A 121,896-nucleotide genomic window follows, 5' to 3' on the forward strand; every position below is an offset into this window, starting at 1 on the left:
AGAAAAATCTCTCTCGATGCTGTCAAGACACTCTACAGCTTTGAAACAAATGCCAGGAGGACGTCATTCTTCTTTTCACTCCCCCCACCAGCCACACGTAATTTTTTTATTGTATTTTAATTCACCCTTTGTTACCTAAAAGCAGAAGAAAAAATAATTCAAATAAAAGTACCACCATGGCTTGGGATAAGGTGAGAATTTCTCTCTCTCTCTCTCTCTCTCTCTCTCTCACACACACACACACACACGCACCCTTCACATAACCTTTTTCACAAGTTTATTTATCTGCTCTTTCTAACTCAGAGACATCAACAATGCAGTCTGGGAACTGTACAGGCAAATGCTGAGATCCTGTCTGGGTAGTAAGAACGTAAGGACAAGGTTCTACCATCTCCCAGATTCATCCATTCTAAGGCCCTTTTTGTTATTTATTGAAATGACTCGGCAATCATACAGTCATAATAGCTGTAAACAAATAGGCTGATCAATTACTCGTGTTTCATCATTATCATCCAGGCTCCTTCTTTTTCTGTTTTCCACATTCACCACTTCTCAATTCATTAAGAAACATAATGATTCATGAACACTTGTCTCTAAAAATGCTCATCTTACATTTTTTTTCCTCTTGCTACCTATAAATTTAACCATTTATCTTCTCAGGTGCTAACTCCTTTTGGGGATGATAATTATTATAACAATCTATTATTTGTTGAGACCTCAGGATGTCCTACAGTGGGGGCTACCTGATCTTTCTATTTCTAAACTTACTCCCTTAAACCAGCCAAAAATGCTCTTTTACAAAAGTAAATAGAGGGTTGCCTTTTTTTCTGTTAGGAACCCTGGAATGGATTCCAACTGCAGTTAGAACTAAATTCGAATTCTGTAGCCTGTTCTTCCAGGTCCTGCATGATCTGTTCATTGCATCCCTCTCAACCTCTTCCCCCTCATTTATGACACTCCAGCCACACTGGCCCCTTTTCCTGTTCTACAAGCCCAGCTTATTCCTGCCTTGAGATTTTTGCACGTTTTGCTACCTTTCCCTAACAAGCTACTCCCTAAGATGCCTGTATAATTGGCTCCTGCAAATAATGCGTGTCCCTTATCTTCTCTTTAGAGGCCTTTCCTGCCCATCTACACTCCCCACCATTCCTAGGCGTTACCCTCTGCATAGTGCTCTTTGTAGAACTGATCACAGGCAAGAATTCTCCTATTTATTGATTTGCTTACTTGTTTATGATCTGACTTTTCAGTGAGAATCTAAGTTCCACAAGACCTTACCTGCCTTGCATCTTGCTGCATTCCTGGGACCTAGGACAGTTCCTGACATAGACTAAAAGCTCAGTAAAAATTTCTAGAACAAAAGAATAAATACAATCTCTCAATCTTCACAATAGCCCATTTCAGGCAATACAATGGAGGCTTACTGAAGTTAAATTATTTCTCCAGACTGGTGTCAGAGGCAACAATCAAACTCAGGTCTCCAAAACCACAGTTGTTGGACTCTATTTTTCTTTTTTCCTTTTCTCTGATGGTTAAAGAGATGACCCCATGTTGACCCATCTCATCCAGATCCAAAACCACAGAATTAAAGAATCTCAGGTTTGGATGGATCGAAAGAACACAAATCTTAGTTCCCACTCAGGACCTGGACTCTTTCTCCAGCAGTGTGCTGTCCGCAAACACACATGTTCTCAAAGCAGCCAGACCCACGCTATGGTCCCAGCTGAGTGGTCTTTGTTAGTGTCCCTCTCTAGACCTCAATTCCTTTATTTTTATTCTCAAAATGGGAACATGCCTCCTAGGGTTGCTTTTGAGATTAGGTGAGATGATATATAGAAAGTGCTTAGTACTAGGCCTGGAACATAGCAAATGTTTAATTTAAATGACCTATTTTTTAAAAAGACAAATGAAATTACATATAAAACAGAAACAGACTCACAGATATAGAAAATAAACTTATGGTTACCAGAGGGGAAGGGAGAAGGAAGGGATAAACCAGGAGTTCAAGATTTATAGATAATGGCTGGTATATACAAAATAGATAAAGAAGTTTATACTATATAGCACAGGGAACTATATTCAATATCTTATACTAGCTTATGGTGAAAAAGAATATGAAAATGAATATATGTATATTTATGTATGACTGAAGTGTTGTGCTGTACACCAGAAATTGACACAATATTATAAACTGACTATACCTCAATTTTAAAAATGGAAAAAAAAGATCTATTTTTAATGATGTTGTGGTGGCTGAAAATACAGTATGGGGGCTTGCAGAGCTGGTTCTGGTGTCCTGCAGCTCTAGGTTCAAATCCTACAACTCAGTGGCTGTGGGCTAGTTTTGTAAATGAGAAAGCTCTGATTTCTTTATTTATAATAGAGGAGAATAAGAGCCCTTGATTTATTGGGTTTCATGAGGAATAAAAGAGAGCATATTTAAAGTCTTTAGCCCGAATATCTGCCCACATAATAAGTGAGCACAAGCTAAGAGCTGTTGTTAATATTATCATTGTCATCCCATCAAGTGAAGTTAAATTGTTTTGGGGGGGCAGGGTGCAAAATAAGGAGGGAATCTCTCTGCTTCTTCCAAGCCTTGACTCCAGGACTCTAGAATTTCTCCAGTCCAGACAGTCCTCTGCATCCACTCAGGGTTGAGACACCGGACACTTGCACTCTCCAGCCCTGCCCTCATGAGCCCTCTCCTTCAGAGGCCAGAGCCAGCCACCTGCTCCTAGAACCCCAATGCCTTCCTTGGAAGCTGCTGGCAGAACACAGACACGGGTGAACACACTCACATGCTCGCACCTGCACTCGGAATCCTGCTTAGCTTTCAGGGGAAAGAAAGAAGTTGTAGATGTTGATACCGAAGTGGCTCTGGACCCAGCTGTGGCCGTCTGTGTCACAGCTCCTGCATGTCACTTCCGGGGCTCTGCCTGCAGAAAACCCACTCCATTTCATTTGTTCTTCCTCGCTACCAGTTGGACAGGCTTTGAGGACCCTTTTAAGAGATTTTGGGGTATTGTTTCCCAGCATATGTGGGCAGTGTTACTACTTCCACCCCCTCAGGACTACTTAACAACATCAGCAAAGCAATTAAGCCCAGTTTTCAGGAAAATGCCAGTGGCTCTGCAGTGTCTGGATGGGAGTCTCAGCCCAATTATTTCCAGCTAGTTGTGAACGGCAGAGAAGTGGACTTTACTTCATTAGAACTTCAGCTCCCACTGATTAAAAGTCGACTGTGTCGGAGACAGTAAGGAAAAATGAAACAATTAAACTTGTCATCAATAAAATTGCTGTGTATTCCTCAACACAGGGTTTTACTTCTCTCCAGAGGAGTGATTAAAATGAACTGATTGAACTATAATTTGATTGACTGGAGAGCCTTCATCCATTGTGCTGAAACTGAACTTCAACTTATTGCCTTTCTTAGCTTGGGACATAAAACCCTCCTGCAGGCCTGCCGGAGCCCAGTGACAGATGCTGTGAACCCATCAAGTGGTGCTGGCCATACCCAGAGATCGGCCAAGAGACAGTGGTGGGCAGAATAATGTACCCCTAGAGATGCCCAGGCCCTAACCCTGGAACCTGTGAATATGTTACCTTTTGGGACTTTGCAGATGGGATTAAGGTTAAGGGCCATAAAAGGAGGAGATTATCCAGGTGGGCTCAATCTGGTCACACGAATCCTTAAAAGTGGGGAACCTATCCTGGCCGGGTTGGAGAGTGATGTGACTACAAATGAGTCAGAAACACGCAACTTCACTGGCTTTGGAGATGGAGGAAGGGGCCATGAGATGTAGATGGACAAGCCTGGGCATGGGGAATAGGCCCTGGAATACTCACACTCCAGAGGCTGTGGGCTGGAGCCAAATGAGTACCATGATGAGATCCAGTGTGTGTGTGGTGCCGGGACTTGGGAGGAGAGCAGATGGGGAGGAAAGGCCTCATGCCCTGAACACGCTGTGCAGATCTCCACTGACCCAGAGAGTTTGCAAGTTTGCATTTCACTTCTTTAGCAAAGATCCTGCACAGAGTATGTGCTCAAAGAGTGCTGAGTGATTTAAGGTTGAATGAAAATGCTCTACAAGAATGAATGAATGAATGAAAAAATAAATATGAATCAAATGTATATTGACTCTGAGTAAAAAGGTCATTAAACTCTTGGTATCTGGACACTTTGACATTGGGTCAGGAAACTATTTCTCTTTCCGCCCAGAATCCTATGGAAACCAAGAAGAAAGACTAGAAGGAAGCAAAGTATAGGCCCACTTCCTAATTTGCTTTATGCCCTTGGATGCTTTGAGCCTATTTCTAGGGCTTATCTCAGATTTGCACCTAAATTTGGCTCTAGAATATGGGCTCCAGTTGGGACTTACCATATGTCTTAGTCCACTCATGCTACCATAACAAAACACCATAGATTGGGTGGCTTCAATCACAGAGATTCGCTTCTCATAGTTCTGGAGGCTGGAAAGTCCAAGACCAAGGTACTGGCTGATTCAGCCCCTGATAAGGCTTCTCTTCCTGGCTTGCAGATAGCCTGCTTCTTGTTCTGTCCTCCATGTCCTTTCCTCCATGTGTGAGCTCAGACACAGAGAGAGAGAGAGCTCTCTTCCTTTTCTTACACAGCCACTAATCCCATCATGATTCCCCACTCTCAAGACCTAATCTAACTCCAATGACCACCCAAAGGCTTTAACTCCAAACACTACCACATTTGGGATTAGGGCTTCAACATATTGAATTGGGATGGTGGGCAGGGAGTATGGGTTGGAGACAAACATTTAGTCCCTAACACAGCAGCTATGTGACTTTGGCTGACTCAGTTAAACTTAGTGACCTCTGTCAACTCATCTGAAAGTCAAGGCTTGGGATGCAAGTAACAGACAGCACTTTCTGAGTACCTATCATGTCCCAGGCTCTGTGCTATTTAAATGTGCTTTGGGCATTAAACCCCTTATATCCCCCAATAGTTCTGTACATTCTGATAGTATATTATCATTTCCATTTATACGTAAGGAAATGTGTAAGATCTAGAAAGTTGAAGCATCTTGTTTAAGATCATAGTGGCAGAGCCAAAATTTGGACTCAAGTCTGAGACCAGAACTAAGATTTTTAACTTAACATAAAGGAATATTATGCTTGAAGCTGATATAATGATTGCTTAAAAACTCTTTGGCAGAAGAAACACTTTAGGGAGCTAGGCAAAGGCAGTTAAAGCCATGTGAATCCTCTCTCTTAATAAGAATTGAAAGAAAGCTCTAAAATATCTACAAATGGATAACCAGGGTATGTGTGTGTGTGGTTTTGCCCATGTACATTTGCAGACATTTTGCAGACACTGTCATTGTGCAATAGAAATGTTCCACATGGAACAAAGCACTGTACAAGGCCTGCCAGCCATTCACATGGTGTTCCCTAACAATTGATACCTGCTGCCATTTTCCACTGGAAGAGAAATGTGATTTCTATATGTCAGGCGACAGTCTTTAAAAGGCCTCCAATGATTCATATTTCAATGTGTATTTAATCCGCCTTGGCAAACAGCCTATGTGGGGCCTCTCCACTGCCTTCCTCCTAGCAACCAAGGCTTTTTGTCACCACAGCTTCAAATGGGCTCGCAGTCACTGTGCATGTGGGACTCGGGCTCCTGACACCAAGGCCCGCCTCTCCTCTCCAGCTCACAGCATTAAAAGAAAGATGAATCAGTGTGGCCTCCACCTTGGAAATGAGTTCAGTGTCAAAGGCCCATGTCCAACTTGTTCATGATAGTCATCCAGCACAATGCAGTGCGTCATGTTGCTGAGAAATAAGGAGCCTATGTAAGACTGGCCTGTAATTAGGGCTGAGCCGAGATTATGCTGTTCCTCTATCTAAGGCTAGGTCCCTCACTCCAGCCTTTGTGCAAGCCACCAGAGAGCACCACCACCACCACCAGTCCCCATACGGAAGGAAAGGTGGCATGGAGGAGGGGAGAGGGAACTTCCCCTTTCTGAGCAATATCTGACTCTGCAGAAAGGTCTTCTTGCCCTTACTTTACAGTTCACATCTTTTTGCAGGCTTTCAAAAAAGCATCTCTATGCCAGTGAGTCCCAAGTTTAGTCTCCAGCCAAAACATTGTCACCAAATTCTCTAGACTCAATGAGCCAAAACTGAACTGCCACCTCCACCTGCGTGCCTTATAAACATCTCACACTCAACATGTCTGACTGGTCTCCCACATGCATATACACACATGTTCTTAACTCAGTCCTCCCACCTCAGTAAATGACACCACAGTTTCTCCAGGGAATCATCTTTGAAACTTCTCTTCCCACTTGATATCCAGCCTATCAACAAGTCTGGTTGACTCTACTTCCCAAATAGATCTCAAATCTATTCATCTCCCTCCATCCCAAATATTACTGTCATCTCTGGAACATCACAATATTCTCTTCATTGTTCCTCCCATGGCTATTCTTCTCCTTCTTCCAAATGGGTCACCTTGCTTTATTGAGAGTGGTCTTTTGTAAAACAAAAAAATTGTACCTTGTACCACATCTATCACTTCTCTGCTTAAAATATTTCTATGGCTATATAAAATCTAAAGTTCTTTCCTTGGACTATAATGCCACCAGGTCTAACTCCCATGCTCTCCTCTGCAACTTTATCTCCTGCCTCTCTTCCCCTCACTTAATATGGTCTAGTCAACCTGACCTCCTCTTGGTTCCACAAATATGCAAGCTCTTCAGTATCTCCTGGCCTTAACACATGTTATTCCATTTGCCTGGAAACCTCTTACCTCTGCTTTTTCCATGGTTGTCTCCTTTTATTCCAGTAAGAAATCCAGCCTTACTATCCTGTCTATTATTCACTTTCCCCATTCCAATCATACTCTACCATTTCATATGATTCATCTTTATAGACTTGTAACAATTTGTTTTTATCCTTTTTTCTTTATCCTTTATTGCCTATCTTCTCCTCTAGCCTAGAAATCCAAGGTGAACTTGTTCCATGCCTGGAAAAGAATCAATGCTCAGTAACTGCTTAGTTGATTAATAGCTATATAGACAAATGAGTGATGAGTGACTTGCCCAAAATCCCACAGCTGACAAGTACCAGGATTCAAACCCAGGACTGCCCCTCTCCATAGTTTATAATCTTAAAATTAACTCATGGTTTTTTGATTCAGACTGGTCATTGGCAAAGCCATGTGTCTTCCTTCCAACCCCGTGATGCCAGGAGTCCAACACTCCTGTGCTGCCATTCCCACTAAAGGTTTTGGGGTAGAAGGTAATCCACTCACAGAGGAGTCAGAGAGGAACCATGCCAGAATTCCTGGCATCCAACAGGAAGAGAGATGTGGGGGGTACTCAGTGTACCCTCCATGGCAGATTTCTGGTTTAACCCATATTCTAAATTATCCCCACCTAGGACATACACTCTGCTTCTATGGTTGGCATTGGGAAGGACAACCAACTGCTTTCCCAAGATGTTTTCACTCATCTATGAGTCCTCAGAGACTGAGTCTTGAGTAGGTTGAGCCACGAAAACTTTTAGACACTTTGCAGTGGCCCATGGAGCCTGTTACCAATAGTTTATGTGTCCCAGGCCATAATGCCATAGGCTCACCTGATTTCTATGCAGTAGGGGTGCCTCTGAGCACACAGCCAGTATCCTATCTCAACTGTGTTTCATCATCTCCCCATTTCTTTTTGCCCCCCAATATTATCTAAAGCCATGAGGGCCCTTCAGATACTGCAAGTATAGCCCCAAAGTACAAGCTAGATTATACCCACAAAGGGCACCCTCACCCTACAGGACATGGGGTCAGTGGATAAATACTATAGGTTCCTGTTCTTCAGAGTGACAATTCTGTGATGCATTCTGTGTGGTTCCTCGGACGGTCCCCAGTGAAACTGAATCCTAGTTACTCAATGTGGTAAATCACTCCATGATACATCTTTTACTGGCCTTTCCTTCTCTTTCTCTCTTTTTCTCCTTTGTTCTCACTCTGCTTATTTGTACCACTCCATAATTAAACTACTTACACCCAACCTACGTCTCAGGCTTTTCTTTCAGGGAAACCCAGACTAAGAAAAGCTCAATCCTAATATAATTGGTCACCACCCAAAAGAACACACAGTGTTTGCTGGGAACTCAAGATGGAAAAAAAAGTTTTGGCTCAGAGCAATGCTCAGAAACGAGTATGTTTAGAAGTACAGATCACTGCAATTGGAAGAAACCTTTCCAATTGAGTCAGTCCTTTGCCCTTGACCGTCAGTGAGCTTGAACATCTGAGGTCACCACACTCTGCTCTGAAACTTTCCATAACTTCCTGCCCCCTTAGCCTGGCACATAAGCCTCTTATGATGTGGCTCCAACTTACCCCTGTGGCCTCACTGTTCTCCCTACAATGGTCCTTCCAAATCTCTTTACTCCCCTTGCTCTAACAGAACCCCAGAACTTAAGGCCTTTGCCTCTTATGCCTGCATCCTCCTTGCTTAGGATCCACCCAGACAGGGCTAGCTTCATGGTCAATCAACCTATGCAGTCACACTGGGTCCCACACATAGAAAGGCCCACATGCTTGGTTCAATGTTCTCCTGTTACTACCCTTAAATTCTTAATTATTTTTGAACAAGGGGCCTTGCATTTCATTTTGCACTGGGCCATGAAAACTATGTAGCCACTCCTGCCTCCAGAATATACAGTTATGAGATTTAAGTTTCAATTTACCCTACAGGATTGTTAAGAAATTATCACATTACCTCCCGTCAGGCAGAATCTGTTTCTCACACTTTGCCTCTTAGATCAAAATATTTCTTTAAGTCAAAGGTGGATTATTTGAGAGAAGGAAAAAATTATCTTAAGGCTGCTTCTGCTTATTTCCTTAATGAATTTGGAACCAAGGGTAAAGTTAATCCTAACATCCCCAAGAGTGCCACATATTCCCAGGTACCCTATACATATTGTCTAAAAGTGGAGGTTATACCTGTGAGTTGCAAGGAGAATTCCAAAGGTGCTATCTCGTACCTCCTTTGTTGAGTCTCAACATCTTATTTTAGTATTTTGCAGGACTTTAAATACCCATGGTTTATTTATGAACTGAGGGTTATTAACTGTTTGAAACTTCATTAAGTCCTTCCCTGGGGATAGTCTCGGCTGAGGTCCTTTTAGATGATCCCTCCCCAAATATCTGTCTAATTTAGATTTAATAGAACAGTTTATTGTATGTTGATAAAACAATAATGAATTAATAAAGCCTTCACTGAGACTTAGGTAACAGATACATAATCTATCGTTGTTAAAGCGCCATGCAAATGTTTTTAATAATCAGCATTTAATATGCAGCAACCAAGACGTAAATCCAGCCTAAACACACATTTGGAAACTCATTTTAAGCTGCTCATGAGTTTCTTGGAGATGGGAAAACGCGGAGGCCAAATGCACTGCAGGACATCTGGTATCCTTGAGTCCCTTAAAGCCTGGCAGGGATCCCGGGGCCTAAGCTCAGTAGAAGCAGAGAACCCCCTGTTGGAAGGTGCCCCCAGATTCCTCTCCCCAACACTGGGGTTTTTAGATTCTTGCTACATCTGCCATGTATTTTTCAATGCTCCACCAAGAAAATGAATCAAGGACACTGCAACCAGGTAATCTGAATGTCCATGTTCGTCTGAAATATTGCAAAGACAGCTACTGAGGAGCTTCACAGAATGACCTCTGTCTTGACTTTTCCATACAAGGGGACTGTACCAAATATTCAGCCCAGATATCGCAATAAAAAATTATCCTTTACCCCCCATTTCTGTATCTTATTCTTAGGATGTTGATGCTTGGGTGACTGACACTTGTGGTCATCTTGGATTTGTGCAAGAGATCACATTTCAGGTTGGGATTTTCATAATCTTAGACAAATGTCCAGGAGAAGGGTAGGCAAGCTGTCATGTTGAATCCACTCAGGAAGGCTCCCAAGAGCTCCCAACACTTCAAGAAATCGAGCTCTCCTCACAGGCAGAGACTCATAGTATGGCCACACTGTCTCCACCATTGACCAGTCTCAATGCCTGTAGTTCTCACCATCATCACATTTCTTGGGGATTAATTATAAAATCAGAAGGTGGTGAAGTAAGACAAGTATTAGGTTTAAAACTGCAGCACTTGGATTCAAGGCCAACACCGTCTTACTAGCTGTTGGTCCCTTAGGTAGGTCCCTTCCCTTCTGTGAGTCTAAGGGCAGACACTGAATTTTACGAACTTGAAGTGCACTTTCAGCTCCTGCGTGCTGTGCCAGGGAAATGAGACACTTGATTTCATTAGTAGCCATAATCATCTTAGCACTGATTGAGTGTCTTTGCTCAATATGGAAGCACCTTGGAAAGCAGAAAGCAGGGCAGTGAGAGAGTGTCCACTTGCAAGACAGGCAGTTTTGGTGAAAGTGAAAGACTTAGGGGTACTGGGAGGACAAATTCTAGTGTGATATCCCAGTGGGAAGCTCACTGAAGGATGAAACATGGACATCTTCAGACTGAAGAGAAGAATGAGGAAGAAAGGGAAGAATGACAAAGAACAACAACAAAAAAAACCCTTATTGTGTTGGCATTTGGCCAAGAGTGGCGTTTAGTCACTGGGAAGACACCGCAGGTCTGTGTGGATCAGCCCAGAAGAACTTAGCACATAAGAGCCAGACTGCATTTGGAAGAACACTGCCTGACATCTAATCCTGACAAGTTGCTTAAACTCACTGTCTTCACCTGGAAATTGGGACTAATAATCCTCAGAAAGCTGTCATGAGAATCAGATGAGTTCACATACGTAAACCTTAGCTCAGTGAGGATTGGATATCACTGCTATTTCCCCTCTCCCTCAGTGTTCCTATTTCATGGGGAGTGGGGAGCAGGAGGTGCAACCAAATCTTGCTGCAGATTCTGTCATCTCGTAGACTACTAGGTCAGGGCTAATCCCTCGGATGGTAGCCTTGAGCAACATAAAAGGGATTTACAGACCAGCTGGCAACTCAAGCTGCTGCCTCCTATGAAGGGATTTTATCCTTAGAGGCTCTGAAATTCCAGGGAAGAAATTACCATGTCAGCTGTTAGCCTTGCCCCCAAGCACTTACCTAACACTCCTTAGCATTTTCAGATGTGTATACACACAGATGCATCTGTACACACAGGTTTGTATGGATGCACATATACACACAGGAACACATATTCACAGACATAAGCACCGGTACACACTTACACAACTCCAGAGAGAGAGAAATACACAAACATGCTTATGTATATACACTTACACAGAGCAAGATATACATATATGTATACATAAAGACATATACTGATGTACAAACACAAAAAGAGACAAATATGCACAAGTATGTGTACGCGAATAAAGTGTCACTTGCATATGTTGCACTGTCACAACTGCATATCCATGAACTGGACCGCATGTCCAGCACCTTCAAGAAACTGAGAACTGAGGAAACCATGCCTCCAGCCTTAATTCAAGCTTGAAGTCAACACTACACAGACCCACTTTGTGGCTGTGCTGATGGCCCAGAGTGGAAAACAGAGGGAAGTCAGAGGAGATAGTGCCCTACAGGGTCTGAGAAGATCCAACTGTCAGAGACTTGCTGGCCCTGAGACCATGGAAATGAATGCTACAAGCCTGTGGCTTCACTGGCCAGAGGGCAAGGCAGGATCACTCTGTTTCTTAGGGCTCACAGCATCAAATCCAGCTTTCCCACCATCTTTCGGAAAGGAACTTCTGAGAAGCTCCTGGCTGATCAAAGGGCAGAAGCAGCGAAGAGTGTGGAAAACTTCATCTTGATTGGATTCACTGGGGGAAGAAGAAACACAGATGAGCTCTAGCCGGAGTTCACGAGGAGTCAGGGATGAGGGGTGGGGTGGAAGATGACTCGAGAGGACCATGACCCAGTGGTATCTCCAGCATAGCTTTCACTGCTCCTGTGAGGAGTTCTGCCTGGGGCATTTCTACTATATTTCTCCCTGACACTTTGTTGCTTCTGAAACACCCATGGCTCTTGTTCCCAGATGCCTTATTTCTGTCCCTCACTAAAGAGCCTGGACGAGGGTCCTCACACAACATCTCTTGCCTATTTCAAGATGACAACTTCTGCCTGATTAGCAAAGATTTCAGAGACACCAACAAAAGAACTAGAAGGTTCCAAGCAGTGGAGAAGATGACCAGTATCACTGCCCCACCTCCTGAATAATCTACATTACATAGTATCTAAAAGTACAAAGGTTTATGTGTCCCACCTTGATTCCCTAGGGTGATTCAAAATGAGTTGCAAGCCCTTGGGAATTTCCTGAGTTGTCAGGCACCATAAAAAATATAATTTATTGGAGGCTTCCACTCAAATGTACTTTGAATGAGTAGTATATTTACTATTAGGAGCCATTACCACAAGGAGAGCTTGTGGAACAGATAAATTTTAATGGAGAACATTCTAAAAGATTGGACCTTTCATTCGACTGGGTTCCCAAGGATGAGCCAGCTCAAATTTCACCCCCGCCCAACTGCAGATGGAGAGTCCTAACCAACCCCAGTTAAGAGGAGCTTGTAGCAGGATTCCTGCATTGAAAGTGCTGGTCTGAATGGCCATGATGTCCTAACCAACCCTGGGGAATTATGAAACTATGAAATGATGGAAGAGGCACAGGACTTTGGAATAGGGTTTGGCTCAGAAATTTATAATAGGGAGTTGGTATTTGAGCAGCAAAGCCTTGTGCCTGATCTAGAGTGAGGATTTTGTTTGGAGAATCGTTTGATCAATTGAACCCTCCAGGTCTCCCCGTGTCCTCCAACTCCTCATGACTAGTGCCTGCTTCTCCTCCTGCGTCCCATTCATATGTGCCCCACCTCCAGTGTGGAATGACTTAAGGGTCTGAGAACACACCCAGTGCTCCCCATTTCCATGCCTCTGCACTTGCTATTCCCTGAGCAAATGCTCTAATCCTCTGCTCTTCACCTGCTGGGCTCCTACACATCCTTTAAGTCTCAGTTTAAGGGACACCTCCTCCTAGGAGCCTTCTTTTACCCACTTTTCCTGGGGGCTAAGTGTGCTTGTTTGAGCTCCTTGAGCACAATATGAGAGTTTTTGCTTTCATCTCAATTTCTCCAACATGAACTTTTTAAGAAGAGTGAGTCTTTATCTTGCCGTTTTTATACTCTTAACAGTAGCATGGGGCCTGGTATGTAGGAAATGCTTAAGAAGTGTTAGCTGCATGCCTGCATGAGTTGAGTAAATAAGGAGAAGCTAATATAGTAGTTAAGATCTTGGGCCTTGAGCCGGACTGCTGGATTCACATCCTGGTTCTGCCATCTAATAACAGACTTTGAAAAATTCCACTATCTTCTCTATACCTCAGCTTCCTCATCTATAATGTGGATATAAGAATAGAGCTGCTGTTGTAAGGACTAAGAGAGTAAATATATATAAAATTTCCAGATAGTGGCTAGTACATAGTAAGCATTCAATGCTAGCTATTATTATTACATCAAACAAGTCCAAATCCATTCCCCTTTGAGCATTATCAGTGATTCTGAAGACTTCTCTACTAAGTCAATGCCACAAGAGAAGAAGCAAGAAGTGACTCTACTTGCCCTTTGGGTCCCTTAACAATCCCTCCTCTGAGGTCCAAGCATCCCTATTTAGGCTGAGTGGACTTATTTACAAGGGCCTGGTTAATCAAGTCCATCTGTAATGTAAATGTGCTTCTCATTATGCTAATGCAAGCACTAGACATGCAAATCCATAAGCATTTGCATGCCTAATGCAACAGTTCTTGTCCATCCTGTTCTGCTGCTATTTACTATCTAGTTTTTATGACTTATGGATTTCTAACCCTTTAAATTTATATCAGCATCGTGACATATCTGCAAGCAGCGACAGTTTTATGAGCACTAAAAAAGCTGCAACACACCACCACTAAATACTAATGACATAAATGGTCGCTGTAATGGCCCCTATTTTTATTACAATACCAAACCTCAATATATTGCAATTACCTCTACACTCAAACCAGACCAAGCCACACTGTATAGGAACCAGCCTAGTGGGGGAGATGTGACTGGCAGTAGAGTTTCCAGGTCAAGCCAGTCTATAACGCTGAGGAGCTGAGGTCAGCAAATGTGGCAGGAATTTCCTCTGAGAGTTCCCTGGGCCTGCGAGTCAGAGATCTCCACCAGGGACAGATGTGTCCAGCTGCTGAGGAAGGTCTCACAAACCATCACTTAGAGATGGTTCATAGGTGTTAGCCCTCGCACTCTCTGCCATCCCCATGAAAAGATTGGAATGGAGGAAAAGGTGTCAGGACTAACAAGTCCCAGTCCCAACTGAGTCACTAACCTACTGTGTAGCGCTGAGCAAGTCCCTTCCCTCTCTGGGCCTCAGTCCCCCTTCGGGAAGAGTGGGATTAAATATCTCTAAGGATGCTTCCAACTCCAACATTCTGGGATTGGCTCTGGGGAAAATTCAAGCCCAAGATGCAGCCATTAATTTTCTCCAGAATGAAAATATACCCGCCAGGACATTTTTACGCCTGGATTTATAAGTTCTGATTTTGCACCTTAAAATAATAACACCTTGAATTTATTTTATGGCATTTTCCATCTAAAACACTTTTCGTCTGTTACAGCATTCATTCTCAGTGTCCCTGGATAGCTGATCCAGAGCGCAGGTAGAGAAACTGAGGTGTAGAAAGAGGGAAGGGTTTGCTCAAGGTTATATAACACATCAGGGCCAACGCTGAGATTGAAACCCAGGTCCTTTATTGGTGGCCTTCTACTAAGCTATGTCTCCACCTCTCCAGTGGCTACCCCTTTCAGAATCTGCAAGAATCACATTTCTTAGTACGAGAAGGAAGACAGAAAGGATCCTTGAATGATCTCCAATGACTCAACTCCACCAATGTTTTTTTGTTTGTTTGTTTGTTTTCATTTAGCTCCTGTACTGTGATCCTGGGAGAGGTAGTTCCTTAACCAGTAATCCATCACTAGCTTCTCAGTGTGGACTAGTTTACAGGATCACTTTTCCCAGAGATAGATAATTCAAGGCAATCTTGGAGGGACAGTTGTAGGTACATCAGTTAAGTACATGGGGGCATTTTCCTGGGAGCAGGAGGCCTGAATGACAGGGTAGTGGATGGCCAGAGAACAGCAGGAGTGGAATAGGCTTCGGAAAGGAGGTCAGTTAGGACAAACCACCCAGTCAAAAGCTGGTCCTCCTTTCATTTACCCTGTAAGCCATGGTCTCTACTCAGAGGGAGATGGGGTCCTATTGGCTCAGCATAGTAGCTGGTACAGAGAAGGTACTCAACCCAATGTTTGCCAAGTAGAAGAATTTCTCCTGATATTACTCAACTAAGGCAGTTAAAATCTTTCCAGAATTAAAAGCAATTGCTAAGACTGGCTGAAACGTGGTGTTAATGGACTGAATTGTGTCCTCCCCCAAATTCATATGTTGAAGCCCTGACCCCTCAACATGATTTTTTTGGCAATGGGTCCTTTAAAGAGGTAATTAAGGTAAAATGAGGTCATAAAGGCAGGGCTCTCATCCAATTTGAGCGGTGTCCTTCTAAGAAGATAAAGATGCTGGACAGGCACACACAAGGGAAGACCATGCAAGGTCACAGCAAGAAGGTGGTCACCTGCAAGCCAAGGAGAGAGACCTCAGGAAAAACCAAACCTGCTCACACCTTGATCTTGGATGTCCAGCCACCAGAATGGTGAGAAAATAAATTTCTGTTGTTAAAGCCACACAGCCTGTGGTATTTTGTTATGGCTGGGGTTGGCCCCCTCAGAGTGAAAGCTAAATGGAGAGCTGAGCCTTCAGAGGCTGAGGGTATAAAATGACAGAGAAAGGCAGACTTGTCTTCAATAAAGTATCTTGGACATCTCAAAATCTTGTGCAGGAATGAGTAGATTACTGGAACGACTTCCCAGTAAACTGTAGGTAAAGAGCAGATAATAAAGAATTAAAGAGCCCCAGAATATGATACCTCAGCAAACAAGTGCTCACCCAGTACCACACACTGGGGAGTAGTCACCCTGGGTGTGGACATGCATTTGATAGGACTTAAGTTGTATTTCCCCTACATGGTCTGAAATGAAAGTTCCAAACTCCTTAGGTAAAGCATTATACTCTGGCATAAATATAATTGATCGACCATAGATCAATTATTTCTATATCACTAAGGACATTTTTTTCGGTAGGCAGAGGAAGTAAACCCAGCCCACATGGTTTAAATAAAATGAGAATCCTGTAACAAAAGATCCTGCTCACAAGTCTAAGTGTTTTCAGGCACAGCTGAGCTCCATATTACTAAGAAGTTGATGCTTCCCAACCTGATCTCAATCAAAATTTCAAAATCTCAATCAAAATTTCTGCAAGCTATTTTGTAAATATTCATAAATCATTTCTAAAGTTTATATGAACAGGCAGAGACCCAGAACAGCCAACATAATATTGAAAAGAACAAAGTTAGAGAAGTGACACAACCCAACGTCAAGACTTACTATAAATATAGCATAATGAAGGCAATGTGGTGTTGATGAAAGAATAGACATATAGATTAATGGAACAGAATAAACAGCCCAGAAGCAGACCTACACAAATATAGTCAACCCATCTTTGTAAAAGGAGTAAAGCCAAATCAGTGAAGAATACTCTTTTCAACAAATGATCCTGGAACCATTGGGCATCCGGATGCAGAAAGATAATCTAGACACAGCCCTCACACCTTTTCCAAAAATTAACCCAAAATGGATTCTAGACCTAATATAAAGTGCAAAAACTATAAAACTTCTAAAAACAAAAACCCACACAGAGATGAAAATCTAGGTGACTGTAGGTTTGGTGACGAGTTTTCAGTAACAGCTCCCAAAACACAAGTCATAAAAGAAAAAAATGGTAAGTTGGACTTCATTAAAGTTTAAAACATGCTCTGCAAAAGATACTGTTAACAGAATGAAAATACAAGCCATAGACTGGGAGAAAATATTTTCAAAACATGTGTCTGATACAGAAGTTGTAACCAAAATATACAATGAAGTTTGCTAATTTTCTATACTAATGTAAATAAGATATTAATAACAGGGGAAATGGCTTAAGAGGGTGTAGGGAGATTCTCTGTACTATCTTTCTCAATCTTCTCAAATCTAAAACTGTTATCAAAAATTAAGTCTATTAAAAAAAATTACCTCCTCCCTGAAGCCCCCTGCTTCTTCCAAGATTTGGTGTGACTTGGCACCACCCCCTACCATGACCCTGACAGCTTTTCCCCATGCCCATCCCCTACCAGTTCCCATGCCTCCCCACAGCACCAATCCTGCCGTCCTTAACTTTGTAACCTTGCCATCATTTGAAAAGGGGAATTGCATCTTCTGAGAACTGTTTATGGAGACAACCAGCTATGCTTACATGCAGATGTTCTGATCTGTTCCAGAAACAGCTTGTCCTAGGGCCTCTTTCCTTTCCTTTGGAGACACTGCTGTCTGCAAATAAGGGCCCTGTGTGTTCTGTGGGCTGGAGCTCTCTCTTCAGAGGCCAAGGACGTTCTGATCACTCCAGGACAAAGCTCCAGGCCCATGGTCCAGCTACACTCCCTCCCACCTGTTCAGCTGCCCTCTGACTCCTCTCTGGGACTCAGGGGTGCTCTTTGCCTCAGTGGGGATCAGTTGCTGAGAATCAAGAAATTCGGCTTTAGTTTGGGTTGTTTTCCCTGCCTGAAGCAGTGAAGCAGTTCTATTTTCAAAGCCTTTGGTTTCTCTCTGTCTTGCTCAGAAGGTGGCTGGTGCTCCAGGACCCTGCTTAGGATAAACGCTCTGTCTTTTGCTCTTCCCCCCGTCCTCCACTTTTATGCCATCGCCAATACTGTCCTCCCCCTGGTGCTGTCGGGGGAAGCTGGGATCGTAATTCTTCCAGGGAAGGTTTTAGAAAGAAAGAAATTAAGTTCAATCAAAGTGTCAGGCCTGAGTTGTGTGTGTTGGGGTGTAGGTGAGAGGAGCTTAATACGACTCCCTTCTGTGCCTCAGTCTCTCCCCCACCCCACACCCACATCCACCATGATGCAGCCCCTTCTGGGTCCTAACTTTCACTAGGTGACAACAGGAGCTTGTCAAACAAATAAGTCCCAATATGAGGTGAGGCCCACCCTACCAGAATCCAGTCATAGCAGCAGCCTTAAGAGGGGAGTTTTGGCTGCAGAACACACACACACACATGCACATGCACACGCACACACACACGCACACACGCACACGCACGCACATATGCACACACGCACGTGCATATAGAGCTAAGAAATGATTTAAGTCTTTGTAACATAGCGGCACTCCTAAGAGCTTTCCGCTGACTGTGTTTCCCCTCCACCTGTTCATCTCAGGGCTCTTAACCTGCCTCTGAGGCCCAAGTTTATGTCTCCAGCTCAGACCTGCCTTCTGGCCCCCAGACCCTCTTATGGAGCTGTCTATTTGGCATTGACATATAATATCTCAAAGGAACCTCAAATGCAACACATCCCCCACTGACCTCACAACCCTCCCGGCCCTAGATCTCGCTCTCCTCTCCAGGAGGGGCAATGCTACCCACCCTACGGCATAACCAGAAATCCTGGAGAAATCAGAGCCCACCCTTGACACCCTCTTCCTCTCACCTCTGTGTCCTACTCCATCACTAAAACCTAAACCTTTAACTCCTAAACATCTCTTAAATCCATCTACTGAGCTCCAACTTTGCCATCACTGTCATAGTCCCAGCTGCCTTTATCCCAAGCCTGATGGCAGTCACAGCCTCATCACAGGACTGCCTGCCTCCAGACCTGCCCCCTTCCAGGACTTCTCCTCCCAGCAGCCAGCCCGACATTCTGTGAATGTAAAGACATTGTGGTTAAATCTTTTAACAGGGACCCACTGCTCTCAGAATGAAGACTTGAATCCTCACCCTGACAATCAGACCTGATCTGGCCCCTGCAACTCTCCAGCCTCCCCTTGATCCCCTTTCCCTCCCCGACTGGGGGTAACTCAGTGCTCCGAGTGCTTACACAGAGCCATTATGTTTCCCACCTTGGGGTTTCGCACATGCTGTTCCTTCTGCCTAAAATACTTACCCCCACTCCCAGTCCTGGCTTGTCTCATTCTGAGTCAGATCTCAAGTCTGAGCTCAAAATCACACGCCTCATGGCTCACAGTTCCCTGTGCCATTATCACTCTGTACTTAGGCAACTTTGAATAATGACTGGGCTAGGGTATGCCCATTCACACGGGGGCAGTGAAGTGTCTATTTAGTTCCTGCTGTAATCCCAGTACCTAGAACAATATTCGACTCCAGTCGGGGCTCAATTATTGTTTTTTCCTTGAATGAGTGGACCCACCCAACGACCCTAAGAAGCAGGCTTTCATTATCTTGCTTCCTGCATGGCTTAGAGATGCTCTACAACTTACCCAAGTCACACAGCTGTTTGTAGCAGAATCAGAATTTGAACTAGGTCAAGTTCTTGATCAGTATTTTGTCCTGACCAGTCCCTCTGTGTTTGTGGGACCTATGGGCCAGGAAGTCCCTGAGTCATCTTTCCTCCTGACCAGGCATTACTGAAGAAGATGGTAACAAGCCCCATAGAAACCAGAGTCAAGGGTTGGGGAAAGGGATATGCAAAAATCCCATGGAGAGAGCACCTGAATCACTGCCTTCCCAGCATGCACACATCCACACTCTTCCTTTTGGTCTCACTACTGATAACTAAAATTGATTGAGTACCTACTGTATGCCTGTGCTTTGATAGATTCATTTAATTAAGACTCTCCAGAATCTCATGAAGTAGGCATTATTACTATCCCCGTTTTTCAGATGAGAAAACTGAGATTCAGACAAAAACAAATAACCTGCAGAAAGCTACATCACAGATCACAGCAGAGCTGGGATACGAACCCAGGCAGCCTGGCTCCAGAGCCCACTCCTCTCACTCCACGTCGTCCTGACGGACTTTCTTGGCTGCGTTGTCTACAGCCCTGGCATAATGAACAATCTTGCTACCCTGTGCTCCCCTAGATGAGGGTTGAGCTCCTGAGATAATCCTCTCTCCAGGGGTGTTAAATGTTGAGTGACACAAGAATGTAAATTACAGTCACCAGTGCATCCTGGAGGCAGGCTTCCAAGGGAAAGTCCCCAGTTCCTGCTGCCAAGACCCTCACCTGTGACACAAGAATGTAAGTTATAGTCACCAGTGCATCCTGGAGGCAGGCTTCCAAGGGAAAGTCCCCAGTTCCTGCTGCCAAGACCCTCACCTCTGGGCTGTCCTGCTTCCTGGCTCTGCCAGAGCCTAGTTCTTCCAGCCTTCACTTCCATCCTGTGAGCAGCCATAACTCATATGAAGAAATTCCTCGTCTGCCGATTTCTGTTCCTTACCACCAAAGTGTCCTAATAGACAGTTTCCGGAGCTCCAGGCTCAAAGCCGTCACACAGACAGCTGAAGGAGCTGGCAGAGTGTGGAAAGGGGCCTCCAGGACCAGGTCAGAGAGTAGGGGTGAAGAAGGGAAGAAGCTGGGTGCTTGTCCCTCAGGAGGCAGGCAGCCCCCAAATTGGCAATGGGCAGGAAGAGATAGCAGGCAAGATGGCTTTGCAAGAGGCCAAGTTAAAATAAAACCAGGCAGGCAGGCTCTCCAGCGGGTACAGTTTGTACAAGGGCTCTTGTGAAGCTGCCTTCATTATTAGCACAGAAGCTGGGCAGAAGCACCATGTGCTGCCATGGGCTGTCACCATTAAGTGAAAGTGAAAGATGCAGTCACCAAACAGCCTCCCGGGCATCCCACTGAGAGGCAGGCACATTAGCCAATACGGGCCCTTCTCCTGCAAAGTGCGCAGACACTAATTATACTCTTCAGATGATCGCCTCAGTATCATAGAAGTAGCAACCTTTGTATAATCAGACTTCACCCTGGGAAAAAATAACTAACCCCACTCCCCTCCCACATTCCATCCAACCCTGAACACCACACACAATCACAGAGGGAAAGATGAGGTGCTGATTCAGGAGATGTTTATGCGCTACCTCCATGCCAGAGCCCTGGCCAAGTGTTGGGAGCAATTGTTTGGGCAAACGTGGGCAGCAGGTCAAAATCACACATGGGACTTGTAGCAATACAGAACCCCTGATGCAGACCAGAGCTACTGTGTCAGAATGTTCGGGGGCAAGGAGCGGCAGGTACCTTTTATACAAGCTCCTAGATGAAGGGCAGATGAGGTCAGAGAAGTAGTCAGGCAGGGTGGGTCGGGGGCTGGGAGACAGACAAATCATTTAGATTTTATTCCAAATGAGAAGGAAACCCATTTGGAAGTTTTAGCAGAGAAGTGCCATGATCTGACTCACCCCTTGGCGGGACCACAGCAGGCTGCTTTGATTACGTGTGTGTGGGTAGATGTAGGGCAGCATGAGTGCCAGCTGGGAGATAAATTGGCCAACTGCAATTGTCCAGGGAGAGATGCTGGTGGCCTGGATCAGCTGACCATTGGATTATTTTGAAGGTAAAGTTGATAGGATTTGCTGTTGGGTATAAGAAAAAAAGTAGTCAAGGATGGTGCCAGGGTTTCTGGTCTGAACTACCAGAAGAATAGGATTGCCATAACTGAGAAAAGGAATGGAAAAGGCTGTGGCAGGAGCAGATCTGGGGAGAGATCAGAGGATCCATTTAGAGCATGTACATCTAAGTTGCCTGTTAACTATGTGAGTGGAGAGTTGGGTATAAGAATCTGGGGGTGGGATTATAGCTGGGTGGCCTTGATTTTATGTGCTAGTTTTCAATTTTAGTTTGGAGATCCTCCTAAGCACACATACACACATTGCCTTTATCCTTGATGCTTCGATGAAGTGGATTTCACTCTCTGACTTCATAATGAATGTAAGACTTAAGCTGACCTATCAGAGCTTGCATTATCTTTCCTTTGAAGCTGATCTAGAGACTGGTATGGGACTACTTCAGAGTCAATGAGAATTTTGCAAAGACTTCTGGATTTGAAGCAGAGAAAATGAAAGGGTTGGAGCTTCTGCAGCTACACTGTGACTATGAGGAGTGAAAGGGGCTGAGCACAAGAGACAGGGAGACAGAGACCAGGTGCTGATAATCAAATTATGCCTGAAGCAATCTCTATATCTCATGCTTACCTTGTGTTATATGAGCCACCAGTAAATTCTCTTCCAAAACAACAACAAAAATCCCATTTGATTGATATAACACATCTGTGGACTGGTATTTGGGAATTAGCTGTAGGCTATACATGGTCCTATACTACTGTTACTCCAGTGTTGTCTGTAGTGAGTTCATCATGTAGAATTTTGCAGAGATTATTACAATTGCAAAATTCTTTTAAAAAGTCAATTCTAAAAAAGCTTACTAGAATTGGAAAAATCTCAAGCCCCAACCTAGACTTAAAGAATCACAGCCTGTATTTTAACAAGATCTCCAGATGATCTGAAAGCACAAATAAGCATTATTAGACCACAAGGAGCTTGTGCTCTTCTTGGGAGGGGAAGGGGAGAGATCTTTGTGATATAATGAAATGACAATGACAGGGTGCCTTGGAGCAATAATAATAATTGCTATTTACTGTGTAGTTCTTATGTCCTTCACTCTGATAAGTCTTTCATAGGTATTAACTCATTCATCCTAACAGAATTAGATATCATTTCTCATCTCACCTTAGACAAGAAAACTGAAGATCAGAGACATTAGCCCCTGCTTGAAGTCACACTGCCCTTACAGGAAGTGGCTGTGCTGTTGGACATCTATTGCTTTTGTCCACCTCACACGCAGTCCCCCTTCTTTGGCACCAGCTGCCCCCAGACAGGACTTCCTCTCCCCATCCCCACCTCCAGCCTGGCTCCATGCCTGGCCAATGAGCTTATTTTCTTTCTCTGATCAAGGAAACCAGCTCTGGGAATGCACCCGACTTAAATCAGTCCAATATTCATCAGTTCTGGAATTTTTTTCTGGGACTGTAGAGAAAAAAGTACTCTCCCCCTCATGTGGAAACTCAACAAAATGTGGGTCGGCTGTCACAATGGGGGGCCTGGAAATGAATCCAGATATAAAAAGAGGCAGATTTCTAATGACATTGCTCAAGTGCCTGGATCAGCCACCCCTGAATTCAGTCCTCCTTGGATTGGTAATGGGATCCAATAAATTTTTTGGGAAGGGTATTCTAAGGCCAGTTTTTAGTTGGGTTTCGATGATTTGAAGCCATAAGTGTCCTGATGAATACAGCAGTGAAGGTAGCCCTCAAAACTAGCTCTGTTAACTCAAAGCCCTTTCTCTTAACCAGTGCCCCCTACATGGCCATATACAGGAGGACAAAAACCAAAGGTCATGAAAATTGACTTGGATCATGAGGAGTTCACAATGGTGTGGGAGGGAGAGGATTAAATCAAGTGGAACAGACAGCTAACCCCCTCACCCTAACTTCCTATCCTTCTCTGTACTACACTCTCTTCAGCTGGACTGCAGGCAAGGCTGGCCCCCTGCCTAGATTTTTCTTCTAGACCTATAGAGCAGAGCTGGTGCTGGGCAGGCATGCAGCAATGGTGAGGTAAATATTGTTGGAAAAATGTTTGATTGACCACTCTAGGCTAGCTGGGTATTTCTGGGGTGGGTATTTTGTAGTCTGAGGATACATGTGTTTTTTTCTACAGCCTTAGTTTAACACTGTGGGCATTTCTGCCCCCAGTGCTACCTTCTCCCATCTTGGAGAGAGTCAAGAAGTTTCCTTCTCTCTTGTGCATATGATTTTCCAGCCCTCACTCTCCTTCCTCAGTCTCCACTTCACTGCCCACATTTGCTCCAAGCAGAGTTAACTATTCCAGGAACAGTACCCTGGCTGCTTCCCACTTCTGCTCCAGACTAAGGTCTCTTTTCTCCTTGTTCTCTTGTTTGTACTTGTCTGTTGCAGGATAACTTCAGTGGGAAAAATTCAGTAATTCACAACTCACTTCAGTTTTCTCTAGCCCACTGCATGGTTAGCTGCATTAAGCAATTTTAACAATAGACATTAATAAGCAAAAAAAAAATTCAATAGGCCTGTGGATGATAAGAGGTCAATATTCCAGCCCCCATCCTTGACCCCATGGCTTCCAGCCTGCTTCCCCTCTGGATGGATCTGGCTTCTGGTGGGGAACATGGGTAATGGCTCCCCTGAGCTCCTGAATTGAGGGACCAATGAGAAGACCGATCTACTCTGATGGAGCAGAAGCCCTGAGCTCTGGGGAACATGACTGGAAGGCTCATTTGCTATTCAATCATTTGTATATTAATCCAGCCCCTACCATTCTAGGTTCTGTTCCAAACTCTGGGGACAGAGGGACACCCAAGGACAGATCAGGTCCATTTCCTCAGGGAAGAAGAGGGACCGCAAACAAGCAAGCAGATAAATGAGCATTTCGGGGCAGTGAAACAGAGCTCAACTGCTAATAGAGGAAGTGGCTCAGCATCAGAGGGAGTAAACAGGGGCAGCCTGCTGAGACCTGGGAGAGAAGGAAATAGCCCCAAATGACCAGCAGGTGCAGAGGCTCTGAGACACGAAAGAGCTGGGCATAGTCTAGATGCCAACAGAGAGCCGGGATAAGCCCGTCTGCAGGGGAGGAAGGCAATAGAAGGTGAGCTTGTAGAAGTCAGCAGGAGCCAGGTGAGGGAGGACCAGCAGCTACAGTGTGAAGTCGCACTGCCTTGTGCGGGCACTGGGTGTTTTCACACGGTGTGTTTTGGTTTATGTGTTGAGACGCTCGCTCTGGGTACTAAGGGAAGGATGAATTAAGAGAAGCCAAAAGAAGATTCATGGCACAGCTCTGAAAGCTAGTCACCAAGTGGCTTTCTCTGCAAGCTGAGGCTAGAAGGCAGGATTCTGGTGACAGATGTAAGCTAGACACTCAGACGTGAAGACTCCAACTGCTGCCTGGAGCATCTTGCGTTCCATAGACTTCTGGTTGGAATGGGGTTCTATAGAGGTCGCATCTAGATGTCCTTCAGTCTCTCCCCTGAGGGAACAGGCTTGTTTCTGCCTTCAGCCTGAACCCCAACTTCTTATAACAGAGACATAGACATATTTCAGCAATCAAGGAAAACAGCTGCAAATTTCACAGACTCAAAGAGCACCACTGTCACTCATATTGATTCGGGAGATGATTTAGGTCCACACACTGGCAGACCTGGCAGCCACGTTCTCACTTGGGAGCACAGAGAACACAGAGAGGGAGGAAGGAAAAGCACCAGACACTCAGATGCCACGTGAAGGCTGAGCTGTGGAGCCCGCACCCACAGCTCAATTGGTATTGCCAACATGCCCTCTCTCTTGGCATCTTCAGAATAAGTAAATAATCTGTCTACCTGAAATGAACTCCTTCAAAGGCAAAGACAGCGAGCGAGCATTTGGAACATTGCTGAGACTTAAATTGACCAACTTTGATCAAGATGAGTTAGTAAAATAGCAGGCTTCTCATCAGCTGCATTTTAATTCCATATTTGGAGCCACTCAGTCATTATAAAACCATCTGAACTTCTCAGCGGAAGTACACATTGGGGAGTTTATTTTTGAGCCTCTCAGAATACAAAGGAGAGTCTGTCCAATACAGGATCTGGGCAGAGCACACAGCTCCCTTTTAAAGGAGGAGGACACGGTGCCCAGTGGCCTCTCTTTTTAATTCCCTCTTCCCTCTGTGAAAGTTTCCCTGAAAGCATGCAGTAATTTCTGATGATGGAAGAAAGGGCTCTTGGAGCATCACCTGAGTAAGCAGGTTGCTGCCTGCTAGCAGAGCATTCCAGAGAACTCTCTGTTGAACTAAAGTCTCAGCTGGACACTGGGTCTGAGGAAGGAGGGGGATTTGGGGGACTCCTTGGTTTTCTTTAGAGGAAACCAACTGAGCCCACTCCACCTCCGTGGTCTGCAACAGAATCCAAAACTGTGAGGGGATTTCAGAGGTCGTTCTGCATTTAGCTAGAGCAAAACCCCAGAGAGCCCATGCCTAGCCACAAGCCAGGGTCTGCCGGGGAAATTCCAGCTCCATCATTGACCAAGACACTGTGTGGCTTCTGCTTACACCCAGCCTTTCTGCTGGCACCATGAAAAATTGTTCTGGGCTTCACCAGCTGACTGATACCATCACCAGGGTCTTGAACTCCACCCACTGCACAGACTTAATGGCTTGATCCTGGAATAGACAACCAATCAGCCAATACTGACTCATGTTATTAGGTGTTGGGGGAAGGGAAGGATATTCCTGCCCTTTGGAAAATAAAATATGGCCCCTGCTCTCTAAGGAACTGACAGTATGTTGGGGGTGGGGTGGGGCAAGCAGCAAGGAATACTTGTGCTATAAGGTCAACTTCAGACAACAGGTACAATTCAATTTTGTTCTAAAAATAAGTGTGGCTGTTCATGGGGATATTGGGGATTTCAGGAGGGGCACAATACCAAGCCTGCACTCCAGAATCCCACAGTCCAGGGAATCCTATTGTCAAAAGTACTGTAATTCTTCATTCATTTAGGAAATATTTTTCATGCTGATTCTATTCCAGGCACTGTGCTAGACACTGAAAATGTAAGTAAGGCCAAAAACAAGGTAGATACTTTCATGGAGTTCACAGTCTGGAGGACCAGACAAATGCACACATGATGCAACCAGTAACCCCCCACACACACACTTCTGCCCACTCATTCATGTGTTCCCTCACTCATTCATTCAGGGAGCATTTATAGAGCACCTCCAAGCCCTTCACTGTGCCAGGCTCTGGATGCACTGGGGGAAAACACAGATAAGGGCTGATTCCCATGGCGTTTAGTGTCCAACAGAGTTGTGGTCAAGGTGTGATCTGAATAGGACAGTTCAGGTGCTCAGTAGAGAGCCAGGCTCTTACGGGTGGGGTTCAGAGAGGACTTTGTTGATGAGGTGGAGCTCAAGGTCAGAATGGAGCCTGCTTCTTTTCCTGACTCCCTTCTTCTGCACCTCCTCCCTGACCCTTTCAGAGTTCAGCAGGGTGAACAAAGACCTCCTTGGGCTCTGGGCTGTGGCCAGGTTTTGCTTTCAACCTAAATACAATTAGGTTTCTGTCTTCTACAGTATCTGATTATGAAATAAACAATTGAAGAGTGTAAAAAAAAATCCCTTCATAATCATAAAGTTCTCCTTTCTGACTTCAGCTTCAGTGTCTCCTCACTGCTGCCAGAAGTATTTTTCCAGTGTGAAGACCTAACAACAAATCCAAACACTAACCCATGAGTCTAATCTTGGCCTCTTCTTCACTGCCCCTGTTCACTGCCATTCCAGGATCAAAGCTGGGACTTCCCAGGGACAGGCTGAGCACAGAGTGAAACGGGAATAGGTGAGAGCAAATGCCGGTGCCTGGGAAGGTTTCCCTGCCAGCACAGGGTCTAGGAGCACTATCATGTTAGCGTTCCTATCGGTGATGCAGGTGGGTCCACAACTGAGAGTTCCTCTGAAGGACCGTGTCACTGGCTGCAATCATGCCAGGCATAGTTTGCTTTCACTCCTGACCCCACCACAGGTCACCTGTGCACTACAGGAGGCAATGAGCCAAGCAAGATGAGCAGAATGCAGTTCCTGCCTTCGAGGGGCTCACCTTCTAAAGGGACACAGATATGCAAACAGGACCCATACCCTAATGGGGGAGTGTGTGGACATGCAGACAGAATATTGATTCACAGTGACTGATGCAAATATATGTAGAATGGGGGTGGAGATGAAAGACAAGGTAAAAATCCCGTTATCATGATTGACTGGAGGTGGGTGGGGAGATGAAGGTGTAGGGAAGAGAACAGACAGGGGGTCCTAGTTCACTTGCTCTGTGTCCCTTCCCCCCTCTGGTTTCAGTTTTCCTATTTGTTTGATGTCCCCCCTTAGTCTTGCTTCTGTAATAGTGTGATGTCCCAGGTGTCCAGCACCCCTTATTGTTGTTAGCATTTATTCAGCACCTACTACATGTCAGGCAGTGCTGAACACTTTTTATACCTTTTAGCAACCACTTTGCTGTGAAGGCATTACTCTTTCCATTTCAAATATGAGCAAACTGAGGCTCAGAGAGAGTGCATGTATCTTCAGTTAGAAGCCCTGTGCAAAAAGGCCAAGAACCTTTGTAATCCTCGCTCCCGGGAAAGATTTTCTTTCCCACTGAACTGGCTCTCACTGCACTTCTCTCCCAGTTTGACCTTCCAGTTCAAACGCACAGCTTGCCGCCCCCAGACTCTGGAAAAAAAAAATCACTCTTTTGCTTGAAAGCTGGTAGGGGTGACAAAGACTGGGCCAAATGTAAACTGTGAATAGGGGGTAGGAGAAGACAGACTCACAGACTCATTGATCAGGAAAGTTAGATCCCCTCAGGAAACCTGAGACGTCTTCCAGCCCATCCCTTGCATTCGGGAGTTGAGGAAATCGAGGTTCACGCTGGGGGAGAGCATAATCTCAGGTCGCACAATCGCGCTAGAGGTCAAGTGCAGGGGGCGCCCGCACCTCCAGGTCTTCCCGCCTCTGCTGGGTCGGCGGGGTTGCAGAACCCCACCCAGCCCGCGTGGAAACGTCAGATCCCCTCGCTCCACCTGGCACTCTCCCTCCACTCCTCCATTAAGGCAACAATTATGGAGTGGGGTGAGGCTCCCTCTCCATCTGGATAATTATATTCTCATTAGGAGCGGATCCGCCAGGGCCGGGAGCATCAGCTCCAGCGCCGCTTGGAGGATGCGCTCCCAGCTCTGCTAAGGATGGAAGCAGTGGCGAGCTAGCGAGCGAGCGAACTCCGGGCCCGCGCGGGACCTCACACAACCTGGCGCTGCGCAGCAGACAACACAAATGACAGTAACTCTGGCTCCTCGCCAGGGGTCCAACGCTGGCCCGAGGGCGCCCAGAATCACACGACCCTACCTTGGAAAATCGGGGCCTGGAAGTCAGGTCTGGGCTCATTGTGTCCTAGAAACCCACGAGTTGCCCTGCACCAGACCCTAACTCAGGTCTGCCCTCAGGGAACTGGGTGGGAAAGGAGGCAGTTTTGTAAGAAAGACCATATACCAAAGAGGGAGATCAGAAACATATAACCTCTCTGTTTATCTGGGGTGAGGAAGGCTTCCCGGAGGAGGTGACTATTGAGGCAGGAGAGGAGGAAATAACTAAGGTAACCTAGGCAGGGGAGGAGTCATTCAGAGGGTGAGGCTGAATGAGGGGATGATCCTGGAACCCTGTAGGCTCAATTCTGATCAGGTTTATTTGAGATGAAAGCAGAAAGCGGGGTCCAGATCTGGAAGGGTCTAGAGGATTCTAAGCATTAAAGGAAGCTACTGTGAGGTGTAGTTTAGAATCACACCCCTCACCCCAGCCTCTGTTTGGGGACAGGGAGGCAGTCGCCACTGAGCTAATGGCGCCTTTTTTCTCTATCCCTCTCAATCCCCAACCATCCTGGCAGCTGGGACACAATTTTCAAATGAAGGTCGATTCATCTGCCTCTGGCAGAGGTAACGATCACCCCCACTTTTGTTGCGGAATTGAGGGAGTTAGCCTAACCACCAATGTCAAGCCCCAGCTAGGCCTCTAAACTCCAGATCCCTGGGGAGAGCTGTCCATAGCCCCACCCAGGCTAATGGGAGGCTCAGGTCTGAGCTGAGAGGTGGAGAACCCCCACATTTCACCCAGACACCCCTGGGGCAGCACTGCCAGCTTAGCATTTTCCAGCACTTGCTGATGTGAGTCACCACTGCCACTAGAACCCACTGCAGAGCAACAGACAGGCCCAGGTCCCAATGTCCCCTCCCTGCCAGTGCCAAACAAGACTTGGTGGGAGAGTGAGGAGACGGTGGTGAGCCTTGGGAAGGCAGGGCCTGTGCTGTACAGACAGGACCCCTTCCCGAAGGATGAAGCCCTTTAGTTGAACTGCTTAGATCCCCAGAAAGATAAAATTTTGAAAAGTAGGGGAAGAGAAAAAGGGTGCTTCAACATGAAGCAAAGAAACAGCAGGTGCAGGGGCTTGAAGACATTAGTGGGAGAGGGTTCATCCAACGGCTGAGAGAAGGGATCAGCAGGTGGAAGAACTGAGAAGGGTCTCCAAAGTCAAGGTCTGGGGAGGAAGAGGGCCAACTGGAGCCAGAGCTGAATCAACGGATATCTTTGCCCTCTCTATCCTACCTGGTGCCCCTTTGGTCTCCTCTGTGTTCACATGTCAGGCCCCAGAGCAGGGGCTCAAAGTGAGCCTGAGTTCCTGGATGTACAGGCTTCCCCTTGGCCTCCAGCCCAGCTTCAGGCCTGGCATTCAAGAGGCTGCCCTCAGGAGCCCTATCAGCCAGGCTGCAGCCAGGACTCACTAAACCCAGGTAATAACTGGGTGGAACAGAGGACGGCTGGAATTTTAGGCAAGAAGGCCCTTGGAGACGTTTGGGTTCCTCACTGTCTTTATATAAATGGGCAAACTGAGGCCAAGCTAGAGGACTTGCCAGAGTTTCCCAGGAGCACAGCACACTGGTCCCACCCTGGTGGTCCCCTCCTCAGGAAGAAGGGTGCCCACCCACTCACAGCGAGTGAGCTCCAAGCACACGTTTTGGGATGCAGCTCTCTTGGGCGGTGACTATCTCAGCCCTCTCGGCCATGAGTCCTGGCCTGCGTGTGTCCATGAGCCTGGTGGGCTGGATCTGCTGGCTCAGAGCGAATAGGTCGGTAGCTCTAGTTCCACTGCCCAAGGTTCAGGCTCTCCCCGACTTCTCCCTCCCAACCGGAAGAATGTTCAGAAAAGGGTATAGGTTAGAATCACACCCTGGCATTTTTAAAATGAGAAAAAAAATTTCTTAAAGTGTCCCGCTTTTAAAAGAGCAGTTTTTCTCTTTAAGTTCCTGTAGGACTCCTTATTTCACCCCATCCCCACTTCCCTGGGTTTTGACTAGGGGGTGGGAAGAATGGTGGGGCAGGAACAGAAAAGCACTCGGGTCTGTTCTCACTCCCGAAGTCCCTACCCATCCCCGAGGGACTCGGGTCACTGGGGCTCGGGGGGGTTGGGGGGAGCCGGCTAGAGACCCCGCCCCCTGGATTGTGCAGGGAGAAATTGGGTTTGAGTTTCAGCGCAAGCCGGGTGCTTGCTGAATCTCTAAATCAGAGGAGTCGCAGGAATACATTGAGAAACATTGCTTATTGTGATATTATTAACGCTTCGTCCCACTTCTCTCCACCCTCCAGAAGCTAATTAAATTCACTTCGGAATCTCTAGACCAGCGAAAATCCTCTAAAACGACCAGAGCCAGAGGGGCCTATCCAGGCCAGGATTCTGCCCCTTGACTGCCCACCTGCTTACCCACGCCCGACCTCCCCGCTGCTGAAGCGACTGGGTCAGACTTCCAGATTCAAAACGAAGTCATTTATTTCAGTTTTGCTTTTCACATTGTGTTCCGATACAATCAAAACTCCTGGACGAACCTCCTGAATAAAAGTCCTGCGATGAGCGCAATCACAGACCCCAGGCGCCGGGTAACACGGCGGGTCCCGGGGCGCGCTCGGAGTTGAGGTGGCGGTATAAAACAGACGCTGCTTCGGGGTCTGTGGAGCGGCAGGGCCGGAGGCAGAGGCGTGGGAAGCGTGACGCTCCGGGCAGAAATGTTCCGGTTCCTCGAACTGAGATTATTCCTGATGCGTTTGGACTACAAGCCCAAACTTCGCGCTCCCAGGCCGGCAGCCGGGCGTGGCCTAGCAAGATTTCGGCCAAATTTCTTCCGTTTGCGCCAAAGCAGGGAGCACAGTTGAATGCTGCACTGGCCCTAGGCCTGGCGTGGAAAGGAGCGCAGGCCGACTTCGCGAGGAAGCCCTCTAGCCCTGGCCTTTCTCAGGTTGCATTCCACCAAGTACCCTACACCTCTGAATCTCGCCCTTCCGCACCCTTGGCCCCAGATCTCGCAACTGCGGAAGATGCGGAGTTTAGAAAGCTGTTTCAGAGAAGTAAAAGTCTCACTTCAACTTAATTGGATTAAAGCAAAATTAAATCTTGGCTATTCACACGTATGTTACAGAGGACGAGGAAGCGTCCGGAAGAACCTCCTGGCGTTTAGTGGAGCCACAGAATACGAGGGCATTGACAAGCTTCAAAACATCAGGCAGCCTTAGATTTCACGATCACTCCGAATAGGACATAGAAATACGGAAATACAGCAGTTTCCACTGGGAAGAGTTCTTCGTGTACAAATGATATATATTTTTATATGTATTTTTAAACCAGTCACCACTAAGGTGAGTCCTTTCTCTGCTAACAAGTAGCCAAGGATACAAAGTATCTTCAGTTAATTAACTCGAGCAGTGTTTTAAGAAGAGCAATACTTGCCAAATTGAAACTACCTCCCTCATTCAAAAAAAAAAAAAATACATCCCACTCTCCAAAATAAAAAAGTGGGGAGGGACATACTAGATTTCAGCAGGTGAAAAGATTTAGAAGGGGATTCAGAGGAGGAAGATATTTCACATTATACAGTGAAATGCAAAGTTTCTTTTATATAAATTGTAGGGAACATGAACATTAGGGTAAGAAACAATGACAAGGCAGTCTCTCTTTGTTGGTTACTGCAACTGGAATGGGGGAGGCGAGTTTATTTTTGGAAATGGAAGTGCGCAGAGCTAAGCGGAATTTACTTTTCCTAATGAGGAAACGGACAAAGTTGTCCGACCGCCGGGTGCGCACCGTTTACTCGGATACAGCTGGGGAACATGTAGGAAGTTTCAAGTCGTGCCGCTTTCTCGTCCTCTAAATTTCAGCCTCTTTTATCGTTTTCCCCGCCTGCCTTCGCCCTCTCCCTGCCTCCATTCCAGCAATGAGCCAGTCAGAGGGGAAATACGAGAAATCCGGAGAAGGTCGAGTACTTCCAGCCCCCCATCAAGTTTCCCCGCTCCAGCTTGAGGTATGCTCGGTCGCCTTTCTCCATCTGGATTAGAACTCCGTTGCTGGCGGCCTCCCGGGTCACGTCCTGATCACCAGCGAAGGCTGAAATCACCGGCCACCCGTTTAACATGAGGCTTACCTGAGAAAGAGAAAGGCCCGCTTCAGAGGTGCAACCTAGGCGGGTACGGAAGCGGCAATGAAGACTCGAAAGTTCGCCGCCTGGTAACAGCCTTAAGGCCTGGAAGCAGAGGGGCAGGAGGGAGCGGAAAGGAAAGGGGCTTTGCAGCTTACTGCTGAGGGTCCAGTGAAGCGAAAGACGACCCATCTGGGTGAAAGGAAGGGGCTGCCCCCAAAACGGGAGTAACTTTCATTTCTTAAGCGAGCAAATCGAATCCCGACTGCGTTCTTTTATCCAGTTTAATGAATCCGTAGGTGGCTCAAGCACCCAGAGACCTTCGGCCTCGCCCTCCCCCCAGCCCCAAAGAGAAAATCAGGCAACTGGCGCTTCCGGGAAAACAAACACAAGCAAGCAAACAAACAAAAATCCTGGCTCCTCCTGGTCTCGGCTGTCGGGACACAGCGGAGACGCGGTGGAGAAGCCAGGCAAGGCTTCCGGCTGATGAGAAATCTCGCACAGAGTGGCACTCTGTGCTTCATTCCCAAACCTCGGGCTCAGTTCCCTTCCCAGATCCAGCCCCGCCCGCCACCGCCTGGTTTTGCCCTTGCGGTGGCATCAGCAGCCAAAGGCCCAGTATCTTCTCCCCAGCTGCGCGTTCCACCCTCTGTGTCCGCCCCAAAAAAACCTGGACACCTTTGGGAACCTGGAGAGCAGGTGAGTGCTGGCTGGGGCAAGGCTGGAGCCAGGAGGGAATGGCACTACGCCCCTCCCTTTTCTCTCCACCCTTCAACTGCTAAGGCTCGGCGCTGCTTCTTTAAAAAACCGGAGTCGGTCCGCAAAGGGACGCCAGGAGACCCCCTGAGCATGGTGCTGAACGCCAGCGCACAAGGGTCTCGGGAGGCTTCGGAGCTGGGACAGGGTTCGTGGTACTGTCCGTGGTGCTGAAAGCGAGGATCTCGGAAAGCTTCCGGAAGCGGGAACTGTCTGTAATGCTAACAGCAATCTCTAAGGGAAATCCCTGGAGTCCCGTAGCGGAACCTCTTTGGAGGGTCCGGGAAGGCAGAGGTAGGAAATTATGCCTGGGGATGGAACTAGGTTCCAAGAACCAATGACAGGGGAAGCAAGAGAAGTCTAAGCCACAGAACCGTGAGGCCTTGCTTCCCGTCCCTCCAAGCAGCCCCGGACACATGCAGCTGCCCCTTCTATCTCCCACCGCATAGGGCCAGCTCAACCCCGTGGCTAATAGCCCCCTACTGGGGCCAGGGCCTGTTCCTGAGACGGTAGCTGACCTGGATGGTCTGTCTGTTGTAGACTTTTACCACGTGGAAGTTAAAACTGTAGATCCCTTTGCGCGGGGCGATGAAAGTGCTGCGTTCTGAATCAAAGTTGTTCCCGATGTTCACTAGTACCTATAACGAGACGGGAACGAAGGGATGTAGGCAAGAATCTGTCCCAAACTCTTGTCCCCGCGTCTCCGGAGAGACCTTGGAGAGGATCGAACATCTACCTACCAACTCTCCCCCGACCCTCACCAATCCAGCCTTCATGGAGCACTCACCTGGTCGAAGTAGATGATCATGGTGCGATTACTCATCTCGGACGGCTCGTGGTTGGTGCTTCTAATGGCAGAGAAAGCCACCTTGGCGCTGCCAGAGCGCACAGAGATGCCCAGAGCTGTGCCCGTGGGATCCGACGTGGGGTTGGAGTCGCAAACCACCAGGCACTTGCCCTCCAGCACGATGGGCTCCGTCTCATTCTGCCCGCGGGCCGGGCCCGCCAGCCACGCTGCCCCCAGCAACAGCAGCTCCACGACACCCAGCATCGCGGCCCCGGCGCCCACCCCGCCCCCTGCCCCGGGGGCTGCTTGCGCCAGCCGCCCCCCCGCCCCAGCCCTGCTCCGAAGCCCCCTCCTCAGCTCCGTGCGCAGCTCCACCGACGCCGCTCTGGACACTACTGATCTTCCTTGGACTCCTGGGCAAGGCTGCCCCCCGCGCGAAGCTCCCGGAGCCCCGCCCGGGCCTCAGGGGTGCCGTGGCTGCCCAGCCGCACTTGGATGCATAGCCACTGTCGCTCGATCCCCGCTGCTTCCGCCGCCTTCTGCCCGCACCCGCCGCTGCCGCCGCCGCCGCCGCTCTGAATTATTGATGCAGCCGGCGCTGCAGCCGGAGCGGGCCTGGAGAGCGCGCGCCGGGCACAAAGGCGCGGACTGCGGCCTGGCCCCGCCCCTGCTGCCTCCCAGCCCGCCTCCCTCCACAGCCCCGCCCCTGCTCAGGCCGAGGCCCCGCCCCCAAGCCAATCACGGCGTGCCGCGCTCCCCGCTGAGCCAATGACGGGGCTGTCCGCGCGCGGCCACCTGACCCCGGGCGCCGTTGTTATTAGGCGCGGCAAGACGGGTGGCGCGCGGCAGCAGGGTTGGGCTCTGGCCGCGAGTCGACTGAGGGAGCGAGGGCCGGGAGCGCGCACGCGCGCCCGAGCCCGGACCGTATGCCGCGGCCGCTCGCTCTATCACCTCCCGCCTCCCTCCTCGGTCTTGTTCAGCCCCATCAGCCCTTCCGCCCGCCTCCCTCGCCGGCCTTCAGGTATGAGGCGGCGCGCGCGCCCAGGGTTCGGAATAGGTTCGCAAGGGGCCTAGAGAAGCCCGCGTGTGGGCGCGAGGGGCGGGGGATGAGCGCCCCCTAGCGGGCGAAGGCGCGAGGGGCAGCCGGAGCGCGGGTAAGCCTCGGCGTGCGGGCTGGCCGGGCGGCCGGGCTGCAGGGCGCGTGCGTGTGCGGCTGGGCGGGGCGGGGCGTGCGCCGCGGCCACCCAGAGAGGCGCACGTGCCGCGCCCGGGAGCAGGCGCCAGGGGCCTAGAGGCCAGTGTCCGCCTTCGCGGCCCCGCAGCCCAGAGCTTGGAGCTGGGGCGGGCCTCTCTCGCCCGCTTCTCGAAGCGCCTGCTCTGCGGGCGCGAAGTTGGATCGAGCCTGCATTCATTCATTCGTTCGTTCATTTATTCGAGATAGATCATTGAACACGTACGAAGTGCCAGGCACAGGACAAGCGCTGAGGACGCAGTGAGGGCAAAAACAGATAAGGCCTGCCTTCGTGCCTCTTACAGTCTAGTGCAGGAGGCAGTGACAAGTACAGTGGCGTCGCAGGCAGGTTCATTTTCCTGATGCCATTTTAATCTTTTGCACTTAAAATTTATATTTTGCATCCGCACTTTTTATTTCCTATGCACCTTTCTGGTATGTTTTATTCACGTGTACTTGCTTTGCGTATAGACAACAAATCTTGTGATTTATGGGCGATTTTTCAAGGGTAATTTTGAAATTTCAAGGCGAATGAATTTTCGCCTAACGCATTGACTTAGAACTTTACACACACGTAGTCACAAACGAGAAAGTAAAAATACAGATTTGCTAAGGTGGCAGGGGGAGAGGAGCTGCGTAGAGGGTAAGAGGAAGGGCGCGTTCCAGCCCGGTTGCGGGAAGGCGGGGACCTGGAGATAAACTCAGGCTGTTAATCCGGCGGAGGCAGGAGGGTGAGCGGACCTCTCCGTCAAATCCAAAGCAAGAAGGTGACTCCGGACCGCAAGCTGAGGCGGGTCGGGATGCTGCCCACCAGGGTACATGGTCCTTTTGTCCCCGCCAGGCGATCTTGAACCTGCGTGCTCAGCGAGCCAGAGCAGATGTGCAGCCGGCGGGGACCCGGCGCGAGCCCGAGAATCTGGAGAGTCGTGCGTCGCAGACTGACAGCACCTCCTTTCGGCCTCCGGGCTCGCCGCCCGCGGGGTCTGCCGCCGCCTAGGATATGCTCTTATGCTCTCCCCTACTCTGGGAAGCCTGCCTTGGACTCGCCTACAGTCACTCCTTTGAGCTTCTCAGCCTCCTTTGTTTTTGTTTTTGTTTTTGTTTTTGTTTTAAAAATCACCTGGGGGGACCCCATCTCCGACCCTCACCCTCGCCTGCATTGGGACTCCTGCCCGCCGGGGTCACTGGGTTTGCCAGGAGAAAGGGGAGGGGCAGGGGAAGAAGCAACTGTTTTACTTTAAGTTAAATTGACACCAAACTATTTTTTCAACTCAGATCTTTTTGAGACATCCCCAGAAAGCATTGCCAGCTGTGATTACACCTAATGTGAGAGCATGAACTAATTTAAGAGGTGAGAGCTGACTAAAGAGACTGTACCTAGCAGAGCCGCAGTGGCTGGCGGCTCCAGCGATGGAGGGTACCTAGAGAAACACCCACGTAGAACCTACGGCGTGCTCTCAGGGCTCTGGCTCTGCACAGTCGGTCATTCTACAGATATTGACTGAGTGTGGACCCCGTCTCGGGGAAAGCTTGTTTTCATGGAGCTCACAAACAGGACTGGATTATCCAGAGGGAGATGATGGGTCTCCAGCCTCCTCCTCTTCTCTTCGTGGTGAGGCTCTGGCAGGCAGTGCCCATGCCTGAACTGCCATCTGTATGCCAGTGATTCTCCATCTTGTATGGCCAGTCTTAGCCTCTGCATCCCAGACCTGTCATTCTAAGAGCCAGCTGGATCTCTCTGATTATACATCCTGCAGGCATATTTAACTGACCCATACTTTGTCTCCTTCCCTCTGTCACCCAAACTCTTGTCCTCTCCTTCCTTCCCTATCCCCGTGACAACAGTTACACCCACCTAGGAACCCCCACGTCTAACTTGACTCTAAATTTATGTCCTATTGTTTGAGCTGTGCTCATCCAGCTGCCTGTTTAGGGTTCATTATCTCTGGCTTGGGATACTGCAAGAGTATCCCTAATTTATCTTTCAGAGGTTAGTGCACAAATCACCTCCTGACCTGCTACATACTGTTTATTTTTTCATTTGATGGATATCCATTGAGTGCCCTGAGATGTGTAACCTCCACTTTTCTCCCGTGTAAGGGAGACTTCCCTGGCCACCATAATTCAGATTGATCACTCCCTTGGCATTCCCTATCCATCTTCCACATAGTATGTGTTTAAAAAATAATGATTTAATGTTGATAGATAAGTGTTTTCCTGAATTGTGAGCATTAAATGAGACAATGTATGTGAGAAGGAAAATTCATTAGAAACCTAAAAAGCAGTCATGTTTATTTTTAGTGTTGTCACATTGTTACACTCAGGATTCTTACAGCTGCAAGGGACAAAACCAATTCCAACTGGCTTAAATACTAAGGATTTCATTTGATTGGTAAAAAAGCCGATAGCTAGGTCTTGCCAGTTAAGGTATAGCTGGCTGGATCCATCAGTCAGGGTTATCAAGATCTGTTTCCTGGTTTTGGCTTTATTTTCAGGCAAACTGTTTCCATATGATAGTCCCTTAGAAGCTACTGCCAGCTTGGCAAGAAAAGGAGAGCACTTTTCCTTTGATATTTGCTGCAGAAGTCCCAGGGCTGTTCTTACAGGAACGGCAGAGTCACTTGCCCCTCTCTGAACATGGACTATTCTGCTGACTAAGCTTGGATTCAGATGTCTTCTTCTGGAAAGGGGCTTGGTGTTAGCTCCACATTATCTAGACCAGGGGAGTTCTCCAAAGGAAAATTAGAGAAAGGATGCTGGGCAGGCAGTACCAACACATGTCTACTTTTGTTCCTTTCAAAGCGTCAGCTGCAATATATTTCACCTGACAAGAATGATGATGAAGAGTGATACAGCAGCCAAAACAGTAGATGTGGGTTTGTCTTGGTCCTTTGGGATCATGAAGATCTCAGCTAAACATGCAATCAGATACAATCAACACAGCTTTGACATCTGAATGTACCTCGAGGGTAGAGCCAGATAAGTATAAACAATTAAGTAATTGTAACATGCTATTCCATATTACTTCTATGACAACATTTTGTTGGAGTTGATTTTTTTTTCTTTTCATTTCTTAGCCTCCCAGAAAAGGGAAAATCTTCCTTCCTTGTGGACAGATACCTGAAATTCCTCATTATTCACTGCTTAATAAAAACCAATGAAAATTTGAGAAAGTCTGAAAAATAAAAGGATTGAGTTAGGTCATGTCTGCAATTTAAGACTATGAGTTTAACTTGCTAAGGCTTCTCAGGTGTTGGAATGTTAGTAAAGTATTATAAAACTGTCTGAGGCTTTTAAAATAACGTGTTATAGAGATTCAGGAAACTGCAAGATTGCAGATAATGAATTTGTACTGTTGCTGTTATATCCTTTATGTGCTGCTTTAATTGCATCCTTATATTTTGGTGAAGTCAAAGGTTTATTTCCCTGCACTGCACTCTAAATTTCCCACCACAATGCAATTTGAGAAATGAATATAACAGCTATCTTGATCCCTCTACCACCACCCTGGGAAAAAAATGACCCCCTATTTTTGGAATGACAGTGTCTTTAAGAAAAGGGGAATATTTTGTCACAGAATATGAAACTAACCCATCCTTTTATTAACTCAAAATGGATTCTCTAATGTTTATACACATCAAACAGTATTTCATCTCTTTTAGCCTTGGTTCAAAGGCCCAGACAGTACCATTCCCTAGCATTTAGTTCATTTGCCCATAAAGCAGAAGAGAAAGGCTATTTTGTTCTGAAGAGTGTTAAATTTAGGTTTCAATGGTCAAGGTCATTTCAAATTAATGCTTGGCTCTAGACTATTTGGGAATAATTCTAAGTTGTGCAAAGTGTGAAAGAATATTTTAACTTTCACCCAAACCTTGGTCTTCCTGTGAATGTCTTATTTTGCCTGACAGATTCATTTTGATTGCAACATTTTTGCTATTTAAGTTTAAAAGGTATGTTACAAAATTAACTTTGTAATTGGGCACTTTCATTAAATACAAGGAAATGCAGGATTATTTTTTAATGAAGGCCAGGTTTGTGTTCCTGTTGATTTGGTATTTCTTCTTCGTTCCTTTCTTTTCCTTTTTGTTTTTCTTTTTGTGGCTTGATAATTTTCTTTTGTATTAGCTTGGTTTCTTGTTGGGTTTTGTGACTCTGTTATATGCTTTTGATTTGTGATCACCCTGTTTTTCAAGTATGTTAACCCATTACTATATATTTGCTTTAGACTGATAACCATATAGGCTCAAATACATCCTTAAAAGAATGAAGGGGAAAAAAGAGAAAAAAATCTATATTTTCTTTTTCTCCTCTTCCACCTTTTATGATTTTGATGTCCTTTTTTTTTAACATATTTGTGTTTATTCTCTTGCAATTCACTGTAGTTATTGCATATCCAGTTATGGTTTTCTCATTTTCTATAACTTCTAGCCTTTTTTTCTATTTAGAGTAGACCCTTCAGTATTTCTTTTAGGATAGAAGGCCAGGTAACATTTTAATTCTTTTTTTAAAAAAAAAACTTTGATCTTAAAAGAAATCAAATAATGTATTCAAAATATCTTTAGCTTTTAACTTATACCAAATTATGCAATTTCCTAGCCACTGTTTAGAAGGAGAGACTATACCTTCATCTACTAAATGGGAAAGATGCTGGTACCATTTTTAAAACAATGCCTTGAATCTACTGTGGTTGTGCTGGTAGGAATTTTATATGAAACTGTTATTCAAGTATATGACATTAAGGTCAAGGGGGAGAAAATCATAGAATAATGTAATCCTAGAGAGCCGCTCTTGAGAGAAAAACCACATAGGTGATATCAAAAGCTTTTTGGAATTTTTCCAAGAAGTAATTATCTGTGTGCTTTTGGGGTGGTGATTATGGGGACAAACTAAAGTTTGGCCAGTTCAGCAAACAAGTGCATGAAATGTACAGGACACCATTTTCAGGCCTTGACTACTGCAAAAGTGAATGATCCCCCCAACCCAGACTTCCTGTTTAGCAGCGGTCAGAGATGCATCTCTGGAGAACCTCCATTTAAGACTCTGGTTCTACTCAGAAGACTTCTTAGTAGTGGTGCTACCTACATTCTTACCTGGTAGCGTTGATTATTCTCTGTATTTGTTTAAATTGCCCTATAATCAAAAGTTACACAAAAATTACACACATATAAAATTAATAGGTCAGAGAACATTCAAACAAGTATTTCTGGTATGACTTCAAATGCATTTTGGCATTTATTAAATAAATGGTGGATATTATCACTTGTGGATGGCTGGATTGACATTTGGGAAGTTATCACCAACTTTAGTAGGGATCTTAAGGAAATTTCCTGGATGTTGCATTCATTGACAATTGTACAAAGACTTCCCATGGTTTAGAAAGCTCACAGGAAGCTGTCTTAGAAAAAAAAGTCTGCTAACTGGAGGGCTTGCTGAACCCCAGATTTCTGTGTTATTGGGTGGTAAACAAAAGGAAGGATTTAAATAGAACTTGAAGGGGAGAAATGCAGAAGAAAAAGAGGGTTTTGTATTTTTTTTTAATTATTTTCCCAAAATGATGTTTCCTGGTAGACATCTGAGAAATGAGGTCAGAGGCGCACGCCTGGTCCTGCCGCCCTGCATCAGGCCTCAGGGACAATGACGTGACTGAGCTCCCTGATGCATCTGCCCTGCAGCCATTCCCTGCTTTCCTCGTCACTGTTCTTGCCTCTGACAGCTGACTTTTTCCAACTAGCTTTTGGTTTGGGCCAAGAGAAGGAAGACACAAGCTGGGGATCAGAGAGACACAGAAGAGAGAAGTTGGGGGATTTCTTCCTGCTCTCTCCCTGCTTCAGTGCAGGGAGTGTGAAGCGATGACCCTGAAAAGACTCTGTCAGTGCTTCCCCTTTTCAAGATTGTGGCTCCTGCCCAGCACCCCTCCTCCTCTCCTGGGTGCCAACTCTCACTCCAGCAATACTCTTTACTCCTTCTGTACCTTCAGCCTGAGGACGGGAGGTTTGCCAGTCTCCGGGTTCTTATCATCTTGTGTTGATTCCCCAGACCCTGCCAACACCTCTGTAGGTTGTCCCTTCATTAAAGTCTCTCTGTTTGAACTCTTCGGCTTTAATTCCATTTCCTCCTGGGATCTCAGTAATACACTGTATCAGTACAAAATCTTGCTTCACCTTCAAAACCAACAGATTTGATATATTTTATCCTCTTGTGGAACCATTAGTTGTTTAATCACTGGTTGTATCATAGAAAAAGAAAATCACTGTGAATTAAACCCTAATACATTACAAATTCAGATTAGGAGCATGATGTTACCAAAGCTATATATTTCAAACAAAAATGTTCATCATGAGTTTTAAAAATTACCTGCTGACAAATGTAATTATGCTGTTTTCAGAATGTTAAAGTGAAACAAATCAAAAGAAGCATATTTTAAAGTAGCAAATGCTAAATCTCTGAGTAAAATACATTCTATGCTTACAGTACAAGGATATGTTAATGTCTCGAGAAAGATACAATATTTTGTGGGCTCACAAAGCTGTTTTAAAGTTTTTGAAATATAAAAACCTTTTAAGATGTGAAAATAAAAATATTTTTATTCTTGAAAAGTATGGCAATTACTGCTGTTTTTAAACTTGTAAACTTTTATCTGTGCATGTTCTCAACAAATAAAGAATTTACTGTTATTTAAAACAGGTAATGTTTTAGATTTTAAAACAACAGTTTGAAAGCAAGCCACAATAAAGTATATTTCAATAGATATGTTCTTGTGAGGGAATCCTTTTAGTCATCCATTCAGCTTAACTATCCATTTTATATCTACTGCCCAGTATTGTTTGAGGTCCTTTAATACCAAAACAGTATTAAAAGCTAGTTAGGAAATATAAAGCAATTAGAAAGTAATCTATGACAAGTAGGCTATCCACAAATAGCAACAAAATTTAGAATAAACTCAATTAAAATATCTATTTAATTCTAGTGTTTACTAGTCTAGGAAAACAAACCGGTTAAATTCCTGTTTCTTCTGGTCGTTATGGTAACATGCTGCATACTGTAATTGTTTTAAGTAACTAGAGATGTATTGAAATGTATCTCTGGTTTAGTCAGTATATTTTAAATTTCATCAATGCTTTCTTCTGTCCTCATTATGAAATTGGTCCCAACACTTCATGCATCAGCAATATCAAGATGATGGGGTATTAGTGCAGTGAGATTTCCATGGCCTTTTTAGACAAAGATTGGAATTTTGGATCTTTAACCTGGAGAATCTTGAACCTTATATGTTGAACTTTAATTCTTCTCAAGTCAACTGCTTACATTTTGCAGACTGAGGCCCAGGGAGAGTAAGTTCCTCTGAGATAGTGGTTCTTGCATGGGCTCTAAAATCAGCATGCAAGGGCCAAAATCCCATGCTGGTGCCTCTTCCGCAAGAACCTTTTGATAAGATATATAATCTCTCTGCATTAAGTTCCCTCATCAGCAAAGTAGGAATACCAGTGAGCATTTATCTACCTTAAAGGCTGGTTTTCAGAATGGAGAGAGCTAATGCATGTGATTAGCCTGTACCTGGCACGAGCTGTCCATCCGTAAGCACTGCTGCCCCCTCCTCCTCGGGTGCCCAGGGAGTGGGAGCACTAGAAATAGAACCACAAGTATATTCCCCACTGCCCCCTGCTTGCCCCAGACTCATCTTGAGGTTGGCCAGGCACTCCCCTGGTGCTTTGCTGGTGATTTTTCTTCTCTCGCTGTGCAAAAGTCCAGGCGATAATGTTTAATTTTTGGTAGATATATTTCATTCAATTCCATTGAAAGTCTTCATTCCCAAATTGAAAACAAAGACGATTTAATGTACCTCGGTAACCTTACACACACAGTTGGCAGTTTCACAAACATATCATGCAGTTCCTTTTCTGTATTTACGTATTCATTCAACTAATATGTATTGACTACCTACAGTGTGGCAGGTATTTGTTGTGGAGACCGGGGATACACCAGTGAACAAAACCAGCAAAACTTCCTGCCCTCTATGGAAGTTATCTGAGGGAGAGGTTTGACTTTGTGGCCAGCCGCGTTCTTCTCATTATGACCTTTACCACCATAATATTGAAGCTAAATCATCCTCCGTATCATTGGTCCACACAATTATGAGAACACAACTTTTTCTGCTGAAACATCCTTAAAAAGATACCTCACAACACAGGAGTTGGCATGTTTTTTGTTTTTTGTTTTTGGTATGACATTAAAAGACTTTTTTTCTATCTTGGGATTTAATCAGAAAACCAACATCATACATTTTATGTTGTCATTTCCACGTTTAAATGTAAGCAAATTCAAGGACTGTGAGTCTGCTGCCTGTAAATGAAAGGTGAAGGTAATTATCATGTTGCCTGGGCACATTTTGTCAGTGGAGAATGGTTTGCTGGGTTTTCTTCTATGAAATGTTTGTAAAATAAATTTTAATGTGCCCTTTAAATATGTCTTGTTTTAAAGAAATTCCATTTTAAAACATGCTAAGAGAAGAATTTGATGTCTGTGCTTGAGGTCAAAAACACAAAGAGCCTTGTGTTTCTGCTTTAGGCTCCTTCTCTCCCTCCCTCCTGTATGTCAGTGCCCGTCTGACCACAAAGCAGACTCTTGGGCTCAAGACATGTATGTGCAAATCTGGTTTGAAAAAGCTTCAATTTTCTAACTCCTGTGATTACCTGAATACCTTCTGTATGCCTTTCCTTACCAATGAGCACCCTTCTCCCCACCCTCTTGGGGACCAGGAAAGGGAGGCTCTGACATTGTGCTTGTATAAACATAACTGAAAGCTTCCCATGTCTCTTGCAACTTCATAAGTGATTTTTTTGGTATTATGCTGAGGCAGTAGTTCTTTAAATAAAATATTCTCCCATGGAAATCGCCCACAATGCTGAGCGTACACCTTGCAAAAGGTGAGGCTAGAATATAGGGTGCACCCTCAGCATTGCCTAAAAGCTGAAGTTAGGGCTCTCTGGAATAAAAAAGACAGATTTATAGCAGCTCATTAGTGTAAGGAAATCAGGAAAGCCGTGTGCCGCCATCACCCGTGGAAGAAACAAGGAACTGCCACACCAGCGCGGACGTGAAGCACTGAAGATGAAGCTGTTTACAACGGCTCTCGTTCATTCCAGAGAAACCCACTTGCCTATTTTGAACCACTTTTCTCTGTAGCATATGTCTCGCTGTGCGACCCAAACGGTGTTTCTATCCCAGTCACTTGGTAAAAAATCTGTCATTGCTTCAGAGAGATCCATTTTAAGCCTGAAGCATGGAGCTGATAATTAGATGGGCTTTGGTAGTCTGAGGAAATGACCCTATGGAAAATGTACACAGTTGTTTTTTCTTTTGTTTCTCATAATATTGTTGCTAGATGGGGCTACATTTTTAAAGTAGACGATAGAGGCCAAAATCAGTTTGCTTATCCCCACTCATTCTAAATAAGAACCTTTGTTTCTATGCAACAAGATGAGAAAAACGGGGCGGGGGGGGGGCTTCCTGATCCACTGTCCACTAAATTATTTCAATTGAAATGTATTTCCCTATGTATCTGAGACAATTTCCAGATTATTGCCCTTTAAAATCTATTGATATTAGCTGGGAAGAAAGCAAGATGCAAAGTTCTATCAATAGCACATATGTACAGGAATAATAAAATTTCTATAAATAGTATTTATAGACGATGGCTGGTAGAGTAAATTAATCAGCAGATAAATTGATGATTGTCTTTGGTTAGGATGATGACTTTTTTAGCCTTCAATGAACTTCAATAAATGTAATTAATAATAAATTAATACAGTTTTTCTTAAGCCTAAAAGAGAATTTCCTTTTAACAGTATTAAAGTCCACATAATGTCCATTGGTACCATCAAGGCATTGCTCCCCTCTCCTTAACCTGCAAACCACACAGGAGGATACTCATAGAAGGGTCTCTCAGACAGGCTGTGGTTTGCGTTCATCAATAAATCATCTGTAATTAGAAGTAGAAATATTTTCTTCCCAGCGCAAATACATCTCTTTCAAAAGTAGTTCTCTTTTTAAAAATGATGTTTGACATCTTAGAAATGAGGATAACCTTTATTATGTGCATTGCTGTAATCAAAGCCTTATTTTGTGGAGTGGACTCAAGGTTACATGTTTAAGAAAAGCATCAGGTTAATCCCGGTAGGAAAATTGTCTTATACTTAAACGCTTAACAATTGAAAAGACTATTAGAAGCCTATAGGTATGTAAGTTGGATAGAAGTAAATAGTATGTTTGACAGTTGGCATTACAGAACAATAGCCTGCATTTGCATGATTATATCTATTTAAAGACTAATAAACCTTTGACAGAAAAATACGTATTCACCTCAACATGAGGCTTTCAGATATTATGTCAAATTTTTGAATGTCAAAATGTAGTCTGGCACAGAGAAACAAATTTGCCCAAGGTCATTTAGCTAGCAGAGGTGGGGTTATTTTCTGTCCCCCAATTCTAAAAACCTGTCCACTTTTCTCCTGCAGCATTGCCTCCTCTAAAAAGGCACTCATGCTGAATCCAATGATGACGATGTAGTGTTTCTAGCTAGGAGTTAGCTCTGATTCATTTAAATATGAAACTTTTTGCTAGTAAACAATGAGGTTCAGTTTTTTTTAATTTCTAAGATGATATACCTCTCTCCCTTTTTTCTCTTTCTCCTCTTTTGCCCCTAAATAGCGTTCCATATATATTACTGACAGAAACAGATTATTGGAATTCATGTTATGCTTTTCCATATCTTTTAATCATTTTTACAACTGTTCACATGACAATTATATTTCTACTTTTAAAAATTGTTACAAAGATGCACAGAGAAAAGAGGAAAGCAAAGGAATAAAGTACAAGCAATTATGTAGTGATACTTTTGTGATCTGACATTTTGGGAAATGAGGGATAATGTGCTACTTGCATTACCTTTTAATATCCAGGTTTTAACCTTTTACTGGGTGAAGGTGAAATTCACATAACAATCTGGTCACAACATAACAATAGGCTTTTACTTTTTAAATTTTCACACCATCCCTATTTTTTAACCTGTAAGAAGAATGCTTACTTTGTATCAGGTTATGTGATGGCGCCTAGAAGTAGATGTGTACAATTTACCAACAGGTCCTTTTGCAAAAGATATATTAATAACATACTAAGAAGTGAGTTGATGCTGTGCAAAGTGAGCCAGTGGGTTGAAATGTATAGCTTGTACTCATTACTCTTCCCAATCAAGCAGTTGACAGGATTTGACCTGTTGGGTTTATTTGTGAATCATTTGTATTTCTCATTTTGAAGATTTCAGTTTCAAATTTTTTTAAAGCTCATTATTGTGAGATAGGCTATTAATGTTCCTTTCTCATCACTTAACAAGAAGTCCTTTATTCTGTTGCTCCCTTCCCGCCCCACCATTGTACCTACCAGTGTCCTTTTTACAGTTGCAAGTTGATTGGCCTGACATTATGACACCATTGAGAGACCTTCCTCTTATAAATACAAGATCATTTTCCTATGTTTTGAGCATGCGGTATAGATGTTACATATTTACACAGATGTTATATATTTACATAGAAAGTTACATAGATGTTACATAGTTATATAGATGGCACATGACCTTTCTTCATGTGGTGTGTTCAGATGAGTAACTTTGGAAAGTGTCTGTATTACATGGACCCAGAAGTCCCTCAGAGATCATATTTGGGAGTAGAAGCACCCAAACATCCAAACTAACCTAATTAACTTACTAAAATTTAGAATTTAACTAACAATGAATTTGAGATATGTAAGATTTTGCTTGAAGTGTGTTTTTGTTGTGCTCCTGTTTTGTTTTCCAAAATGCGTTTGCCTTGTTTTCATATTATTTCATATTTTCATATTTTCTCACTCTGTGAAGAGAGCAAGGGTGAGCATCTGTTAACAAAAGTTTGTGTATTTAGTTTATAATTATATAAAATTTTAGCTTTATAATTTTTAATACTGACTTGGCTTTTGGATTATATTTTCTTTTGTTAGCAAACTCCAAATCAGAAATGGACTTAGTCATTAACAGGCTGAAAGTAAGGAGAAAAGAACATAGCAACATCTTACATGTTCAAACCAGAATGATTTGATAATGAAAAATACCTAAAATAATGTCCTCTCTCTTCCACTCAATGTTTCTTCACCAAGAAGAGTTCAGTTCACTCTTTGAATTCTCTGCCACCAGCCACAGTGTTTTAGTGAACCATGGTTTTAATATCTTTGAAAAATGGCACCTCTGTTCTGTAGTCGGTATACCATTGTTAGCCTCCGTACAAAATACAAAGGAGACCTTACCAACCAGAAAAATCTAGAACCTAGCAATTCAAATACCACTCAGAGCAAATATTTAATCTAATAACTGAAACTAAATGTTAGGCCTCATGGCAGCTCAATATTCACTAAACAAGTTTTAATAATAAGCCCACTGTATCCAGAGAAAAGAGAAGCAGCATGCCACGTTAACATAGCCAAATCATTAACCTTTTATGTTCTGACTGTTGCCCTCTGAAAGGGCTCAGGATGACTGCAGCAAGCAAGGAGTTTGTTTTCAATGCCTTAAACACCCATTTAATACTCTATATTTTACATATTGCTTTTAATAACTAATATAATAAGTATAAAATACCAGGCTAGATTCTCTATGTGCATTGCTGTAATTAATCATTGGAATAATCTTATGATTTATTAAATTTTCATTTTACAGATAAGGAAACCAGGGGTGAATAGATTGCCCAAGTTGAGCTGCAGTGTGTTGAGCGGGGACTTCAACCTATTCAGCCAGACAATTAAATTACACATCTTTACCAGGGATGCATCACATGAGCCTCATAACCAACTCTAAGATATGCAGGATGGATAGGATTACTCCTGTTTCACAGATGGCAAAGTCGAGGTCCAGAGATGTGAGGTGATCTACCCAAAATACAGGGTGATGAGCAGGGGCACTGGACTGTGAATTCTAATCATGCGGTTTCCTGCACCACTACCACTACTCAGATTTCTTCTGACCCTCGTGAGGGTGTGTTTTCTACATTTGTGTTTCTGGTTTGGAATTTAACGCTCCATGGTTCTCTGTGTTCACTGCAACAGACATGCCACAGGACACCTTCATACTCAGCATCTCTGTTGGTGCCCCAACAGAGCTGTTGGCCAAATGCAGGAAAGGGGCTTGGTCTTGGTCACCACTGCCTTCCCCCCTCTCTGCTTTTTATTTGATGGAGACATTCCTTCTCCATTTAGTTCATTAGTGCCTTTATGTTCTTAAGCACCTCCCCATCATAAAAATGGAAAAGAAGCTATGAGTCACTGACACCTTAGCATGAATGTGCTTCTGTGGCTTCATCAAGGCTATGTGTGCCTCACTCTCTCTCTCTCACTGCAGAATGAAGGTCTCCAGACTGTCCTGAGAAGGATAAGCTGGGATGAGATTGCAAGAGACCTATTCCCCAGAGATACTTAGACTGCATAATTGTTGCAGATCAGGCATCTGGAGAGGTCTTTCCTCAGTAATAGGACTCTCAGCATATGCTCTCTCCCTTCTCTGCTCAAGCCAGGTGGACTCGTGCCCTCCACTGTCTTCCAGTTTTTCAGGAATCCAGAAAACATTCTCCATTTTCCCAATGACCACGTATTCTTCCATCTTCCTGAGCCCCTGATGTGGCGACTGAGCTGATTTCGGAGTCACATAGGCTTAGAGCACAGCTCTTCCACTTCCTGCAACTGGCTGGCACCCCCAGGAAGCCACAATATGACTGTGTGTGTGTGTGTGTGTGTGTGTGTGATACGAGGCTCCCTTACAGATAGAAGGGAATGCATCAGACTTTCAGCCCCATCCCTGGAGCAGCATCTCATTTTGAGTTCCCCTAGAAGCAGATCTGAAGACAAGGGTTCAAGTGCAAGTGGCTTCTTTGGTGGTAACCCCATGAAGCACTGGTTGGAGGGTGGAGAAGTGAGGCAGGGAAAGGAAGGCTGTCAAAGGGCGTATTCAGAAGCCATTTACCACAGTGGAAACCCAGTGGGACCTCTGGGAGTCAGTGCAGATCCACCCTCAGCATCACTGCTCCTTGTCCTGGGGAGTAAGGGATGAGGGCTTCATTCACCAATGCCCTTTAGTCCATTGGTGAGAACTTCTGGGTGGTGATGGTTAATTTTCCCTCAATTCCAGTGTGCTCCTTTGGGGTCATAGAGGCTTTCCTTAATTTTAGAAAAATCCTCTGGGCCGAACAACACTGACTCCATTTTGTCAGCTCCATCCCCGGCCTGCAGTCCTAACCCCTCCCCTTTCTGTGTGACTGAACTTAAGCCTACTCATAAGGAATGCATCCAGCCAGATGAGTTCCCTATCAGCTTTTACCCTTGCTTCGTCAGATATGAAAACTGGAAGAATGCCTTTTGCAGATGCAGGTGATTGATGGTCATGAGACCAGCAGGGGAGGAAAGGCCCCTGATTCCCGTTGGCACTGATGTGCTTCTCACTTGCTGGTCAGACTTTGCTTTAGCTTTGGCTCCTTTAAGCCCCCCGTACCACTTTAAGCTCCACAGAGTGCAGCTGCGAATGTCTCCGCCCTTATCCTGCCTGTATATTAGTTACCCACAGTAAAACTTATAATTGCACTTCGTGGAGTTGCCCACTTCCTTTTTTGGTCTCGAAGTTCCTTCTCAGTTGGGAGGATATTATTCGATATCTACATCTCCCAACAGTAGACTTCCAGCTATCAGAGTCGGACTATGTTGATGGTGGTCCAAGGGCTGCAGGCTGAGTGCCTGTAGGGTTCTGTTTCAGGTGTCTTGGGTGGTAGAGGATGTGCAGAGAGCCTTACCTGCTTGAGACTGTCTTAGTAAGGGTTTCTGTATCCATACATTGAGAATTAAATTATTCACAGCATCAGAGAAGCCCATCACCACTGATGGTTATAGTAGGTGTGAAGAATTAATAACTAAGAAGGAGAGAATGGAATGCTAAGCAGTTGGTTCCACTGAACACAAGTAAAGACTCCTACCATCATTGGTATGAACTGCTTATTAATGTCTGATTACAATGCTGCATAATAATAATTATGCATGTCATTAAATATGTGTCAAATTAACTTTGTCATAAAATTTATGACAATATTAAGTTTTACTCACATGCTCGGCCTTCATAATTTATTGCTTATGTGGCATGGTTCTGACTTTTAAAAAACCTCTAAGACACTGTGGCTTTGATGACTACATTGCTTATCCATGAGTCTAGTTTCTCCACTCCTTTGGAAGTTTCATATTACATGATGATATTCATTGACTCTGCCTCCAGTGCTGCTATGGCAAAGCAGTTTCACTTGCCCAGTCATCATGGCTGAGGATCGCTCCTTCTGGCTGTGAGTGCTCCTGCCACGTACTATTAATTCAACAAACTTTTTACTTGACCCCAGCCATATAACAATCATGGTGCTAGATGGTGTGAATTTAGATATGGATTAGAACCTTATTCTGTCCTCAGAGAGCTTATGGTCTAGTAGAGAATCACTTAGAGATGACTGTTCAAAAAGGGGGCAAAAATGAAGGACTACACACCTTCTGTTTCCCTAGGTGTGGAATAACAAAGATGTTCCTGTGCTTGGTTTCCAGAAAACAGCTCTAAAGCTACCAGTCATCATGTTGTGCCTTCAGAAATGAGTAGTGTTGTAGGATGGTACTCATTGCATGACCTTAGCTTTTTGTGCTGGCTGAGAATTTGATAAATGAAAACCATTCACTGGTAAAAATATAAGTGTTTCCTTTAGCCAAGTGCACAGTGGTAGCGCCTTTTTAGAATCCAAGTCTAAAGATGTCATCAAACCCTAGATCCACACAGTTCTTAACAGAAGAACCAGAAGAACTTTACTATTCACAACAAAGGCAAAATGCTATCAAGAATGAGGCTTAGTATCACAGGGGGAAAAGCCAAATATGTTCTTGAGGTTTGTAAGTTTACGTAAAAAGGATGTATTATGAAGCCAAGCTTACCATTGTCAGCTCTCAGAATTGCACCTGGCAAGAGAAATCAGGGTCAAGAATGGAATGGAAATGGTCAGCAGCAGACAGACCAGGGAGAAGATTAGTGTTGGTCATGGGGTCCAATGACCTCCGGAAGGTTCTAGAATGGATCTGGCTGTGGGTTAAGTAAGTGGATCTAGGTCACACATATAGAGGAAAAAAAGGTTAGTGTGGAGAGAAATAGCTTACTTTTAGCCCTTTTAAAGAATTATATTTTCCTAAATGCCAGCCTAGGGTCATTCCAGATGATCATGCAATTTAAGGCTGTGGTATACCCATAGCAAATAGAATAGCCCCAGGGATATCAGGGAAATCCAATCATAGCAACTAGGTTTGAAACAATTCCATCCTTCCTTTGTCTACAGCAGTGATTAGAGGCAAAATCCCAGTGTATAAAAATGCATGTATTAGCACATTCTTAAGAAAGGGTCTGGACCACTCTCTCCCTCCACACCAAAGCTGTACAGTAGTTGAGTCCCCTGTGTTAGTAGGAAGCGTTGCCACCCACTCACTCCTTCAAGGTAGAACTTCAAGACCACCATGGAATCCTCCTTGGTTCTCCACTCCCAACAGGGCAGAAAGTCTCACATCTTTTTAAATATTTCTCAGTTCTCTACTTTTCTTCTCAATACCACAGCCTTTTCTGTGTTCACAGCCCTTAGTGAAAACAAATGAGTTTCTCACTTCTATTCTTTCCCCTCTTCAAGCCATCTCTCAGAGCCCATGGCAGTGGCTTCTCCCACTTGCCTAGAGAATTAAGTTCAAACAATTTGTAACTGGTCCTTGGCTGACTTTGCTCTTCTCCACTCTAGCCCCTCTGAGCTCACCTACAATCTCTGGATATGCCAAACACTTCACTATTTTCCTTACCTATACTCACCCTCTACCCAGCTCACTACCTTTCTGAAACTTTCCAAAACCCACCCAGGCAGAATTAATCACTTCTGCATCTGTATTCCAAAAGCAAAGTTTCCATTACAGTGTTTATCATGCTGATTATGGTTATTTACTTGTCAATCTTAATTAGCTTTGTAAAACCTAGTGCAGTAATTGAAACAGAGTCGATACTCAAACATGGATTTATTTTTAACTTAAAATGAGATGAGGATTTTAGGATGCCAGAATCTTTGGGTCAAAAAGAAATTGGCTTGATTTTTATGTCAGGCAGAGTTCTATGTTTCAAGCAGTATAACCAACTCTAGTTAATTCAACAGTAAAGGGATGAATTGAAGGCTGTTGGGTTGCTTGAAGACTTCCTGGGAGGTCCACAGAGACAGATGTTGGGTGCCCTAGAAGCAAGAGCAATGCATAAAGTTTCTGCAGAGAACCAATTTACCCCTGCTGCTGGGTGCAGATTCCTTCAGGTGTGGCACCTGGACCTCAAGCCTAACACTAGGCTCAGCTTCTTCATCTGGAAACTGATGTAGTTCCTAGTGCTGCTGCCACCCCAGCCAAAATGTCCCCCTTGTCCTGTGTCATGTCAAGAGTCAAGCTCCATCTGACTGGTTGAGCCTGGACTGTCTGAGCCCTAGCTGCAGGGGAGGCTGGGAAAGTGAGCATGTGTCTTCCATGTGGTTGTTTGGTCTCCAGCTCCCACCCAGAGCTGTGAGGTAGGAAAAGCCCTAGACAAAAAAGGGTAGCTCAGATGTTGTGGGTGGGGGGAAGGATTTAAGGAAGGTGCAAAAAGGATGACAAATGTCCACTAGAACTTTCTTTCAGGACACCAAGAACCTAATTAAGAACTTCCTTTGTTGGTATATCTGAGTCTTAACAGGGAAAAAATAATGGCATGATCAAATTGGGTGACTGGAGGAGAAATTAATAAAGGGGATATTTACAAAGTGCGAACAGGGGACAGTGCAGTACTCTAGGACTAGTAACAAGAGCTGTTACCACCCCAGGCCTGAAGAATCAAGTAGGGGGAGTAGTTACCAGACCTTCAGAGAAAGAGAAAGTCACCTGGCAGGAGCCAAGACCACAAAAAAGAGACACAGCCAGCCCTGGGCAACCCCTCAGGGAGAGAATCAGAGTTGTAAATGCCCTGACTCTCTTCCTTCCTTTCCTGTGAAACCCTGCTGAGGCTCCCATTGGCCCTAACCAGAAACCAGAGCACCAGGGAGCCCATTCAGGCTGTTCACACTAGTCTGTCTTGTGGGGCTCATGGCTTGTTGGAGAAGGGGAGAGCAGATCTGGATGCACAAACAGAAGATATGCAGCATGTGAGGCTTAATCAATATGTCACCAGCATTTTTCTTTTCATTTTATTCAATATCTCCTTTGGGGATGTCACTTTAAATTTTCAGTTCCCCAGCCTACAAGATCGATGATCTTGAAGCATCCTTCTCATATCGAGTTTAACAAGATTCTATTTTCCCCTTGTTTGCTATTTAGAATGCTCTATTGTATAGTTCAACAATCTTCACCATTAAAGGTTAGCAAATGCCAACCAGTTCATTTTTTTTTCCTTCACAGGCTTGGAGAAAAGGGTGAGACTTGTGACCTGTGCACACACATTGTTAAGAACCTCCCTTTCCAAATCTTCATGCACATCATCCTTACATATTGTCTCAGCCCAGGAGATTTCCTGCCACTCATCTCTGTCTCCTCCTCATTAAAATCCAGGCTTCCTAAGAAAGCAGGTGTAAGAACCGTCACTAAAATGAGCCCCATGCCATTACCAGCATGTATGAACCCCTTAAGGATTTATGCGATGTAACCCCTAATCCTTTTGAGGTATATGGTAACGCCTGTGAAAATAACCAGTTCTTGGCTATTTACTCTGGGAACGAATGCTGAGAAGAAAGCGTCATCATTGTCTTCGATTATATTGCAGGTTCCTTCACAGAATATGGAAACCAGTTGTTTTCCATCCTCCTGGAAACCTCTACTAGGGGAACTGAGGTGTCTCATGAGCTATTTAGATAAAAGAAGAATATTAATTTTTACTTCCAAAAATTGCATTAACAAAATTCTTACTTTAAAAATGCAGATGATTGAGAAGTACACAGAGTTAAGGGCAGAAGTCATCCTTTATGTGTGTCCACTTCCTTCTCTACCCTTGTCCCCACCTATGCCCCAGCAACATTAGCAGAATGGCAGAGAAAGAAAGATTTTTTTAAACACATTATTCCAAGCTGTGTCCTCAGGGGTTGTTGAAGGTGGGGTCTTGAAGCAGTATTTGCTCTGCTGCTCTGTCCAGAGCCAGGCAGCCCTTGGGTCTCTGAGGCTGACACAGAGAGCTCTCTGTGCCTCTCAACCTGCGAGCACAAAAGCCATCGGTGAGGCTGCAGACTGGGGCTGTGTCACATGGCAACCTCTTGCAAGGGGTCTCTGAGCTCTTCCATCCTTTTATTCATTTTAAGTGCTAACTGTACTTTTTTGACTTGCCACTTTCCTACCAAAATAGGGATAGGCTTTGTTAATTTTTTTTAATTTTGGGTGAAGGACTCTACTGCTAGTGAATACTTGAAATTCCCAGGTAAGTTTTCTTGGCATTTGTGGACCTCAAACACCAAGAGCATTTGCTTGCCAAGAGCAGAATATGTACACTTCTGTTAGAAGGAGGTGTCTGTGGAATGAGTTTGGTTGATACTTAATGTAAGCGTAGGAATACTTGTTTCCAGTGTGACACCAAACACATTAGTTTTCCACATGGATTTCAGGGTTGTGTTAGGACTTTGAATGCTTCTCATGTCCTTTGTTCTGTAGAAAGAACTCCCAGACCTGGCCTTCCCTGGGTCTTTCTCTTCTCTAATCTGTCAGACTGTAACATCAAAACCCAAATCTAACCACTTCTCACACCGTCTCCACCACTGACACCGTGGCCCAAAGACCATCATGTGTCCCAGGGAGTGTTACTGTGCCTCGTCATATTGTCCCTGCTTCCACCCTCCATCCCCTACAGTCTGCTCTCAGTACAGTAGCCATCATGAACCTTTGGAACATAACTCAGATCCTGTCACTCTTCCACTCAAAACAACCCAGAGGATCCCACCCCTCATGGTCAGAGTGGAAGCTCAAGTCCTTACAATGGCTGACAGGTCATTACACTGTCACTTCCCCTCGCTCCTTGTCTCTGAGATCTCTCCTGTCCCTCTCCCTCTCACTCACTCACTCACTCCACACTGGCCCCTCTGCTGTACTCTGGCTTCAGAAGTTGTTACCTCTGCTTCATGAGCTCTTCTAATATCTGCAGTGTCTGCTCTCTCACCTCCTTCAAGCAATTGCTCCAGCAACACCTTCTCCATGAGCCCTACCCTACCTTCTTTTAAAATTGTAACCTGACTTCTCCCAAATTCGGATTTCCTGTAGCTCCTCTGTTTTTCCCATAGTATTCGTTACTTTCTGGCATGCTATAAAGTTTACCTATGTATCATGCTCCTTGCTTGGGTTCTCCATCAGAAGATAAGTTCCACAAAGGTAGGGATCCTTATTATTTTGTTGTTATTATTCACTGATATGTCCCCCATGCCTAGACACATAATAGGCACTCAATAAATATTTGTTGAATGAATAAATGTATGAATGAACCCATTCTGAATTTCAATGGAAAAAATTACCAGACTATGACAATGTTACATAAGCATTCAGAGACACATTGACCATCCAGACCCCAAAGTGAGCAAGGATCTTTTCCTGGTGACCAGAGCATTGCTTCTTCTTCTGCCATGTCCTGGTGTTCTGAAATGAGAGATGATGAGATCTATGTGGCACTTTCCTTTCATCAGTAAGACAGCTAAGAGATAATAATAATAATAGCTTACTATCAATATGATGTTTAATATGTTCATATAAGCTTCACATATATTAAGTCATTTAATCCTTACAGCAACCCAGTGGGGAGGGTTTAATGATTTTCTTTATTTTAAAGATGAGGCCAGAGACATAAAAGGATTAAGAAATTTGCTTATAGTCAGGTAGATAGTAAGTGGTATATTTGGACCAGGATCCAGGGCGTTTGTGTCTAGAATCTATGCTCTAAACCAGTGCTGTCCAATAGAACATTCTGTGATGAAGGAAATGTTCCATATCTGAGATGTATAATATGATAGCCTCTAGCCATAAGTGGCCACTGAGCATTTGAAATGTCGCTTGAGTTCATGAGGAAATGAATTTTTAATTGTGCTTAACTTTTTTTTCTCTTCCCTCACTACCCACCTCTGGCAACCACTTACTTGTTCTCTGTATCTATAATTCTGTTTCTGTTTTGTTATGTTTGTTCATTTGTTTTGATTTTAGATTCCACATATAAGTGAAATGATACAGTATTTTTCTTTCTCTGTCTGACTTATTTCACTTAGCATAATACCCTCTAGGTCCATCCATGTCATCACAAGTGTCAAGATTTCATTTTTATGGCTGAGTAATATTCCATTGTGCATATATACCACATCTTCTTTATCATTCATCTATCAATGGGTGCTCGAGTTGTTTTTGTATCTTGACTATTGTAAATAATGATGCAAGGAACATAGGGGTACATGTATCTTTTCAAATTAGTATTTTTGTTTTCTTAGGATAAATATCCAATGGTGGAATTGCTAGATTATATGGTAGTTCTATTTTTAATTTTCTGAGGAATATCCATGTTTTCCAAAGTGGCTATGCCAATTTACATTCCCACCAATAGTGCACAAATTTTCCCTTCTCTCCACATCCTTGCTAACACGTGTTATTTGTTGTCTTTTTAATAATAGTCATACTGACAGGTGTGAAGTGGTACCTCACTGTGGTTTTGATTTGCATTTCCCTGATGATTAGTGATGTTGAACATCTTTTCATGTACCTGTTGGACATCGCCATGTCTTCTTTGGAAAAATGTCTGTTCTGATCTTCTTCCCATTTTTTAATCAGGTTATCTGTTTTCTTGATGATAAGTTATATAGTTCATTGTATATTTTTTGGATACTAACTCATCAGATATATTGTTTGCAAATATTTTCTCCCATTCTGTAGGTTGCCCTTTCCTATTATTAATAATTTTCTTTGCTGTTCAGAACCTTTTTAGTTTGTAATATTTCCGTTTGTTTTCACTTTTGTTTCCCTTGCCTGATGAGATATATTCAAAAAATATTAGTAAGATCAAAGTCAGAGCATACTGCCTGCGTTTCCTTCCAGAAGTTTTATGGTTTCAGGTCTTACATTTAAGTCTTTAATTCATTTTGAATTTATTTTTGCGCATATTGTGAGAGAGAGAGAGAGAGTATAGTTTGATTCTTTTGTATGTAGTTGTCCAGTTTTCCCAACACTATTTATGAGGCTGTCTTTTCCCTGTTGTATATTCTTGCCTCCTTTATCATGGATTAATTGCCCATGTAAATGTGGGTTTATTTCTGTGCTCTTGACTCTGTTCCATTGATATGTGTGACCTTTTTTGTGCCAGCACCATGCTCTTTTGATTACTGCAGCTTTGTAGGAGACTTTGAAATCAGGGAGCATGATACCTCCAGCTTTGTTTTTCTTTCTCAAGATTATTTTGGATGTACAAGGTCCTTTGTGCTTCCACACAAATTTTATAATTATTTGTATTAGTTCTGTGAGAAATGCCATTGGTATTTTGATAGGGATTGCATTGAATCTGTATATTGCCTTTGGTAGTATGGTTATTTTAACAATATCAATTCTTCCAATCTATGAGTATGGTATATCTTTCCCTCTGTTTGTCACATCTTCAATTTCTTTCATCAATGTCCTATAGTTTTTGAGTACAGGTCTTTTACCTCCTTAGTTAGATTTATTGCTAGGTATTTTATTCTTTTTGATGCAATTGTCAATGGTGTTGTTTTCTTAATTTCTCTTTCTAATAGCTGTTGTTAATGTACAGAAATGCAACCAATTTCTGTATATTAATTGAGTATCCTGCAACTTATATTGATTGTAAAGCTTGCATTATTGATGAGTTCTGTTAGTGTTCTGGAGGTATATTTAGGATATTCTATGTATGGTATCATGCCATCTGCAAACAGTGACAGTTTTACTGCTTCCTTTCAAATTTGGATTCCTTTTATTTCTTTTTCTTGTTTGATTGCTGGGACTTCCAATATAATTTTGAATAAAAGTGGCAAGAGTGGATATCCTTATCTTGTCCCTGATCTTGGAGGAAATGCTATCAGCTTTTCACTGTTGAGTATGATGTTAGCTGTGGGCTTGTCAAATATGACCTTTATTATATTGAAGTATGTTTCCTCTATACTCACTTTGTTGAGAATTTTTGTTATAAATCTACGTGGAATTTTGTCAGAAGCTTTCTCTGCACCTATTGAGATAGTTACATGATTTTTATTCTTCTGTTTGTCCATGTGGTGCATCACACTGATTTATAGATACTGAACCATCCTTGCATGGTTAACTGGGATAAATCCCACTTGATCATGGTATATGATCCTTTTCATGTATTATTGAATTCAGTTTGCTAATATTTTATTGAGGATTATTGCATCTATGTTCATCAGTGATATTGGTCTGTAATTTTTTTTTGTAACATCTTTGTTTTTGGTATCAGAATGATCCTGACCTTGTAGAATGTGTCCAGAAGTGACCCTTCCTCTACAATTTTTTGCAATAGTTTAAGAAAGATAGACATTTACTCTTCTCTAAATGTTTGGTAGAACTCACCAGTGAAGCCATATATTCCTGGGTTTTTGTTTGTTGGGAGTTTATTGATTGTTGCTTCAATTTCATTACTGATAATTGATCTGTTCATATTTTCTATTTCTTCCTTGTTAAGTCTTGGGAGATTGTACATTTCTAGGAACAGGTTGTCTTGTCCATTTTATTGGTGTATAATTGTTCATAGTAATCTCTGTCATGATCCTTTATGATCCTTTTTATTTCTGTGGTGTTGGTTATAACTTCTCCTTTTTCATTTCTGATTTTATTGTTTGGACCCTCTCTTTTTTCTTGATGAGTCCAGCTACAGGTTTATCAATTTTATTTATCTTTTCAAAGAACCAGCTCTTAGTTTCATCTATCTTTTTTATTGTCTTTTAGTCTCTAGTTCATTTATTTCTGCTCTAATCTTTATGATTTCTTCCATTCTACTAACTTTGGGTTCTGTATTTACTTTTAATTAACTTAAATTTAAATAAAATCATGCTGTTACTGTACTGAACAGCTCAGCTCTAAACCAGTATACTATGGTGCATCTTAGATATAACTGTCTCACTATTATTTAAATCCAAAGATGCATCTTTGTGAGATTCCATGAAATGATGCAATCCAAAAATTTAATGTCTTCCCCAAAATGCAACCATAACTTAAGAAATGTATGTCTCTCTGATTTCAATGCTCTCTCAGACAAAAAAAATTGTTGTCCAAATACACTATGTTTTTTTTGTTGAAAGAAATGGAGACTGAAACTATTCTGACTCTAATTTTTCCCTATTTAAGAGCATAATTGTGTAAGATAAAAATAAAGAAAAGCTAATAACAAGAGGCATGACAAGAAGCATGACACTGCAGGTTAAGCTGCAAATCACAAGTTACATTTCTTTTGATTTTTAAATTATATATTTTTATTTTGGAAAACTGAAGAAATATATAACTTTTAAAAAGAGAGAGAGAGAAAGCAACCAGAAATATTCCCACCACCTGGAATTAATCACTGACATATTTGATTCAGTCTTTTTTCTATGTATATAATGCATTTTAAATTATTCAAATGTTAAATGAGTGAATTCTCCCTTTAAAAAAAAAGCATCTTTTTGAGTTAAATCTTTCTTTGCCTGTTCCTCCAACCATAGTCTCCTTCCCTTACTCCTCAGAAGTAAACACTATTCTGAACTCAGTATATATATTTCCAACAATTTCATATAATTTTACATATACATATATATGCATATATTTGGAAAAACATAATATTGTTTGTATCAATTTTTGGCATTTATATAAATAATATCACACTGTGTTTTGTTCTGCAACTTTTTTATTTTTACCATTTTTTGGCTTTATGCATTTTGCTACGTTTAAATATAAATTAGTATCCTTAACTATTATATCATATAAATGTACCACAGTTTAGCTACCCATTCCCTTTCTGATGGATATTTAAGTTATATCAGTTTATTTCAAATAATGCTACAGTTACTGCCTTGTATATATTCTCTAGTGTGTCTCCACAAGAGTTTTTCTGGGACAGACAATTTTAAAATCATAGGATTTGCTCTTCTTCCCACTCACTAGGCTGAATACTTCCAAATTGGCTGTGCCATTTACACTCCCACCAGCAGTGTATGAAAGCATTCATTTTCCCACACTTACATCAACATCTGATATTGACCAACTTAACAAATTTTGCTCATCTGAAATAGGTAGCTTCTTGCGGTTTCAATCTGTGTTCCTCTAATTACTAGTGTTCCTCTAGTTACTAGTGAGGTTCAACATTCTTCTGTGTTTATTGGCCACTTGAAATTTCTTTTCTGTGAAATTCTTGAATATGCCATTTATGCTTTTACCCTATTGAGTTGTTTATCTTATTAGCTTGGAGGAGTTCTTTATAATTTCTAGTTAACAATCTTTTGTTTACTAAATATGTTGCAAATATCTACTCTCTATTTATAACTTGTCTTTTAACCTTTTTATGATTTATTTTGTCATACAGAAGTTTTAAGTTTTAGACTCTAACAGTGGCTTCTAACTGGCTCTCCCATTCTTTTTTTTTTTAATTGAAGTATAGTTGATTTACATGCTGTGTTCACTTCTGGTGTACAACATAGTGATTCAGTTCTACATATTCTTTTTCATATTCTTTTTTATTACAAGTTACTACAAGGCTTCTTTCATTCTTGTTGAACAACTCTTACTAGGTCTTCATGTGTTAAGTTCTAGAAAGATGAAAGCTGACATATGACTTGGTGATTTATTGGCTGACTACCATTTCTAGAAGAAAAATATTTTTGTGTGCATATTTATAGCATTTTCCTTAAGGAACAATGTTCATTTTTATGTTGTTGTGAATGTTGTGTTGTTGTGGTTAATGATTGTTTTGGTATCTAATAATAAAATATTGACAGTGGTAAAATCCTTGTAATAGATTTTAAAGCAAGAATTCATTTTGCCTTTCATCGTATACTCTAAAAAAGTGGGTTTTCTCTAGGCTCTTTTCCTCTTTTTATTTTCTAGTTATTGGGATCTGCTATCTATAATTATGCTGAAAATTATTTCAGATGTTTAAAAAATATTTTTGAATAACACATCTCTTTAGACAGAAGTCATACAGACTGGAACCAGTCTACCAGCTTTGAATCCCAGCTCTACCACCTATTAACTAGAAACCTTACTCAAATCACTTTCATTCTTTGTTTCTCAGCTTCCTCATCTGTAAAATGGGGTAGAAATAGCACAAGCCTCCTGGAACTAATATGAAGATTAAATGAGTCCTAATACATTACAACATCCTAGAGCAGTGGCTGGCACAAGAGCACACACTGCAGATGCTAACAGTCATTGTCCCTCAAATATTTCAAGATTCTTATAAATGAGGAAAAGCATTGTAAAATTAGTGCTCTCTGAAAAGTATATTCACGTTAAGGAGCAGCTAATTTCTCCAATTGTCATTTATATGCCATTAATGATACAGAAAAACAGGCAACTACAAACACTGCTGAGAGCAGCTGATCAGTGCAGAGCTACATTTTATAGATTCTCCATGACACACTTTTAAACACCCAAGCTCAGTGCTTGCCTGCTCCAAACAGTTTCAAATCAACAATTTGTGGCAGGACAGGGTATAGCTTAGTGATAAAGTGAATACTTAGCATGTACAAGGTCCTGGGTTCAGTCCCCAGTACCTCCATTCAATAAAAATAATGATGATGATGATGATGATGATGATGATGATGATGATAGTAAACCTAATTACCCCCTCCTCCCCCCCAAATTTTTTTTAAAAATCAACAATTTAAAAACTAAAAAACAAAATATATAACCTTAAACCACATCTCCGAAAGTGTGATCTTTCAGAGCTGTGTAAATATTTGTTAACTTTTTCCTCCCCTACTAGTTTGTAAGCTCCATGAAGTCCAAGGCAATATGGATACCAAATGTCTAGTGGTTGAATTCACTTATTAAAACGTATTTAGAGTTAGGTTGGTGCAGACTTCCTTATTATCAAATGTTTTGTCCTTTGTTCTGCCCACAGTCCCTGGCTGGACACCCTTCCACCAGCTTCCCAGAGACCATTGGATTGAGTGAGAAGAGCTGAGTTTGAGACCTGGTCCCTCACAAATTGACCAATAATTGACATAACCCACCTACACTTTGGTTTTTTTAACTACAAGGGAGATGTGATGTAAAAATGTAGGGCTTTTAAATGGTGAAAGTGGAATTTCACTAGAAATTCCTTTGAGGATAGCAGCTAGATATTAAAATGAAGACTGATGTGTACATTTGACAGAATTGGAACTTGAAATATTTCACTGTTTGCAATTTACGCTCTCTCCTTACCTTGATAAATCATTTTGCAACGTGCTCCTCCCTCCCCACCCTCCATAGCTCCTCCATTCAAGAATGATGCAGTACTGAGCTGTGGTGTTTTCAGAAGTGTTTTCTGAGCATTGGCAGCTTAACTAAAAGCGTCCTCTCTATTTTGTTCTTGCTGTTGCATATAGGATAACTGCTCTCACCTGTTAACCCCCTAGCAGAAAATCCGCCTGCCGAACAATAGCTTGCAAACACAGCACGGCACTCGATGTGTGAGGCATAAAGGAGTCAGTGGGCAGGACGCGGGGTCAGCCTGCTCTTGGGGGCAGGCTGTTTCTGTTGGCACGTCCCTTTTGTGAAGGATGTAGTCCTTGTTCTACAGTCTGTACCAGGCTGCACATCACCTATTTACTTCCTATCCTTGAACTAACAGGGGGTATTTTCCCCCAGTCATAAATGGGTTGGTGTGAGAGAAGCTTCTCCTGCTGAGGGATTCACTTCTACACTGAGTCCTCTTTGTTAATCTTTTGCAAAATAAGGCAGTTTTCTGTCAAAGAGAAAGCAATCATTAATTTTTCATAAGAGAAGCAAAGTTGTGAATAGCCAAGGACCTCTTGAATAAAGAGCTTAGAGGTTCTAAAGAGAGGCAAATAACAAAGCCCAGAGGAGAAAGAGAAAGTATTCTTTTTTATACTATTTATCATTCTCCCCCCACCCCGTCATACCCTGTTAAGAAGGAAGAAGCCATTTATGCAAGCTAACAGTTCTTCAAATCTCATGAACCTTAATTTTAATCCTTATCAGTGCCTTTTAAAATGAATAATACAGTGACCTTCAGCTTTGTCCTACATTATGTGAGGTTGATTCATAAAGACGGCTTTAGTTTTTTAAATTAAGGCAGAAGCTATATGTATTCTACTCAATTCCAGCATTAAAGTTATCCCAAGTGTGGCATTTATGTTCTTTCTCTTCTTTGGTATAAATAAATATCAAAGTAGGAAGACCAGTGTGAACTCTACAAGGAATAATAAACTAAAATAATATGGCATTGATTTTGTTCAGGGTGTCTTAATGCGTTTTTATGATTGTGTATGTTTATAGCTTCTTCACACAAGTGACATGAATTCTGGGCAATTAAAACGGACATGAATTTCAAGACATTCAGGAAGAGGATCTGCTTTCTAATGGCTCTGTGTTTTACCCAGCTGTGGTTCTTGAGGAAATCGCTGCAGATTTCAGACCTCCGCCTAGTGAAACTGTAGAGTTATTGCCATTTTGTATTGTTTTATAATATTATTACCGGGAGACCACATTAGGGGACTTCTTTTTGGCTGCTAAAATGCTGTGTGTGGATATAACAAATTTCATAAAGAAGCAGAGAGATTCCTTCACATGGCTTGCATATTTTCTTTTTGAATTTTCACCAATCAAGGGTTCTTAAGAGTGTGGCTTTGGGTCTTGTTAGTGAGCTCTCAACCTTTTATCATATTGAGTGTGGGAGACGTGGACCCCAAGAGCCTGGGAGTCCTGCAAGGTCACAGACCAGATTCCTTTATAAAGGGAAGGGACCCCTGCATGGACAGCCTTCCACGTGATGAATTAAGACAATTGATTTTCTCATGAATTTCAATAAAATAACAGACACTTTCTACACTGCAGGTCTCACTTCTCTGACCTTTCTCTCAGTCCTTCTGGGGGCATTACTGCTGTCCTTTCCAACTTTTTTTTTGGTGGGGGGGCAGGTATTATCTAAATTACTGAATTAATACATAAATATTAACTCCTTTTAAAAAACTGAAACATTATAGATAAGTTAAATTCGCCTTGGACTCCTTCCACCAAAACAGGTTCCTGTTGCTCTCTGCCCTCCCAGTAACCATGATCGGTTCAGTCTGTATCCTGTGAAATGTTCTTCATACACTTAAGCACAGTACCTGTGATTCAGTAGCATTAAGCAACTAGACAGCATAGTTTTTAAAAGGTTTTCCCCCTATGTCAGTATACTATTGTGTGTGTCTTTCTGCAACTAGCCTTTTAACTCGTTAGTATTTCTGGGAGATCTTTCTGAGGTAACCCACCTAGAGCTACTTCATCTGTTCTAATTGCTTCATAACGTCTCACGATGCGCCTGTGCTGTGGTTATTTAGCTCTTCTCCTATACAGGGCATCTAACTGTTTGCCACTACTAAAAATGCTGCCATAGTTCTTGACTTCTGGTGTACAGAAGTGCTTGCTCCTCTAGGCTTATACCTACAGGTGGAATTCCTGGGCCACAGAACATGCACATTTTAGAGCTGAATAAATTGGACCAAGTTGCTTTCCAAACTGGAGGTACCAATTTACATTCTGACCAGTGGGGGATGAGGGTTGGTGTTTCCCTGCATCCTTACCAACTCTTAATATTAGCAGACATTAAAACGTGTGCTACTTTAACGGGTGCAAAATGATGTCTCATTATTTTAATGTACGTTTCTCTTATTCGTGATGAGATTGAGCCGTTTTTTATATGTTTATTGGCTGTTGACATCTCCTCACTGTAATTTGTTTATTCTAACACACTGACCATTCTTCTAATGGGTTGTTTTATTGATTTGTACGAGTTTGCGGTGGGCGGGGTGTACACAATGTAGACACTCTATTGTAAGCATCTATCTGTTAGATATGTTGCAATCTCCTAGAACAGTGCCTTTTAAACTTGTTTATGATATCTTTTTGTCACCATTGTGTTTGACCTAGATTTATTCTTCTCAATCTTATTGTTTTTTCCCCCAAACTTTCTTGTAAACATTCTGTGATTATCACCCTGAGCTTATTGTATGCTGGTTATGTTTACCAACAATCATATTCAGGTGAGGTTTGAGGCTGAGACTTGCATGATGGCCTTGTTAGCATCTACCATTCACAGTTACAGGAGAGACTTATGTGGGGAAAGAATAGTAACTGGTACTAAAATGTACAGCAGCGCCCTGGCTTCAACGTGAAGCTTCTTTTCCGCATGTTTATCTGGACGGAGGGCTTGAAGTTTCAGGGAACATATAGGTGAGATGGTGAGTGCAATCATAGGCGGGAGGGTTTTTCCTTTTTCTTTTTTCTTTTTTTCCTAGAGGTGTAATTGGGAAGGGAAGAAACAGCTCAGCAGTTTCTCAGCAGTTTACCTGCCATCCACTTTTCAGAAACTGTGGGCCCACAACTCCCAAGGCTGTATTCTAGGTTTTATTGTCCACTTCAAATTGGGATATATCTCACAACAGTTGCATCTAATTGGGAGATTATTAAAAAGCACCAACAAATTCAGAGTTTTTCACGCAGAAAATGCTGTGTCCAGCCGAAATGAGGCTATTCTTCCCTTCCTATTTCTCTGTCGTGGAAGAGGCCATATTAAGACAGTAAGCCAGAACAGAGCTTTGATAGACAAGTGTTCCCCAGACCTCAGTGATTTGGAAACCACCTTTATGAATATTATCATGACTTTCCTCCTGTGCTGTTATTTACTTGGTGTTCTTCTTAAATCACCTACTTTTTAATTATAAATGTTTCTTTAAAATGATAAGTTTAACTTTCGTCACTGCCACAGGTGTTTCACTTGTCATGTGAACATATCAAATAGACAGTAATCATGAAAATAAATAAATATACAATAATTTTGTAGCAGTGAAATACTCCCGAGCCTGTCTTCTCTCTCTCATTTAAAAGGGAGATTTAGCAAATATTACAAGAGAGAGAAAGGTGTTAAAATAGATAGTGGTACCAAACTAATATTTCCTCCTTGACGTCTATAGAGTTGAAAGAGAATTGAATGGAGTAAGTGTCTTCCTGTGAGGCTCAGTGCTATGCTGTCAAAAAGCATGTTGGGAATTGCCTCCATCGCATGTTTAGGAACATATTGGAATGGACGACGATTTAGAGTATGGCAGTGAAACAAAGTATCCTTGGTTTAGGAGAGGGTGTATATGACGTTCTCTACCACCCACTTTCCTAGCAATTCTGAGGTCGAGTTGTCTCTTCCTCCAAAGCACTGCTTTTGTCCCGACTCCCCTTAGAGTACATTTGATTGAACACATCATCTCAGAAGGAGTTGGTTGACTGTACAGAGTGAGGTCACTGCTCTGTGTGTCCAGCTCAGATACTCCAGCAGGTTTAGCTTGGTCCTGGACCAGCTGGCTTCACGTATAAGCACTGTTCCATCAGAGTCACACCCCAGCAAGGCTGTCTGTCACAGGGAGCATGAGGGAGAGGTAGGAGGAGAGGGAGACAGACAGAAAGACAGAAAAGGAAAGAAGAAATACATTCAGTGGAATCCATGCATACTTTGGAAAGAAGATAACTGCCTACTGGCAGTAACACAGGATATAATGGCCATATTTTGAAAAGTGCAGCCACGTTACCCTAGAATCCACTTACTTTGCTTTGAGCTCTGATGTCAGTATGTACTCAATGTATTTTTAAAGTAGTATTTTGAAATCATGCATGTAGTTTAAAACATTAAGTAATACAAATAAGACTTTTAAATGACTGTATTTATTTTCTACCCCACCGTCTTCTTCCTCCAATCATACTCCTCAAAGCAGCAAATTTTAACCCAGTCTATTTATAGGCCTTCTAAGGGTAAGTGCCATTTCTTTACACTATGCTCATACTGCTATTTGGTAACTTACCACCTTTAAACAATGTCTATCCCCTTCTTGCTGTGTTAGATGGGAGTTTAATTAATGCCATCACCACTTCCCTTTTCCTCTTGCTTCATTATGTTTTGGCTGTTGAAAAGTCTAATGCCAGTGTGAACTTCGGTCCTCTATAGGTGATCTGTTTATTCCCTGTGGAACTTTCAGGATTGTTTCTTTATTTTTATGGTTCTGAATTTCACAGTGATGTCTAAGATTTTATGCTTTGTGTTTCAGATTTTTGTAGAGATGTCAATTCAGTTATCCTCAGTAATTTCTTAGTATTTCCTATCTTTTTGTGGTGTTAAAAATTGTCAGATTTGTTGGCAAAAAGCCCTTCACGCTATCCCTCTTATTATATTTTTAGCATCCATAGAGTATTTGGTTATGTCCCTTCTCTCAGTCCTGCTGTTGGTACTTCTGTCTTTTCTTTTCTCCCTGAAAAGACTGGCTACAGGTTTATCAATTTTATTGATCTTTTCAAAGAACCAGCTTTTGGTCTCACTGATTTTTTTGGGGGTTGTTTTTCTTTTTTCTATGTCATTTTATTCTGTTCCTGTCTTTATTATTTCCTTCCTTCTACACACCTAAGTTTAACTTGCTCTTCTTTTTTAAGATTTTTAAGGCGGAAGCTAAGATTTTTCTTCTTTTCTAACACGAGCAGCTGGTAATATAAATTTCCCCCTGTGTCCTGTTTTAGTGGCATCTCCAAATTCTGAGCTGTTGCTATTTTAATTTTCATTCAGTTAAAAATGCTTTCTAAATTCCCTTTTGAATCCATCGTTGACTCATGAGTTATTTAAAAGTATGTTATTTTGTTTCCAAATATTTGAGTATTTTCTAGAGATCTTTCTGTTGTTGACTTTTTTTTTTAACTTCCATTACGATCAGAGAATATACTTTGTGTGACTGGAATCCTTTTTAATTTACTGAGACTTGCTTTATAGTCCACAGTATGGTCTATCCTTGTAAATGTCCATGTGTTCATGAAAAGAATGTTGATTCTGCTATTGTTGGGTAAAATGTCCTGTAATGTCAATTAAATAAGTTGTTTGATGGTGTTCTTTACATCTTCTATTTTCTTATTGATTTTCAGTCTATAAATCATTGAGACAGGAGTATCAACATATCTGACTATATTTGTGGATTAGTCTGTATTTTCTTGCAATTATTCCGGTTTTGGTTTCTTGTGTTTTGAAGCTCTATTATTAGATGCATAGACATTTATGACTTGTGATTGTTATGGCTTTTTGATGAACTGACCCTCCCCCTTATCATTATGAAATGACATTCTTCATCTCAGATAATACTCTTTGCTCTGAAATCTCCTTTGTCTGATATTAATATAGCTCTTTTTTGATAGGCATAAGCATTTTTTTCCCATCCCTTAAACTTTTAACCTATTTGTGCCATTGTATTTGGGGTGTGTTGTGTATAGGCAATGTAGAGTTGGGTCTTGCTTTTTAACTCAACCTCTGCCTTTTAATTGTGGCATTTAGACCATGTATATTTAATGTGACATGTGATGTGATTAAGTTTAAGTGCTATATGTTTTCTGTTTATCCCATCCTCTCTTTGTTACTTTTTTCTCTTCTCTTGCCTTATTTTGGATTACTTGATTTTTTTTACAATTCCATTTTGTGTCTATGATTGGCTCATCAGCTATAACTCTTTGTTATTATAGTTATTACTTCAGAGTGTGTGTGTGTGTGTGTGTGTGTAGCTCATCTACCTTCAAGTGATTTGATGCTACTTCACGTATAGTGTAACAATCTTGTAATAGTACATTTTTGTTTCTCCCCTTCCAAACTTTTTTGCCACCATTACCTACATTTAACCTCTACTGATATTACAAACCCCACTTTATATTATTATTTTTGTTAAAACAATTATCTTTTAAAGGTTTTTGGTTGTTTTTTTTTTTTAATTATGGGCAAAATTTATATACATACCCATTCAGTGTCCTTTGTTCCTTTGTGGAGATTCCCATTCCCACCTGATAGCATTTCCTTCTGCTTAAAGGATTTCCTTTAACATTTCTTGCAGTGCCGTCTGCTGGTAATGAATTCTTTTAGTTTTCGTATGTCTGAAAAAGTTTTTATTTACTTTTTTTAAGGAAATTATAATGTCAGATTTTATTGTTGTAAAACTGAGTGAGGTGTCCAAATGAGCTGAAAACTGATGTCCACACAAAACTCTGCACATGAATGTTTTAGCAGGTTTCCTCATACGTGCCAAAAGATGGGAGCAACCAAGATATCTTTCAGCAGTGAATAGATGAAACTGTGGTACATTCATATAATGTAATAGTATTCAGAAATAAAAAGAAATGAGCTATCATACCACAAAAAGACATGGAGGAACCTTAAATGCATACTGCTAAGTGAAAGAAACCAATCTGAAAAGGTTACATATTGTATGATTCCAAATATATGACATTCTAGAAAAGGCAACGCTATGGAGGCAGTAAAAATATCAGTGGTTGCCAACAGTTAGCGGGGAAGGAGGGATGAATAGGCAGAACACAGAGTATTTTTAAAGCAGTGAAATCCTCATTATACATTTGTCAAAACCCATAGAATGTACAACACAAAGAGTGAGCTCTAATGCAAACTGTGGACTTTGGTTAATAATATTGTATCAATAGTGGTTCATCAGTTTTAACAAATACACCACACGTATGCACTAATTGTAGAGTAAACTGGGATGAGAAGTGACAGGGTGTATGGCTGTCTGCATTTTAGCTCAATTTTTCTGTAAACCTAAAACTAATTTTTTAAGGTCTATTAATTTTTTAAGCTGAGTGAAGCAATATACATAGTATAATTGTGAGATAACTCTGGGTTCAAATCCTGACCTTACCACTTAAAAACTGTGAAACCTTTGGGCAAGTGGCTTCACCTGTGTTTCAGTTTCCCCATGTATGAAATAGGAGCAATATCAGAATCCACTTCTTAGAGTTCTTGTTAAATGATGCATGAAGGCTTTGAACAGAGCCTGGTATGTACTAAACAGACAGAAGTGATACCTACCATTAGTATTACTTGTTCACAAATACTCACTTGAAGGAGAAGGTGTGAACATATTTTGGAAACCATCCCTTGAATATACTCTGCTTGGTGAAGAATCGAATCTTAAATATGAGAATTTTCATATGTGAGGATGTGAAGTCTCCCTGATGTAACTGGTGTAGTTATATCTGGTGTAGTTGCCATTTTGTACGTTAAATTCCTGGCTTCGGCACTGCCTGATTTGGTACTGTTGACTGTGGTGGCATTTGTTTTGGAGTTATTTGGTTTCATTTCCTTCAAGATAAAATATTTCTGAACTTGAGAATTCTGTAAAGAAGCTTTATTAAAGCAATTGTCTTGTGAACAGCCAGAGGCTTCCCACCAGATTTCTGCTCTGGGCAGGCACCAGGCTACTGGATATCTTTCTGGAGCTGGTTCTGTCCCCCTGTGCCAGGCTGTAGGGGTCACAGTATGGGTGCTGGGGAGATCTCTGCAGGGGAGGAGGTGCATGGCTGGGCCCCCTTCTCCATTCTCCTCCTTGCAGAGCCATGCCTGTGTGCTTGGACCCAGTTTGCTCAGCTGCACATGCCCAGCCCACTCAGTGTCTCTGGGCTTTCTCCTTCATATTTAAAAGATATTTTCACTAAATACAGAATTCTAGGTTGACAATTCTTTCCTTTCAGTATTTAAAAAATGTGCCTCCATCATCTTGCATGTGTTATTTCTGGCTTGGAAGGCTGCAGTAATCTGCCTGTTTACCTGAAAACTGCTTTTAAGATATTCTCACCACTGGTTTTGAGCAAGTTAATCATGACATACTTCGCTGTCATTTTCTTCATGTTTCCTGTGTTTGAGACTCATTGAGCTTCATGGATCTGTGGTCGTGTTGTCTTTTTTATCAAATTTGGAAAATGTTTAGCCATTAGTTCTTCAAAAACTTTTTTTCCGTCCTGATCCTCTCCCTTGCATTTCAGGGACTCCAGTTTTCTAAGTGCTGGGCTGCTTGACGTTATCCCACAGCTCACTGGTGCTCTGCTCGTTTTATAAAATTCTCCTTCTCCTGGTCTTTTTGTTCTGAATGCTTTCTTTTTGCCATGTCTTCAAGTTCACTAATCTTTTCTTCTGCAAGTTCTAGTCTACTATTAATCCTAACCAATGTAATTCTTATCTTAGGCGTTGTAGTTTGCTTTAAAGGTGTGTTAAGTGGGACCAAAGAAGTGTTTGCATTAGGGGTTAAAATGTGCAGGGTGCACTTCTTCACACAGCAGCCCCATGCAAGAGCAATTACTTATTACAAGGATCAGATAACACGTAGATTAAATAAAGTCACATTGTGACCATTCAAAATGTCCGAACAAATCCTCCTACTGATTTGGGTCCAGCACTTCTACGCATGTAGAAGAGTAAGTCCAGACAGAATGATGAAATTCTTGAACGCTTTTGCTTAAAATTATTCTCGTGTGTGTGTGTGTGTGTGTGTGTGTATACTTTTACCCTTTCATCCAGTCTAACTTTGGTATTTCCTACTGTGGTCCTTCTCTAAATATTTAGAGAAATATTCTCTAAATATTTAGAGAAATGAGGGTCTTTTATGCATGTGTAGTAGTTGATTTTGCTGGCTCTTAAAGCATTATCTTTTATAAATCCCTAAGTGTTAGAAGTGGGAAAACCATCTTTCTTTTAAATTTAGCAAATAGCATTTATGTGCATATGTGCTTACGCCATCTACACACTTACACTGTAATAGAAATACCGTGGAAAAGCAAACCATAAGCTTTTAACACTGTTAGGCATGAGCTTTTTCCCTCTCATCTCCTCCTGAAGAGATATTTAGAAGAATGAGAGGCCCCTCTGGCTCTGCGTTTATAAGCTGTAGCAGAAAAAAAAAATGTCAATTCCTTTTTAGACTCAGGATCACACTATAATAAACGTGAATCTAAGTAGTCGCTCAAGTGCTTTCTAAGCAGTGGTTCCATCTATAATCACGCACATATCCTTCTTTTATTTAGTAAATGCCAATAAAAGCCAATAAGAAAGCAGTGCCATTTGCATGTTTCATATTTCTACTCAATGTGGAGACCAGTGGTTGAATAGTCTCATTTGAGAGTCAAGAGAGGCAAATAAAGTTGATTTCCTGCATCTCACATGGTCCCTGTAGATTTAGAGAGCAGTGTGTTGGTTGTGAGATAAAACTAGAAAGGTTTTGCTAGTACAGTGACCTGAGCATGCTTCTGGAGAAACCAAATGTAGCCCTTGGGAAATGCAAGCTTCTCTCCTCTTTGAATGGGCTTTGTTCTAGGGTGTTTCACATGAAGCTGTGGTACTTACCATGGAGTAAAATCAAACCATCACATTCTTGGGCTATATACAATTAAGACAGGATTTATGTTTATAAAAACATTTGATTATTAAGGTAAGGAAATAGGGTGCATGGAAGACAGATTATGCAGAGATGTGGGTTCTAGAATCATAATACCTGGTTCCAAATCTTAGCTCCACTTGCTGAGTGATCTTGGGTTAGTCGCTTAACCTCTCTGAGCCTCAGCTTCTTTCTGTGTAAAATGGGGGAAATGATAGCTAACCATATGTTTGTTGAGTATTTAATGATTTAATACATGCAAAACAATTGACAAATAATAAGCACTAAATAAATGCTAATTATTGTGATTTTTATTATTATGTATTGAGAAAGGATTTTCACAGCTAAGATATCAAAAGAAGTGGAGATGCTGAAGAATTCTTTGGCTTTACAAGATAACTTCCAGTACAAAATGGGACCCTATCTGACAACCAGATCAATGTGACAATCAGAATGTTCCAGCCCAGGTGTATGTACCTCAGGCTTCATCTGGGGAAAATGCTTAAAGTTGCCCAAAGTGGTTTGTGGGGGTTTTTTTTCAAATTATAATAAATGAAATCTTCATTCCTCTCTGCCCTTCTCTGCCTCAGCACTGTCTCTTACTCTATGGTCTGTGAATGTATTTCTCTTCTGAGTTTGGCTCTTTTTTTAGAACTAGTTGTGAATTCTTTATTCTCTCACATAGACATATGACAGTGGGGGAGGAGGGCATGTGTATTTCCTAAATTTTAGCAAGAAATCTGTCTTGCTATCTCCATAGAGTGGAAAATTCAGCCAGGAGAGCCTGTTAGTTTCATTCCCCTTTCAAATCACATTCAGCAGTGACTTATGCCCAGTGCCCATCAGTCAGACATTTTGATCACGAGTAATGGAGGAGCTTCAGAAGTTTGGGTGGGTATGGATTTTGTATCTATGAGAGGGAATCCTAAGCCCTTGGAGTGACTTTTGAAGCAATATCTGCTGGAGCCACACCCATGTTCGCTACATCTTTGTCAGACAGGCTGCCCTTTGGCTACTGGAACCCACTTTGTCCACAGCATGGGAACTTGAAAGTACCCGGGAATTAATCTCTCTCTGGGGGCATCCTTAATCAATGACTGTGGAGTACACGGTGATAAATACCCCAGATCCCTCACCCCTTGGCCGAGGTGATTCCAAGGCCTGTGTTTTGCACAGTTTTCCAGTTTCCCTCTGAGATTCAGCTGCATTTGGCATCATGATAGCTGGTTTAGTGATGCCCCCTTATTGTTCACCACCTTCCCTTCCCTGTCTCAGTTCTCCACTCACCTTTCCAAGCTCCCTCTACCTCCCAGTAAGCCACCTGGCTCTCAGATCCTTGGCTCTGGGTCTCTTCTGGGATTTCCAGCCTACAATGGTGCACACTTTCAATGCAGAAGGGAATCTGCTAAGCCTGGATTAGATTTTGCCAAAACCACTCTGGGCCCCCAGTTGGCTGGGCACAATTTGGCAGACCACTGCTTCCCCTGGGTTTGGAATTCTACCCATTTCTACATGGATACAGACATGTCAAGGCTTGGACTGTTGGGGAAATGGGTAAGGACCATAGTCAGCCATTCACTCATTCAACCTTCCTTCTGCAGGACAGCCGGTTTGTATAGGAGGAGGGAGATTTTAGTAGCAGTGGTCAGGCTTCTAGCATCTAGCATGCTGCGAATGCTGGTTTTTAAGTATAAGTGATCCTCAATGAATCCTCCTATCCACTTCATCCACTCTCTTTACAGACCTGTCAGACGAGTGCTGTACTGTTTCCCCAGTACCAGTCTAGCTAAACCAGTCACCCTAGCCACCAGAGTATCAAAGAAAACACCTGCTTCTCAGAAGGTTTTCTATCTAGGGAAAAAAGGATTGGTTCACATGGCCCCTCACTGCAAACCAGCTCATCCTTTGGCAATCTGAGGCCACGGTTGCACATTCAGCCAGGTGGGTCTCTTAAAAGCATCTCCTTTGCCATATTCTCCATTGCAGGCTCTGGTTCCCATTTTTTTCTTGTTTTGCTTTATCACCTTTGTGATGCTTTGATGCTCAGCACACCAGCTGAAGCGATGTGACGTCTGCATCACAGTATATTAGCATTCCAAGAAACATGCAATCCCTCAGTAGACAATAAATTTGATTTTGCACAAGTAGTGTCCTTTATACTTTGCTCATAAGGCAATCTCCCAAGTGTATCTGTGGTTTTTCTCTTTTTTTTTTTTTTTTTTTTTTTTTTGCAACACAACACAAATAGCCTGGTAGAGTAAAAACGGGTTGCGTGATGGGTCTTGCGCTCAGCAAAAAGAACTTAGACAAAGCAGCCGTGCTGATGTTCTTATTTACAAAGGTTGCCGTCTGGGAAATTAATGCCTGCTGTTGCTCAGTAATTAGGAAAATTTAGGACCCCTAGTGCTCCAACATCTTGCATTAAAGGTTGTATGTCATCAGTGTTTTCATGAGAATTTGCTAGATTTCCATCATTAATAACAGGCATAAACCCAGCAAGCAGGAGAATATGCATCACATTTAATCAATTTGCTATTTGTATTCACTGTGTACGTCCCCCATGTTGAGTCATGAAAAATTGAAAGGCCGTTACCAATAGAAAGAGCATCATGGATTACAAACGATGTAACAAGGGCGTCAGCGCGATTAATTGGTCAGTTGTGCTTGTCAGTACATTTAAAGTGATTAAGGCAGAAAGATTAGAAGGGACACGAGTGTGCTTGGGAAATAGAAGCCCCAGAACACTAGGACTCTCCCAGGGCCCTCCTGCCCGAATAAATGCAGCAAAATCCAATGGCATTTATTCCAAGAAATTCATTCTCCAAAGGTTTGTTTTTCCGGGGACTGTGCTGAGTGTTGCGAATACAACAAAAAACAAAAACAAAATAAGTGACGTCTTTGACCTCAGGCGCTTACATTCCACTGGGGAGGGGGAAGTATAAAATGAACAAACAGATATATAATATTGGGAGTGGTCAGACAGTAAAGACCACCAGAATGAGAGAAGGGCGTTGAGAGCGATGGTGGTAGTGAGGACAGGCCTCTCTGGGGAAGTGACCCTTGAACAGAGGTTTAAGAGACGAGAGAAGACAAGCCATATGGCTGTTCAGGGGGAGGGTGTTTCATTCAGATGAACTGGCCCAACACCCCAACTCCCATTCTAACACTTATAAAGAAAAGAAAATTCTTGTAATTATTACTATTGCCTTGACCCAATGGAATGGTTTCTTCAGAGCTGCAAAACTCACACTGTCAACCTCCCCACAAGAGCCCCCGTCTATGGTGGCAACTCTGTTACAGTGGAAACCGGTAACAGCGTGGACCACTTTAATGGTATCCGCGCAGACTCCTTACCATGGTGGACAAAGCCCTCGGTGATCAGGCTCCTGCCTCACATTTCATACCACCCTTCCCTCACTTGCTGAGCTCCAGCCCCTGGCCTTTCTGTTGCTCAAACTGCCAGCCCCTTACCACCTGTGCATTTGCTGTCTCTCCACCTGGTGCAGTCTGCCCCCTGAAACTCAGACCTCCCCTTCCTTGGTCACCTCTCAGAGAAGCCCTCCCTGACCCCAAGGCAGAAGTCAGTCCCTGGCCCTTCACTATTATTAAGTCTTCCTGCTTTGTTTTCATCACGACACTTGTCGTTACATGAATTGCTTGGGCTCCACTTCTTTCCTGTCTAGCTCCACATTTGAATATCAGCTCCATGAGATCAGGTGCACATCGCGAGAGTTCACCCCTGTATCCCAATGCCTAGAGCAGTGCCTGGCACCAAGACTCTTCTTGGACTCAAAGGTCCATGACAAATGAAGGAACATGTGATTCAATCAGCCGATTGGCTAACCAGCCAGAATAAAGCCCCAAATTGACAGTTTGGCTTCTGCTTTTGAATTCAGGTATCTTAAAATTTTGCGAGGCAAGGGTATGGCTCTGGTGGGCTCAAGGTCCTGGGTTCAATCCCAAGTACTTCTATTAAAAATAAATAATAAATAAACAAACAAATGAACAAACTTAATTACCTCCTCCCTCAAAAAGAAAAATTACAGAACAATAATATATATTGAAAAAAATTTTGTTTTTGCCTGAAAGCCACGTGGAAGAAATGGGTGTTTATTCTGAGCAGTACTGGGCAAATGAACGCCATTAGGCAACATTGATATTCGTGCTATTTTGCTTCATATGTGTAGGCTCTGTTGCTATGCGTTTTTAAATAACTTAATATTTCTTTTCAATGTATTGACTCATTTTTATAGGCTAAGTGCTATGTCATTGTCCTTGAGTATTTGCAAGTAATGGAACATGGGCCCAGAGTGAACCATGGCGCATTAGTATTACAGCAATCCTGCTTCTGTAGAATTGATGACCCTAAGACTCCTTGCTTAATATATAGCACCTGGGAAATACATCAGAAGAGGGTGATGTTGTCGTGTGATGGTATCAGGACTCCAATTTCCATTCGGGATATAATTCATAGCAGACCTGTGAGTGTTTATCCTGTACCAGGCTCTGTGGCAGGTGCTGGGGTACCAGATGAAGGAGGCACTGTTGCTACCAGGAAGAGCTGACAGTCAACAATGGTGGTTCTAAACCCACCCACATGCTAGAATCACCGGGGGTTCACCCTGTATACATGTGCCTGGGTCCTCTCCCAGACCAGTTGAATCAGAATCTCTGATTCTGTGGCCAGGGGCTTACACATCCATGTATTTTTAAGCCCCAAGTGCTGCTCGTGGGCAGACAAGAGTTGAAACCCACTAGTCTAATAGAAGCATGGATGCAAAAAGAAGGAACCACAGGCAGTGGGACAAGGGCCATCATGACAGCTGAAAAGTGTGCTCAGGAAAACTGTCATATTTCTTTCTGGTGCATAGTGACAACTCAGAAAGAAATGTTTTTAGGGGGCTGGAGACCAGATGACCTGGTGTTGTGCAATAGATAAAGGTTACACATGTTCACCCCCTCCTGCTAAAAAACTGGTAAAAAGTGGCAGATAACATTTGTTAAATGATTCTTTTTGCTATCTGGGGGCAAATAAATGATTTTATTTTTCTATGTAAGCCAGGAAGTGGATATAGTACACTTAATCAAACGAAGAATAGCATCTTTTCTAAATGGCAGACATGAGAGAAAGGAAAATATGAAAATCCGAAGGGTAACCATCAAAGGGAGGGAATACATACATCCTGTAAAATTATTTTAAAAGGTCAGAATCTCCTGAAGTGTGATTGGGAAAGTGGTCTGAAACTCTCTTCCTCAGACGGCCTGTGCCTTGGATGGTAGACCCAAAAGTGTTTAGACTGAGGGGAAAAGCCAATCTTTCGGGGTAATGAATTGAAGATTATTTTATCCAGTTGAAGACCAAACTTTGCTCCCCCCACTCCTTGAATATAGGTGGAAAGAACAAGAAAGTGAGAATGATTTTTAAAGGGCTAGATTTTTGTTCAGAGTGGCACTTCTGAATTCCTTGGTAAAATAGTCCTCTCTGATGGCTCATGGTAAACTGCTTTTGAAAAAGCAATGTTTGCAAACCTGGAGGCACTTCACAAAAGTAAGCTAACACGTTCTAAGAAAGTCTGCAGTGTCTAACCCTTGGACTTTGGCCTGCCTTCCTCTAATACGCTCTCTGCTCCTCTCCTCACCTGGAGGGTACAAGTTTCCATCCGAAGTGTAAAGACCGATGCACCTGGCCCTGGGAAGAGCAGCCACCCGTGCCTCCCCACACCTATCCTCCAACTCTGCCTCCTGGGATCTTACGGTTACTGACAGCTGATGATCTTTAGAAATGGTCAGTTTTAGAGAAGCTGGTTACTTGCATATTTAAAGAAAGAAATGGTTTACAAAATAGAGGAATTACCCAAGAGAGCGGCAGGAGAGATGCCTTACAGAGAAGTCTTGACCCATAGAGGTGGCTCCTGAGGACTTGCTCCTTCCTGCAAAGCAGCACTTCTCAGCCCCGGTGTACCCTGTGGGTCACCTGTGGTGCTAGAAAAATCCTGACACCTGAAAAGTCTGAGCCCCGTGCCCAGAGCTCCTGGGCAGGGAAGGGCAGCCGGGCACAGGTGCAGCTTGTGAAAGCTCCCAGGGGAATCTAATTAATGTGCAGCCGGGATTGGGAACCACTGATGTAGTCCTAGATTAGGAACCAAAATGGTTAATCAGGGAGGTAACGTTGGTGGCACACTCTGCCAAGCTCAAGGTCCTGGCATTTCCTGAGGTACGCAAAGGGCCAGGACTCACTGTGAAGGGAGAAGCTTTAGTGAGTAAAGCTAAGTAAGTCTATATTGGGGCAAATGTCCCCTTCCTTCTGTGACCTCCCAACTGCTTCTTGCCCTGCAGAAACTGAAGCAAGCAGGACAGACATCACTATCAGATAAATGCCTGGTTTTCAGGTCCCTCCTGGAGTAATGGGATCATGGTGAGAAAAGCCACTTGCAAATGAAGTAAATACTTGAGCGAGAATCAGAAGCTGGGCAGTAGCGGGCCTAGGGGGGTCCACCTCAAAGGAGAGCAAGTGGGGCAGTTAGGGAGGTTTGTGCCGAGATCAAGGGCAGCTGAGTGACTGCAGGCGGGTGCTGGCCAGGGCTCCGGAGCACAGATGCCCCTGAAGCTCTGCCACATGGTCCACACCTCCATCTCCTACAGTGCTCCCAGGACAGAGCAGAGAGGGATGCAATTGAGGTGAAATCCCAGATGCAGCCTGGTCACCAGCGGGGGTTAGACACAAATTACATCTCAGGGTTTGTCCAGCCTTAGGACAGAGGGTGGTTAGTCTCTTGTGCTTTCACATGGGCTGGGCATTGGCTAAAGGCCACCTGGGGTGCTTCGGGCTCTCTGAAGAAGGGATGCGGCTCCAGGGCCAAGGAGCATCCCCTGGAAGTCACAGGTGGGACCTGGTAGAAGCAGAGCCTACGGAAGCTGAGAGACGGGTGCACAGCTGATGAAGGGATCCAGGAAGTCTGGGCAGGGCACTGACAATGTTGGCTGCACAGGCCAGAGCATCGTCTCCTAAATCCATTAGCTTAGCCCCCTATATTTCTATTGACAAACCAGAGAGTGGATTTCTACATTTTCCTCCTCTGATACAGTAGCTTTTCCCTCAGTGCCTTTCTCTTTCTTATTGCCCATTTCCCTGTTTTCGATGTTATTTTGTTTCTTGTTACCATCAGAAATCATGTTTGTCAGTTAGGATGCTAGCGGGGGCAAGAGACAAGATACCTAGCCAAGGGCCTTCGTAATGGGAGACTTGCTCACACAACCAGAAGCCTGGTGGCCGGTGGTCCAAGTTTTAGTTGTTCAACAATGTCAGGGCTCTTAGGGTGTGATACTTTGACTTACAAGAAGTGATATGTATTTGTTCATCTTGTTTCTGGCACAGAGCACCAGGAATTTCCTAAGTGATGAGAAGCAATAAAGGTGTCTCTTGTTATGTTAATAAGGTGACTTTTGAACCACACCTAAGGATGGGGGCTGGTTGCCAGGAGAACCAACTATGGGATGAAAGAAAGTTTCCAGCTCCCAATCCTCTTCTAGGAGGGGAGAGGGGCTTTCGATCGCCAAAAAACAATGATTTAAAAAGTCATGACCCTGTGAGGAAGCCTCCGCAGAAACCCGTAAGGACCAGTTCGTAGAGCTTCCAGGTTGGTGAACACGTGGAGCTTTGGGAAGCATGGTGCACCTGGAGACAGCATAGGAGCCCCGTGCCCTTTCCCTGTACGTTGCCCTATGCATCTCTTCCATCTGGCTGCTCCTGAGTTATATTCTTGTATAATAAATATAATAAACCAGTGATCTAGCAAGTAAAGTGTTTCTCTAAGTTTGATGAGTCGCTACAGCAAATTAACAGAATTCAAGTAGAGGGTCGTTGGAACCTCTCTGGTCTCCAGCCAGTCAGTCAGCAGCACTGATGCAAAGGTGGGACTGCGATTGGTGTCTGAAATGAAGAGGGGACGGGCAGTCTGGTAGGACTGAGCTCTTAATCTATGGGATCTGATGCAACATCCAGGTAGATAGTGTCAGAATTGAGTTAAATCGATGGACACTGTACAAGTATCACAGAGAAATGCTTGTTTGTGTGGGAACCACCCCACCGCGCGCGCACACACACACACACATGGACAGTGGATGCAGAATTATAAAGAGGGCTCAGCCATCCTCATGGTGGTGGCAGCATGACTACAGCAGTCACCAGCATCGTGTCCTCACACCATAAAATCCAAAATCCTGGAGGGAGGGACCAGCTTTCCTCATACATCATTCTCCAATCAAAAAAAGGAAGAAAGAGAGAAGGGAAGAAAGAAAGAAAGAATGAAAGAACAAAAGAAAGAAAGAAAAAAAGAAAGAAAGAAAGGGAGGGAGGGAGGAAGGAAGGAAGGAAGGAAGGGAGGAAGAAGGGGAGGGGAGGGGAGAGGAGACGAGGGGAGAGGAGGGGAGGGAAGAGGCTATTTCCCAGATCCAGGCACAGACTCCACTTTACAGGTGATGGTTTGGTCAGGATGACATCACTGTCTTCCGACTTAGTCTTAAGGGGGACCAGGGAAAATCAGTATCTGCCTGCCAGTTGCTGCAGAAGGAGGATGCTGGTCATTCTCATTGGCCCTTCCACCCTGCTTCCTGCTCCCTGCCCTGGGAGGCTGGTACCTGGGATTTCTTCACCCGGCTCCTCCTCCTCCGTTCCTAGCACATGAGTGGGGTCAGCCCCCCGGGAGGCACCAGGAGGAGATGCAAGGGAGCGAGGAGAGAACGTGGGACATTCTTCCCTCCACTCCATCCCTGCCAGGCCACAGTGTGGCAGTGGCTGCATTTCCCCACTGAAGGCCAAGGTCAGGGAGATGTTATTGCCTTTGGTCACCCCCTGAGATACTGTTCTACCTTTCAGACTTAGATCTACAGTCCAGTTGTAAGTGATTTTTCCCTCCTGCTTTTTATTTTGAAAGTTTTCAAATCTACTGAGAAGTTAAAAATAACATAATAAACACTCATACCCTTCAGCTAGCTTCCCCAGTGGTTAATATTATGTCACATTTTCTTTATGTCTCTCAATATATAGATAGAGCTATAAATAGAGATGTATGTATAGACAGATAATGCATTGAACTGTACAGTTTTGGGTTTTGCTGAATGATTTGAATGTTCTAGGCATCTTGACATTTCACTCCTAAACACTTCAACATACCTCTTCTAAGGATAAAGACATTCTCCTACATAACACCCCCAAATTAGCATTAATTCAATAATAGCGCCCAATTGGCTTTTTGTTCTTTTGCTTAAAAAATATTTTCTTGATCAACCTGACGTTGATAGCGCTCTGCAGCTGACAAGGCGCTTACACCAACATTATTCATTTCACCCCCACTGCTGTCTTCTGAAGCAACTGTTAATCACCCTCATCTTATAGTCGAGGAAAATGAAAATCAGAGAAGCTAATGACCTACCCGAGATCACACAGCATGACTAGGATCCAGAGTAGGCCTTCCAACTCCAAACTGCACACGTTTTTCATGACATGACAACCCATTTTGGACAGAGTGTTTGTTTTTCTAGAACTTGTACCCCCAAACATTTCCCTTATTTTTTCCCCTCCAACTTTCATATTCACCAAAAATAGTGAGGATCCCTTTCTCCAGCTTCAAATAGTGAAGCTCTAGAGATGCTGGTTATCCACCTTGGCCTCTGTTTGGTGTGGGAAAAATGCTAGGCAACACATTTGGACACTGCATTTAATTTAAGCGAGCGTGATTGATCACATAGTATTTCTTAACTGCATTATGCTTGATTCGCCCCTTCCTTCCCTGGGCCCAGAGTAAAAGAAAGCTTCCCTCTGCACACCCTTTGACTTCATCCTCTTGGCTGGGAGGAGCCTGGTTTATGCTGCTCGAGGAGCAGGGGAGAGTAAATGGCCTTGATGCCCAGCCAGGGCAGAAGCTCGGACCCCCGGTTACCAGATCTGCCTCTCAAGGACCTCTCCAGTCAGGCCCTTTCTCTCCTTTGCCATTGTTATTATGCCAGCTCAAGCCACCTCAACACCTGCTGGGGAACCTGCAGCTACCCCCTACCCCTTGCAAGTCTGCCCTCCATCTTCATCCCCTCCTCCCCCTCTGAACCTCAGCGGTGATGTCTGCTCCCCTTGGAATATAGCACCAATTCTGTGCTGTGCCTGCACAGCCTCCTGGCTCTGGCTCCCACTGACCTCACTGCCTCCTCTCCAACCATGAGCCCCTCCCCACCCCAAGTTCACACCATGCCAGCCTTGTTTTCCCCAGTCAGACCAGGGCCTCTCCACCTCCTTCTTTCTCTGCCTGCAGTGCTTCCCCATTTCCACCTCTGGCTGCCCGACCGTGCATGCTCCAAACCTCATCCTTCAAACCTCAACCTGACGACCCGGGTCTGAGCCCCACAGCTGCATCCCCACAAAATGCCAGCATCACACCCTGTGCTTTTCCTATGTGCAGCCCAGCATCGTTACATAACATGTGCTCAACAAATTGTTCAATGATCGAATGCTTCTGATTTCTCTAGAGAAAGTAGGGAGGCCCAGAGAGGAGGAGTAACACCTAGAGTCGGTGTCAGAGCCCAGGTGAGCCCAGGCCCTTCTCACCCAAAGTCTCCATCCTCGCTGCCTCAGGAAGGAGCCCCTCCTGCCTTATCCTGGCTCCTGCATCTGGGAGTGGTCCCCTTGCCCTGCCGTCATCACAGGACACATCCCCCCTAGAGGGGGCTAGGAAAGGCCACCCTCACCTTCCCTTCACGGCTGCTCTTCAGACCGCTCATGTTCATTATGCCCTCGCTCAGCTGCTTCATTATTGCTATTCACTTATTCATCGAAGATTTATTGAGCATAATTACATGTGACATTATGTTATTTATAGGGATACAGCGGTAAGTGAAATAGGCTGCTCCCCTCAGGGCATCACCTTGTAGAAAAAAGACAGACCAAATCCGATAAACAGATAATGTCCAGTGGTGGCCAGAAGGAGGTGCCAGGAAGGAACCCAGAGGACAGAGTGACAGAGAAGCAGTGGTCCCCACCCAGCATCAACGCTCCCTGATTCCTAACAGAACCCCTGTTGTTGCATTCAGCAGTCCATCCCCTCCACCAAACATCCCCTGAGCCTTGGGAGAAAGCACCCTGACCCCCAGGCCCCAGGTGGACCTGACTGGCCCAAAGGTAATTCCACCCCTTGCCGGTGATGGGCTCAAGACGGACCATGTGACCCACTTCAGGCCAATGAGACAAAGGTAGTTCTGCTACGGCAGACAGGGACCTAGGGAAGTGTCCTTGCTCTAAAGAGAAAGCCACAAGGGGAGATGGTCCCTCTGCTTCTGGATGCTGTCGTGTCTGGATGCGACGGCTAGAGGTGCTGCAGCTTCTTACTCCCCCAGCTTGAGGGGGAAGCCAGCCCCGCGTCCAGTTGAGCAGAGAGGTCAAGGAACTGGGTGTGCTGTTCTGCTGTATTGGGAGGGTCCTGGGGCTCTCTGACTTCCCATCCATGAGAGCCCCCAAGTTATTGTTTAATTCCCCCTACTCTTTTTTTAATAGCCCACCCAAAATACCAAAATTGCCACGGAGATGTGGGCGGTACCTACTTTCGGCATTGTCCCACGCCCTCGTACTATGAGACTTTCCTGGGGTCCCCTAAAAGGGTAGCAGACGTAGGCAAAGAAGTGAGGGGGGAACAGGAGAAGGGTCAAACAAAGCCGCCAGGGCAGCTTCCACCTGATCCGCTAGGGAACACGACCGAGGGAGCCGCGCTTTCCTAATCCCACGCCTCAGTCTCAGCCTGAGGGCCGCCCTGGGGGACAGAAGCGCCCAGTCCCTTCCAGCTCTCAGCGCCTGCAGTTAAAGTAGCTCCGCGGAGGGTGGTATAGCTCAGTGGTAGAGCGCACACTTAGCAGGCACGAGGTCCTGGGTTCAATTCCCAGTACCTCCAGTAAATAAATAAATAAACCTAAATAAATAAATAAATAAACCTAATTACCCCCTCAAAAGAAACAAACAACAGCAAAAAGAACTAGTTTTAAAATAAATAAATAAAAATAAAGTAGTTTCAGAGACCCAGGAGTGGCACCTGCTGACCACTGGAAACAAAAGTTTACAGTGAAGCTGGTGGAAAGGGGCACAGAAGTGACTGAAGGGATCGGCGAGGGTCTGGACGTCGGCCAGTAATGGAGACCACAGGGTGGATGAATGAAGAGGCCCTGGATGTGTCCGCAGCTAACTCCCAAACAGCAAAACCAAGGCAGCCGTCTGGTCTGCAAATGCTCCCACCATATCCCTCCTCCAGCCAGAGGGGTCTTTTCTTGCTGCCCACAGCTGCCCACACAGGGTGGCCCACAGAAGCCCCCCAATTCTTATTAAAATGGAAAAAAAATCTTCGCATTTCAAAATTATTATTACACTTCGTTAATCACCTTGAGATTCTTTTCGCAAAACATTGAAAGCCAGATCATAATTTGATGGTGAAATATTGATTACGCATCCACATTTATACACAGAGGTCTGCACTGTATAGACAGAGCACCCACCCTGTAATATCTTCTATTTAAGTCAATACGAAGATTGATGTTTCCCCCAGGCAAGTTTTGATAACGTACTTGGGTCAATACAAAAAGACATCAATGCCAATGCACATCAACCCCCGCTTACTGGTTTGGGTTGCCTCTCCTGCACGCAGCTGCTGGCTCCAAGGGGGCTTCCAAACACCAGGAGCTCCCAGCCAGTTTGCATGTATCTTCATTTACACCATGTGAGTGGAAAATGTCAGGGGAAATGCAGACTGGCCGGGGGGGCTGCCCACTCCCACTCCGGAGTGGAATCATCAAATCGGGAAGGGAATGAAAATAAAAGCAAACACAGCCTGTAAACAAATCTGGGAGGTGCTTTATTACTGTCATTAGCAATGCACTTGCCCTCTCTTGCTTTCAAAAAGAGTAACATTAACACAGCAGAGGGACCAAGAAGCATCTCCATCCTTGTCAGGTTCTCAGGATAGGATGAGGGCTAGGTCTGGTCTTGACTGTGGGCATCTGCTGTGTCTGCCTGTCCAGCACTTACTTATTCCCGCCTGGAACTCCATGTATTCAGTACTTCCTAAAAATCTCACTTATTCTCTGCCTTCTCCACCAGAAAGCAAGGTCGAAAAGGGCAGAGTTTTTCATTTGTTTTGCTTACTGCTGCATTTCCAGTGTCTGGATGTTGAATTAATTTCTTTCTGCTTCTGCTTCATTCATTCATCCAACAAATTGAGCAACTACTATGTGACAAGACTCTGCTGGGTTCTCGGTGAACAAAACATTGTTCTTGGTGAAAAAAAAAGGTGAACAAAACTGATATTCTAGTGGGCTAGAAAGCAGTAGGGATAATAAATAAGTACCATACAGAGCAGGTTCAGGGCAGTAATTGCTATGGAGTGGGTAGGGGATGAGCAGAGTAAGGACTGTGGATGCTGGGGAGATGGATTCTGATTTTAAATGGGTGGTCACATACAGCCTCAGAAGGTAAAACAGAGCAAAGTTTTGTAGGAGGTAAGGGAATGAGGGATGCAGCTGTGGAGGGGAGAAGGTAGGAATTTCCAGGCTCTTGGAGTGGTGCAAATATCCTGAGGCAGGAGTAGGCCTGGTTTATTTAAGGAACAGAAAAAAGTGAGTGGCTAGACTGGAGTAATATTTGGGATTAAATTGATGATGCTGAGGCTTCTAGGAGCCACCTTGCCCCCAGCAGCCACCTCATGGGGAAAGCCCACATGAAGAGTAAGCAGAGTGACACAGAGGCTCCTGGATCCCACCATGCCTGAAGCAACTTCTACACGACATCTTTCAGTGCTTGAGCCAATATATTTCCTTTTTAATGTCACTTGTAACTGAAGGAGGCCTGATAAAACACTCTGAAACCAGGTGTCTAGGATGCTTGAGTTGCTGTGCTAATGGTGGGTCCCAAAGATACCAGTTGGCTGGCTCTGGGGTGGTGGGAAATCCAGCCTGGGAGGGCGGGGCCTCGAAGCCATCTGTGCAGGGGAGGCCTGCACAGCTGACAAGTGAGAAGGAACCTTTCAAATCTGCAATTTTCAAGTGTCAGAAGGATATTGTGCCACTCCTCTGACACTCAGCGTCTTAGGCAGATTCTCCCCATTTCCATCAACACGTCTGCTGGGTGAGGTGTAGCCTGTGCACCCGCATGACCCAGAACCCACAACTGAGAATGAGAAATCCAGGTGTTAGCTTGTTCAACAAGTCACAGTTGAAGGACCAGACAGGCCCTTCTTCCTCAGTTACCGAAGTTGACACAATGCTTTCAAAGGATTCTATTCAATTCAACAGGCGCTTTGAGCAACTGTTCTTTAAGATAACGGAGAGGCAGAGAAACACACGACTTGGTCTGTCCCCTCAAAAGATAATCTAGTGGGTGAGGAGCGCTTTTATCCATTTTGTTCACATGTATCCCATGCTAAAAGCAAGACACTAGGTGCTGGGGTAGGGATTCCAAAAGCTAGGGAAGGACAGACCTCCACGGGGGATACTGATGTGTGATCACTCACCAGTATTCATCCAGCAAGTGTGAAGTAAGTGCTTCCACTGCACCCAGCACTCTTAGGCATCAAGGATACAGCAACCAGCAAGATGGGCAAGGTCCCAGTTCACGTGGAGCTTACGTTCCTGTGGAGAATGAAGGTAATAAACTGAAACTACTGTTTTTAAAAGGATGGTTTCGGAAACTGACAAATGCAGCAAGGAAAATATATTCCAATGAGAGACACTGGGAGCGCGGGGCAAGAGGGAGCAGTCAGGGAAGGCTGAGCGGAGACCCATGCGCTGGGGAGGAGCCAGTCCACGGGGATTCAGGGGAAGTCCTGTGGGCAGAGGGAATGGTGAGGGCAAAGGCCTGAGCAGGGGCAGGCTTGGCCTCCCTGAGGATCAGAATCAAGGCCGTGTGTTTGGAGCTTAGCGGGTGATGAGGAGAGTTGGGAGGTGAGTTCAGGATGAGCGGGGCCAGGTCATGGGGAGGTAGAGTTTTATCCTAAGTGCCAGCACCTTTATTTCAGGGTGATGTTGGCATATTTCCACTCAGATAAATTCTCATTCTCACCTTGGCGGATCATTTGGGGAGAAACAAGAAATGTACCCAGCAATGCAAAAAGAAGAGGAGGAGGGTTCTACAATTTCTCCAGATACAAACAATAGCACTTTGTTTTTTTGAAAGAGAAGAAAGCCTGCAAATAAACAGAGCCCACAACCAGAAGTACAGGAGGCCACAGCAGAGGAGGAAACCACACCGTGCATGACACAAGTGAGCAGCAAGTTCGAGGCGAGAGCAGTTCATACTGGGTGGAGGGACTGGGGCAGAGCAGGTGGGCCTGGAAGGACATGGGATGCTGACTCCCCGGAAGTGGGAGAGATGTGCCTGTTCTGGGAGGCAGCAGCATGGGATGAGGGTGCAGCAAGCTGTCCAGGAGGACCATGGGTGGAGGTTGGGGTTGAAAGGGAGGGAGGAGGGTGGAGTGTTGGGAGGAGCTTTGAAGTCAAATGGCTGCCATAGGCCTTGTGTAGCTCCCTCAGCTTCTGCCCTCCTGGGGAGCCCCAGTCCTGGGCCCAGCGGAGGTCTCACCAGGCCTCTGCTTAGCATCTGGGTTGTGACATCCGTCAGGCCGCAGGAAGGGTGAGGTCCCAGGCTTATAGCAAATCACACATCTAGTCCTTGGCAGTGACTGCTGTGTTTTTGGCAGTTGGGAAAACATGAAAGAGATTCACTTCTCTGTAGCAGCTACAGTGATGAGCAGGAGAAAGTAACTAGAAAGGGCAAACATGCCCTTCGCCTACTCAGCTCATAAACCAGGGGAGAGGCTGAGCCCTGGGACTTGGGGAGGAGAGGAAGCCCTCTGCTGTGCCCAGGCTGCAGACCTGGAGTCAGGGTTGGCCCATCCTGTGGGGTGGCTCCCCCGGCTCCAGCTCCCGGGGCCCTCTGGCTGAGATTTCCTAACATTGTGGGCTTGGAGGAGCTGGAGGGGCCAGGAAGCTGGAGCCTTAGAGAAGCAGGATTGGGTTGTGGTCAAGAGAATGGACTCTGGACTCTTAATGACATCAGTTCAGTTCCAGAATGGCTGTCATCCTAACTTGAGGGTAGCACCAGTGAGGCTGAAACCAACCTATAAGATGTTACAGAAAGAGGCCAGCAGCATGAGGAAGGGGCCAATGCGAGGGGGCCAGCCCCAGGTTTCCACCACACAAAGAGAAGCTGCCCTGAACTCCAAAGCAGGTAAGAAGGGCAGCAGCTTGAGTCTCTCAGGTGGGTCCCCTGCTAGCAGGCACAAGTCGGGGGGCAGAGTCCAAAAGTGAAGTGTTAGTGGATTGCTTCCAGCATTATCTGGGGCAGAGTGGGGTCTCCATTATTGAAAAAGCCTGAATAAAACCTCTATCCCAACAGCCATCATAGTTTGAAGACAATGTCATTAAACCTATGAGCTCCCTAGCTCTAGTTTTGTGTCCAAGCATCTTTCTTGTTTCAAATTAGCTTCCTATGTCATGTGCCAGAGAGAGCGTGTGGACAGAAAGGGAACCATTTCCTTCAGCAGGCAAGCTTCTCATTAATAAGCCAACTTTCCATTCTCTGTCTGTCTGTCTGTCTCTCTCTCTCTGTGTCTCTGTCTCTCTCTCTCTCTCTGGCTATGTTCACTGTGAAGGGAGTGGTGTGGATTATGAATTCCGTCTCCCAGGTGTGGATTAAACGAAACACCAGGCTATGTCCCTACAGTTCCAACCTCCAAAATAAATGTTGCTTCCCCACAGCAACCCTGTCTCCTTCCTCTTCTCCTGTACTCACTCTGCTCCACCCCTCCTGGTACATCAGAGCTCAACAGAATCAGGTCAGAGCTAGAAGGATCCTGACAGCCCACTGAAAGCAATGACTTCTGCACTGAGATTTCACAGAAGTAGCACTGGGTTCTGTGAATTCCTGGCAAAAGTTCAGAAAACCTAAGGGAATCCACACATTAGCCGATAATGAGGCCACACAGACTAACTAAAGCATCAACCACCTCATTATACTGGGAGGCTTAATACTGTTTTTATTGCACAATCACTTCTAAATGTCTTTTATTAATAAAATTGGAGAAATGAATTAGTTATTCTTTAATAAGTGCAGTGTGTTTAGTTGGCAAAATCTTTACAAAGATGGGGAACCATGAGTGGTGAGAATACTGAAAAATGTCCTTGTTCTGCACGGTTGGAAAACACCACGCTGCCACCCCACCTGCTACTCCCCATTTTACAAATGAAGAAACTAGAGGGACAAAAAAACCCATACTGTTCCTCAAGTTTCAAGTTTCTAGTTCCCTTAAACTCTTAGGCTATTCTGTAACCCCCTATAGCCTATGCCAGCTAGAATCATGAGTCTCTCTAGATTCTGCTTGCTTTTTTCTCTTAATTCATTCAAACCTCACTGAGTGATAGGTCCGGCCCTTGAAGTCAATATTAAACATAAGTATGAATTGTCCTCAGTTCACCTGCTATTCTTGTTGGGAGCAGCGAGGAGTTTCAATATTTTTCAAGTGGGGAAGAGGGGATGTAAGACAACAGCCCTACTACACCAATAGTTTCTCCACATTATTTAATCATTGCAACAATCCCATGAGGAAAGTATAATTTTTCATTTTACAGAGAAGAAAATTAGTATTTGGAGAACTTGAAGAGATTTTCCAAGGGAACAAATATTTAGAAGTAAAGCCCAGTTCTAATGTTTAAGTCCAGGCTCATTCCATGACAAGGTTCTGTAAACACCACTGGATCCAGCACCATGGTCAGAGGCAGACCCCACCCCAACCCCACCCCAACCCCACTCCACCCCAGAGCCTTCACTGCAAAAGGGCTGGAGACAAAGAGGGTGGTAAGATGGATATTGAGTCCCAGGGAAGAGCTCTAACTACAAAAATGCCTGAACTAATAAGAAGGGGGCCAGGACCATGGAAAGACCCATCATCATAATCTCTTCACATCCTCATCAAACTGCTCTTCTTAGAACCATTTTCTATCCTCCCACCAACTATTTGAGCTAGGACAAGCATTGTCACCTGTAAAATACCATTCCCAGACTGTCACCCGGAGTTTTTGTAAAACACAGATGAATCAGTGGATGTAAAAGTTATCTGAAATTCATAAAAATTCACTGTTAAGGAAACAACTGTAACAGATCAACCCTCAAATCCCAGTGGCTTAACACAATAGACATTTGTATCTGGCTTGTGTAAAGTCCCAAACGCGGATTCCTGATAGTCATGAAGCTAGCCGCCAAGAGTGATTCTGGTACCCAGAGTTCTTCCTCCTTGTGGTTCTGTCACCTTCCAACATGGCCTCTAAGGTCACTGTGTTTTCTGATCGAGCTAAAGGGAAAAATCATGATGAATACCAGGGGAGATTGTCATAAGCTGAGTCTGGAAGTGCCACACATCACTTTTGCTCACATTCTGTTGGTTAGAACCCAGCTCATGGCCAAACCTAAGTGGGGCTGGCAGGTGTGGTCTAGCTGTGGGTGCAGGAAGTTGAGGAGATAAGTTTTGATAAACACAGTACAAACCTGAGAAGTTGTCACAGTCACGTTATTCTTAGTCCCATTTGAGAGCTTGCGATTGTGAATAAACTAAGGGCCAACCATGTAAAATGCCTTGACTCCTGAGCTTGCACTGGGTGAACTCCACACGTGGGTCATCTCGGATTTCACAGCTGGGCATCTTGCAACCTCCATGATACAAAAGCAGGGGAAATTTTCATAAGCTAGAGCTGTTAGATCATTAGATTCCCCCAGGAAGACATATATACATAGATGTATAAAATATAGGCATATCTATCTATCTACCTATCTACAGGTAAGTAGGTAGGTAGATCAATCTACATTCCTGGAGATTCTAATCCAGCTACCTGGCGCGGACCTGGGAATGTGTTTTTAACCACAGGGGATTTGTCAGGACTCTTTAAGTTGCAAGTGACAGAAATCCAACACACATGGTCTTAAGCAAGAAAGGAAAGGCATTGGTTCCTGTAGCTGCGCTGGAGTAGGACTCCTTTGGGGCATAGCTGGATAGTCTTGAACAGTCTCACTGGGACACTCCCCACCTCTCCACCTCTCACTTGATCTCTTCAGCAGAGGATCCATTTCTCCCCTCATGGGTCAAGGTGGCCGCCAGCAGCTGCAGGCATACCTTTTTATCCACAGCCCCAAGAGAACAGCTTTTTCTCAGTAAAAGTCCTATAATTTATCCCTTTGGCACTAATTGTCCTGGCTTAGGTCCCCTGCCTATCCCTAAACCAATCACTGTGACCTGGAAGATGATATCCTCTCACTGTCCAGGTCATAAGCCTGGGTTGTGAGCCCTCCTCAAATCTAGGGGTGAGATCTGCTCATACCACACACATGGACTAGTGTGCAGCAGGGGTGGTTCCCCAAGAACTACTGGGGTGCCATTCTCAAAAGAAGGGGGACAGGGAATGTGTGCTGGGCAAGAGTCAGCAGCAGGATTCTCATACACTAGGCCGTGGGAGCTGGGAGAAACGTGGAAGCACTGAGCTTGAGACTCCCCCCTGGGCTATAGGAAAGTCCCTGAGACCTGCAGGGAGGGCTCTGCTCACCAAGCTGCCCGATGCCTTCCCACCCCCACCCCAGGCCCCTGTGGATTACTCCATCCATTGTACATACGAAACTGATACGAGCCTCCAGGCTTCCCTTGTCAGAAGGACAGAAGTGGGCTTGGCCCCTTCACTCAGCGCCTCCCTCCCAGCAGCCCTACCCTGACAGGCCTCGCCCCCCTCCCAAGGTCTAGTGCTTGGCTGCTAGTGGCACCAAGGGCTTTAGCTGATGATGACTTAAAGCAGAGGTTTATGGCCTGAGGCTTATGGGAAATAAAGAACCCACAAATCCCTAAATCTAAATTCAACTCTCTGAGTGTATGTACATAATGTACATGAGTGTTTCGTCTCTCCACCCAGGAAAAAGAAATCCACAACTTTCATCAAATTATCTGAGAAGACTTATCCAAAAAAAAAATGAATCACCAATGCCAATTGTGGCTTCTCTAGGCATTTCTTCAAGTATGCAATGGTGAAGTTTCATGTACCATAATATGCATTTTGGAGAAGCAGGGAGACACAGGCTAACTTGAAATGATTTTCTTACATAAAGGTTTCCCCAAATGGGTTCCTTCGAAGATGAGTTGATGTGATCTTATGTCTAAAGAGAGAAACAAAAACATTTTCATGTTCACCCTAATTAGGGGAAAGTCTGGGTTAAATGAGCTTAAATAGGCCTTTTTTTCTGCAGGATTTCTCAGGGCCTTTAATAGTCTGATGTGTTTTGTGACTCTTCAGGAGGGGTTATAGTAGGCAGTGTTTCCCAAACTTATGTAACACAAACACTGTCTTGTATGGGTTTTTTCTTTGTTTGCAGCATTCTATTAAACATGCCCTTGAACATGGACTCAAGGGTTATCCATTTGGCACCCCTCTGGTCCTCAGGGATGTGTTTGTGCTGGTGACTTTGAGTTTGTGCTGCTGTGAAGAGGTCTGGCAGCAGGCATCCAAAAGCTTCAGAAAGGGGATGATAATTAGGAGAAATCATTCTCTGTTCTTTGCCTGAGTTAGAGCAAAGGAGGTGCCAGTAAGTTCGTGAGACTCCCTGGCGTTTCTGGGGGGAGTCTGTGAGCTGTGAAGTCTCAGGTGGGAAGAGCAAGGGACTGGAGTCAGCACGCCTTGTGTCTCTGCCACTAACTGGATGTGTAATTCAGTGGACTTAACCTCTGTGAGCTTCAGCCTGTTATCTCTAAAAGGGTTTGATGCAAGGATTCAATGAGATCGTATAGGGCACGCTCAGTGTCTGGCACTCAGGAATGCCCACCCATAGGTAGCCGAGGCAGAGGACTGTACAATTTCCTTTGCTCTGGCAGCTGTAGGAAATTCTCCCACTGTCCTCAACTACCTTCTCCTCTTGCCTCGACCATCTCCCACCTGCTCTTGACAGCTCCCCATCTCTCCCCCTCCATGTCCTCTGGCTGCTCCAGTTACCTCCAAATACTGCTAACTAACCCTCTTCCCTGCCCTCTTGTGGCAGCTGACGGGGTGGCAATGGGACCATGATGTCCTTCCAGGCTGGCTCCTTCCCACCTGCCTCAGCATCTCCCCTGGCACCACCTTGGGCCAATGAGCCACAGGGAAATGAGTGCAGAGGCTGTTGGCTGACACTGAGACCGCACTTAAGGTCACCCTTTGTGATGTGTTACCAAGAGTGAACAAATCCACACCGTGTCTATTCTATCAAAGCTTGTTTCTATCTGCATCTGTCATCGCTGATTGCATTTGAATGGGTTTAGTCTGTATTTTAAATAAAAGATTTATGCCTTAGCTGTCAGAGCCTGCCTTTATTTGAAAATTTAATCTTGTTTCTAGGAGTCTAGATTAACTTATTAGATTTGGGCGTCCCTCGTGTGTCTCTGAGAGAAAAGGAGTGGATTCTCCTCTGTATACAGCCCTGCACTTGCCACACAGTGGAAGCCAAGGGCTGGGTGGGCGTCACCGTCCAGCAAACCAAGGCAGGACCGAGGCTCCCATCTTGGACAGCTTTATTTGATAACCTTGTGTCCAAGGAGAATTTTTCTCGCTATTAGCTTGGAGGCCTGTGTTCCCTGCCAGGGCCCTCCCTCTCTCTCTGTCTCTCCCTCCCTCTTTCCTTTTCTCTCTCCCTCCTTTTCCCTCTCTCCTTGTCTCCTTGTCGCCCTCTCTGTCTGCAATGAACTGAATTTTGCCCCCTAAATTCATATGTTAAATCCCTAACGCCAATGTGAATGTATTTGGAAAGAGGGTCTTTAGGAGGGCATTAAAAGGTTATATGAAGTCATAAGGGTGGGACCCTGATCCGATAGGACTGGCTGCCTTATATAAATAGGAAACCACCCCCACCACCACCACCACATTTATACACTAAGAAAGGCCCTGTGAGCACAGTGAGATGGCGGCAGCTACAAGCCAAGAGACGAGGCCTCAGTGAAACCTGCCTTGCTGGAACCTTGACCTTGGACTTGCCAGCCTCCAAAACCATAAGAAATTTCTGTTGTCAAGCCATCCAATCTACGGTGTTTTGTTATGGCAGTCCAAACAGACTAACATTCTTTCTCTCTCTCCCCCCACTTCCCCTCCCTCCATCCCCCGAAGTCCCTGACTTTCCCGTAGCACCCACGCCATCTGCTGGTCAGTCTCAGGTTAGCAGGCAAGGTTTAGGCTTCAGAGAGGCCCTCAGCCCCTTCCTCAGACACAAACACAGAAACACACAAACACACACACACTCCCCAGCCAAGGCCTCACACCACCTCTCGTTCACCATCCCACATAACCAAAGCCTGGCACACCTCAATTCCTGACAATGCACTAACACGTGTTTTCAGTTATAAGCTCCTTAAAGTCAGGGCCACAACTGACCCATCTCCTTCCCAGGCCCCATTCCCACCTACTCACTCACTGCCCGGCAGACAGTAGGTGCTCACTAAGTGTTCCTTGAATGACTGAGGGAAGATGTCCCCTTTTGGGGGCTCTGAGCTCAGGAAGGGGGACGTGTCTTCTTCCTGGAGGGCCCATCGCACACACACTCACACGGGGATTGCACAGACTCCCGCCTGCCCAGGCTACAAGATAACGGACTGGAAACGCCGTCTCCTGCCTCATTAAGTGGTCCCAAACCCAGTGCTGCCAAACAATCCAGAGCAGAGAACATGCATCTCTTGGTTTGTCACTTGGCAAAACAACCCCAAAGGAAGGAAGACACAGGGCCTGTCTCCATAATTCAGCTGCCTCAGAAGGAACTGTTATCTGAGGGGCTAATTAAGATGGATCTCTCCAAGACGAGAGGAAACCCCAGCTTCAGCTTGCCAACATAGAGGCTGCCCCATCACTCCAGGTCCTCAATCAGCCCATGGAGGCAGGGGGAGAGGAGGCTCCTGCGCCAGCGTGCTCAGCCAGGCTCATTTCATCTTCATCAGGACAGGACGAGGGTGAGGAGAGCGAGGCAGTCACCGGGGACACAGATTTTAAGGGGGCGCCACCACAAACAGGATAATGCAAGATGAGTATTATCCATCCTTCCCTTGGCCTCAGGCTCTCCTGTGGCTCAGCGCCGTTCTGTTTCTGGCTCGTCTTTATTTCACTTTTTGATAGATCATGGACTTTTGGGCGTGAATTTTGCTTTTAAAAAGTAATACTGCATTAATGAAAGTGAAGACTTAGGTATCTGCACTCCTGTATTCATAGCAGCATTACTCACCATAGCTGAAAGGTAGAAAGCAACCCATGTGTCCATTGACCGAAGAATGGATAAACAAAATGTGGCCTATCCACAATGGAATTTTATTCCTCCTGAAAAAGGAAGGAAATTCTGACATGTGGTACAGCATGGAACAGCCTCAAGGACGTTATGCTAAGTGAAAGAAGCCAGTCACAAAAAGACAAATGCTGTGTGATTCCACTTATACGAAGTACCTAGAGGAGTCAGATTCAGAGAGATGGAAAGTAGAGTGACCCCTGGGGCTGGGGGAGCAGGGAATAGGGAGTTAGTGTTTCAAGAGTACAGAGTTTCAACTGGGAAAGATGAATGGATGATGGTGGAAATGGATGGTGCTGATGGTTGTACAGCAATATGAACATGCTTCATGCCACTGACCTGAGCACTTAAAATGGTAAATTTGATGTATGTTGTATACATTTTATCACAATAAAAAAGACTGCATTACAATACTACTGATCATAATTGCTGACTCTTTTGGTCCCTCTGAAACTTTGTCTGAGTTAAGTACCTCTTGCCTCACCCTCGTCTGACACCAAATTAATTCCTCACATTGTTTTCATCTTACAGATGACAGAACAGAGCCTGAGGGATGTTAGAGGCCTGCCTGGAGTCACCTAGAAAACTACAGGTAAGCGAGGAACTCAAAAGCCAAGCGCCCAGCTCCCAGCTAAGGATTTAGTACAATACAGTTCCCTCTGGCTGCCCAACCCAAGGCATTTCCAGGGAATTCTGTCTACACCACCATCCTTCTGGAGTCAGCTATTCAATGAGTGGAGTCTTATACAACAAATAAGGGCCTCAGCGGACCCAGAGACCCTGGGGCTCAGCCACACCCCACCCTCTCCGCTTATGAAGATTCTTTTCCCAACAGCTACAACTCTCTGCTCTTGAAGAGAAATCTCTAGGACTGTGGTCAAGTCCATTTTCATACTCACTGACTATAACAATGGCTGCTACTTTTTCTGCAACATCTAGCCCCCTCCTTCATCAGTAACAGAACATATATTTAACTGGCACAGATTGCATAGAATAAAGCCTCCATTTCTTAGCTTCCCTTGCTAGCTGGGGGTACCAACACACCTTGGATCTGGCCCCAAACCTGGAAGCAGAGGCATCACGTGCAGCTTCAAAGATGTGTCCTTAAAGAGGGCAGAACCTCGCCTTCTCCTCCTTTCCTCCTTTCTTTTGGCTGGAAGGGTGGGTATGATGGCTGGAGCCTGTGCTGCCATATTGGAGGATGGTGGAGCACAGGATAGAAGGGGACCAGGTCCCAGGGTCACAGCAGCCCTGGATCACCTGCCTGCATACTTCTGTGAGAGGTTTAGTTCCTAGCAAGACACAAGTCACAAGCTGTGGAGCAGATGAGCTGACCCAGCTCCCTCTCCGCAGGGCAAGGCTCTTTCTCTATGTAGATCAATTCCCAGCCCTTCCTGGTCATTTCTGGAACATCTCCTAATGAATTACCTTTACAGGAGTCTTGGATGCAGGGTCTATTTCTAGAAACCCAACCTGTGACTCCCCTTCCTCCCCATTTGGTCTTTCACAGCCCAGATGATGTCCAGCTGGGCTGTAGTATACAGTGGGCCCCAAGGATCATTCCAGACCATCCACCACATACTTCTGTAAACAAGAAAGAAAGTTCTACCAAGCTTAAGCCACTGCTGTGTAAACTTGGGCAAGTCTCCTAGTCCCTCTTGCTTTAAGTTTCCCCTCTGTGAAATGCAGATAAAGCCCAATGAGAAAACAGATATGAATGCATTATGGAAACCATAAGAAGTATGTTATGGATGGAATGTGTCCCCCTCACCCCATCCACCAAATTCGTACATTGAAATCCTAACCCCTAGTGTGATGGTGTTAGGAGGTGGGCCCTTTAGGGGAAGGAATTAGGTCATGATGGGATCAGCGCCCTTGTAAGAACACGAGAGAGCTCTCTTCCTCCCTCTGCTCTTTGCCACGTGAGGACCCAGCAAGAAGACAGCCGTCTGCAAAGCAGGCAGAGAGCCCTCACAAGAACCTGACCACGCTGGTACCCAGATCTCGGGTTTCCCAGCCTCCAGAACTGTGAGAAATAAAGCCCTGTTCCTTAAGCCTCCAGTCCACAATGCTTTTGTAAGACAAGGTACTTATTGAATTATCCGATGAGTGACCAATTTAATTAAAGCCAAGAGCTCCCCCAAAACCAGTGACCATCCTCAAGCCCCAGATGTTTATTTCTAGCAATTCTGGCTGGGAAATTGGGTCCCTCCAACTTTGTTATAGTGATTGTGACCTGAATGTCCTTTATTCAGAGCAAGGCTGTGAGGACTGTGCTCCTGCCCTCCACACCATCATCTCATCACTGCCGCTCCCCAGGCCCCCTGCCCCTAACATGGGGCCAACTTGGCCCCCAGCCTCCCAGGCATCCTGCACCCACCCCGTTCTGCTGACTGCACAGCCCTGTCTTCTCCAGGCTAAGAAGGGTCAAGGCCCTGGGACAGGGTTCCTTCAGCAGTACCCACAGCAGGAACGCAGGCACAGGTCCCAGTCCCAAGGGAGAGGGCCAGGAGAAGGTGGGGAGAGGATGCTGGAGGGAGATGGGGACTGGAAGGGAGCAGGACCAAAGTCAAAGGGAGGAAACGGGCCACTCCCTCCTAAGCCATGAGCAGCAACAAACGCAATCGTGAGCGGTCTGTCCGGGCACTTCACTGTGTCCAAAGCACCTTCTCATCTGCTACACCTCCTATTCCCAGCGAGGACACAGAGGTTTGGAGGAGGCAAAGATCTTGCCTGCAGTCACGCAGCAGCCAGAGATAGTGCATCGACTGACCATAAACATTCCTCAGAATACGGAGAACATCCCGGACCCTCAGCAACAGGCCTGGAAGCAAACACTCACCTGCTGACCGCTTCCCAGCTGGGCCTGGCCCATAGGGAAGGGCCTGGACAGATGTTGGGGTGGAGGGAGGGCATCTTCCTGAGGCTCCAGCCCAGTGCCCCCTCACAGATGTGAACAGAAGCCTGGACCTGGCTCAGTGGAGGGGACACATCGGTTGGTTTTGTCCTCTTCTGATACTAGCACCCCAATATTGCTTTTGGAATCCATCCCACCCCACAGGGTCCACTCTGAGTGCTCAGCCAAGGGTCCCACCCGGCAGAGGGGTGATCATGTGACAGCAGTTCAGCCAGTCAGACTGTTCCCTATCGCTTTTACACAAGTCGTAGATGCAAGGTCAATTTCCAGGACCCAACCTCTCAACTCGGACTTTCCCAAGCCATACGACATCCTGCCAGGCTGTGGCACAGCTGGCCCAGGGCGGGGAGGTCTCCCACCTCGCACCAGTGAGAGACGACGCCACCAGCTGTGAGCCACTGCGGCCCTTCCTCCTCCGCCTCACAAACCTCTCCTCCTTGCTGCAGCCTCCTCCGCCGTCTGCCAGCTCCACGGGCTCCCCCAGCCCCTCACACAAGGCTCAGCCCCAGCACCGCCGCCTCAGGGAGGCCCTTCAGGACCAGCGTGAGCTGGAGCTCTGCCAAGCCGCCCCCGGGCCAGCTGACAGCCGCACAAGAGAGAGACCACAGAGCGTCCCCGCAGACCTGGCCTTGGAGAAGGGGAGGGTTTAGACTTCCAGAGGTAAAGGGCCAGGAGGGTAGAGAAAGTATTCTTTGGCAGGAACAGAGTCAGCCAAGAGTGTGGCAGCTTTGGGGACCGCAGGCTACATGGAGGTAAGGAGAGATAGAACAGGAAATACAGGCTGAAGCAGATCGGGGGAGGACACAAGAAGCCAGGTGAGGAAGTGTGAGCTTTTCCTGTTAAGTAACAGGGAGTCTGGGAGCCCAGATGAAAGATGTCGAAGTCACAGCTACTTGCAGTCTCGTGGGGTCCCGTGATGGGCAGGGTCAGAATCTGGAGCCACGGAGCTGGGCCCGGGAGCATGCCAAGGGTGGCAGAGTGGCCACGTGGGGGCAGCAGCCGCAGGGCCCTCCAGGGCAACGCAGCTTCTGGAGCCGCTCCGAGTTCTGCCTGCTTAGGCTGCCACCTGTCTTATAGCACCGCCCCAGCAACCCCAGCCTCAAGGCTGCTCTCAAAGTCCCCAGACTTCTCCTCGGGGTCTGGGGGGGTGGGGGGTGGGAGGGCCTGGTACATTGGAACCAAAGTCACTTTCCACTTTCATGGCCCTTCCTTTCCTCACCGTGAGGAAGCAGCCCTCTGCTACTAATTTTTCACGTGCTTATTGTGTTAGAAATCCTTCACCCGGATTAATCCTAGCCACAACTCCAGGAAATAGGTATGGTTATTAATCCCAGATTTTACTGGGAATCCCAAGAAAATGGAGGCAGAATGGGCTGAAAACCATGCCCACAGTCACACGGGCAGTAAGTGGCAGAGCCATGACTTAACCACTGCACCACACTGCCCGGAAATGGATAGGGGCGTGTCATCTCTCCTGCCACTGAGCTATCCCAGGACTCCGCCCACCCCTGTGGCCAGCTCCCTCCCTGCCTGCCCAACATCCTATCAGGCCTCCCACCTCAGTGGATGCCACATCCTGACAGCCTCCCCTCCTCTCCTCCGCAGCCCCACCCTACCCCATCCTTTGCAGCGACATCCCACCCTTCACCCTCCCACCCGGAGCCCCTTCCGCTCTCTCTCCTGGGAGCTTTAAGCAGGAGAGACAGCTGGGAATTGGCACTGTGGACTGCTGGGGATGTCTGCACTGGGGCCACCCAAGCCTCCTGCTGCCGCTGCTGCCGGAGGGCAGACGTTTGGAGCTGCAGCCGACTCCGGGAGAAGTCACTGCATCCTTGCCGGCTGCCGCCACGCTGTGATTAGTTAATCGCTAAGTGCATGGGGCTTTTAATTAACTGCCAGCCCTGCACGGGCAGCTGTTCCACGAACCACGTCTGATTGTGGCTCCCCCAGTCCAGGCTGATGGAACACTTCAATCACACAATTGATGCTTGGGTATTTTGATGCCACAGGGATGGCAGCTGCCAGTACTGCAGCTCTGGCAGAAGCAGCCAGCCACAGGAAGGAGGAAAGAAAGCAGCTCTCAGCTGAGGGGGAGGCCACCGAGTATGCAAAGCTGAGGGGAAAGTCCGCACAAGGGCTATGAGTGTGCAGGCATAGCTGTGGTCTTTATATATTAGAAGTCACACAACTCAAACAAATGGAAGGCAGAAAGAAACCTGTAGATGCCACATAAGCAGAGAGTACTTCAGGAATGGCTGGATCCAGGGGCACAAAAGAAATTGCAGGAGCAGATGAGGCGTGAACCGTCAGAAGAGCAGCACCCGCACCCTGGATGAGCCGACCGAGCACGGGGAGCTCACAGGAGGCACGGGCGAGGTAGCGATAGTGTCACTTCTCCAAACCAGCACTTCCCTTGTTTTTTTCTGATTCAGTTATTCCCTCCCACTTCTGGACCTCCAGTTAATTCTCGCCCTTCTATTATGGCCTTACCACATTTAATTTTAACCATTTGCCCATATGTCTGTGTTGTCCAGTAGACCAAGATTTCCCAATTTCAGCACTATTGACATTTGGGGCAGATAATTCTCTGTTGTGGGGGCTGGCCTGTGCTCCGTAAGATGTTTAACAGCAGCATCCCTGACCTCCACCCGCTAGAAGATGCCAGGAGCACGCCTCCCCCAGTTGTCACATCCAAAAATGTTCCCAGTCATTGTTAAACATCTGCTGCAGGGGCAGAAGCCACCCCCACAACAGCCTCTGGGATAGACATTGAGGCTCAGAAGTGTCATGTCCCCCGGGGCAGGGCTGAGACCTGGTGGGGTTCCCGTGATGCTCTGGGGGCAGAAGCAAGGGTTGGGGGGGGAGGGCAGTGGGGCCGCAAGAACTGACAATCATGGGCTCCATGTTTGACAGAGGGGACCCGTGTGTTAGTGTGGGCACTGCTGCACTTGAGGGCTGAATGTCTGTCAGGTGGTCAAGGGGCCCCTACTAGCACACCAAAACCCCAGACTCAGAACTGGAGGTGAGAGAGTGCTAAGAAACTGAGCAGAAGCAAGGAAACTCAGACCTAGAGAGAAAAGGGGCCCAGGTGGGGGCCAGCCCAGTGTTCAACCCACCCCCCAACATAGCCATTTACATGCCCCAAAATACCAGGAGCTGGCCCTTTTCTGTGCCAGGCGCACTTGTAAAGCCTGATTTAATAACTCTTCACAGGAATCTCTGAGATACATAGTATCACTTCATCCTGTTTCACAGATGAGGGAAGATAGGCACTGGAGGGTTTGCTGGTGGTGGTGATGTGTTTACTTGCCAAAGATGCCAAGTAGCAGAGCCAGGATTCCATTCCCACTGGTCTGGCCCCTGAGTCCACTGTCCTGCCCAGGACACTCCACTGGCCCTGCCTGAGGGCAGAGCAGCCCAGGTTGTCCTCAGCCTTTGTGGAGGAGCAAGAAATGGAGAAAGTACCTGTGGGGAGGGAAGCTTTTCAGAGAGACACCAGTGGGTCGCATCCTGAGAACCTTCCCCGGCTTGGTTACCTGGAAAGGGCAGTGGACTCCAAGGCCAAGGGCCAGTTTACATCTTACCCTCCAGCGCCCGGCAGTGGGACCACAGCTCCGTCTCCTCCCTGAGCCTCGGTCTCTTCATCTACACAGTGAGAATAGCGCCCACTTTCCTGGGAAGCAGGAGGAACCGGATCCCCTGTCTGCAAGTGGTGGGACCTCCACAAGCGACTTCAGCTCCTTGAACCTTGACGTCCCCAGCTGTGGTAAGGGAGTGACAATACCTCTGTGTCTGGTTCAGTGGGAGAATGAAACGAGGAACTACATGGGAACGTCCAGATAGCGCCTGGCCCCTAATACAATACTGCTCAGGAGCCCACATCAGCCCTGGGGTCACATTTGAGCCATTTCCCCTGGGGCTGGCAGGCTTAAATCCACCCCCTGCCACGCTCCCCCCCAGTACATGTATCGTAGACTCAAATGGCCAGAAAGCTGTGGTCCTCGGAGCGGGTGTCAGCCTAGTCTCCCTTCCCACCCCGTGCACACACAGTCCTCATCTAGGGCTCTTTGAGGACGAAGTCACTGCAGGATCACTTCCTGCACAACAGCGAGGAACAGCCGGCTGGCTCTCATCACATGCAGTGCGCCTGTCCCTCCCTCCTTCAGCCCCACAGGCTCCTGCCACTCCCCTGGGAGCAGGGGATTCATTCCCTTTTAAATTACAATGATAATAATTGAGCTGGGAAAGCAGAGGGAGGCTGGAACTTGCCCACAGCAGACCCCAGTAGGACCAGCTTATCATCCCCCACCCCTGCCTTTGATCGTGTTGTCCAGCACCTGGGGTCACCTCCCCCCAACCCCATTCACCCCCTGGACCAGACCTCCAGGCTGCCTTTCCCTGAGAGGTGGGGAGTAGTGAGGAATGAGCCCCGAGCCATCCTTCTGAGCAGCAGGACAAGCCCTCCCAGAGCCCAAGCCGAACCCCAAGTCCCTCCTTGCTGATTCTTGCTGCGCTGCCATGGAGGAGGAAGAGGGGGCGGCCGTGGCCTGGTCTTGGCTGGAGTTGTTTCTGTGCTATTGCCCCAGTTTGGGCCCCTTGTACTGGCCCTCCCAGGGCCATTGTTCTGTGGGATCAGCACTCCTACATCACTCCCACCTTTGGCCATATCGTAGGCCTGTGCATTCGTCCATGTTATGTACTCATGGCTACCATTTATTAAGCACATATTGTATGTCTGGCACAGTGCTAAGCACTTTATCCAGTTAGTTCACTGAATGAGCACAATTGCTTGGAGTAAGAACTATTACTGACTTTATTTTACAGAAGAGAAAACTTAGACCAGAGAGGTTAAGTGACCTGCCCAAGGGCACACAGCTGGCACAGGGTGGATTCCTCTCCAGAGCCTGTACTCTGAATCATTATGCTGTAATCGTGACACTGTCAGGTGTCCTGAGTTTCTGCAACTTTGCAAAGTCCTTGATTGTCTTAGGAGCACCTCCCAAGATCCCCATGAGCAAAGCAAGGCTGAGGTTAGTGCCATTTTACAGATGAGGAAACCTAAGTCTGTGGAGAATCAGCCTCCCTGTGGGCGCGTAATCAGAAAGCCACAGAGAAAGGAACGGAACCAGTCAACCCCTCAGCCTCAGTCAGCCCAGGTGGGCCCCGGGGACCAGACAGGTGGAATCAGCACACAGAAACCAGACAGCCCAGGGCCTGGGCGATTTCATGTCTTTGACCTGTGAAATGGGGTAAGAATCCCTGTTTCTTCAGATCAAGGCTAGAAGGAGACAAATTTGTCTTTGTAATTTTGTAAAGTGTTTAGAATTACTGACTCCTCCAGGGTCATAAACTCACATGTCTTCAGGGGACAAGTGGGTCTTATAGATGGATAAAGCTGGCCAGAAGGGAAGGGCTGAGGCCAGAGATGGCATGTGCCCCATCTCAAGGGGGACGGTGGCAGCCCAGTCATACCAGATCACCATCTATTAAACAAATCAGAATTTTGAATGTTTTTATGAAATGCCCAGATTTATAAAACGCTTTGCAGGCTGAACAAAAAATATCTGTGGATCAAATACCCCTTGCACCAGTTTGCAACTTGTAATGGAGCTCTAGTTGCTAGAAGATCAAAAAGGCCAGACAGCAAGTCCAAGGTCGCAAGCAAACGAGGCAGAGCCAGGCGAGCCTCGGCCCCAGCCTCGGGCACCCCCATCAGCCCGGTCTCCCCACTTCCATGATGCTCAGCATTTAACACCATCCTCAGAGCCATCCAGCCTGAGGCCTGGGCCCTGGGCAGCCGACAGCCTCTGTGGGGCCCTGCAGAGCAAGGGAAGGACATTTCCAGGACAGCGGAGGCTGCAGAGCTCTGGGTACGTAAATCACAGCCCCCTCCACAGCACATCCATCCTGAGGCCTAATTGAGACATTTGCTTGGAGTGTCCTCAAAAACTAGGGCAGATGTGGCACTCTGGGAGTCAGAGCCACCTGCCGCAGGCACCCTGCCGAGACTGGGGACCAATGGCTGTTCTCCGGAACTTGGACCAGCCACAGGGACGCTGGTTCTCGCTAATAAGATTATATATATTTTAAATAACCCTTGTATACTGCAATGATACTGACTATTAAAATGCCAGAAAGGAGGACAAAATCAAAAAAGACAGCTAGCCCCTCTCTATAGGAACCATGCAGCACCAGGTGGAAAAACCCGTGTGGACTTCGCCCCCAGGATCCCCCCAGCCCGAGCCGGGATGCTTGGAGGTGCTCAAACCTATCTTGACACTTGAGATCTCCTCAACTCTTAAAGAGGGGCTGCTGCTTGAACCTTGTTTCTCAGACTCCTTTCTCCTGGAGCCCCACAGTGCTCTCATGGGCTGCAGGTCAGGAGAACTGGGTTCCAGTCCTGGACGTACTTATTCCCAGCTGAGTGGACTTGGGCAGTCACCTCCCCCTCTCTCTGCCTCCTTTCATCCTCAGTCCTTTGCCCTCACAGAGCGTCCCGCCATGGTGAGGGTCCAAAGAGGCAGAGGCCACAAATGTGCAATCCTAGGTCTGAACAAGGCCACGTAGGTTTTGCCTAATCAGCATTTCTTTTTAAGTTTATTTCTAATTAATTTCACATAAACATCTGGATTTCTGGATTCTCTTAAAACCTCAGACAATCTGGCGCCACCGGACTGACCTTGCCACGTGGCCACAGTCGGCTGTAGTTTAGTGACAGCTTGCCCGTTCACCTGACTCCACACACTCCCTACTGCCTACACTCAGCCAGCTTCGCTCCTTCATGTCACCTGCTTCACACTTGAACCTGAGACCCCTGATTTAATGCGGCAGATATAAAAAGTCTTGAGGGACGTATACAGATTCTTCTGGGCCTCATTATTATTAATGGAATTTCTGGGTCCCACAATTTGGCTTTGACCTTGAGCAGGTCTCCTGGGCTCTTGGGGCTCTGGTCTCCTCCTCATCTGTGAAATGAGAGGGCGTACTAGGGGACTCCAAGAGCATTTCTAGCTCTGACACTCAGAATGCCCCAGCGGTCCCGTCTTGCAATCTTGGAACTTCAATTGCAGTCTGAGTGCCTCTTGACTCCCCAAGTTCTGCCATAACATTTGTTAAAGGAAGGGAGGGAGGAAGCTGTCCAAGGCTCCCTGGGTACAGGTCACCGAGTCTCCACCTCTCTTAACCAACCCATCCCGTGTCCCCAAGACAGAGCCAGGAAAAGCAAGCCTGGGCCCAGCCAGGGATAGCATTGCATGTTGGTTCTGATGACAGAAAGCACATTAAAAAAAAAAATCTTCCCCTGACACACTGTTTATTTCTTTTGCACCGCTGGCTAATGTCTTTTTTATTAAAGCCTTAATAAACATCATGTTGCAATTTGTTTCTGTAAGGACTATTTGGTGGGGTTAGGGGCTATTGTTCCTCCCTCCACCCCCAAATTCCTACAGTTCATTTCTTTCTGTCAACCCTCAGCACAATCCCAGATTCAATCTGGACCTGGGATCCAGCCTTGCCGGCAACAGTGCTCTACTTGATGCTGTCTCAATGTACACAGGGCGTCGTCCTGAGATCTTCCAGCTCAGCATGCCCGCTCTCCTCCCCACCTGCCTCTACTACTGTTCACATCACTTGCCTGGCCCATCAAAAGCACTCAGGAGCTGCTTGTTGAGTGAACGAATGAAATTTCTAAAGCAACAAAGAATTCCAGCACCTTCATTCCCTTGCTCCAAAGTAACCCTCCACGCCCTTCCCCCAGCCTCCACTCTCTGGACACACAGATTATTCCCTCCGCGTACACCACCATTGGCCGGTGCAGCTCCCTCCGGCTGGGATGTAATTTCCCTCTTGTCAAAGTCCTCTGCATCCTTCAAGACCGAGCTCTAATACTTCCTTGGCAGAGTCTACTCTGATCCCTCCAGGCAGACTTTACCGTGCCCTCTCTTGTGTTCCCTCTGCACTTTTTTGTAATGTCACTACTTCACTATTACCATTGCCCCTGTATTTGCTGTTTGTATGACATAAAAGGTTTGATGGCAAGTGACAGAAATACAACTCAGGTGGAGTTACACATTAAAAGTCTGAAAAACTCAGATGCTGGCTTGTGTTTTCAGTGGGTCTGTTGGCTCTGCCCTGCTCTTTGAATGGGGTTCGTCTTCATGGTAGCTTCCGTCCCCCATCAGAAAAAAATTCTTACCACCATTCCAGGCTTCACATCCAAATGCCCCACTATTGACATGAAGACTTCTCCTCACATTCCAAGCAAAAGCTCCCACTTCCAGGCTGACTGAGCCCCTCTCGTGCCAATCACTCTAGCCTGGGGAGTGCCTTGTATTCATTGGCTCAGATCAACGGGGTGCCTTCCCTCAAAATGAAGTCGTGTTTACTCACCTGAACCTCAAGGGGGAACCACAGAGGAAGCACCGGGAGGCACAACAGTGCCCGCCAGGCTTTGTAGGTGTCTCTGCAAGGAAACGACAAGCTCCTTGAAGACTGACTCTCTACTTAATCACTATCTGGTACTCTAGCCACCTTGGCCTTCTGCTAGTCCTCAAATGTTCCCTGCTTCCATCCTGCCACAGGGCCTTTACACTTGCTTGTCCCCCTGTCTAGGGCCCCACTGAGGCCTGCTTACACTTTAGCTCCACTCATTCCCCCATTGTGATCCACCCGCTACGCATCCACGTCTGGCTCTTTTGTTTTGGCTAGTTCTTAGGATTATATTCCTTTCCTTCAGAGCATTCACCTTCACTTGTCATGACGGATTCATAGGGTAATTATTTGACTGCTGTCTCGTCTCTCCCAGTAGCCCATATGTTTCACAAGATCTGACTATGTTTTTTATCTTGTTTTGTATCCCCAGCACCATGTCTGGCACATAGTTGGCATCTGGTAACTGTCTTTTCAACAAATATAAAAGTAATTCAGCCTCTAAAAATCTCCATTTTAATTAGATTATGTTGTGGAAAGCCTACCAAACTAAGGAATTCAGATGTTTTAATAAGCTCCAGGGACCCACTGAAGGCTTTTGATAAGAGGAACTATGGGAACTGACCTTTGTTTTAGTAAGATCTCTCTGGAAATGGAAGTGGAGAGGCCATACAGGAGGCTGTGGCAGAGTCCAGGTGATGGACAGTGCTGAGAGAGGGACAGCGGCCACATAGGGATGCCAGTGTCCCACTCCACTCTGACCCTCATGGACCAGCCTGACAGTGACCTCATAATCACCCGCTAGACCTCCTACCCTTTTAAAGTCAGAATCCCATCTGTGGTCTAATACTGCCAAAATATGTTCACATTCATGTTCATCACATGAGGAAAACGTCCTACCATCTGAGTCACCCAGGCCAGCAAGCAGAGGCAGAGGGTTCGACAAAGTGAGAGTGTGCCACCTTCCCGCCCAAGTCACGACCAAGGCTCCATGATGACAGAGAAGCCAGAGGACCTGAAGGACTCGCTGCCTACAGAGAGGAAGCACGTGTGGAGGTCGGCTGAGGAGAGGCGGATGTCGGACCTCACGCGGGTGTTGGAGTGGCTGGAGCGGAGGCAGAGGAAGAAGGCGCAATCTCTCCAGGTGTGTTCTGTCAAAGGAAACTTGCGAGGAAGACTTCACTCAAGGCTATTGCAATATGATGTGATGGGGAGAGAGCGTTTTAAGCACTGGGGTGAGCCAGGAGGAGAGCACTGGAGGATGGGGTTGGGGGGTGTTGTGGATATGATCAGGCCATCTGTGTTTGCTAACTCTCCCTGTGTAGTTAGGCTCCTGCCCTCCCACAGAGACTGGAGGTGGGAGTGCTGTCTTTTCCTGATGATTACATTTCAAAGGGATGGCTCCCAGGTCCTTGAGAAAAATACTCTTGGACTGTAAAACTGGCAGGAGGCTGGGTGAAGATTTACATCTCAAAGGATCAGAGAAAGAGTTTACAAGTTTTCCAAAGGAATTGTTCTCAGAAAAGGGTGGTCAAGGGTCTAGAGTCCAGGAAGAAACCTGGCTGGTTTACTCAAGGTGAGGGGAATGTCAGGGCCGTCTTGGTCAGTGTTCGAGAAGGACTGAAGGACAATAATTTCTAGGGTCTTGGTGGCAGAACGGGTCCTTCCCACTGTCTCCAGGCACTTCCGTCCTCATGATGGCTCCAGGGCATCAGTCTCCTCCACCACTACCTGCACTGGGACCCCTGCTAACATACCTCTGCATTTCTATCCTGCAACAGAACTAGTTGTAACCTGTCTGTCTTAGTCTATTTGGGCTGCTAGAACCCAATGCTATAGACCAGGCCGCTTATAACAACAGAAATTACGCTCTCACAGATCTGGAGGCTGGGAAGCCCTAGATCAAGTAGATTTGGTATCTGATGAAGGTCTGCTTCCCGGTTCACAGATGGCCACCTGGGGGAGGGTGTATCTCAGTGGTAGAGCACGTGCTTAGCATGTACAAGGTCCTGGGTTCAATCCCCAGTACCTCCATCAAAATAAATAAATAAATAAACATAGATGGCCACCTTCTTGCTACCTCTTCATATGGAGGAAGAGACAGGAGAGCTCTCTGGGCCTCTTTATTTATAAGGCCCTAATCCCACACATGAAGGCTCCACCCTCATGACCTAACCAGCTCCCAAGGCCCCACCTCCTAACACCATCACTCTAGGAGTTAGGATTTCAACATATGAATTTGGTGGGAGAGACACAAACATTCAATCAGTAGAACCACACTTCCCTTTTTCTCCAGGAACTCTGGCAACCACTTTGGCCTCAGTTTCCCCCAGAGTTCCCCTCTGGGCCCATCATCTATGGGAAATCAAGCCATGTCCTTAGAAAGTGATCTCTTTCTACAGAGGATGCTACCTGGTCTCGCCTCCCCTGGCCCCGAGAAAAATGGGCAAAGTGGCATTGCTAACAACAGTGATAACTTTTGATGCTTGTGTGTGTGTGTGTGTGTGTGTGCGTGCATGCACGTGTGTGTGTGTGTGTGTGTGTGTAGGTACTGGGGATTTTGAACTCAGGACCTTGTGCATGCCAAGCATACGCTCTACCACTGAGCTATACCCTCACCCAACAATGATAACTTTTATTAAGCGTTTCCAACATGCCAGGCCCTGTGCTTAGCATGCCATGAGATGTTCGTCAAATGCTCCCAACAAGGCACAAAGTAGGCACTATTCTTAACCGCCCCCCTTCCCCTGCCAGCTGAAGGAAAGGGAAGCCAAGGTGAAGATGAATAATTTGCTTGAGCTCACAGAGCTAGTGAAGGGCTGAGCCAGGGCTCAAACTCAGACTTATCCTGTTCCCAAGCTATCAGGCCAACTCCCCATCACCACCTCCGCTTTCTCTGCCTCACTCAATCCAGCGCCCCCTGCCGTTCAGAGAAGTTTCCATTCTGGTTATGTGCTGCTCATTTATTGTCAGAGAGCTGCGGAGTGCCAGTTCCATCAGACACGCTTAAATACTCCTGGCAAACATGTTTTACACAAAGGCGCTAGTGATTTACCTACCCGACTCCCCGCCCTCCAGTTTTTTTTTTGGGGGGGGTGGTATTAAAGCTTGATTGATGGACCTCTCAGAACTCAACATCAATCACAGAAATTATATTCACTTCTATGATTAATAATATCTGATCCCATCTCTTCTCACTAAGATCACATCCTGATAATGTTTTCACCGCTTGACCTTATATGCGATTTCCATTGTAAATAGTTTTGGATCCAGGGAGGAAACAAGTTTAAATTGAAAGTACAATTAAATCTGCAAGCATCATGACCCTTGCCAGAAGCATTTGGATTTTGAAAGGAGCTCCTGAGAAAGAGGGTGATGCTTCTGTGGCAGGTCTCAGACGGCAGGTGCCGGGGCGGGGGGGGGGGCCCTTTCGTGAAAACGGTTGGAGGAGGGTTGACTGCAGCCTCCTCTCCCGTCTCCTGGTGGTCCAGGTTTTTCCCCTCTTCAGCACGGATGATGGTGCTACCCAGAGGGCGGTGCCCCTCTGACCTGCTTGGCATCCAAGAAGACCCCTGAAGTTCAAAGTCTCGGCCACTGGATCAGCAGCTTTTGCAGTTTTCTTGGGTCTGTGGTGTCGCCACACCAGTTCCAGTCGGCTTCCTCTATAAAGGGGGCAGCAGCTACTCCGGTGACACTGGAGGAGAGCTGAGGGTCGAGAGGAGAAGGCGGGAGGAAGGCCACGCCTGGAGGAGCTGTCTATCATCTCTCTCTGTTCAACCTGCCATCAGCCCTGGCCCCAGCTCACACCCCTTCCCCAAAGCCAAACGAAACCCCAACACCTCCTCCTTAGATGGCCTGAAACACACCCTTGGACAGCTCCTTCATCACAACACTCCTTCTAACGCCTTCCGCCCACATATTGTTGCATTCACGGGGGGCTTAGCACTTGCAGGCAGTGGTTCATTTATCTTCCAAGATAACCCTGTGAAGTAGGTCCTGCTATTGCCCCCATCCTCAGATAAGGAAACTAAGCCACAGAGAGAGCAGTCCCCTCCCCAGAGTTGCTCAGCCACTGAGCCGTAGAGCAGGATTGCAAGCCAGGCCATGTGACCTGGAGACCAGTCATGGCCCCACGACCCTGAGACCCCACGGCACACCCCGAGAGGAGGCCCAGTCAGTCCAGCTCTTCCTGTGGTGCTCCAGCACCCCATGCCCACCCCTTCCAGGCCCGCCTGGACGCACCTCTGTGGGCCCCTCCCCCACTGGGCCCTGGCGCTCCCTAAGGATAGCCAGACCTAGGGTTTGAGGTCATTCTGGAGGTGGTGTGATATGGACAGCAGGGCATGTCCGGAGGCAGAAGGACCAAGATGGGGGACAGGAGCGCCAGAGTTGGTATTAAATCCGGGTGAAGCCTTCCCCTCTGTGGGACAGGGGCAGGTCTGGGCCCACTGAGGTGGCCACAAGGCTCTCCTACCTGTTGTTTCAGAAGAACAAATCTAAGGGGGTGACATTCTCTGAAGCACCTAGGAAGGAAGAAAAGAAAGCCCAAAACGTCCAGAAACTGCAGGGACAGAATCACCAGGCGCCACTCTCTGAGCAGGTGATGCAGCCCTGCCTCCCTAGCCCTGCTACCCCTCCATCCTACATGGGGTATGGCCCCCTTTTTTCTTTTAATTTAAGGCTCTAAAATTCATTCCTGCCCTACACTAGCACCCACAATGGATCAGTCCACCCGCCGAGCTCCCATCCCCCACCCCGTGCACCCTGGTGGGAAGACTTGCACCTCTGCGGCAGAGTGCGTTCCTCCCGGGTACCACCTCCCCCTAAAGACCACTCAGGAGTGCCCCTGGAAAGGGGAGGCCTCCAGCAAGGGGCCCCTCATGGCTTCCTTCTGAGCCATGGGGACAGAGGGAGGAGTGAGCAGGAACCAGAGCATCCCTGTGCCATTGTCCCTGTGCCATTGTCCCAGCGCCGAGAGCCGGTCTCTCCTTTGGCCCCCTTGCCTGCTTTTCAACAAACCCTTGAACTCGCTCATTTCGGGGGTGAAGGAGGGGGCGCCAGATCCCATTCCCCAGCATGTAACTTCCCTCCAGGTCCCCTTTCAGGTCTCGGGGCAAAACGCCAAGGATGAGGAGACCTCTGCCCTGTACAGAAGGCTCTACAGAGTGGAAGCAAAGGGAAAACGCCTCAGCATGGCCCTGGGCAACTACCCCAAGGACATGCCTAGGAAATCTGGTAAGGCAAGCGCCTTGGTCATGGGATGCCAGAGCTGTCCTCAAAACCACCCTCCCCTCAGAGGGACGGAACACTCATACCATCCTTAGGGCAGCTGCATCCACGTCAATCCAACCTCTGTGGACGCAGGAGTGCCCACGTGACTCTTTAGGGATCACAGCGCAAGCTGGGTGTGCTCTGGACCAGAGGCGAGTGGGTGTCAAGGCTCTGTGGGCACCTGGGTGATCTCTTCTCAGGAGCCCATCCTGCCCCCTGGATTCCTGAAGCCATTTTGGTGACATCAACTTCACGTTCAAATTAATTAATACAGATACTGTGACAATATCAGTGTCACTGAAGGTACCACGCCTGGTGGCCTGAAACCTGCCAGGTGCTGCATGCACCCAAGAAGGGGTGGTTTGGGGTTATGCCAGATACCTATTGCCAAGACTACTCGGGTTTGAATCCCCGCCCCACCACTCTATATCAAACTCAGCGCTGTATCATCCCTAGCAAGTCACTCCACCTCTGGGGTCTAGTTTTCACATTTCTAAAATGGGACAATAACATTGTGTGACCTGTCTCACAGTATCATGAGTCGAGGCAAGGAATGCACTTAGCCTGATACAAAGTAGCTGCTCAATAAATGTTAGCAAATGGCTGTTTCTAAGTTAACATTTTGCTAACATTCTCAGATGGGCTGTGTTGGAAAAACAGATGCATTTATCATGCCTGGCCTCTTGGGATGGAAGTGCATGGTAAAAAAGAAATCTGAAAGGGATTCCAAATAGCCCAAAGGAAGAGAGGCAAGAGCTTCCGAGCAGGAACTGCCAGTTCTCCTGTACAAACCACTCCGATTGTGCAACCCCCCACCAAAAGTTTTTTTCCCCTTTTCGTTTAATACACCAAAGCCATTGTAACCAAACGGCAGTTACCTGCCTGTCAGAATTAAATATGATCAGCTCTAAATGCAGCACAGGATCCTAGACTGAATCCTGGAATAGCACTTCAGTGGAAAAATTGGTGAAATCCAAACAGCCCTTGTAATGTGCCTGTGTTAATTTCTTGTTTCCTGCTTCTGTAAGACATTAACATCAGGGCAAACAGAGCGTATGTAGACAGGAAGTCTCTGTACCATCTTTGCAACTCTTCTGTAAATCAAAAAGTACTCTGAGATAAAAAGTTCATTTAAAAATAAAATAGAAAGAGATTGATTTATGCCCTACGGAAAGCCCCAAACCTTTCTCCAGGTTTTCTGTAGCTCCCAGCATCCTGGTCTGCTGGGCCCCAGAGCATCCATAGACCTCACTTCCGGTAGCTGTCCCTGTCTCCCTGAGCTCTTCTCGCCCAGACACAGAGCACATTCCCTTCATTTCTCCCTAGACCTCTCTCTTGAAGCTTTTGTGTGTAAGGAGACTTCACTGAAGGTCTAGGGCAACAAGGGGAAATAATTATATCACTTATAGTAGGAGATTGTGCTATACCTCTTTTAGAACTAGAGATAGATCAAATAGACACGACAGGAAGTACCTAGAAGAATCTACCAATGCAATCAACAAACCATACATTTATGCTTGAATAGAGAACACAAACTTTTATATGGCCCAAGAATATTTACAAAAATCATCTGCATATTCACCACGAAGAAAACATTAACATTCTATAACAGGAAAGATTTTAGGGCCACTTACATTATCCTAAAGCAATAATTAGAAATAAAATTAAAATTAAAAGATAATCTCAACTGAAATTAAGAAACACTCCTAAAATACCATTATATCGAAGAAAAAAAAACTAACAGAAATATGCCTGTTTCACACCAAAATCCGTGGGACAAAGGCAAAATCTATGCTCAGAAGAAAACCTACAGCACAAACTAAAAGTAGTGGTTCTTGTCTCCATAAAACAAAAAAAATTGTTTAAATTATCACTTCTATTAATTTAACAAGATAGAAAAATTATTAGCATGCAAAAGAGAGAATTAATATATTAAATACCAGCTAAGATTAATGAAATACAAGGTAAAACATAGTTAAAAGGATAGACACCAAGCCAGCTTTTTGAAAAAGCAAGTGACAGATAAGATACACTTATCATGAGGCATGTCACAAAGAGTCAAAATATGCAAGATTTTATATAAGAAAGGATACGTAAGCAAAGACAAGAGACACATTAAATGAATTATAATAGGATATATATGCACCTCTCCACAATGCATTTGAAAACCTAGCAGAAATGGATAATTTCCTGTCATAGTATAAATTATCAAAATGGACATAATTAAGAGTAGAAAAGTTGAATAGAGCAATTTCTGAGGTAAAAATTGAAAGATGGTGGACACTTCCCCACTAAAAAAGGCACCAGGATAAATGGTTCCACACCAAGTTCTACCTAACATTTAAAAAGCAAATAACCCCAACATGACTTCAACTATGGCAGACCATATTACAATGTAGACATTTCTGTATTAATCTGACAAGCTGTCATAACCTTAGTATTAAAATACTATGCAAAAGAGCAGGCCAATCTCACAATAATATAGATGCAAAATGGTATGAAAAATGTTGGCAACTATACTCAGTGTATGAAAATATAGCAAATATATCCATGTATGAAATGAATAAAGTACCACGACCAAGTGAGATTTATTATAGCAGGTTGCAAATGGTTACGTTATCAAAATCAGGATATCTAATAACGTAATTTATTGCATCAGTAAGTTGAAGGAAAACTGCACGCTAGAAAAGCAATAAGCAGAATCAAACAATTACTACTAATAAAAATCATGTAAACTAAGAGTAAAGCTGCTAAACATTATAAAACATATGCCAAAAGTAGTGGCAAATATTCTAAATGATGAAATGCTAAAATCACTTAAATTAAAATCAGGAACAAAATGAGGCATGACTGTTATCACCATCACTGACATTGGCAGAATCTGTCAAATGCAACACGTCATGAAGAGAACAAAATTTTTATAAATATTAGAAGCAATGTATTTTCACTTTTCCCCTAATACGGTTGCATTTCTGCAAAACTCAAGGAATTCTAGTCAAAAAATAATAAAATTTGGTATGGTTGCTGGTGTACTGGAAAAAAAATTTAACAGTAGTATTTTCTCTGTACTAGTCATATCAGTTAGAAATAGAAATGGGAAGAAAATATTCCATTGGCATATGTAAAAAACTGTAAAATACTTAGAATTATATTTAACAGGAAGAAAATAATGAAGATCTCCGAGCTCTAGCTCCAACAGTATTTCACTTCATACAATCCCAGTATTTGGGTAACATCAGACACTCACCATTTTGTTTCACATATGTGTGCTTTTGTGCATGTATTCCTCCTGCCCACACATGCTGTTCCTTTTGCCTGCAATACCTTTTTCCCTTTTTCATCTGATAAACTATTTGTCCTTTAAAAACCCAGCTCAAAGTTTACCTTCTCTAATACTTTCCCCTACCCTCTCTAGACAAAAGCTCACTTTAGGAGAATTTTCCCTGGGGGGGGGGTGGAGAGAAGATTGGGAGAAGGAAATGAAGGAAAGAGGGGAAGGGGAGTGAGCTGAGGAGGCAAGGAGACAGGAGGCACAAAAAGTTGACTAGGGATTAAATGAATGCTAAAAAGGAGAACCTGCCAAAACCTTGAAAAGATCTCATATCTCAGTACTGTTTGAAGCCCCTGCAGCCTTTCAGGCCTCCTCCCCTGCCTGTCTCCCATACTGCTCACCTCTACCAGGATCTAACTCCCTGGTGACATCTGTCCAATTTCAGACGTAGACATCAAGGATGTAATCACTCAAGAGTCCACTCAGCGCTCAATGCCCTACCATCGACAAAGCATCACTGAACCCACGTTACAGGATGCCATCTTCCCCCAAAGAAGGGCCACCCTCTTCAGAGACTGGGTGGGCAAGATGTCTGACATCTCTTACGAGCGTAAGCTGAAGAGCCTCATGGAGAAGGGTGTGGAGCCCAAGGTGGAGATGGTGAGGATGCTGAAGCCAGAGGAGGTGCTGAGCTGCCGGTGAGCAGCCTGCGTGGGTGGGGATGGATGCATCCTGCAAGGCTAGGCTTTGCTCACGACTGCCTAGATTCAGACACCTGGGCTGGGTCCGGAGTGTCGGAGGGTGGCCGTAGAGTGTCTGGGCTCTGTTTCTGGGTCCCAAAGGGTTGCTCCAGGGCTGAAGCTGAAACCCGCTGTGTTTCCAAGCAGCCCCTCTCACTAGTGGACCATCTCCTGGATGGATAAGACATTTAGATGCTGCCATTTTGATGCCACACCTTTGGACACATACACAACCCTTCCAAAATCTCTATTTGTTTCACAAAAGCAACCACGGGTATTATTCACAAAGGAAAGAATGAGTTGTCTGTGGCCTTGTTTTAACAGAAAACTCCCCTAGGATCCCTTACACTGTGGTGGTGAATTGCGGGTGATAGTAGCCACCATTCCCAGTGACTATCTGCTGTATGTTTGGGATTTTAGACTCCAAAGGGACCATAAACAAAGCATGAAACCCTTTGGCATTTACTGTTCTTACCACAGGGTCTCCCTTCTTGCTTGTTCTTTGTCTTACTTATCAAGACCCACTGGTTTCCAGCAACACCGAGAACAGCTTGGTTTCTGCCCCCAAATCCAAGCACCCCTCCTTAGTCCAATGTCATTCTTTACTGTAAGGCTGTACCTGACAAGGTTCGGAAGCTTCAGCAGAGGAGGACAACAGACTAAGGCAGTCATGCTTGCAGAGCTGACAGCAGCAAACTCACCTGTAGGTTTCACATGGCCTCAGATGCCTGGCATCCAACGACCCCATCACACAGTCCTGCTCTGCTGGCTGACTGGCTGGGATGGATGGGTGGAACGACTGACTGGCTGAAAGATAGACAGGCAGCCTCCTTGACTGAAGGAGGCTTTGGCTATGGCTTTCAGATTGATAAAATGGTTTTAATTGACAGCCCACCTAGGCTCCATGGTGGGGAGAAAAGACTTGGACAGGGCCCCTGCCCTCCAAGGAGGAGGAGAGAATATTTGGAGAGATGGCATTTAACAGGCCACTAGAAAGACATCCAAGAAAAGGATGAAATTGTCCTTTGGGATCTCAGTGAGTGCCCACATGCGGATATGCGTGAGACCACCTGGGGCTGGGCTGGTTGGGGAAGGGAGGGGCAGACTGTGTCTGGAACAGTCAGGGGAAGGTGTCCAGGTGTGGGTGGGGACTGAGATGGCTATAAGAACAGGGACACTCTGGGCAGACCTTGAAAGAGAAGGAAGGACCTTCCCAAAGGGTAGAAACCCCAGGTTCTATCAGCTCCTCCCCCACCATCTGCAGCAAAGTACCCACCAGTGGGCAGCCTGAGTAGGGAGCCCTCCTCCTTATAGTAAAGCTGGGATCAAGGTCAAAGTTAATGGTGGGGTAAGGGCTATGACGGCAGAGATACTCTCTAAATCACATCGTATAAATAGGATCAGCCCTATTCTTCAATATAGGTCAGAATGTGGAGCTTTAGTAATATTTCAAATTAATGTTTTAATTTTAATTTTTTAACTAAAACAATTTTGTTTGAGTATTATTTTTCAAAAATACTCACCTGTATTCCTACAATTTTCTCAGCCTTGATTCCCACTGTCCTGTACTTCCCCCGGCCGTTGCCCTCACTCAGATTATACACACATGGCAGTGATGAAAGAAAACACGTAACACTTTGCATCCTGGTTTTTTCCTCCCCACTTGGCATGACGTCACAGCCATATTGCACCTTTTCTTCCTAATGACATTTTCACGCTAGCAGAAGGGTCCTAAAAATGGTTATTCCATTATTTGCTTGACCATTCCTCGGTTGATGGAATTTCCTATTTCCCTATTGCTGATGGCCCTAAATAAACATTTTATTTATATAGCTTTTCTTTCCACTGACTTGTCTTCTTGCAATAAGCTGAGGACCTGAGTGGAGTCACTAAGTCGAAAATAATAAACCTGTTTGTTTTTTTGTGGGGGGGGAACAGGGGGTTTCTTGGCTTATATATTGCTAAATTGATTTCCCAAAAAAGTTATACCAATAAAATCTCCCACCAAATCTATGGAGGTGCTTTGGGGTGTCCCACTCTTTCATGAGATCTCTGTCAGCTCCAGAAATGTCTAGAGAGCCAGTTCCTTGTAGAGAGCCCACACTGGTGCTGCTTAATCTAATCTCTTTTCAGTAGAGTTTGGAGCCACAGTGACTCCACCCTCAACTGACCTCTTTGGCCTTGTCTCGCACAGATACCTGAGATTATCCAAGAACAACATTCGGACCTTGCTCAAGCTGTGCAAGGATGCAGGAATGAACGTGGACATCCATCCCCACATGGTCGAAGGAGAAATAGACGCTAAAAAGGTGTTCAACCAAAACACCAGCGTAGCCCTCTAAATAGCTCCTCTCCCTGGCCACCTTGAGCTGCCTCTGCCGCTGGACCCTCGGCCACCACATGCCACCCTCTGGCACACCACACCTGGCCCTTCAGACCTGGTGCATCCCCTTTAGATGGTAGCAATCAGGAAACAAGGCTAGATTGCTTGGAACATCGTGCTCATGTAGTGTTTGTCTTCATCATCCACGTCAGAACCAACTCTGGGAAAACTGTGGGTTTCTCCCTGCCCTGCAAAGAGTACTCATTAGGAAAGGCTTCTTAGAAAGGAAATCTTAGAAGAAGTGACCAATGGGAGCCCAGAGTCCCCAGAGGGACTTCAGGGGGCTGTTGGGGACACACCCACCACAGGTCTTGCCTACTATCCCCACGTCCACCCGTGGGGGACACAGCTCTGTGGGGAGCTGGCTGTCTTGTGTGGGGGGTGGGTATCTGATCTGGAGAGCAAGAGGGGGAGAATTCTATCAGTTCAGGGAAACAGGATTACTCAAAGAAGCCACAAAGGGCTAAGAACTTGCTCAGAGTCCCACAGGCGAGAAGCTGCAGGGCTGGGATGAGAAGAGCGTCCTCACCTTAGTCTCTCATTCTGCCTTCTTGTGTGATGGAGACACCGGCAAACTCCACAGGACAGTTCAGAGACGCTGCTTTTCTGTCATGGAGCAACTGCCCACTGAGGTTACAATTCTAGTCCCTGTAAGCATTTCAAGTAAGTTCAAATCCCAACTGCCCCACTTACTAGCTGTGTGACTTTCAGCAAGTTACTTCCCTTCTCTGTGCCTTTGCTTCCTCACCTGGAAAATGGGGCTTGTGATAGACCCGCTGAGTGGAGATGCTGAGAAGAGGAAACAAGAGCTTGCATGGGAAGCATGAAGTACAGGCACTGACACACAAGAGCTCAATAAACATGTGAGCTGTTCCCATAGTCCTTGGGGTGGATGTGGAGCAGGCTTCCCAGCCCCGACTTCCCCAGAAGGGGTCCTCAAAACTGGGCCCTTCCATGTGAGTCAAACCCTGTTGAAAACCTATGCCCCTCATGGCAAACCCAAAAACTGATGGTCCCTGAGCCTGCAGGGGCTAGTGCACACCCCTAGGGGGCCACTAGTCAGGTTTTACTTTCCGCCTCCATATACAAAAAGGGCGAGGATTCTACTGCCCCGCCCCCACCCCAGATGTTTTCTAAATCTTCATGCCCCACCTCGAGGCTCCAAAGTGACCCCCTGGAAGTGAGTGGGTCTCTCCATGTAAGTCATTAGGCTTTGGAGTCAGAGTAAAGTTTTGGCGGCTTCCACCGCCTCGCCCACCTCCACCAACATACACCCACTCAAGTCACCACTAAGGAAAAGCAGAGCCCCTTGGAGTTGGAGACAGGTCTAGAGCACAGCACGCCTGCAATGGATTTGTAAGCTATGCCACAAAGGTTTGTTTTGTTTTTTCCCTTGGGCTTGGTATTCATTCACTTAGCAAATATTTCTTGAGGACTTACTATATGCCAGGAACTGTTATAATTTCTGGGGATGAAGCAGGAAACAGAAAAAGACACAAGTCCTGCTCTCCTGCAGCTTATGTCCTAGTTGAGGAGTGACTATGCCCCTCAACACAAGTACTTTCAGCAACTAATGAGAACATAGAATCAGGTGCAATGAAAGTAAAGGACTGAGCGAGGGTCAGGGAGGAGTGAGAGCTTTAGCTAGAGTGGGCAGTGCAGGCCTCTCTGAGGAAATATTTGAGTTAATACGTGGCTGAGGAGTATGTGGATCCAGGAGGGCCTGCTCCAGCAGAGGGAACAGCGAGAGCAAAGGCGTGGGCATGGGACAGAGAGCACAGTCACTGTGGCTGAAGTAGAGCTGGGAAGGAGAGGTGGGGAATCAGGCCCTGAAGATTATGGTCCAGAGTTTGGAGTTCATTCAATTACAACAAGAAACCATCGGGGGCTGACAATGGAAGAGACATCACTCTGGCTTCTGAGAAGAGAAAATGGTGTGAGAGGGACAGGACAGCATGGTGGCTAGTAAAGGAGATGTGTCAGTTAGCTATGGCTGTGTAACAAATTTTCCCAAAACGTAGTTTAAGGAATGTAATTCCTCATGAGTCCACAGGTCAATCAAACCATTCTGATCCAGGCCAGGCTTGGCCAGTCTAGGCTGGGCTTGTGTGTTGGTAGGTTAGCAAGTAAGCTCACTGAGGGTTGGCTGGTCTACAGTAGCTTTGACTCAGATGTCTAGTCTCTGCTACGTGTGTATCATCCTCCAACAGGGCTTCTGCTTATGGTGGTGGCAGCATTCCAAGAAGTGCAC

The 121,896-nt window shown here is 45.3% G+C and overlaps 2 protein-coding genes and 1 long non-coding RNA gene across 7 annotated transcripts; 1 reads left to right on the forward strand and 2 right to left on the reverse strand.

The window, feature by feature from the left end:
• Positions 1–31,364: 31,364 nt before the first annotated feature.
• On the reverse strand, positions 31,365–35,189 carry CBLN1 (cerebellin 1 precursor). Its single transcript, XM_072968810.1, has 3 exons — positions 34,569–35,189; positions 34,300–34,419; positions 31,365–33,031 (listed from the first exon to the last, which is right to left on the reverse strand). Exons 1-3 carry the CDS (start codon positions 34,830–34,832, stop codon positions 32,834–32,836), a joined length of 582 nt encoding a protein of 193 aa, XP_072824911.1. The 5' UTR covers positions 34,833–35,189; the 3' UTR covers positions 31,365–32,833.
• A 21,047-nt stretch (positions 35,190–56,236) lies between these two features.
• On the reverse strand, positions 56,237–108,699 carry LOC140698456 (uncharacterized). 3 transcript variants are annotated; one of them, XR_012076245.1, is made up of 6 exons: positions 108,606–108,699; positions 91,858–92,019; positions 87,830–87,947; positions 73,416–73,491; positions 56,409–56,529; positions 56,237–56,320 (listed from the first exon to the last, which is right to left on the reverse strand). It is a non-coding gene; the product is annotated as an uncharacterized lncRNA (long non-coding RNA). The 3 variants fall into 3 exon arrangements; XR_012076246.1 differs by lacking the exon at positions 56,237–56,320 and having other exon boundaries at positions 56,375–56,529; XR_012076247.1 differs by lacking the exons at positions 56,237–56,320; positions 56,409–56,529 and adding an exon at positions 66,467–67,477.
• A 94-nt stretch (positions 108,700–108,793) lies between these two features.
• Positions 108,794–119,756, forward strand: C9H16orf78 (chromosome 9 C16orf78 homolog). Of its 3 annotated transcripts, XM_072968812.1 has the most exons (5): positions 108,794–109,124; positions 112,467–112,580; positions 113,086–113,215; positions 116,968–117,220; positions 119,457–119,756. In XM_072968812.1, exons 1-5 carry the CDS (start codon positions 108,972–108,974, stop codon positions 119,602–119,604), a joined length of 798 nt encoding a protein of 265 aa, XP_072824913.1. In that variant the 5' UTR covers positions 108,794–108,971; the 3' UTR covers positions 119,605–119,756. The 3 variants fall into 3 exon arrangements, with proteins under 3 accessions (XP_072824913.1, XP_072824914.1, XP_072824915.1); XM_072968813.1 differs by lacking the exon at positions 112,467–112,580 and having other exon boundaries at positions 113,074–113,215; XM_072968814.1 differs by lacking the exon at positions 112,467–112,580.
• Positions 119,757–121,896: the final 2,140 nt, after the last annotated feature.

The sequence above is a fragment of the Vicugna pacos genome, chromosome 9 (genome assembly GCF_048564905.1).
Source record: "Vicugna pacos chromosome 9, VicPac4, whole genome shotgun sequence".
NCBI lineage: Eukaryota > Metazoa > Chordata > Mammalia > Artiodactyla > Camelidae > Vicugna > Vicugna pacos.

What these genes read in the sequence shown, in the direction of transcription:
- CBLN1 (XM_072968810.1), bottom strand. Translation starts at nt 34,832, where the DNA reads ATGCTGGGTGTCGTGGAGCTGCTGTTGCTGGGGGCAGCGTGGCTGGCG. An exon ending in TGATCATCTACTTCGACCAG is followed by an intron (nt 34,420 to 34,568) that starts GTGAGTGCTCCA and finishes GTCTCGTTATAG; the next exon opens with GTACTAGTGAACATCGGGAA. An exon ending in ACAACAGACAGACCATCCAG is followed by an intron (nt 33,032 to 34,299) that starts GTCAGCTACCGT and finishes TCTCTTTCTCAG; the next exon opens with GTAAGCCTCATGTTAAACGG.
- C9H16orf78 (XM_072968812.1), top strand. Translation starts at nt 108,972, where the DNA reads ATGATGACAGAGAAGCCAGAGGACCTGAAGGACTCGCTGCCTACAGAG. An exon ending in AGAAGGCGCAATCTCTCCAG is followed by an intron (nt 109,125 to 112,466) that starts GTGTGTTCTGTC and finishes CTGTTGTTTCAG; the next exon opens with AAGAACAAATCTAAGGGGGT. An exon ending in GGACATGCCTAGGAAATCTG is followed by an intron (nt 113,216 to 116,967) that starts GTAAGGCAAGCG and finishes GTCCAATTTCAG; the next exon opens with ACGTAGACATCAAGGATGTA.